The 130,226-nt window shown below is 48.3% G+C and overlaps 8 protein-coding genes across 11 annotated transcripts in view; 2 read left to right on the top strand and 6 right to left on the bottom strand.

The window, feature by feature from the left end:
- Positions 1-9,687: 9,687 nt before the first annotated feature.
- LOC135829430 (hematopoietic prostaglandin D synthase-like) lies at positions 9,688-13,226 on the bottom strand. Its single transcript, XM_065341842.1, has 2 exons — positions 12,593-13,226; positions 9,688-11,124 (listed from the first exon to the last, which is right to left on the bottom strand). The coding sequence occupies exons 1-2, from the start codon at positions 12,899-12,901 to the stop codon at positions 10,672-10,674; spliced, it is 762 nt and encodes a 253-aa protein (XP_065197914.1). The 5' UTR covers positions 12,902-13,226; the 3' UTR covers positions 9,688-10,671.
- A 2,215-nt stretch (positions 13,227-15,441) lies between these two features.
- Positions 15,442-19,986, top strand: LOC135830102 (hematopoietic prostaglandin D synthase-like). The gene is made up of 2 exons (XM_065342492.1): positions 15,442-15,759; positions 19,417-19,986. Exons 1-2 carry the CDS (start codon positions 15,535-15,537, stop codon positions 19,819-19,821), a joined length of 630 nt encoding a protein of 209 aa, XP_065198564.1. The 5' UTR covers positions 15,442-15,534; the 3' UTR covers positions 19,822-19,986.
- Positions 19,987-25,508: 5,522 nt separating this feature from the next.
- On the bottom strand, positions 25,509-27,571 carry LOC135829582 (beta-1,4-galactosyltransferase 2-like). The gene has a single exon (XM_065341976.1). It carries the CDS (start codon positions 27,211-27,213, stop codon positions 25,918-25,920), a length of 1,296 nt encoding a protein of 431 aa, XP_065198048.1. The 5' UTR covers positions 27,214-27,571; the 3' UTR covers positions 25,509-25,917.
- Positions 27,572-44,712: 17,141 nt separating this feature from the next.
- LOC135829556 (beta-1,4-galactosyltransferase 2-like) lies at positions 44,713-46,803 on the bottom strand. Its single transcript, XM_065341952.1, has one exon. It carries the CDS (start codon positions 46,705-46,707, stop codon positions 45,409-45,411), a length of 1,299 nt encoding a protein of 432 aa, XP_065198024.1. The 5' UTR covers positions 46,708-46,803; the 3' UTR covers positions 44,713-45,408.
- A 10,610-nt stretch (positions 46,804-57,413) lies between these two features.
- Positions 57,414-60,282, top strand: LOC135829670 (beta-1,4-galactosyltransferase 2-like). Its single transcript, XM_065342058.1, has one exon. The coding sequence runs from the start codon at positions 57,870-57,872 to the stop codon at positions 59,115-59,117; it is 1,248 nt and encodes a 415-aa protein (XP_065198130.1). The 5' UTR covers positions 57,414-57,869; the 3' UTR covers positions 59,118-60,282.
- Positions 60,283-65,281: 4,999 nt separating this feature from the next.
- LOC135829963 (mucin-5AC-like) lies at positions 65,282-83,870 on the bottom strand. Of its 2 annotated transcripts, none has more exons than XM_065342356.1 (11): positions 83,441-83,870; positions 79,807-80,034; positions 77,419-77,637; positions 76,385-76,561; positions 73,747-74,148; positions 72,585-72,812; positions 71,346-71,564; positions 70,700-70,879; positions 69,442-69,468; positions 68,224-68,355; positions 65,282-66,191 (listed from the first exon to the last, which is right to left on the bottom strand). In XM_065342356.1, exons 1-10 carry the CDS (start codon positions 83,529-83,531, stop codon positions 68,246-68,248), a joined length of 1,881 nt encoding a protein of 626 aa, XP_065198428.1. In that variant the 5' UTR covers positions 83,532-83,870; the 3' UTR covers positions 65,282-66,191; positions 68,224-68,245. The 2 variants fall into 2 exon arrangements, with proteins under 2 accessions (XP_065198428.1, XP_065198427.1); XM_065342355.1 differs by having other exon boundaries at positions 69,442-69,474; positions 83,441-83,847.
- Positions 83,871-87,071: 3,201 nt separating this feature from the next.
- LOC135829389 (spondin-2-like) lies at positions 87,072-107,441 on the bottom strand. Of its 2 annotated transcripts, none has more exons than XM_065341795.1 (8): positions 107,181-107,441; positions 101,191-101,415; positions 99,280-99,361; positions 97,177-97,313; positions 91,451-91,624; positions 90,755-90,934; positions 89,352-89,461; positions 87,072-87,813 (listed from the first exon to the last, which is right to left on the bottom strand). In XM_065341795.1, exons 1-7 carry the CDS (start codon positions 107,248-107,250, stop codon positions 89,355-89,357), a joined length of 975 nt encoding a protein of 324 aa, XP_065197867.1. In that variant the 5' UTR covers positions 107,251-107,441; the 3' UTR covers positions 87,072-87,813; positions 89,352-89,354. The 2 variants fall into 2 exon arrangements, with proteins under 2 accessions (XP_065197867.1, XP_065197868.1); XM_065341796.1 differs by having other exon boundaries at positions 90,866-90,934; positions 107,181-107,439.
- An 8,622-nt stretch (positions 107,442-116,063) lies between these two features.
- The window catches only part of LOC135829949 (latent-transforming growth factor beta-binding protein 4-like), a 14,359-nt gene continuing 196 nt past the window's right edge, over positions 116,064-130,226 (bottom strand). Inside the window, exons 1-8 of one of the 2 annotated variants that reach the window (XM_065342341.1) lie at positions 129,708-130,226; positions 127,558-127,836; positions 126,467-126,667; positions 123,721-124,508; positions 122,515-122,827; positions 120,525-120,971; positions 118,929-119,165; positions 116,064-117,081 (exon numbers count right to left, since the gene is read on the bottom strand). The exon at positions 129,708-130,226 is cut by the window's right edge and continues 196 nt beyond it. In XM_065342341.1, the coding sequence (XP_065198413.1) occupies positions 116,903-117,081; positions 118,929-119,165; positions 120,525-120,971; positions 122,515-122,827; positions 123,721-124,508; positions 126,467-126,667; positions 127,558-127,836; positions 129,708-129,777 (2,514 nt within the window). In that variant the 5' untranslated portion in view covers positions 129,778-130,226 and the 3' untranslated portion in view covers positions 116,064-116,902. Of the gene's footprint in view, positions 117,082-118,928; positions 119,169-120,524; positions 120,972-122,514; positions 122,828-123,720; positions 124,509-126,466; positions 126,668-127,557; positions 127,837-129,707 lie in introns of both variants that reach the window. The other variant, XM_065342340.1, reaches the window with a different exon arrangement.

Genomic DNA, 130,226 nt, shown 5'->3' with positions numbered 1-130,226 from the left:
AGCAGCTGAACACTAATAAGAACAGGGAAAGCGTTGGCGAGCAGATTCAAAGTGCATCAGTAGCAGAGAGCCAGTCCTGAGCAAGAAGGTGACGGTATACCTTTTTCTTAAAGCTTTGCATGTGAGGCTGGGCGGGTGGGTGGTGGAACAGGTCTGGTGGCAGGGCATTCCATGTTGCAACAGTGCACGAAGGGAATCCTTGGAGACAGCTATTCCGGGTGTTGGCAGGCAGGCCAGTTGTCATCTCGTATGGATGGGAATCCTGCAGCTGGAGAGACTGACGAGTAGGTCTTGTCTCGGGGGCACGGTGAGTGGCTGGTCTAGGCAGCATCTGCTTCAGAGGGCTGGATGCATCTAGATAGCAGAGCTTGTAGGTATAGGCAAGTGCAGCTACCAGGCGACGGAGTGCCAGGCTAGGGAGCCAAGTACCTGCTCCGATGATGTGGAGGGCCCTTCGCTGGATCTGGTCCAGCTTCTTAAGATGGGACGAGGGTGAGCCCATCCACACTAAGGGCCCGGTCACACATGCACTCGAAAGTAGCGTATACGCTGAAGCGAGGTCGCAGGAGCGAAAAATGGCATGGCAACGGCGAAAAGCGGAACTTCCGCTTCAGCGGAAACTCCAATCCGCTTCCTCCAAAATTTTCGAAGCGAGACTGTCGCTTCTGCGGATTCGCTTCAGCGGAAAACACCACGGTCTGCTGTATATGGACTTGCTACGAGAAATTTGTATGCGTATGATGTCCATGCAACAAAAATGCGTGCAAGATAGTCATTGACCTCGTCCATTCTCCGTACCGTATGCACCACAGTCTCATTTTCCGCCAAAGTAGGAGTTGTGCCCTGTCTGTATGTGTGACCATACACACGTGGTTTCGCTGGAGCGACACCAGGCTCGCTGCCGCCGAACCTCGTCGCCGAAGCGAATCCCAGTGCATGTGTGACCGCGCCCTTAGGGGCAATACTCGAGTGTGGGTCGCACAAAGCCGTTGTAGACGCGTTGGCGGCTCTCGGCGTCCAGAATGGAAGACGCTCGCTTCAGGAAGCCAATCCGCTGGTTAGCACGGGAAGCTAGGGAGCGGAGGTGGAAGGAGTAGCTCAGGGTGTCGTCAAAGGTGACTCCCAGGAGTTTCAGCCGACTCTCTTCACTGACCGGTGTGCCGTCAAATGTTGCTCGAGGGAGCTCCCAGGGCTGGCGATGGTGGCCTATAGACATAGCCTGCGTCTTGGAGGGCTCAAATTTGATCCTCCACTTATGTCCCCAACGGGAAAACGCATCAATGCCCTGCTGGAGGAGCTCGGAGCCACAGTCAATGTCAGCTCTTGATGTGAGGCAGTGGAAGAGAGTGGTGTCGTCAGCGTAGGCGGCTAGCTCCATACCTGGTGGGAGGTGGTCCTCGCCATCATTGGTGTAGAGGATGAACAGGGTGGGACCAAGGATACTGCCCTGCGGCACGCCAGCTTTGGTCGGGTACGGACTGGAAAGTTTACCTCCAACTGCAACCCTCAAGTGACGATCAGTCAGGTAATCCCTCAGCCAAGCGAGAAGTGGACCAGTTACACCATAGCATTGTGCCTTGTGCAAAACGCCTACATGAGAGACGCGGTCGAATGCGCTAGCCACATCAACTGCAATGACTCGAACTACACCACCTCTGGCTGCAACGCGACTCCATTGGTAGTTGAGTAGCGTGAGTATGTCCTGGGTGCCGAGTTGGCTGCGGAAGCCATACTGACTTTTCGATAAGATGATGTGTGCCTCCAGGAACTGTCGGATTGAGTGGTTAATAATGGCCTCCATGACTTTCGACAGAATAGAGAGGAGGGAGATCGGGCGGTAGTTCTTAACATCAGACTTGGATTTTTTCTTGTGCACCGGCACAACCATTGCCGTCTTCCACATTGTAGGTTGCCGACCTTGGTGGAAGGCCTGCGAAAAGAGCCGAGACACTGGTGCAGCCAGCTCTTTGCTGCATTGCCGGAGTACACGCCTGGGGATGCCATTTGGACCCGTGGCTTTGGCGGGGTGGAGTTGCCTCAGCTTCCGCTCAACCGTGCTCGGCCGAAAGTGGACATTGCGGAGTTGGGCTTGAGATCGGGGGCGGACTGGAGGGAGGCTGTTGGCTTGCAAGTCGTTGTCACCAAGACTGCACTTTGCGGAGAAATACTGCCCGAATGCTTCGGCCTTTTCGCTGCAGGTGGTGTGCTCAGTTCCGTTCGACGCACGCAGAACAGGTATGTCTGCAGAGCGGTGTCCTTGCCCACCTGCTCGCTTGACGGTTGTCCACCATTGTCGGCTGGAAAGGGCACCTTCTCTTATCTTTCGGCGGATACTGGTAGTGTGCGCTTGCTTGGCTCTGTGCAGACAGTTTGTTGCTTCACCTGTTGCCATAGAGTAGGCCAGCCGCAGGTGTGCATTGTTGGGCGAAGATCGGTGACGTCGCCAGGCACGTTGCGTCCTGTCAACAGCTTCCTGGCACTCAGGTGACCACCAGGCTGGGTCTCCCTGGCCTAGCTTCAGGGTTTTGGATGGAATGAATATCTGCATGCCCTCTTTGATCTTCTGTGTGAGTTTCACACAAGAGACGTCAATGCTGTTGTCATCAGTCAACACCCAGTTTGTGGGCCGAAAGAAAGCCCGTAGCCGAGGCCAGTCAGCATGCTGGTAGCGCCACACGGTTCGCTTACTGGGACGGTCACAGGAGGGGGCAACTTCAAAGTCAGTTACCACAACTGCGTGGTCAGATTTCCCTAGAGGTGGATGGAGAGTTGAGATGACGCTTCCAGGGATATCTGACATTATGAGGTCGAGGATATTATTGCCACGTGTTGGCTCATGGACATGCTGATCGAGGCAATGGTGGTAACACAGATCTTCAGCAGCTTCACCAGCAGGGGAAGTTCTACTGCTGCCTAGCCATTCCCGGTTGTGAACATTTAGGTCACCTGCAACGATGATATTCTGGCAGCATTGCCTAGCTTCATCTATGCCAGAGCTGATGCTGTTTAGGGCAGAGATGTCTCCATCAGCGGATGAACCTGAGCGATACACAGCACATACTCCAATGGATGGGCCAGCTGCTGTCTTGAGGCGAACCCACAGGATTTCATTTCCACCAGTATCAATACATTCTAGTTCTGTGAAAGCCAGGTCGGCCCGAATCCAGATAGCAACACCGCCCCCCTGGGCCGTACGGTCCCTTCAAACTGGTGGGAAGTATCCAGGGAATGTGAGGTCAGCAGGCGTGGCCTTGTCCTCCGTGACTTTTGTCTCCGTGACGATGACAATGTCTGGGTGGTGGGCATTGAGAGAAGCTTGGAACTCCCCAAGTTTTGACAAGATACCGAAAGCATTTGTCAGCATGAGGCGGAGCATTCTAGGTGGTTGCCGTGCACGTGTTGGAGCCATCATTGTGAGGATTGGTTATCCTGCCGGGGTGGCTGCGCACCAGGCTGGGCAGGACGCTTCGCATCATGCGACAGCGAATCAGGTGACCGCTCGGCAGAAGAACGTTTGTGGCTGTGTGGCGTGGTTACAGGTGTGCCGGCAGCGGCAGCGGACAGGCCACGACTCGCGCTCAGGAAGTCATTTCTCGTGGCGGCAATCCCAAGTTGCTGTTGCTCTTGATCATGCTGCTGTGCTTCCAGCTGGTTGGTGCTACTGTCGCTACTGCTGCTGCGGCGACTGCTGGTGCTGCTGCGGTGACTACTGGTGCTACTGCTGCTGCGGCGACTGCTGGTGCTGCTGCGGTGACTACTGGTGCTACTGCGGCGACTGCTGGTGCTGCTGCTGGTGCTGTTGTTGTTCTTGTTGTGGCGGCTGCTCTTGCTGCTGCTGGTGCTGTTGGCTGCATTCGCATTTGTGGAGGTGTGGAATCTCCACGGCCTGCAGTAGAGTGGCCTTGGCCAGAAATTGGCGGACGTCACTGTCAGCTTGGAGGTGGCATCAACCGATATCCTGGCTGACACTTGTCCTTTTCCGGCTGTATGTAGGCTGCATTGGTGGGCTTTGACAGGCGTCCCTACGCTTTCCGACCTACGGTGTACAAACTCAGTGAGACTGTCCACTGTGCAGTCGTGGCTCAAGTTGCCCACAAAGAACACAGATCGCTTCTTTCTTGGCGGGCCCGCCGCAACTAATTTCCAACTGTCATCCTTGATGACGGCCATGATAGGGTGGCTCTTCTCGCAGTCTGATTGCACAGGCTCAGGATCGACAAAGCCGGGGTCGTCCGTACGGGTACGGTTTCGTGCTGTGCAGAGCCAGAGGCCACGTCGATCTGCCCTGACTGTTGTCCAGCATCTGCATCGGCTGGGTCGAGCTGGTTTGCTGCTGCAGCTGGGTCAGGCTGGCCCTGCTGGGGAGGACGGTTACGAGGTTTCGTACGGGTACGAGATTTGTCGCCTTGGACTTGGTGCTGAGTAGATCGTGCAGGGGCCTTGTCGGGAACAACAATGGCGGATTTCTGCAGTGAACAAAATTCCTCACGTGGGGCTAGGAGCTGCGTGGAGAGATCGTCCACACGCTGATGGAGACGACCCTCACGATCCCTCGACTCGCTGATATGAGACGTCAGGGTCTGCAGCACGCTGAGCAGAGTCTGCTCTATGCCCGGGAGGGAGCAGAGCAGTTTCATCGCAGGCTCTCCTGCGAGCTCGCCCATGGTGAAGAGGTTCTCCCTGATTTTGACTGCTTACACCCCTACACTACGCTACCCTACTACCCTATGGCTATGCTACCCTACACTGCCACTAATACTACTGTCCTACTTCCAGACCGGCCTGTTGCCGGCTGGGCTGTCAAACACTACGGAGCTGAAAAAGTCACAACTGTCCACAGTCAGTGCATTCGAAAAAGTACCGTCATATGGTCCTTAAAGGGTTAATGCCGTTTATTATTATTTATTATTATTAAATTTTGAATAGGGCAGTCCCACAGGCCTAGTTTATTATTTTATTATTATATTTTACTACTACTTTACATGTATATTTTTTCGGCAACGCAGCAACACAGATGATGATGATGATCCGGGCAAGTATATGTACAAGCTAGGCCTCGACCAAATATGCTAAAAAAAAGAGCATATTATGCTCGTCGCATATCAGGGAAAACGTCCATAATAATTATGCCAAAGGCTTAGCAAGATATGCAAAAAGATATGCCAAAATATGCCAAAATATGCTCGACATAAGCAGAAAGTGTAGATCATTTCAGTAAAATTACAACCTTGGAATATTCATTGGCTTCACGGCTATCATGCTTATGGTGCAAATCAAAACACATGCGGAATAGTATGGCTGGGGTGTGTCCCCACTGCAACCGTAGCGATAGTGTTCATCCGGGGGGAAATGTAGCAAACGCCTCAACCATTCCAAATTCAGCCATAAAAGGCATTTCTGAACGCCTTTTGTCCATAATATAAATGTTTTGTCCTCATTTTCTTCAGAATATTTGAATTATAAGCTGGCTTCATTCCAATATTCCCTTTGTCGCTCAATATGCCATATATGAACTGTGTCACAAAATATGCGGAAATATGCGCAGGCATATTTGGTCGAGGCCTAGTACAAGCTACGCAGCTAAACCCTTGCAAAAAGTGCTCACTGGCATGCACGAGGGCAGAGCCAAAACCCAAGTAAGTTAGCACTGGAACTAGGCGTAACAACGAAGTTCATTGTTGTCTGAGATTGTCGGATAACCATGAAACTCCGAGTTACAACTTATTTTAAAAAACATGTAGAAGAAGTGACATGGAAACGAGTTATGAAGCAACTATCCACGACTATAACAAGTAGTCAGAAAGTGCGATAACAGGGCACACTGGCAACTGACAAGCTACTGAGACATTCAACGACCTGAGCTATGAGGCCTACAAGTAGATTGTAGCCCTATAACTTTACTAACACTGAAGAATAGTAAACGTGTTTTGCAATTATATGTATGAAGCTATTTTGTATATAGTATGTTCCCATTCCGTTTTTGCTTTGGTGTAGCCCTGAGGTTGATTGCTTATTTATTTTTACCCTTCCTCTCTCCGTACTTCTGTCCCCCCCCCCCCCCTCTCTCATTCCTTCTGTCGTCCACATGTATCAAAGGAGGCGAAATCGCCTGTTTGTGGTGCGACGTTAAATAAACTTCTACAACAACAACACATCTCCAGTGCGCAGTCTACTGTCTAGAGAGTCAAGTACTCATGTACTAGTATAGTAGCAGTTGACGCCGCGCACCTTTTCGCAGCCCAGTGTTAGCAGGTCTAGGGGACTAGGGCTGTGCAACGCCCCGAGCGTACTTGAGAAACTCGACTGGATTTCGTTGAGGAGTACTGTGCAATGCATACCTACATGTACATGTTCAATGATCAATCATGAGCATATACATGTACAGTGCGTATCGGTTATAGTGTAGTCGTATTATTATTATTATTATTTTGTAAGAAAGGTTTGCTCCCCACACAAAATCATCGCCGAAGTCGCAACCACTACTTCGTATTATTATTATTATTATTATTATTTCACAATCACGATGACATAGTGCCAATAAGCATGTGATGCGGGCGATTTTAACCAGCCATGGTGGGGACAACTGAGAAAAAGAAGGAGAAGAAAAAGAGAAAAGAAAAGAAAACAAAAGGAGTACTATAGGAACCTGGAGAGAGCAGTATGAAGATTAGGCTAGCAATGGAAAACAACGAATTCAATTCAATTCAACTTAGGCGCGGGCAGAATGGAACAAAATGCAGCGAAGGTGTCACGAGACTTTACCTCCTGCGGAAGCCGAGACCAATGAGAATAGGACTTGAACAGAGGGGATTTTAAAAGGATCGATGACCTGGCAAGTGGGAAATGGAGAGAACATCTAGTACGCGAGCTATTATTGAACCAGCTTAAATGCGCAAGTGCATGAGGAGGAGCAAGTTGAAGCTTAATACGGTGAATGAATTTGCATGCCGAGTGGGGAAAGCGTTCTGAGAGAGGGGAAGAGGAAGCCAAAATGTATAGCGTCTGAGAGGAGGTCAGAGGGGGCATGCGAAATATTAATCGAAGTAATTTACGGTGGGTGACTTCTAACCGATGCATAAGAGCGGAGGATAGACCGGAGGACCAAACGAGAGAGCAGTAATCAAACAAAGGAAGAACATAAGCGTGATAAATTTGTATTCGACAACCATGGTGTAGATGGGAGATGTGAGGAGAAATGCAGCCTATCGCGGAGCAAACTCGCTTTTCAATATAGGTTACGTGCGAATCCCAGGACAAATGTTCATCAAGAAATATACCAAGGTGTTTGTGATTTTTAACCCATTGAACGCTGATGACGTCTATAGACGTCATTGAAAATGCCCCCCATGCGCGGGATGACGTCTATAGACGTCATGGGATATATAGTGATTTCTGGCACTGTCTGGTGTGTAAAAGCACTGTTAGTCAGTTGGATCATGAACCTGCCTCTTGTACGATAGGTCGTTGGTACGAATCCCGCTTGGAAACACTACGCGTCTTTTTTTCTTCTCTTTTCAGCGATCTTTCAGCAGCAATTTCACGCATTTGGCGTATTTCACGCAATTTGAGCAAACTTGCGTCCCCTATTGTGAGGCGCTATTCTTTTGGGGGACTGTATCGATTCTGTCACCCTGTGGTTGATAGTCTTGGCAATCATTTCCAAAATATTTGAGGACCCCAGTTGCCAGAACCCTGGAGTTTTAGAACTTGCTATTGGCCCTGTTTTTAGCATTTTATATGCAGAGTACCATAGGCAAGGCCCAGTAGCGCTGAATGGGTTAACAGTGTTGATAGCAATGGGATCATCAGGGAAAGTAAAAAGCCGAGTTGTAAGGAGGGTGAGGTCACTGGAGGGTCGTGGGGGGATACAAAGGATTGCCGTTTTCGACACATTGGGGCGGAGTTTCCACTTCGACATCCAGCGCACAACTTGATTTTAAATGTGATACTGTAGCGAGTCGCAGGCTTGCAATAAGCCTGGCTCGGTTATATGGAGCGCTGTATCGTCCGCGTAGAGTGAGGTATGATCCAAACCTGCCAAATCATTAACGTATACGATGAACAATAGAGGCCCCAAGATAGAGCCCTGGGGCACTCCAGAGTGGACTGTTAGAGGGGCGGACAGGGCATGTCCAATTCGGACACTCTGTCGACGTTCAGTGAGATAGCTGGTGAGCCACTGCAGACACGTCCCGGCTACGCCAAACGCTGCTAACTTATGGAGGAGACCCCTTGTCCAGACAGTGTCAAATGCATTGCTGAGGTCGAAAAAACATAGGAGGCTAAATTGCTTCTGATCCTTGCATTCATATAGCTTCTGCACAAGCCTCAGCAACTGCCAGGCGGTCGAATCGCCTCGCCGAAATCCAGACTGTGACGGGTCAAGGACCGGGTTCACATGTTGGTATAAGTGGCCAAATGCCACACGTTCACAGAGCTTTGAAATGGTGGAAAGGAGTGAAATCGGCCGGTAATTGGATGCAGACAGTTTACTGCCTTTATTCTTGTAAATAGGCACAACTACAGCTGCCTTCGAGATATCAGGGAAGATTCCGGTGGCGAAGGACTGGTTGAAAACTAGGCTGAGAGGGATAGCTATACTAGGAGACAGGGCTTTTAGCAGTTCATGGGATATGCCATCTGCACCTGCCGCCTTCTTGGGCTTTAGGCGACGGATGTGTTGGGCAATGGCGGTGGGAGTAGTGCGTATACAAGAATATACTGCCTACAAGAATGAACACTCATTTTTCATAATCATAACACCTATTTTATGTGTATATTTATTCTTACAAGCAGTATTATTGCATAGTAGAATATATCGGCCCTGAGAATGGATTTTGTGTAGCAAAATATGCCAGATTAGTGCAAAATGTATCGCCTGTAGTAATAACATCTGTGCTCTGTGCATGCTCAATACAATAATATTCAACACAAAAAGAGAGTTATGTCCAACTGAGCATTGGAGAATCACTTTTTCTGTCCAGTCGGACTCTTTCTTCCGACTTCTCTCCTATCTGCTGCTCCGCAGTCGCCTAGCACGACCGCGAGTCTGATCCGTGTGTATCATGATTGTGTAGACCTACATGATTGTACGTGTCCACATGCCAAACATGTATTATGTCACACGTGCATATGATTATGTCACACGTGATTTATCGTGTGTAAGAAATATCGGCAATAAGAATCAAAATTAATGTCGTTTTTCAAACACCCACGCTATAACCGATACCTACTGTACATGCTCAATCTGCGAACAGACCCTTTGTCGACTTGTGTACATGTACATGTACAATAATTATTAATGTATTAGTATTACAACTTGTGTAGATGTACAATGATTCAGGCCAGTGATCTGCGATGCTAAAACACACCCATAAATGGCATAATGTTCTCAGTAGACCGGGGTACCCATAACTTGGAAGTCCAGATTAGAGAGGTATGATTATGAATGTATGAGACGAGTTCTTCTGCACAAGGCATGGCTGGGTTTGTTCCGGAATGTTGTTTTATGTGTGTAAAAAGACAGCTAGCCGGCAACAAAGAAACAGTTAAGCAGCACAGGTGTGTGAAACATACATGACATGTTGTATTATTATTATTATGTACATGTTGGCCTGATTAAGTTTATTTTAAAGGTTGATGGACACACGCTGGACCAGCGGATAGCAGACTCACACCAACAACAGCTCTCGTAACGAAAGCAACAAACAATTATTAAGATCCTTTTACAGATAATTCACGTGGGATTATTATACGCCGCTGTGCTCAGTTTGCACATAGCCGAACCTAGTATGAGTGATATCGCTAAGCAAACAGCAAAAATAACTGTTTGAGAACAATATTGCGTGCCGAATGCCTGCCTTTTGTTGCAAGGCTGCAATTTCCGCAGCGAGTATACAAGCAATCTGCGAGGAGAAAGCAATTTAACTTACGCTATCAATATAATGAAGTCCACAGGCACCACCATGCAACACTTCTAACAAGTTTCATGTTGTGTGGTGATGTGTGCAGTCTTCATTCTATGTATACATGTAAAATCATGTAGCTTAAAATTGAGGTGATGATGACTATTAAAACAAAAACACGCGTGCATCGGATAATTAAGCCGTGAGTTGTTAGTGACGCCCTGGACAAGAGATTCAGAACGGCAATGGCAGCGAGAGGCACGGTATCAGGCGTTTTGGCATGACTGATGTGAAAGCTGAGAGAGAGAGAGAGAGAGAGAGAGAGAGAGAGAGAGAGAGAGAGAGAGAGAGAGAGAGAGAGAGAGAGAGAGAGAGAGAGAAGAGATAGCTAGCTAGCTAGCTAGATAGATAGAGAGAGAAAAATTGGGAAAGAAAGAGAGAGAGAGAGAGAGAGAGAGTGTGTGTGTGTGTGTGTGTGTGTGTGTGTGTGTGTGTGTGTGTGTGTGTGTGTGTGTGTGTGTGTGTGTGTGTGTGTGTGTAAGCTTCTGTGTGTGCATGCAAGCACATGTATGTGCGCGCACGTTTGTGCGTTTGCATCAACAAAACAGCATGGATGTACTGCTCACCATTGGTGCCTCCAGCAGTACATGAGCACAATAGTGAACTATCCGGAAGCAATGCTAAACATGAGGCAGCATGGCACGTTCATCTCCAATCACGATACTGTACGCATGGCCGATGATCATTATGTTTATCCATCGCTACCTCATGGATGATCTTCAGCATGTTGTCGCTTGTATTCCTGGATAGCTGGTAACTTTGAGACACGTTTGGCCAGGTTGAACAGCTTTGGGTAATCTTCCAAGAGTGTGTTCTCCGTGTCTAGTTCCGTGGCGATTTCCCACGCGCACGCCCAGTATATGTCCGCTAGCGAGAGCGACGTACCGACAAAGTACACTCCCTCTGCGTCCTGCCCGTTGACCGTCTCGTTCGCGACGACTTGCGAGTTGAGGAAGTTCAGGTAGCGTGGCAGGTGAGTGCGCAGCTTCTCGACCCCCTCCTCCGTGTCCAGACCTACAGCTACCGGCTGCACGTCGGATGGGCTGGTGGCAAACATGTTCTGGACGAAGGGCATGACGAGCCGCCCGGCCTCGGCTATCGTCGTGTGTATCTGATCGATCTGTGCCGCTTCCACGTCCGTCTTGCCATAGAATCCCAGCTGCATGGGCACAATTGGACAAATCGCAAGGACAAAAATGGGACGATCAGTCGGGAAAGTGAACTGCCTGAATAGAGAAGAAATGCCAGGCCCACCAGGACTCGAACCCGGGACCTTGCTTTTCATGAGCAATGCTCTAACCATCTGAGTTATGGGACCAGGCCGAAAATAGAAGGCGCTAAGGACGATTCAGGATATAACCAATTGGTTTTTCAACGGAGAAAGGGACAATTAAAGTCTTCAACAAGTCTTGGGATTTCGCGATGACTGACACAGTCTTTTCAATGGAGAAATGGACAGCTAAACTCTTCAACAAGTTTTGGACATTTGCCTTGGCAGACGCGGGCCCAGGCGGAAAAGGCAGAAGCCGCACACTCTGGATTTTCTGTTCGCTCCACGAGTATGTCTTGTCTGAAGACAAGACCAATTCGATCTGAAGCGAAATACAAGAGGGTTGAATGTCTAGAGCAGGCCCTGACATGCCCAGTTTGAGGTTCGAATCATCAGTCGGTGTTATTGTGGGAATTGCATTGACTGAAATCGGTCCTGGAAGAACTTCTAAATTATCATGAGCGGCATATTCGAAGTTTAAAACCCATATTTGAAAGATCAGGATTCCCGCTGCACCGCGCAACTCACTTAGTACGCACTCCCTAATAAGGCATGATCTTGTTTAGTACAGACATACAATGTACATTGTCCTGAGCACGTGATACATACTGAAGTGTGTTAGGAGATGTAGCAGCTAGGATACTAAGTCGACATGTACTATCCTGCTACCCAAGCAAGTACGTCTTATGATCAGAGTTCCACATACTGCAAAATCAGAAATATTCGGTGGTGTTTTATTTTCAGTAACTTCGGTGCCGACATTTGTTACCTAAAAAAAGACATACCTAAAATGTCGGTACTCGTACTAGTACACTTACATGGAAAACGGGTTTACCGAAAATTTCCCTCCACTGAACCGCCGATTTTGGAGAATACCGAAAATATTACACCACCGAAAATTTCTGCTTCTACAGTATTCCCAACTTGGCCAAGTCGACACCACTTAATGTTTACAATGATGTGCATGTCTGTGAATCATGCATACCTGCCAACGATGCCGATTTGGTGTGGACATGACCGTTCCGATATGGAGTTGGGAGTAGACAAGGGACCAGTCCCTGGAGAGGACCTACGACGTTCCACCTGACGACCAAGACTAGCACTGTGCGATAGGCTGCTTGGCGCCTTTGCGTTTGCAGGGTGGTAGATCTACTAGGCACCCAAAACTGAATGCGCCGCATACCTCATGGCTACATTTGTGCAAAGTCATGTACTTTTCACACCCATGTATGCCATTGTCCCGATCTCAGGTTTTCAAAGGTTGGTAAGTATGATGACGACTGTACATGTCCATCACATTGTATGTGTGTTGCTTATGCAGAGTCACAGTGTGTGTCACAACCAGCGGTGTTCCTACCTGTTTCGCCACGAAGCGGTCGATGCAGACGCTCTGGTGCAGCGCTCCCATGCCCTCTACCTCCAGCACGGGCAACTGCTCGAGCGGCACTGTCCGCTGTATGCGCCGCCACTCCGCCTCCGACACGCGTCGGTCGTCGAAGTCGACGCCGGCCAGCGCGAACATGTAGCGCGTCGCCTGCGCATGGCCGATCGTGTCGAAGTATGTCAGCGTGTACTTGGGTTTGGACCGAGTCTTGGCACTCTTGCTGCCGCTACTGCCACTGCTGGGCTGGGGCTTTGCTTTGGGACTTGTCGTTCCCGGCGTCATTTCTCTACAGGTCTGCGCCGACTACAATAATTGTAGTTCCGGGTGGAGGACACACAGTTGTCTTGGTCACCTTTTCAACAGCAGCCTACTGGCATCACGCTCCTTGGGCAGACAGGAACAAATACTCGCCTCTGGTATTTTTCTGTTTTTCTGGCTCTTGAACGAGAATCTGTTCAGCAGTAGATCTACAGACCAACGACGTTACGTGAAGTTGTTGTTCAGTATTACTATTACAGTCGAACGTGAATGTGTTCAGTACTGTAGTCGAACGAGAAAATCAAGAAGTTCTTCGTCTGCTCGAGTCTCAAACAAGCGCATCACAAAAATTATAACTAATATAAGGGGTTCACACCAACACTACATTGAATCCAGTACATGTATACAGTCATCATTGAGTGTGTGTACTGCTAGCGCCAGTACTAGTACAGTGTACTGGTGTATGTAGACACTGAGTGAGGTGAGTGAGAGTGAGGTAACCTTTGCGGCTAGCTTGCGACAAGCACCACCGGCACTGGTACCGAGCGTGTGTAGCACAGACCGATGTGTAGTGCAGCGTCAGCCTGAACTGAAGAAGTGCAGATCTATTGACTGAGAGTCTGTGTAGGCCATGGCGCCAGTCACCAGGCGCAGAGCTCTAGAGTCTAGTCTAGACTACAAATTACAATGTAGAGGCTAGCTAGCTAGAGGCGACCAGGGAGTAGTGGTATTTTTACGACTCCCTTCCTTCCCTGGCATGGATCCAACGGTTTGGTTTACTTTTGACTCCTGGGTCGGCCTTTTCACCATGACTACTATTGCAGGCACAGTGGGTTGGTCAAAGACCATACGAGAGGTACCTGGTTCACCTGGTTCAAGTCCTGCCTGGGAGCGGTTTTTCCAGCCGTGCTGCTACCCACAGTCAACTGGGAACTTGTGGCCAGGCACAAGGTAGGCCTTGGCGGATAATGCCGGCAGAAAAATTGGCAGAATTCGGTACTTTTTCTGGTAAGTTTCATGCATGTTTGGTATGTGGATAAAGAAATGAAGCAGAATTCGAGGAACTGCACGCCATAAGGTTTGTATGGTTCTGCCAATTTCACTGCTTTTCGAGCAGAATCTGCCACCTTTTCGAGCATTATCCGCCAGGGCCTAGTGATCGCTCAGCTATCGATCATGGCAACTAGCTCCTGTACTCCTCTGCGCAAGAACAGGAAGGATGGAGAAGCAGTATACATGTAGCTACTCAGCATCTTCGCCTCGGGACACGACATACTCATTTAGATGGGTGCAGAGCTGATTGACAAAGGCCTTGCCAACTTATCCCCATGGAACCCTGAAATACGCCTTCTTCCAATGGACAACTTCAGTGTACATGTAAATTCCCAGGACTCGTTGGAAACTCGACTGACATTCTGTCCATGACCCAGTCCAGGCATGTTATGAGCAGAGACAGAGGCAACTGGAGAAGATTGGCTGTCCTGAGCAATGGGGTGCGCACCATTACCCACTGCCGGTTCACGCCCACCAGTAAGCACCAGCGGATTATGCCGGCAGAAAAATTGGCAGAATTCGGTACTTTTTCCGGTAAGTTTCATGCATGTTTGGTATGTGCATAAAGAAATGGAGCAGAATTCGAGGAATTGCCCGCCATAAGGTTTAATTGTATGATTCTGCCAATTTCACTGCTTTTCGAGCATAATCCGCCGGTGCCTAGGCCGATCACCTTCGGTGTCGGCTTTCGCTCTGGAGCAACAACGAGTATGAAGCAGTCGTGGAGGAGGGCCGGTGCCTCCAGAAGACGTTGCATGCGCCAGTCCCCAGTGGTCGAAAGCGTGCTGTCGATGAAGCACACTTCAGGTAATCAGGCTCTTGAAAGTACAATGTACATGTACATGCACATGCATCCTAGTTTCAAGAGCCTGGAGTGTGTCCTACTTCTAAGACTTGCACAAGTACATGTAAATCGCACTGATTATGCAACTGATCGATGGCCGATCGATGGGTGACTGGCCCGAGACGTCAATACAATCATCCTCAGATCATGTGCATGATCCTCAGATCATGTGCATGATTGTAAAGTTGTTCAGGATTGCTTTGGGAATTGGTTCATTTTCATAATGGTAATACGAAGAGAGCTCTGCAGTACACCGGTACCTGGCTCCAGGCACTGTCTGTGCAGCTGCGTTCCATCGGTAAATCTGCTCGAACGTGCAGCTGTAGCTCATATTGTCATAATCATTTTGCACGTGCCGAACACAGCTGACAGCACTGCAGTGTACCTGGTGTAGTGACAGGCTAGGCCAAATCAGGTTCGGTCCAAGGCCGACCACGTGTCATGTCAGTGGACCCCCTTTCTTTTTTGCTCTGTACTCTAAATAAGCCAACACTCGCAATATGCCCCGCGCGTACCGCACGTAGACTGGCATTATGGCATATTTGTAGGCGCAGGCTGGATCGGAACTGACTGACGCATGCATGACCTCTGTGCACGAGCGGAAGATTCTGGAACGAATGTCGACTGCAAGCTACGCCCCGAAAATACCCCAAATAAAAGATGATGCTGGCTGGCTACTCTCCTTGCTGTTTTAGATTAGACAAAACTAGAGGTACTTGTTTTCTTCTCTCCCGTGACTACTCCGCCGTTCGAAAGCACCATGGGCAAATACACTCTCACCTACTTTGACTTGGCCGGCCGTGGCCAAATCACTCGTCACCTGTTCTGCCTGGGCGGCATAGAGTTTGAGGACAAGCGCGTCGGAGGCGAGTCATGGATGGCGATCAAGGACAGCTGCCCGCTCAAGCAGTTGCCCATCCTGGACGTACAGGGCATGGATACCCTGTGCCAGAGTTCCGCCATCGAGCGCTTCGTTGCCCGTGAGGTGAGTTCATTCAATTAAAGATTCCTGGAGTTCAGGGCTTCACTCGTCATTGTATTACAGTTCTGTTGGGCGCAGATCAACGGAACGCCGAAGAACGAGCTGCTCAGCAGCGTAGAATTTTACCAAGCACAGCATACCGATGTATACACGTTGACTGAACTGCGCATAGACTGTTACAGGAAAATAAGAACGGTCTAGGCTAGGAGGCTGACCCCCGCCCCCATTTCTTCAGCCGCCGACAATGCCGCCGGCATATCTGAGTAATTGAATTTGAAATAGTACTCCAAGTACCAAGAATCCACAACCCCCACGCTCAATAGTATGCAGCTCTGTTGATTGGGTCTGGCGCAGGGCATTGCCCACATGGCATCGAGCTGGGGAATCAGCTGGTCCACTGTGTCATTCTTGCTTTGCTAGGGTTTCCACCTCAGTCCAAGTGCGTTTTTCTGAGAGAGTTTGGAATGTGTGTGTGTGTGTGTTCGTGCGTGTGTGTGTGTGCGAGTGTGTGTGTGTGTGTGTGTGTGTGTGTGTGTGTGTGTGTGTGTGCGAGTGTGTGTGTGTGTGTGCGAGTGCGTGTGTGTGTGTACATCTACTGTTCTTTCAATCAAATGAACCCCTCGATAGGCACATTGCCTTTGGGTCATTTCATCTTTACTTATAAAAGAGAGGCACCTGTGACGTGTGTCTGTGTGTGTGTGTGTGTGTCACGCTCCTTATAAAGAAGAGGCACCTGTGACGTGTGTTTTTGTGTCACGCTGAAGCGCTGCGGAGCAGCGTTGCGCGCGCTGCCCTGAGCACGCGAAGCGTGCGAACAGTGTAGCACAGTGTAGCTAGCGGCCGCAGAAGCACTGAGCACGCGAAGCGTGCGAATCGTGTAGCTAGCGGAAGCAGCCACAGAAGCACTGAGCACGCGAAGCATTCGAATCGTGTAGCCACCACCACGTGCTGAGCACGCGAAGCGTGCGAACAGTGTAGGTACGGTCGGTGGTAGCGCTTATACTTATACATAGCAGACACGATCAGTACGAGTAGCAGCCGCGCGCAGAAGCACTGAGCACGCGAAGCGTGCGAATCATGTAGCCACCTAGCCTAGGCCATAGGTACTAGGTAGCGCTACTAGCAGCCGCACAAGCGCTGCGGACCACGTGAACCGTTCTCTGCAAATAAAAACATCTGCAACAAAAGGATACAAAAGATCTGCACTGACTGCACTCTGCATCTGATCTGCGGTGAAGAGCGCATCGCACTTTTGTTCGTAAGTTTATGAATTTTTTGAGCCGCTTCATCCGCCACCAGGTGATGGACAACCCTGACCAGCCTCCCGAAGGCGTAACAGACGTCCCTCCTTCTCCTTCCAACGATGAAGAACCTCCCTCACCAGGACTTCAGCGGTCTGGCCACCACCACGTGCTGAGCACGTGTGCTGTTCATGTACTTGCTTCACCCGCATGCCACATTCGGCCAGGCAACGCTGGCGGGGGTGCTGCTAGCATGACAGCATCACATTTTCTCCTAGGCCAACACGCGATCGTGACAGCAACACCAACAACACTTTTAGTATATTTACTATAAAAGAGAGGCACCTGTGACGTGTGTCTGTGTGTGTGTCACGCTCCTTATAAAGAAGAGGCACCTGTGAGGCTGTGACGTGTGTTTTTGTGTCACGCTGAAGCGCTGCGGAGCAGCGCTGCCCTGAGCACGCGAAGCGTGCGAACAGTGTAGCACAGTGTAGCTAGCGGCCGCAGAAGCACTGAGCACGCGAAGCGTGCGAATCGTGTAGCTAGCGGAAGCAGCCTAGCCACAGAAGCACTGAGCACGCGAAGCGTTCGAATCGTGTAGCCACCACCACGTGCTGAGCACGCGAAGCGTGCGAACAGTGTAGGTACGGTGGTAGCGCTTATACTTATAGCAGACACGATCAGTAGATCTCTACGAGTAGCAGTAGCCAGGTAGCAGCCGCGCGCAGAAGCACTGAGCACGCGAAGCGTGCGAATCATGTAGCCACCTAGCCTAGGTCATAGGCATAGGTAGCACTAGCAGCCGCACAAGCGCTGCGGACCACGTGAACCGTTCTCTGCAAATAGAAACATCTGGAACAAAAGGATACAAAGGATCTGCACTGACTGCACTCTGCATCTGATCTGCAGTGAAGAGCGCATCGCACTTTTGTTCGTAAGTTAGTTTATGAATTTTTTGAGCCGCTTCATCCGCCACCGGTGCACCAGGTGATGGACAACCCTGACCAGCCTCCCGAAGGCGTAACAGACGTCCCTCCTTCTCCTTCCAACGATGAAGAACCTCCCTCACCAGGACTTCAGCGGTCTGGCCACCACCACGTGCTGAGCACGTGTGCTGTTCATGTACTTGCTTCACCCGCATGCCACATTCGGCCAGGCAACGCTGGCGGGGGTGCTGCTAGTAATAATAATAAAACTTGATGTGTAGGGTATGTGTGCTAGCTCAGTAAACATGTGTGACAGTGTGCATGTGTGTGTGTGCGCGTGTTTGTGTTTAAGCGTGTTTGTGTGTTTGTGTGTGTTTGTGTGTGTGTGTGTGTGTTTGTGTGTGTGTGTGTGTGTGTGTGTGTGTGTGTGTGTGTGTGTGTGTGTGTGTGTGTGTGTGTGTGTGTGTGTAAGCCACTTCATAGCTGTGTGGTGTAGACCAGGCTGAATAGTGGCGGTCAATTCTTCAGCCTTGCAAGCTGTTGAATGGTGCAATCCCAGCACAAGTGCTACGGCTTCTGCCATAGCATCGGCGATGGGCATCAAATGGTCAATGGTGTGTGTGGGTGCGTGTGTGTGTGGGTGTGTGTGTGTGCGTGAGTGTGTGCGTGTGGTGAATCTAATTTTGTTTACATTTTTACATGGTGATAAAGACAGTGCGCCATGCAGAGCATGCAGCCCCGGCTTACCCCGTAGAATAGAGTTGCATTTTTGCATACTGTACAGGCAGAACATTTCGTCGGTCAATAACTCCAAAGAAAGTGAGTTCGTCCGGTTGTCAATTTCGGCCATGGATAATAACAGTGTATTGAACAGCTGGACAAATCGACACTAGTCCAGCATTTAGTTGTAGCCGTTGACCTAATCGTTTGCTTTTTCCACTTATTACCTTTTGAACGTTCACCTCCTTGCTGAGCGTGCACATTTTCTACGTTGACACGCTCACTGGAGCAAAAGTGTTCACTTCAGGGAACCGCTGAGCGTTCTAGAAGGTCGTTCATTGCCCGTCGGCATGGTTTCCATCACATGACGTGCGTGATACAATAGCACATGCACATGCACCGCCCAACACAAGCACGCACACGGTACGGGTACAAAGTGCTCGTCTATGGCCGAGTGGGTATTGCACAGCGCCCTGGAGGCATCACTTATCTGTTCCAATCCAGGTCCAATTTGTTGGTTGAACTGACCGGGAAAAAGACTTTGCTTTTCAACTCTGTCGTCAAACCAGAGGATGGTTTGAAGTGACGGGGCTTCGGCGGTATTTGATTGTAGAATCTGGCTAGTTGTCCTGCTGTTCAACTCCGGGTACTGACATGTCACTGGTTTTGTTGTTGTTGTTGTTGTTGTTGTTATTGTTGTCGTTGTCGTTGTCATTGTCGTCGTTGTTCCCGTTGTTGATGTTGTTGTTTCTGTTTCTGTTGCTTTCCTGTAGGCAAACCTGCTGGGCAGTGGTTCGACTGAGATGGCGACCATCGACCAGATCCACACGACGCTGGGTGACATAGTCGGGCTGGTGATCCCGTTCTACTTCGGCGAGGTATCAAAGGACGCCGAGAAGAAGGAGGCTCTACGCGTGACGCTGGTCAACGACAAGCTACCCGTCTTCTTCGCCTTCTTCAACAAGAAGCTGGAGGCGAACAATGGCGGGGACGGCTTTTTCGTGGGCTCGTCCGTTTCGCTGGCCGACGTAGCCTGGGCGAACATCGCCGGCTTCTTTAAAGGAATCGACACCGACGGCAAGTTCACCGCCGAGTACCCGAAGCTGTACGCCCTCGTCGAGCGCGTCATGGAGTTGCCGGCCGTCAAGGCGTTCAACGAGAAGCACGAGAAGAAGTGAGCGACAGCGTGGCAGAGCACCGTCTTTGTTTCTTGTTTCCACGGTTTCGTGATTTTCAAAATTTAGGCCATGGTCAAGCCCAGTATCTATAGTTACTCTATTGTATGTTTTTTTCTCTTTTCTAGTCTTTCAATGAAGTGGAGATGCTCTCCTGCAGCCTTTCAATCACTGTGCTTTGTAACCATGTGTGTGTGTGTGTGTGTGTGTGTTGGGGGGGGGGAGGGGGGGGGGAGGGGGAGTGTTAATCCATTTGTACGTATGTGTATGTGTGTGAATGTGTACATGTGTGTGTGTGTGTGTGTGTGTGTGTGTGTGTGTGTGTGTGTGTGTGTGTGTGTGTGTGTGTGTGTAGGCTAGAAAATAGTGGCGGTCAATTCATCAGCCTTGCAAGCTGTTGAATGGTGTAATCCCAGCACCAGTTGCTATGTCTAACATAGCTGTTCGCTATCATCGCTTCCGCGATGGGCATGTCTGAGGTGTGTGTGTGTGTGTGTGTGTGTGTGTGTGTGTGTGTGTGTGTGTGTGTGTCCCATATGGTGCAGTAGTATGTGAAAAGTCAATTTCCAATGGAGAGGTTGCGGGTTCAATTCCCGACGGTTATGGGCATACATGTCTTTCTTCTCTTTTCCAGACTCCTGACTTTTCTTTCATTCTCCTGGGTGTTTACCAACAGCCAGTGCATGCCCGAGTATGTGGTGTGACATGGGTGCGGAAAAAAGTGGAAAAAACTTTCAAAAAAGACCAACGCGTAGGGATTCACTGGTCAGAAAATGCCACTTCGAATAGCTGTGTGGTGTAGACCAGGCTGAATAGTGTGGCTATCAATTCTTCAGCCTTGCAAGCTGTTGAATGGTGCAATCCCAGCACAAGTAGCTTAATTTAAATGGCTTTTGCTGTTCCATCGCTATCATCGCCTCCAGCGATGGGCGTCAAATGGTAACTTGGTGTCACGTGTGCTTGGTTGGTTGGTTGGTTGGATTTATTTAAAGTCGTACAAGAAACAGGCATATCTGCCTCCTTATATGAAGACGACTTCTGGCAGTAAACCACTAACAGAAAAAAAGAGAAAAGTGCTTCAATCAAAGCAGCATGCTGTCTCCACTGCATCTTGACCGTCCTATTCCGATCAGGGAGTTGTAAAATATACCGGTATTTTATTCACATGGCTTCGCCAGTTGTGTGGATTAGACAGTTATCTGGCGCTTTTGTAGTATTGATCCTGTTTCATTCAGATTCAGATCCGCGCTATCGTTGCTACAGTGTAGTAGCAGAGAAAATCTGTGAGTGCTGCACATCCAGTGCATTTGCAGATTTGCGTGCTTCTCTTACGACGGGCGTATACATGTGCACGGTACATGGTGGGTGTGTATCCATTAAATTTTGTGTGTCCCCCCACACTAGTAGCAAGTATTATCTTCACTTGGGGGCAGGGGTAAATGCAGTTGGATCCCGGGACGGATACCTTGATGCGGTCAATCCTTTTTATGCACCTTGTTCTCACCACTTACTGAGGTGTGGTGAGCCCAAAAGTCCACTTAAGTGGGATCATTTTCCAAGTCCACCCATAGTTTGGGGATTTCAGGGGGGGGGTGTCAGCAATTGGGCGGTTCAATATCCTTTCTTTCCAAGATTCCTTTTGAGTCTCTCTCTCTCCTCTCCCGGGGAGACCCGCATGACCAGTTTTGGCAGTGAGCAAGTACAAGTGTGTGTGTGTGTTCGCATTTCTGTTTTCCACATGCGATGCGTGCGGTCGATATTGGGTATCACATGCCATCGTTGCTGGGATGACCACATATCAAACAACCAGCTGCTTGAGTGGTGGGGTGACTCCGAAACCATCGTCACCAAGGTTCAGCATCGGCGCCTCGAGTGGCTAGGCCATGTCGCCCGCATGGACGACGTGCGATTGGCCAAACAGTTGCTGTTCGGCACCCTGCCATCTCGTCGCCCTGCACATGGCCCACATCGGCGGTGGAAAGACTGCGCTGTGAAGGACCTCCGCTCACGAGACCTTGAAGCGGACTGGTACAGAGTGGCCTGTGACTCTCGCCCAGACTGGAGGTTGGCTTACACCTCGGACGCCCCGCTACCGGCAGGGGAAGAGCGTGGGCCAATGGGTGCTCATCGGCCACGCAACGAATGCAACGTTTATCTAGTTTGGCTACTGTGTTCCGCTGCTCAGCGGACAGTCCTGGGAGAAACCCATTCGACGCATATAGAATGTCCGGTATGACAAGGGCAGAGTAATACAGCATCGCCTGCCGCACTGTTAGCCAGTGCCGGATCTGGCGGAGGATTCGCAGCTTCATAGCCGTGCGTCGGACGATAGAGGTGACTTGCGGTGACCACAGAAGATTTTCGTCCCCAGTGACTCCGAGGTAGCGAGCCGTAGCAAGAGCAAGAGTAAGAGGCATGCCAGTGCAAGTAATGTGGAGGTCGAGGTGTGCCTGCCGTCCATCTTTGATTGCAAGTACTTGCGTCTTTCCGGTGTTGAGGATAAGCCCTTTGGTATCGAGTAGCCTGGCGACAGCCGACACTGCTGCGGAAAGGGTAATGTTGATGGCGTGAGCGCAAGCGTGGCTCAGGTACAGCGCGATGTCGTCCGCGAACATTAGTGTACGCACCAGGTCAGCTACTGATGCGACACATCTCGTGTAGATAGCGAATAATACCGGACCAAGCACGCTTCCCTGGGGGACACCGCACGTGAAAGCTGTTTCCCCTGAGCGTGTACTGTTGGCAGTGACCACACATTGGCGTCGTGCGCTGAGGTAGTCCGCAAACCAGTCCAGTGTCGTAGAGGAGACACCAAGTTCGAAGAGATCCTGGAGCAAGGTCTGATGTTGGACATTGTCGAAAGCTTTGCTCATATAAATGAGCACCGCGCCGGTATGCAGGTGCTGCATGGTCTGCGGCTTCGTAAAATTGATCCACAGCCAACAAGACTGCGTCCTTTGTGGAGTGGTGTGCTCGGTAAGCGAATTGTTCGGCAGGAAGGAGGTCATGTTCGGTTAGGAGCATACAGAGCCTTTTATGCACAATCCTTTCCAGGATCTTTGAAACAACCGGAAGCAAAGATATAGGGCGGCAGTTCTTAGCAGTTCCGGGGTCTCCTGCCTTGCTCATGGGGCGAATATGGGCCAATTTCAGCATCAACGGAACCGTTCCCATGGCCAGTGACGCGTCCATCAAGATAGTCAGTGACGGGGCCAGGACCCGAGCACAGTGTCGCAACACATAGCAGGGAATTCCTCCGCTACCCTTGGCCTTCCTCTCGTCTACCTTCAGCAGGAGAGCAAGCATTTCTTCGCATGTGGCTGGTTCGAAGCGGTTCAAGCCATCTGCTATGCTTAGTCCCTTGGGTTGAGATAGGACATCAGGTCATGTGTGTGTGTGTGTGTGTGTGTGTGTGTGTGTGTGTGTGTGTGTGTGTGTGTATGTGTGTGTGTCCATGTCTCTAACAACGTTTGGGTTTCAGGTCAGTGTGGTGAGAATCATGCTGCCTAGCTAGAGACATGACAGTCATTCGTACTACAAAATACATAATTTGTGCCTACACAGCGACACAGCTTCCAATCTCTCCTCGATCTTGTGCACTTGTACCTACATGTCCATGTACATGTGCAAATAAGCCCATTGCGCAATGACGTAATAAGCCCATTGCGCAATGACGTAATAAGCCCATTGCGCAATGACGTAATAAGCCCATTGCGCAATGACGTAATAAGCCCATTGCGCAATGACGTAATAAGCCCATTGCGCAATGACGTAATAAGCCCATTGCGCAATGACGTAATAAGCCCATTGCGCAATGACGTAATAAGCCCATTGCGCAATGACGTAATAAGCCCATTGCGCAATGACGTAATAAGCCCATTGCGCAATGACGTAATAAGCCCATTGCGCAATGACGTAATAAGCCCATTGCGCAATGACGTAATAAGCCCATTGCGCAATGACGTAATAAGCCCATTGCGCAATGACGAAGTAATTTGTACCATACACACCCCAGCCAGTCACATCTGGCTGCGGCCAACTACCCTTCACTTTGTGTAGTGTCGCTATTGCGGTCTATGTCTCTCTCTATGTCTCTATGTCTCTCTGTGTGACAGTATATGTTATTCCCGTAGCTATGCAAAAGACGTTACTTCAGTAACGTCTGGCGCTAGCCAGGGTCCACACAGTTTAATTCCGTGTATGTTTGTCAGGGGCGGATCCAGTAATTATTTCGTTCGCTAATCTCCACTACTCGTCGTCTCAACTGGCTTCAGAAGATGTTACGAGAGATAGGAGAGTCTCCAGCAGGCAACGCATCCATCTTCAGGAAGTGGAAAGAGCAAACGGCATGGTCCTTGGTTGAGGTAAATGCTGAACGTTTGATTTGTCCCAACCAAGATTTCAGCACTTGGTTCGTCACGATTTTCGCTTGCCAGCTAACGTCTCCTCACTTCAGCTTTCCCCTGTCGGTGTCACGTCCCAGTACACAACGAAGAGGACTACTAATAAACAGTTCACGGCACTAACAGCATTGAACACAGTACTTCTTTCACTTCGTGAATACCAGAAGACAACTGAAAATGACACAATTCTGCAGCTCTCTCACGGAGCTAAGCAGAATGTGCGTCATCACCTGTAGTCGCCATGGAAACGGGATCAGGAAATCGGCGATATGGCAAGTTTCCCTTGCCGTACGCAAGCGAGAGATATACCATCGGAACCGATATCCAATTGTCTTTCATGTGAGCCCTACTTGAAAAATCGATGCACTTCCCCTTTAATAGTGTCATACCCATAGGCAATCATCATCAGACAAACACACATACATGTACAAATACTGTAACGGCGGACATGGAAATCCAGTCGATTGACCGGGGCCGGCGCCCTCAGCGCGTACAAAACGCTGCGTGCAGTGCACAGTCATGTTGATCCGATGCGACCAGCGCGCTGCAGCACATAGCTGCATGTGTGTATCGCTCCACGGCTGCATGGCCATCGCCCTGGGGGCTGCTAGACGTGCAACCGGATTTCCATGTCCACGACAGTAGATCACAGAATATAACAACAAGGACAATCAAGGCTTCTTTGCTGCTACTACAAGTTTCATGCTCTCGCAATCATCAGGCAACAACATGCCTGATGATTGCAAGAGCATGAAACTTGAAATACAGTCAACTTCGCTAATAACGACTGCGGATATAACGACAGAATTTCCATGCCCGCAACAAAGTCCGATCGAACTGTAGTTACATACAATGAGACTTCGGGTATAACGACACTTCACTAATAAGGACACTTTCCTGATGCCCCGCCGAGTGTCGTTATATGCGAAGTTGACTGGAGCAGCAAACAAGCCTTGATTGTCCTTGTTGTTCTGTTGTGTATTACGCTCTGCCTCCGCGGTGTCGAGCACTGTCAGCACTCTGGGTACATCCTCCAGTGTACATATAGATTTTTTTTGAAGGATAAAGTGCGCAGTCAATCCATGTAAACATGCAACTAGTAGTGCAAACATCACCAGTCACCTTCGTGACGGCAGCTGATGGTGTTTTTTATATAAATGCTCCCCCTTTTTGCCAACTGCCCTAAACTCTTGAATCGGTAAGGCAATTGGGAGTACCAAACACACAGTATCGCACACCACATAGAATGTTGTATGCTGCGGATCAGAAGTTCATTTCTACAGGGGATCGTGTGTTTGAACTTTAATGCTCTTTACAAAGCCTCCACCCTGAATGCTGAAGTTTTTTAATTAAAGAAGGCCTCAACGTTCTGCATGTGTAGATAATAATATTATGATAATAATTATAAAAAAAGTACTTACTGCATGAGAGCGATATTTTTAGTCGGCGGTAGATACGGATATCCGGAGGACTGAATAAGCCAAGTCTGAGCAGATCCAGAGAATATCCGGAGGACTGAATAAGCCGAGTCTGAGCAGATCCAGAGTTCAACGAGACAGCATAACAAACAATGTAGCTGAGATGAACAACAATGATGCCGCCGCATCCACAAGACACTGTGCAGTTACAGGATGCCGCATCCACAAGACACTGTGCTTACAGGATGCCGGTGAGACTTGGTGCCTATTTCAAAGTACTAATTTTCGTACTTGATCTCGGGCGGCGGAACGAATCGGTACTTCATTTGCAGCTGTCTCTCGCTCAGGCCGGCATCGCTGAACCTGTGCACATCACCGTCCTCGTGTGGCCAAATGTCTACGTGAAGCAGGGTGAACTGCTCAATGGATTGTCGCTCCAGCAGACGGTATCTGATCGTCGGAAGCCCCTCGTGTTGCGCGAGCCTTTCCGCCACCCGTAGCAGCTGGAAACGCAACGGATTCTTGCGCCCGACAGTGTGTCCTGACTTCTGAGCAACGTATCGTCCGATGCTCTTGTCCAGGCGTCGATAACCACCAAGCACTTTTATGCGTTTCTGAAGGTCATCGTCTTCTCCTCCCCAGCCAAAGTATCTGTTGCTAAAACCGTTCACCTGTGCGTATCGCTCGCTTATGAACATATTTACACCGCCTGCGGTCGTCTCAAACGGTAGTCCCCAGTCGTACACATCTATAGCGGTACTCAGTTGCCATGCCCACACATTGGGCGTCTGCATGCAGTCGTACGTGTTCCGCTTCGCCACGGGTATCAAGTCCACGTCATGCAGCACGATGCATTGGAACTGCTTGTCCGCTGGACGTCCGCGATTCATCTCCACGAATCCGATGTTGAACAGCGCGCCACGGTTGAAGCGGCTTGTGAACGACTGCTCCACGATAAACACTTCAAAGACGATGCGCTGCCCTCGTAGAAACTCTCTCAAAGACGAGGCGAACTTATGCAGCTGTCTGCTCCTGTTGCGATATGGCACGATTACAGCCACTCTTGTCCATTCACTGGCATCTCCAGTGGGAGTACTAGCGGCCGCCACACCATTCCCCACAGTGGCATCATCCGCGGTGGCTTGTCCACCATCCTGAGTGTCATTGGTAGTGCTAGTGTTAGTCGAACTCCGCTTGGAAATTGCAGTCATCCCATGGTGCGAGCTTCCTGCGAGAGCGTGCTTCAAATCTACGAATGTTGTCGATGCAGTGCGCTGCTGCCATGTCAATGGTTGTAAAATAATTTCCGCCGCCTCTGGAGTGCCGACGTAGCTGGGCTGCACGATAGAGCGAAACCAGAACTCGATCTGCGGATATCTCGTCGAGATCCTGAGTGAAAAATCAACCGCGCAGAAGGCAGCGATGGCGCACAGAAGCAGAGTCAGAAAGCCACGGGCTGACGGTGGGCCAGTAAAGCGTATCTCAGCACCGCCGGCCCTGTGGATGTCATTGCTCACCGTTGACGGGAACGATTTCTCCGGAGATGACGGCAATATACTTTCGCTTGACGGCATTTGGACCGTCGACAGTCACAGCCCTGCGTCCGAACCTGCACAAAAGGAAGACAGGATACACGGACCATGTAGAGGAGACGGCTCGATACCGGAACGTTTTGACAGCCAAATTTGTATAGACCCAAAACGATCATCAACGTTGATTTTTCACTCGAAATATGTTTGTGGAAGGAAACTGGCATGTTGAAGTTTGCTCTGGGGCCAGAGTCAATCGAACTGAGCCACTCCTTTGTGTTGACCCATTGCCTCCAAGTTGCCCAATTTTTCGCTTCAAAAAAGTTCAAATCAGAGGTGGCTCCAAACCGGACACGTTTTAGAGTGCCCGTCAAATTCACTCTGGGTCTGAAATTAGGTAATTGCTATCGCTCCACGACGGCCAGTACAGAGTAACAATAAGCCTTGTGTGTGCTTCCATTAGTTTTGATTGGTATGCGGTGCTTTATTGTCGAGAGGCGAGCCGCTGTTTACCTGCGACAAGAAGTTGATTTTTCGAAAGTCGTAAAACTCAAGTCGCAGTGCGAAGCAACACGTCAAAAACTCACCTGCTTGATATGGCGCTTCTGGTCATCGCAGAGCCATGAAATTTTGGCTCGGAGTATAACACATCGTAGTCTCACTGTGACATATGTTTTCTAATCAAAATACCAAGAGAGAAAGTGAATATTGAGTCCGTTCCGGTTTGCAACCTATTTCCTATTTGAAACCGTCGCCTCTACCATGCGGACCATGCGGACAAGCCCGCCTCTACTGGCTCTAGTCTAGCTCTAGCTCTATGAGTATGACCATGATGACAGCTAGCAGCCCAAGGCCAAGTCAAGAATCCTGTAAAAACTTTGTCCGGTGTGTAGATCTACATTGTACTGTGCTGTACGTACATGTACATGTACACACCGGACAGCGATCGGACAATGTGCGCGTGCATGCATTTTTTCAGGGGGTAACGGCCTCTTTTACGGGCAAAATATTTAAAAGTCATGTAGACGTGAAAAAATTGAGATACCATGAAAGGTAAAATAGAATTTTATTCAAGTACAATACATTGGGAAACTCCAAGAAATTCCACGTACGTGCATGCATGGTAACACGAACCACACGCCGCGAGATCACATTCAGGTAAATAAGGACTGCATTTGAAAGTCAACATGCAAGGCCAGAGTTAAGTACATGTACATGCATTTGAAGTGGGGAGAAACCTGGGAAGGCGACCACTCAGTCTCTGGAAAGACGACCACTACCCGAGAGGACCACTGCACACAACTACCAGTACAGACAGTGCATGTACTGTACATGTAGCTGGCCTTTGCTTTGCTGCGTGCTAACATCATGTGTCTGCGGGGGGCTCGCTCACCATTTCCCTGGCATAGGGGGATGGATGACGCCTCTCCAGATGTTCCTGTTGCTGAAGCCCGCCTTGTTGGCAACTAGCTAACACGGGTAACGGATACCGACTGATCAACAGAGACTATCTCAAAAATGGAGTTATCATTGTGTGCAGATTGTAAAGTTTCATTTTATTTTTATTTACATTTTTTGTTTTGTTTTGCTTTGCAGTTGTTGCCGCGGTCAGGCCAGTGAAATCATGTTCTGTGATTGCCCGTATAAGAGGCTTAAGAAAAAAACTGTACATGTAGTTGAGGATCAAAAGCAGGGTGCTGATCTAATCTCCAATCGAATGACCCTGGATGGGGAGACCACCTGAACACAGCGGTCACGTCAATTATTATTTGTAAGGTCCCTTGATCTGGCGGCGTTCAGTGAGGAAGTAAAGTTGTGTACGAGCACAAGTGCCCTACAGGCCACTTCACCAGGCCACTCCACCAATGCACCATGTCCACGTCCTCCCCTGGCCACATCACTGATCAGTTTGAGTCAACAGATTTTTTTCTCACTTTGACAGCTGGAAACCTTTCTCTTTTGCAGTTTTCATTTATAATTATCATGGTATCCACGTTTCTGTAGTGATCATGTGATCATCATCAGGAATGAATTAGACATGAGAAAGGAGCGGTTTGGGGAATCTCTTCTTTCTTGTCCAAATCCATATCAAAGCAGATGGGCGAAAACAGAACAAAAACGTCTAGTTCCAAAAAGCATATTGAAATCATTTACTGCGCCACTTGAAATTCCACTTTTCCCCAAGGCATGGGGCACTTGAAAAACACCAAAGTGCCAGAATCTAAGCTCTTCTGTGGATCCATGTGTTCCGCGATATGCCGGTACATCTTGTAGCGCAGACTGCTAACGGCAGGGCCCATAATGCTAGTAGTGTCGTGAACGGCAGATCAACCGGGATGTCTTTCCAACACTAGAAAGTGCGTCCGATCTCTTTTTAGCTGCTCTGGTAGTACTGCAGTGCAGTGCAGTCGTGGCCAGGTCGTAGTAAAATACTAGTACTTATCACTCCCTTAGTATTGACTCCCATTGATTTTCGCTATGCCTAAGCAGTCAAATATTCCTGCATATTTCACTCCTTAGGGCTGTATTGACTGCTTATATTTGACTGCTTAGGGGTTGCGCAGTTGAACGGTGCCTAGACTAGTGCAGCATTGTCACTGCATGAGTAGGTGGTGGTGCAACGGTTGTGCAATCATAAAACCGGGATTCTTGAGGTTATCGTTCTGGAATTTGAAATACGGACTGTTTGTCGTAATAAATCTAATATTGACTTCGTACTTGGTCAGTATAGGAAATAAAAACCTCGTAAAAGACCTCGGCTTCGCTTCGGTCTTTTACTCGGCTTATATTTCCTACATATTGACCTCGTACTCAGTCAATATTAGATACGTATTTTACGACTCCCTGGTCGTGGCCAAAGAAATCCTTCTACACTAACAAATTTAACAAATGATGCAAAGCGAACATTCTACTCGTCTTTTATTCGGTCTACCCTAGACTATGCCAGTAATGCTTACCTACATTGTTTAAGCACAACTCTGTACAATAGGATTGTGACCGTTAGTCACATAGCAATGAAGAGAGTGTTTGGACTCGATCGTACCACGCCCACTGAACTAGTTCTTCGCTTATATCACCTCTATTCTTTGGAACAGCGTATTAGCCTCAAGCTCTATGTTCTGCTTGGCCCAGCATATTGCTAGTCCTCTTCTTCAGTCTTTGTACCAGCTTCGGCCAACTGCACCTGGTCACCAGGCATGCACCCGGGGCAAGGCACAAAGAGCCTTAGTTATCCCACTCGTTTATACGCAGTATGGCATGCGCTCTATTTCTTTTCTGGCGGCAGGCAGATGGAACTCTCTTCCAGCTGACTGTCGACAGGCCCACTCTCTTGCTCTGTTCATTGGTATGGTTAAACTTCACCTAGGGTTCCCAGTAAAAAGGCAGTAGCCTGTTGGGACTCCCCTAGTAAAACGAGAGAGCTTGGAAGCTCAGGGCCCTACGCTATGCTTTTTTGCCTTGATGACCTAGACAAAATAAAAGCATAGGGATGTTATAAATTCTTTAAAAAATTCCTTTTTTTTCAAGACATAACCTGGGATTCGAACTAGGCCTTGACAGATTATGCTAGCATAATTTTTCGCATAATTCCTACCAAAATCGAATAATCGCATTATTCGAGGCAAATTGCATACGAATCGCATAGAATTGGACTAATCCGCCTGTTCGCATCAAATAATTCCATACAGGTGTACATGTTCTACAAGTACAAGACTTACAAGTAGACACACCAGGAAGGCGTAGGTTTACGACTCCCTTGATAACATGTCCAGTCCACTACAATCAGTGACCAGGGTGACGTCATAGCTAGATCGGACGGTGCGTTGACCCCGTTGAACTTTTGCTACTACAGTACAACGCCCTCTACAAAAAAATTCACCTGTTATTTTGCACAGAACCATCTTATACATTAGCAGCATATGTGAGCATAATGCCGCATAATATGATAACTTCTAGCATAAAAATAGCATAATTCTGCAATTTTTTCAGCAATGCGAAAAGCATAATTTCACGAAAATATTAGCATAATCTGTCAAGGCCTAATTCGAACCCGCACTATCGCGCGCCCTGCATGCATCCCCAGATACACTTCGCATACATACTAATTCTTCCGAGTTGTTTCACATTGTGATCTTGCATTTGAAAGCCCTATTTGAATATGCATTGTGGCCAGCCGTCTTTGATGGCACGGTACGGTAGGGGATAGGTACGGGACAGGTACGATCGAGGGTAATACGACACCGTCTCCCGTACCGTACCGTACCATCAAACACAGCTGGCCACATACAGCTACCCGCAATATTCAAATAGGGCTTTCAAACGCAAGATAATAACGTAAAGCAACTTGGAAGAATGGGTATGAATGCGAAGTGTATGGGGGAATGCATGTAGGGCGATAGTGCGGGTTCGAATCCCAGGATATGCCTGAAAAAAAAGGAGAATTGAAAAATTTATAACATCCTATGCTTTTTTGCCGTCAGATACGGATAGCCAGGCGTGACACAAACAAACACACAAACACCAAATTAAAGCTGTGTGGACCCTGGCTAGCGCCAGACGTTACCCTTCTGCATAGCTACGGGAACGAGAGAGCTTGGAAGCTCAGGGCCCTACGCTATGCTTTTTCACCTTGATGACCTAGACAAAAAAAGCATAGGGATGTTACCAATTCTTCCAAGTTCCAGAACACATCCGCTGCGTTCAGTCCTCTGTCAAGTTCGCATTGCTCTAAAGGCTCATTACTCACAGCATAGATATTCTCTGACTGGAATTCCGAACTTTTCCGTTTGAGAAATTTTTTTTCCTTGAAATTAATCCTTGCTGGGTTTTTTTCATCTAAATGTCCCGCTATTATCTGCAGAGGTGATTTCTTCCCTCGTCGATTTCTTTCCTGCTTTTATACCTCGATATTTAGGTACTTGTTTCCCTTCTTCCCATGCTTCATCTTCCACTCTCCTCTCCCCCATTTCCCCATTTTTCTTGCGATATTTATGTGGGAGACTTCCGTGATAAGCATCCATTTGCTTTTGGAGAATCCTTTAAATAAATACAATACAGAAGTTGCTGCACGTTATGATCCTGTATTTGAAAGATGTACCGTAAAGTACCGTTGATCCGCCCCCACGCTATGTCGCTTCCCAGCTGGGTTTTCGGCAGGGGGCGGGAATTAGATCAAGGCTGTCAAGTGCAGTACGGTGTACAACAACGTAGAGGATCAGACTCAATGTGCTGGATTGTGCACATTTTCATCCTGGATTGGCAAGTATTGTGTACAGCAGTGCATGCGTCGGTTCAACATCGTATTTCGTTGTATACGCCGAAGTCACTTCACAAGGAGAAAATCGACAGGGGGCGGGAATTAGAGAGGGGGCGGATCAACGGTACTTTACGGATTTGAATATGCATTGTGGCCAGCCGTCTTTGATTGTACGGTACGGTACGGGACAGGTACGGGACAGGTGCGGTCGAGGGTAATACGACACCATCTACCGCCTTGATGACGGCAAAGAAAGAATAGAGAGGTTAAGTTACACGTTTTTTGCCCTTTTTCAAAACGCGGTGCAAATCTCACGTTACGTGTAATTTTTAGAGGTTAAGGTGGCAGACTACCCAAAAATTCGCTGAAAAATCGAATTTGTAAATTCATATTGAGTGCTACGTCAGTTGAAAGAGCATGAATACCTGCAAATTCTCTGAAAATTGTGTCCCTATCTGACCAGCCGTTCAAGAGTTATGGTCGAAAATGTGCCCTTGCAAGGAAAGATTTTTTTGTTGCATGCTGTCATTTGTTGGCAGCACTGTATTTGAATGTGAGCAGACCGTGCGCAACTTGTCGTATTATGGAAACACGCGAAAGTGTGCAGAATTTTGCCCCAAGTCCAAAAAAGTCCAAAAAATCACGTTAAAAAACCACGTATTGGGCTGCACGGCGGCGGGCGAAGCCCGCCGCCGTGCAGCAGGACTTTTGCCAGCACCCTCGTGACGTTGCAGATATGTGGCTTGATTATTGTAGTTGACGTTGATTTAGTGACTTTGGCAAGTTTGAGTCGTGTCAAGAAGTCAGGTAGGATTCAATACTAGGCAGTAGTGAAACGTGAGTGGCAGTCTTTGCCGGTTTCTGAGGGCATCCTGGATTTGGTGTGCAGCGCTGTGGAAATGGCTTGCTGTGGAGGTCCCAGCACTGGATGTTGTATCAAAGGTACGACCTCGTAGCACACCCTAAACCTAAAAAATTCAAAAATTGACTTGGGTCTGTGGGAGTCCGCGAGAGAACGCCCACTCGTTCCGTTGTGACAGATTCCAGGGCCACGTTGAGGGGCCCTACCCCACCACCCATGGCTGCTTCTGGACTTGTTTTAGGTTTGGGTCCCGCGCACGGACAGAATGGGCACGAAAATGTGAAAAAAATGTAAATGCATTTGTTTGGCTCCTGGGTGGCTCGCACACCGTGGCACTATGCCGGAAATTTGAGTTTTTCCGGCCTGGAAAGCCTGTCAGTGAGGCGCAAGAACTTGTAAATCATGTCCTGAGGGCCAGCATAGTGGCAGGAGTGTGTGGTCAAAATTTCACTCAAATCCACTGAGAAACACCAAAGTTACGGTCAATTGAATGCCATATGAAATTTATGGGTAGGCTGCCCCCTTAAGGTGGCAGACTACCCAAAAATTCGCTGAAAAATCGAATTTGTAAATTCATATTGAGTGCTACGTCAGTTGAAAGAGCATGAATACCTGCAAATTCTCTGAAAATTGTGTCCCTATCTGACCAGCCGTTCAAGAGTTATGGTCGAAAATGTGCCCTTGCAAGGAAAGATTTTTTTGTTGCATGCTGTCATTTGTTGGCAGCACTGTATTTGAATGTGAGCAGACCGTGCGCAACTTGTCGTATTATGGAAACACGCGAAAGTGTGCAGAATTTTGCCCCAAGTCCAAAAAAGTCCAAAAAATCACGTTAAAAAACCACGTATTGGGCTGCACGGCGGCGGGCGAAGCCCGCCGCCGTGCAGCAGGACTTTTGCCAGCACCCTCGTGACGTTGCAGATATGTGGCTTGATTATTGTAGTTGACGTTGATTTAGTGACTTTGGCAAGTTTGAGTCGTGTCAAGAAGTCAGGTAGGATTCAATACTAGGCAGTAGTGAAACGTGAGTGGCAGTCTTTGCCGGTTTCTGAGGGCATCCTGGATTTGGTGTGCAGCGCTGTGGAAATGGCTTGCTGTGGAGGTCCCAGCACTGGATGTTGTATCAAAGGTACGACCTCGTAGCACACCCTAAACCTAAAAAATTCAAAAATTGACTTGGGTCTGTGGGAGTCCGCGAGAGAACGCCCACTCGTTCCGTTGTGACAGATTCCAGGGCCACGTTGAGGGGCCCTACCCCACCACCCATGGCTGCTTCTGGACTTGTTTTAGGTTTGGGTCCCGCGCACGGACAGAATGGGCACGAAAATGTGAAAAAAATGTAAATGCATTTGTTTGGCTCCTGGGTGGCTCGCACACCGTGGCACTATGCCGGAAATTTGAGTTTTTCCGGCCTGGAAAGCCTGTCAGTGAGGCGCAAGAACTTGTAAATCATGTCCTGAGGGCCAGCATAGTGGCAGGAGTGTGTGGTCAAAATTTCACTCAAATCCACTGAGAAACACCAAAGTTACGGTCAATTGAATGCCATATGAAATTTATGGGTAGGCTGCCCCCTTAAGGTGGCAGACTACCCAAAAATTCGCTGAAAAATCGAATTTGTAAATTCATATTGAGTGCTACGTCAGTTGAAAGAGCATGAATACCTGCAAATTCTCTGAAAATTGTGTCCCTATCTGACCAGCCGTTCAAGAGTTATGGTCGAAAATGTGCCCTTGCAAGGAAAGATTTTTTTGTTGCATGCTGTCATTTGTTGGCAGCACTGTATTTGAATGTGAGCAGACCGTGCGCAACTTGTCGTATTATGGAAACACGCGAAAGTGTGCAGAATTTTGCCCCAAGTCCAAAAAAGTCCAAAAAATCACGTTAAAAAACCACGTATTGGGCTGCACGGCGGCGGGCGAAGCCCGCCGCCGTGCAGCAGGACTTTTGCCAGCACCCTCGTGACGTTGCAGATATGTGGCTTGATTATTGTAGTTGACGTTGATTTAGTGACTTTGGCAAGTTTGAGTCGTGTCAAGAAGTCAGGTAGGATTCAATACTAGGCAGTAGTGAAACGTGAGTGGCAGTCTTTGCCGGTTTCTGAGGGCATCCTGGATTTGGTGTGCAGCGCTGTGGAAATGGCTTGCTGTGGAGGTCCCAGCACTGGATGTTGTATCAAAGGTACGACCTCGTAGCACACCCTAAACCTAAAAATTCAAAAATTGACTTGGGTCTGTGGGAGTCCGCGAGAGAACGCCCACTCGTTCCGTTGTGACAGATTCCAGGGCCACGTTGAGGGGCCCTACCCCACCACCCATGGCTGCTTCTGGACTTGTTTTAGGTTTGGGTCCCGCGCACGGACAGAATGGGCACGAAAATGTGAAAAAAATGTAAATGCATTTGTTTGGCTCCTGGGTGGCTCGCACACCGTGGCACTATGCCGGAAATTTGAGTTTTTCCGGCCTGGAAAGCCTGTCAGTGAGGCGCAAGAACTTGTAAATCATGTCCTGAGGGCCAGCATAGTGGCAGGAGTGTGTGGTCAAAATTTCACTCAAATCCACTGAGAAACACCAAAGTTACGGTCAATTGAATGCCATATGAAATTTATGGGTAGGCTGCCCCCTTAAGGTGGCAGACTACCCAAAAATTCGCTGAAAAATCGAATTTGTAAATTCATATTGAGTGCTACGTCAGTTGAAAGAGCATGAATACCTGCAAATTCTCTGAAAATTGTGTCCCTATCTGACCAGCCGTTCAAGAGTTATGGTCGAAAATGTGCCCTTGCAAGGAAAGATTTTTTTGTTGCATGCTGTCATTTGTTGGCAGCACTGTATTTGAATGTGAGCAGACCGTGCGCAACTTGTCGTATTATGGAAACACGCGAAAGTGTGCAGAATTTTGCCCCAAGTCCAAAAAAGTCCAAAAAATCACGTTAAAAAACCACGTATTGGGCTGCACGGCGGCGGGCGAAGCCCGCCGCCGTGCAGCAGGACTTTTGCCAGCACCCTCGTGACGTTGCAGATATGTGGCTTGATTATTGTAGTTGACGTTGATTTAGTGACTTTGGCAAGTTTGAGTCGTGTCAAGAAGTCAGGTAGGATTCAATACTAGGCAGTAGTGAAACGTGAGTGGCAGTCTTTGCCGGTTTCTGAGGGCATCCTGGATTTGGTGTGCAGCGCTGTGGAAATGGCTTGCTGTGGAGGTCCCAGCACTGGATGTTGTATCAAAGGTACGACCTCGTAGCACACCCTAAACCTAAAAAATTCAAAAATTGACTTGGGTCTGTGGGAGTCCGCGAGAGAACGCCCACTCGTTCCGTTGTGACAGATTCCAGGGCCACGTTGAGGGGCCCTACCCCACCACCCATGGCTGCTTCTGGACTTGTTTTAGGTTTGGGTCCCGCGCACGGACAGAATGGGCACGAAAATGTGAAAAAAATGTAAATGCATTATTTTGTTTGGCTCCTGGGTGGCTCGCACACCGTGGCACTATGCCGGAAATTTGAGTTTTTCCGGCCTGGAAAGCCTGTCAGTGAGGCGCAAGAACTTGTAAATCATGTCCTGAGGGCCAGCATAGTGGCAGGAGTGTGTGGTCAAAATTTCACTCAAATCCACTGAGAAACACCAAAGTTACGGTCAATTGAATGCCATATGAAATTTATGGGTAGGCTGCCCCCTTAAGTTACACGTGCGACGTGACGTGAAATTTTGCCTGGCAGGATTCGGGTTTAGTTCGCACATACATGTATATCAAATCTTCCAACAAACTTGATAAATCTCGATAAAATTCCGGAAACTCACACAAATTCGGTCGGGATAACCAAGCGAAACTTCCAAAAACTCACGTCATGAACTTACGTGCGGGACATTCAACTCACGTAAAACACGTCAAATTTTACGTGAGTTTTTTCACTTTTTGACGTAAAAGTTCACGGACGTAAGACTTTTACGTTTTTTTTTAACTTGGTAAACCGGCCTCTTGTACGGGCAGAATTTAGTAACACAGTGATACAATAAAACAACTACCAGTAGTTACATACATGGACCATACGAGAAAAAGCAATGATGACGAGGCATAAACAAGTGTCTAGTGCTGTATGGCAGCTTCCAAGACAGCGAGTCGAGGGGATGACTCAGCCACCTCCGGGTGCGAATACAGCCGTCGTGCACCACGCAGGCAAGCCACGCCTGCACGGAGAAGGGCGAAGCTGAACCTGCAGCGGATCCATGCCATCACTGCAGAGTATGGCTCACCAGATTTGTCGGAGACCATTGCAGCTATTCTCTTGAGGAGAGCGGCAGCAGCTCGACCAGTACCACCAGTTGCAGCGAAAACCACAGGGATGAAGGTTCCACGCTCGACCTCCTTGACGCGCTGTTCGTATCGCCTCCATTTTTCACGTTCATGACGCTGGTAGCAAGCGGTGATGGAAGAGGATCGATTTGAGGGAGCAAAGGGGTTGAAAACCCGAATATCGAGAAAGACTCTCTCAAACCGACCTCCCCAAACACCACTCGCCGCAACATCAAGTCGAGCCTGGTCTTCTGTGGAGGCAGTCTTGTAGCGGAGCTGCTCACCAGAGAGCGGTTGTAAGTGTGGCTCGATAGCGACACTATTGGCGACACGTTTCAATAGCAAGGCAGTGATGTCCCGCACCTCATTGTGTCGAAGTGACGGGAAACCTCCGGTGCTGCATGTCAGGGCATGGGCTACTGTGAAGCTGGCTCCACAGACACAGGTTGACGGTAAGCGAGAAGGCCGCCAGCCATAGCGCAGTGCCAAACCATCGCGGAACTCGCTTTTGGATAGCACAAATCCATGACGGGATAGCGGACGACAAGTAAGCCAGCTGGAGGCGCCAGGCTCACTTGCCAACTGAATTGTGTGCTGCAAAGTGGGCGATGCGTCGGCAGCGAAGCCACGGATGTCGGTCTTCGCTTTCTGGCGGTGATCTGCACGCTGTGACGCTTTGGCTGAGGCAACGCTGGCAAGAGCTTCCGTCACACTGAAGTCTTGGTCGAGGATGTTGGTGGTGAGCGCCGCTGTGATCGCGCGGCATGAGGCGTATTGGGTTGTTAGAGATGTTGGATTGACGATGCCCAGGCCACCATCCCGGCAAGGGAAGGCAAACAGCCGTCGCAGCTCCAGACTGACTTCTTCTCCAGTCAGGGCTGGCAGCAGCTTGGTAACAATGGCGTGTTCCAACTGATCAAGACCACTGGACGCATCCGGCAGAACACGACACAAGAATGTCCAGCGGCATGAGAGAGCACGAACAAAAGTAGTGTACGCTGCCTGGGGCTGGGTACGAGCGAAGTAAGACTTTTACGTGAAACTTAACCTCTCTAATAAAAATATAAAAAAATTTGACGGATGCCGGATGGGAGTTTGAGCTCTTACTCGGACCTGGTTTCTGGCGCCCCGTTCGCAACTCACCCTGATGCAGAGTGGCCAGTGTTGCCGGTGCAACGGCAACGGCACCTGCGTCAGGTGTGACTGCACCAAGGCGGCACGGAAATGCTGGAGCTGCCTTCCGTCAAAGAAGGATCGTTGTAAAAATTCCGCCATCCCTTCTCCTCCCCAGCCGGAGCAAGCTGTCAACGGCCATCGACAACCTACGGTGCAGGACAACGCTACGGGAACAGTTCTAACCGTACAATGCGATGATGCCAGCGTGGATGCCAGTGCAGCCAAAGCTCTCACCGCCACCCTGCTGGCAGAATGTCGAGATCCCGTACCCGTAGATCTACCGTGCAGAGGTGAGGTGGCGGCTGACCATGAGGCCAATCAATCCACTCGATTTACTGGCGATCAGACCGCTAGCGCCGCCTCAGACTCCCAACAGTTTGCTTGGAGAGCACTGGATCAGCTGCAACCAACCACCGTGGTTACGGAGGGCGGAGCGGACGAGCCTCCTGCCGGCGCTCAGTCGGACTCCCAGCAGTATGCGTGGAGGACACTGGACCAGCATCAAGCACGCACAAGTGCGTCCCAGGAAAGCCCTGTGCCCACCCCAGAAGAGGTCGACCTCGTAGCCAATCTGGATCAGAGCCAGCTGCAACAGACCCCGACACACTCAGATCAGGAGCTGGAGGAAGGCCCACGGGATCTCCCGAATTTTCCTACTGCCCCCACTACAGGATTCCTTCTGGGCGAGCGTACCAACTTGGATTCTGTGCAGGCTGTGCAAGACGTGTACGAAGAAGTGGTACACTGTAGACCGAATGCAATGCAGGTACCCCGAGGAGCCACTGGCAAGCTCTTTGTATCCCAACTCTCCAATTACATTGTGTGCTTTGGAACCAGTGGGCCATATGAAGGCATAGCTCTGAAAGTAGCCATGGTCTTCCAAATGCTGATGCTGCAGAAGCCGCCAGGTCCTGCAGAGAAATCCGCAGATTTCCTGCAACGCCGCCTAGCAGCATGGCACAGAGGGGACCTACACGACCTGCTGCACGAATGCCGAACGATTCAAGAGGAGCTCACAGCACCTAGCCGGCCCCACCGCGGGGGTAACAAGGAGAAGGATGATGCACGCCACTTTGCAAACCTGGTGACAAGTGGGAAGCTATCCAACGCCCTACGATCGCTAGCCCCCAACGGAAATGCTGGAGCCCTGGCGCTGGATGACAGCATCGGTGATAAGTCAGTGCAAGAGGTCCTGCAAGACAAACACCCTGACCCTGCGCCCCTAGCCACGGAGGCCCTGATACAAGGTGTTCCCCCTCCTCAGCCTCATCCGGTCAGGTTCTCTGGTCTCAATCGTGACTTGGTGAGAAAGGCGGTACTCAACACACATGGCGCAGCCGGCCCGTCAGGTGTAGACGCTGAGGCATGGAGGTGGATGTGCACAATGTTCTCCGATGCGTCTGACTCGCTATGCGATGCGCTGGCAAGCTCTGCTCGACGTGTGGCGACCGAATTTGTCGACCCCCGATCGCTGGAAGCGTACCTGGCCGACTCATCCCCCTCAACAAGAACCCGGGGGTTAGACCCATTGGGATTGGCGAGGTGATGCGGAGAGTGGTGGGCAAGGCCATCCTGTACGTAATTGGTCAGGATATTCAAGAGGCAGCTGGCACCCTTCAACTCTGTGCAGGCCAGGACTGCGGGATCGAGGCGGCGATACATGCCATGCAGCAGGCGTTCGACCAGGAGGATACCGAAGCGGTCTTAATGGCAGATGCCACGAATGCGTTTAACACGCTGAACAGGGAAGCGTGCCTGCGCAACATGCGTCACCTATGCCCATCCCTGGCGACAGTCGTTATTAACAGCTACCAACAACCCGCAAAGCTGTTTGTTGGGGGCAGCGTCATCATGTCGGCAGAGGGCACCACCCAAGGCGATCCCATCGCGATGCCGATGTATGCGCTGGGCATTCTACCCCTCATTCGTGCTCTCTCGGCTGAGGGAACGATCCAGATGTGGTTTGCAGACGACTCCTCCGCGGGCGGCAGAGTCCAACGACTACGCGCTTGGTGGGATATTCTGCGACAGAAAGGACCGGCATATGGGTACGCAGCAAATGCTGAGAAATCAGTCCTGGTTGTCAAGGCCGGTCACCTGACGGAAGCTGAGGACGCCTTTGCAGGGACTGGTGTGCACATTACCACCGACGGCCACCGGTTTCTAGGTGCTGCACTCGGATCGACGGAGTTCGTCCAGAGCTATGTTTCCCAGAAGGCAAACGGGTGGAAAGACGAGATCGTGTCCTTGGCCAAGATTGCCGAAACCCAGCCACAGGCTGCCTATGCAGCATTCACGTAAGGCCTGAAGCATCGCTGGTCCTTCCTGTGCAGAGTCACGGAGTGTGCTGCTGAAAATCTTGGCCCTCTGGAAGACACCATCACCAATGTCCTTATTCCTGCCCTGTGCGGTAAGCCAGTAAACTCACGTGAGCGAAGGGTCCTTGCTTTCCCATGCCGTGAAGGAGGCCTCGGCTTAGTCGACCCCACCACCTTGGGCGACCAGTTCCGGGCATCGGCAGCGATAACCTCGGCGCTCGTCCGCAAGATTCTGGACCAGGACACCCAGATTGGCCATGTGCTGGACCTGGTACGGTCCACTAAGAGGGAGGTGGCAAGTCGTACCCGCACTTCAACGGCCCAAGCAGCCAAAGAGTTCATCCTGGCGCAGAACACTGATATCCAGCTCTGTGTCGGTCTGGCGGCGGAGAAGGGTGCGTCGGCTTGGCTGACCTGTAGACCCCTGAAGGCCCATGGCTTTGCCCTCTCGAAGGGTGAGTTCCGGGATGGCCTTGCGCTCCGCTATGGCTGGCCGCCAGCCCACCTTCCATCGATCTGCCCGTGTGGTGCATCGTTCACCGTCGCCCACGCCTTGTCGTGCTCTCTGGGTGGGTTTCCCTCACTGAGGCACGAGGTACGAGATGTTACGGCTGGTCTCCTCAAACGGGTCGCCAACAACGTCACCACTGAACCACACCTGCAGCCGGTAACTGGGGAAGCATTCCGCTACCGCTCTGCCATAACGGACCCCCAGGCTAGGCTGGATATAGCAGCGAGTGGTGTCTGGGGTGGGCGTTTTGACCGCACTTTCTTCGACGTACGGGTTTTTAACCCTTTCGCGGCTTCAAATCGCTCCACCTCAGTACCCTCCTGCTACCAGCGCCACGAACGGGAGAAACGCCGCTGCTATGAGGAGCGTGTTCGAGAGATCGAACATGCAACTTTTTCACCTCTCGTTCTCTCCTCAACAGGCGGCATGGGCAAGTCGGCAACAGCCTGCTATAAGCGGATTGCCGGGCTCCTGTCCGACAAGACGAAGGAGCCGTACAACCGTGTAATGGCGTGGATTCGCTGCCGACTTGGCTTTGCTCTGGTTCGCTCCAGCATGGTTTGTTTGCGTCGTGCTCGGCGACGCCCCATGCGCGTCAGCGATGTGGCGGATGCATCTGCTACCTTGGCCGTTGCCGAGGCCCGCTGCCCTGTGTAACTGACTGCAAGTGGTTCCTAAATCAGATCCTATTCCTCATTGTTGCTTCTTTTTTCCCCTCTAGTTTTCTTTTACGGTATTATAATTTCACGGAGAAGGCGGAGAGCCCGAACGTGTGCAGTTTTATGTTTATTATTTGCCATGGCGACCCCCATAAGTCCAAATAACTGGCAGGGCAGGGTTGGGCCTTGTTCTTTCTTCTCGGATTTATTTTCATGACATGCTCACTGATTTTACTCAGAAGCTTCTGTGGCGTCGTCAAAACCAAAAAAAACAAAAAAAAACAAAAACAAAAAAATAAGGCTGTGTTTACATGAGAAATTTCAACCCGGGTCGAGTTCAGCCCGGGTTGTACGAGAGACAAAAGAGGTGAGCGTTTACATGAAGACAGTTGACCCGGGTCAAATACTGATATGCCGCCAAAAGTCCACTTCTACAGTCCTGTATGGTCACGTGAATCCGTTCGCGCGAAATTTGCATCTGCAGTGACGTCAGTGCAGTGCCGTTCAAACCTGGCGCGAGATACGCACAGAAGTACGTTTGTACGATTTTCTTGAGCCGGGTTGATTTCAACCCTCCCCTTGGGGAGGGTTGAAATCAACCCGGGGCGAAATTTCAACCCGGGTCAAGCGCAATGCGTCATGTAAACGCGCAATTCATTTTATGCACATGGCGGGTTGAAATCTGACCCGGGTCGAACTCAACCCGGGTTGAAACGCCTCATGTAAACACCGCCTAAGGATGTTATAAATTTTTCAATTTTCCTATTTTTTCAGGCATTACATGGGATTCGAACCGGCACTATCGCCCTACATGCATTCCCCCATACACTTCGCATTCATACTCATTCTTCCAAGTTGTTTCACGTTATGATCTTCCTACTTGCCCGTACAAGAGGCTTTTCCTGATAAAAAAATTTGAATAGTGCGGCCAGCTGTATGTGGCCAGTTGTGTTTGATGGTACGGTATGGTACGGGACAGATACGGGATAGCGCCAGGCGTGACACAAACACACAAACACCAAATTAAAGCTGTGTGGACCCTGGCTAGCGCCAGACGTTACTGAAGTAACGTCTTCTGCATAGCTACGGGAATAATAAAAACCACTACTACTACTACTTCTCGTAGACCTACCCAAGTGACGAAAGCAGCGCCAAGGCTCATGCGGCCTGCGGCCTTCAGTAGTTCAGATAGGTGTTTGGAAAGTGCATGATGTACATGTACAGTCAACTTCGCTTATAACGACACCCAGCGGGGCATCAGAAAAGTGTCGTTATTCGCGAAGTGTCGTTATGTCCGAAGTCTCATTATATGTGTCACAGTTGGATGGGACTTTGCTCCGGGCATGAAAATTATGTCGTTATTCGCGAATTGTCGTTATATCCGCAGTCGTTATTAGCGAAGTTGACTGTACATGTAATTGAAATGAAAAAGTGCCGTTACCAGTACTTTTGACTCCCGTGTCGGATTTTCTTGGCCACGGCTGTAGATTTTTCCATTTTCCAAAAATTGTCTTGCCATGGAAAATGCAAGCACGGAAGTCAACCCCCGACTTCAATCCAGACAAATGTGCTTTTATGACACCTCTGGATTAAAGTGACTATTGACTGCAGTTTCGTTGAATTGCCTGGAGAAGCAGAAAAACCCCAACACAAATCGACGATGAGTAGAGGGCGCTCAATCACAGTGAGTGCGTTCGATTATGCCCGCGAATCGAATCGCGCTATTCACATCACCAGAATGATGTGAATAGGGTGCACGGATTCCGAACCGATTCCAGGGCTCATGACAATGACATGAACATCTAACGACTTGAATGCATGCGAATGGATTCATGAATCGATTCAAGTGCGTAATCGAACGCACTCACTAGTACTAGAAGGGCACTGCGCCGCCCCTACCCTCATTTGGTTAGAAGCCTGAGCTAAAACAGAAAGGTTCCCGTCTGTTCAGTAGAGTGCCCCCAAATCCGAAAAAACGGAGACGATTTTATTCTCTTTCAGTAGCCCAGGGCCACTAGGAGAGTGTTGTGAGAAGGTGAGGGTAAAATGAGAAAAAGATTTAAAAACAGGCATGCATGCAGAGCAATCCCGGGAAAGTCAACGAGTTCAATTGTACTAAAGATAGATAGATACATGTCGATAAAGAGAGAGAGATAGAGTGTGTGTGTTAGGCACCGGCGAATTATGCCGGCATAATTATTGGCATAATTGGGTGGTTGAAAATTTGGAGCATAATTTGGCATCCTTTCGGAGGTAGGAGCATAACTACATGATTGTACCACAGTTCTAGTATGTAGGCTACAGAATTGTGTACAATGCACTTGAGCAGCGCTAGTGATCTGTTTAGTAAAGGGTTTGGAGGTCATGCAGATAGTGTTTTCAGTGAAAAGCAGGGTTTTACGAGGTATCCCGAGGTGGACGAGATAGTGATGCCTGATGGGTAGTCCGCAAACGGACTCTGCGTACATGTGCTTTGAAGTACATTATTCATGATACGAAGTCGTGACCGGCTCGGGATTTTAGCAGCTGTGGCTGTGCAGGCTATGGATATTGCTCTAATAATTAGAAAATATCAAGTGAGGTATTGTTGATGTTCGATCATGATGGAAGGAGAGGTGGAGCTACGAGAGAGATGAGCTGATTATTCGCAGGGTTAGGTTGACATCGGTTGGACGAGTATGACGATTACGAAGACAGTCAGTTGAACATGATAATTTTAAAGGTAACCCAAACAAAATTTAGCAATGAAAAATCTTTTTACAAAAGAAGTTGTACTTGTAGTAAATAGAAGATGCAATGTTTTCTCTTTTCTTTGTTGATCTCTAGCATGCATGGACACCTTGGTATGGGGATACTCATGTATTTTGTTGTACTTATGGCCACTTGCAATTACATGTACGAAAAACGCACAATTTTCCAAACTTTGAGGCTCCATAAGTACACCAAAGTGAATGTGTATCCCCGCGTGCCAAAGCATAATATGAGGATTTTGCGAGCATAATGCGAGAATCCATGAAAGCATAATTCCATGATTTCGCGAGCATAATCCGCCGGAGCCTAGTCAAGGCTAGTGTGTGTGTGTGTGGGTGCTCGATTTTGTGTGTTTGTGTATGCACGGTTACGTCCGCGTCTGTGTGTGGATACACATTAGTGGCTATTTCAAAGTACTAATTTTCATACTTGATTTCAGGCGGTGGAACGAAGTGGTACTTCATTCGTAGTTGTATCTCGCTCAGGCCGGCATCACTGAACTTGTGTACGTCCCCGTCCTCATGTGGCCAAATGTCTATGCGAAGCAGGGTGAACTGCTCAACGGTTTGTCGCTGCAACAGACGGTATTTCACTGTGGGGAGCCCCTCATGTCGCGCCGCAAGCCTATCCGAAATCTGTAGCAGCTGAAAACGCAATGGATTCTTGCGCCCGACAGTGTGTCCTGACTTCTGAGCAATGTATCGTCCGATGCTCTTGTCGGGACGTCGATAACCACCAAGCACTTTTATGCGTTTCTGAAGGTCATCATCTTCTGCTCCCCACCCGAAGTATCTGTTGCTGAAACCGTTCACCTGTGCGTATCGCTCGCTTATGAACATGTTTACACCGCCTGCGGTCGTCTCAAACGGTAGTCCCCAGTCGTACACATCTATAGCGCTACTCAGTTGCCATGCCCACACATTGGGCGTCTGCATGCAGTCGTACGTGTTCCGCTTCGCCACGGGTATCAAGTCCACGTCATGCAGCACGATGCATTGGAACTGCTTGTCCGCTGGACGTCCGCGATTCATCTCCACGAATCCGATGTTGAACAGCGCGCCACGGTTGAAGCGGCTTGTGAACGACTGCTCCACGATAAACACTTCAAAGACGATGCGCTGCCCTCGTAGAAATTCTCTCAAAGACGAGGCGAACTTCTGCAGCTGTCTGCTTCTGTTGCGATATGGCACGATTACAGCCACTCTTGTCCATTCACTGGCATCTCCAGTGGGAGTACCAGCCGCCGCCACACCATTCCCCACAGTGGCATCATCCGAGGTGGCTTGTCCACCATCCTGAGTGTCATTGGTAGTGCTAGTGTTAGTCGAACTCCGCTTGGAAATTGCAGTCATCCCATGGTGCGAGCTTCCTGCGAGAGTGTGCTTCAAATCTACGAATGCCGTCGATGCATTGCGCTGCTGCCATGTCAATGGTTGTAAAATAATTTCCGACGTCTCTGGAGTGCGGAAGTAGCTGGGCTGCACGACAGAGCGAAACCAGAACTCGATCTGCGGACATCTCGTCGAGATGCTGCATGAAAAATCAACCGCGCAGAAGCCAGCGATGGCGCACAGAAGCAGAGTCAGAAAGCCACGGGCTGACGGTGGGCCAGTAGAGCGTATCTCAGCACCGCCGGCCCTGTGGATGTCATTGCTCACCGTTGACGGGAACGATTTCTCCGGAGATGACGGCAATATACTTTCGCTTGACGGCATTTGGACCGTCGACAGTCACAGCGCTGCGTCCGAACCGGCACAAAGAGAAGACAGGATACACGGACCATGCGGACAAGCCCGCCTCTATGACAGCTAGCAGCCCATGCAAGGCCAAGTCAAGCATCCTGTGAAAACTGTGTGCGCATGCGCACATGTGCGTAGATATACATGTACACACCGCGTACCGGACAGCGATCGGACAATGTGTGTTTGCATGCATGGTAGTCCATCGGCCAAATCTCAGAAAGGGCCTCTTTCGGCGAAGGTGATGCACTGAAGCTCCAACTAAACGCCCTTTGGCACACTAGCTCATGAGACCCCATAGAATACGAATCCGTTTGTTGGACGTTGCCAATTCAGTCCAGGATAGTCGAACTGGGTCGAATACCTTCTTCCGATTTTCGTAATTTCGTCCACCATTACATCTTTCTCATCGACTTTTTTTCGCTTGGCGAATGTTCTTGAGCCGCTGAGCAGAATCTACGCACCCTCGAACCCTTGAAATGCGTGCATGGTGACGTTTCGCAAGATTCTAGCGAGCTTGGTGGAAATCTATTATTTATTTTGACATTTTTGGGGGGAATCTGAATTAGAACGGTAGAAGCTCATTCGGGGAAGACGGCGTGTCGCCGCTGTCGGATTGTCGCTACTGTGTTTCAGACGTATTTGCTTGAACGTGCTATTGAGGATGGACAGAAGATGAAGCGACGGCTTTCTTGAACACGGACGTTTTGTCTACATCGTAACTGAAACATCTCATCTGGCGTCTAGAACGCAATTATTATGAGTTGTGAGTGCCAGCTGAGCTGAACACAAGCTGGACACCATTCGTCAGCTGGGAATTTGCATGGAAGCTCTTGATAGCCACGATAAGCATACTTATACAGAGGTAACCTTGTTTGACTCAATACGCATGCAGGTGATACCACTAGTGGCACTACAATGTAAATGGTGCAAAATTGATACAACAGCGAATATGTACTTCGTACAATCACGAACAATTGTAAGGCAAGTGTTCATGCCTGTCATAGAAGAATTTCAGCCCGGAATACTTGTTGTCACGGTCATAAATAATACAGGACTTGAGTTGGCTCTGGACATAAACACACTTGTGGTGAATACGGCCATTATTGCGAGAAAAATATTCAGCAATTGTATGTTAACACCTGATGCCGCACTACAAGCAATATTTCATGTACATGTATGTGAGACTCAATTGCATCCGCAAGGCCGTAGATGCATGTAATTGTAAGCACACAATGCTGTACAGTATAAGTAGTAATCGACATATGGTGCCTTCCTGCTGCACATGCACATGCGGCAAGTTGGCAACGACACATGACCTATCTGCACCGCACAGCGTGAGCTTAGAAAGGAATATTGCACACATAGTGCTATTTGTGTTCCGATATCGTTAAGCCGGTATACATGTACTTGTACTAGTATCCTTATACATGTACCTGGTCACTCGATAGGCGATGCCGACTGTACTAATCTTATCCATATTACCCGATAGGCTATAGCACACTGCGTCAGATCACTATGCAACAAAACAAGAGCTTTGGAGCGAATATACACTGAAGCAAAGTAGGTTTCAACGGTACAGCACTAGTCACAATGAGGGGAGTTGCGAGGATGGTTGGGTCGTGACGCTTAGATGATGATTGTCAATGATTCGTGCATGGTGGAAAATTACCACCAATGGCGATGATATCGCTTTCACAACAATGACATTAGTAGGAGCAGTGACACAACCTTACTGCTCCAAGTAGGACTTACAAGCGAGTGAAGGGAGAGCAGACTGGTCTAATAGCAGACCGGGTCTAAGCGAGGAAGCAATCGGCATCAGAGGTGAGCTTGCACATCAGAAAACAGATGATGATCACCAAACACAGAGAAGTTGGCTATGTGTATTTTTTTTATTTTTATGTTTGCGTCACTGTGTGTGCATGTGTGTGTGTGTGTGTGTGTGTGTGTGCATGTGCGTTTGTGTGTACCATGCACGCACATCTGTGTGTGAGAGAGAAGCAGACAGACAGATAGCATATGGTGGGAGGGATCAAGGTCTGACTTCAGAGGTAAATGCTGACGGTGTGGAATAGCAACAGTGCGAAATCGGGCAGGGTGGTTAATGGCCCACATTGGAGCCGAGTAGGAGCGCCAGTGGTTGAGGGCTAGCACAGGAGTAGCAGCAGCTCCAGCCTAGGAAGATCAGCTTCTGGATGAAAATCTCCCTGACACAGTACTGTCAGTAGGTACCAAGCTTCACTAGCAGATTGCCGGCAGGGGCGCACGGCGAGCACCCGTACATCCCTCAAGCCACCAGAGCCGCAGTAATTGGACACGATCCAGGTGCTTATCCGCCAACAATGCTGAGAAGGCACTGGAGCCATACAGGAACTTATGATCGAGCATGACCACAGACTTGAAATACAGGGTCCGGCTTTGAATACTGAGACAGCGACGTCTCCTCCACAGAACACCACTCAGCCCCACTATTGCCTTATTTTCGCTTTTTCATGATTTTTACAATTGTGTTAGAGTACACAGCACTCGATGCAACATTTACCAGTGACTAAATAACTCCGGACCAACCAACGCATATGGCCGATTGGTTTGCAGGCCTGCCTGCGAATCATGAGGTCCCGAGTTCAAGACCCGCGCTGGTAGCAGGGAGCGTGTAAAAAGACTTTTTACGCGTGCTGAACTGCGCCGACACCCACGGTCAACTGGGTACTCACAGCTCGGAGTGAGAATAACAAGGATGCAGTTTACAGGGTTATGGGCCGTTACACGCCCGATTGGTTGAGAGACTAACCTCCTCTCCCCTGACTCACTTGTGAGGTCTGCATTCGCCACTAAGGTTAATAGGCATAGTGGTGGCCTGCGGATGCGAAGGCTAGTTTGTGTGTTTCTGAACATTCAAGCGATGCCGACGCGGATCCCGCGAATATTATTATATTATATTAAATAACTCCGCGTCTCCGACCATAACTGCAGCGTTCCAGTGAGCCTGTTGGATTTCCGTCAGCCTGTTGAGATTATCTTCATCTCGTCACATGTGAGCCTGTGTGTTTCATCCGTATCGTGGCACAATTACACAGACACGATTTCCAACACAGGCCGGTTCCGTTGCTCGAAGGGTTGGCGGTAAGAATTGCTACGCCGTCTGTGGCTGCATGGGAATTTGGCGAGTCGTCGTCCTTCTCCATAAATCCTGATCGTCACGCGAACAACAGCCACTATTGCCTAAAAACTACGACACAACAGTATCAAGCTCGCCCCAGCAGAAGGACACGAATGACGAGCGCTAAGACGGAGAAAGAGAGACAGGGTTAGCGAGAGCTGACTAGTGCTGCTTCGCTGCTTGGTCCACCACCTCAGGAGATGACAGCGTACCTGCACTAGTCAGCTCTCGCTAACCCTGTCTCTCTTTCTCCGTCTTAGCGCTCGTCATTCGTGTCCTTCTGCTGGGGCGAGCTTGATACTGTTGTGTCGTAGTTTTTAGGCAATAGTGGCTGTTGTTCGCGTGACGATCAGGATTTATGGAGAAAAACGACGACTCGCCAAGTTCCCATGCAGCCACAGACGGCGTAGCAATTCTTACCGCCAACCCTTCGAGCAACGGAACCGGCCTTGTTGGAAATCGTGTCTGTGTAATTGTGCCACGATACGGATGAAACACACAGGCTCACATGTGAGGAGATGAAGATAATCTCAACAGGCTGGCGGAAATCCAACAGGCTCACGGGAACGCAGCAGTTATGGTCGGAGACGCGGAGTTATTTAGTCACTGGTAAATGTTGCATCGAGTGCTGTGTGCTCTAACACAATTGTAAAAATCATGAAAAAGCGATAATAATGCAATGGTGGGGCTGAGTGGTGAAACAGAGACACAGAGAGAGGGGCAGACAGATAGATAGAGAGATTAATAGAATAGAGAGACAGACAGACAGAGAAACATGTGGAGACACACAGATACGAGAGATTTCGTTCGTTGGATTTCTAATACTGAAGTAGTATAATACAAGTAGGTAGCAGCATAATGCACACAGATCTAGAGTGCTGAGAGTTGTCGAATGCGGCGAAAGCAGAGTGTAGTAGACACTACAGGAGTGAAGCAAAGCTGATTTGTTGTAATGCTGCCTGACTGCTTGCCTGTGCTGCCTGATGATTGCACTGGGCAATGAACCAGCCTTGTACCACTGGTGTACTGTGTGCAAAACGTATAGTGAGGTGAACTCATAAAACAGTGAGCCGAAAAAAGATACGATTAAAAAGCCAATTCACAAACCAAGTAAAGACAGGAAGAGAAGGAAAGATATGTGCGCATATACCCTGCACCCGTGCACGCACACACACACACACACACACACACACAGAAGGGAGTTGATAGGTGGAGAAGGTGGAGAATTGCGAAAACAGGGGACCCAGTGTGCCCTCAAGGAGATAAAGAGATAGAGATAGATAGAGATATTTTTGGCACAGTATATTCGGCCCTGGTTTAAATATGGCTTTGGAATTTATTTTTCATTGCAATCAGGTTCGGCCTCATTTCTCTGTGCTGTGCTAATGAGTCCACAAAGGACGAAACAGTTCGGTCCCCAGATTGGATAGATAGATAGATACATGTATAAATGAAGATAGAGAGAGAGGGGGGGGGGGAGAGAGAGAGGGAAAGAGAGAGAGACATAGGCAGCTGTCTTGGTCATTATCATCCGATGTATCCAGGAGTCCAGCCAATTAATAGCAGCCGAAGCTATTTGAATAGCCAGATTATGTCTTCTTATCTGCTCTGCACTCCATCCGCTTGCATCAGTAAGCAATGCAAACGCGTTGTCCCTTGCACAGGCACGTGCCTTCTGCAGGCAATTCCGGGAGAGCGTAAAGTGGCAGGAAGAATTACCGTGAAGTTGCCACATGATCTGAGTACAATCGTAGCACATCAAGTCTTGACACTACTAGTATTTGTGACATGATCAATTCTGCTATGCTCTAATGCAGACTAGCAATAAGAGGCATTTGTCAGATACTAGTAACCATGAGGTACTGAGATGATTCTCTTCGGCAAGCCACCCACTCTGCAAAAAAAGCGCCAAAATTAATAATCTGTCATCTGCCTGCTCCAACTTGACTGTCCTCCTGACAAGTGAAAACCGCTGGCGTTGTCCGGCCATAAACACCATTATTGGCATCAATCCAACGCATTAATCCAACGCCTTCGTTGCTCCTCATCTCTGCAGCTCGTACCAATAGGTCTGGCACGTCGAAAAACTAAAATACTAGGAGCTACAAGCTACATTGTCAGAGACAGGGAGTTGCAAATGGCAAGAAACCCAGCTTCCCTTCACCTTTGGCATCACGAGCAATGACCATTTATCAGCCAGCAATGTTTTACTAGAGCAAAGGCGCTGGCGGGAACAGAAACAGCAACGTTTCTTTCTCAGCAAAAACAAATAAAAAGGAAAGGAACAAAAAAGGATCAACACCAGGGATTCGTCCATACCCGGTACCCAGGCCAGGTGTGTACTACCCCTGGAAAGGCTCTCCCACAGATTGCAGTACAAAAGCCACGGCCAAGTGTCCCACTGAGGAGCGGTCGCTTGCCCGGACCGCTGGGACGCGGACACCTACGAAGAGCAGCCTGTGACGTTTATTTTTTATGACAGAAAATCCGCAAAAAAAGTTGGGCTTGTCCCTTTAGCCTTTCGCATTAACCACCCTGCCCGATTTCGCACTGTTGCTATTCCACACCAGGGGCGTCGGAAGGTATTTTAGTGTGGTACGGTCAGCCATCTGAAGTACAATAATATTGACTCGTGGGGGAGTGGTGGCTGAGCCGAAAATTTTGGAATTTTAGATCCCAGATCAGTGTATTTTGTTGACTCACGGGTATCTGGGGCAAAAAGTGGCAAGGTCAATACCGTAGTGACCGTACCGTGTGCGACGCCCCTGCACACTGTCAGCATTTAACTCTGAGGTCAGACCTTGATCCCTCCCACCATATGCTATCTGTCTGTCTGCCTCTCTCTCACACACAGATGTGCCCGCATACACACAAACACACATGCACACACACACACACACACACACATGCACACACAGTGACACAAACATACACAAAGCCAACTTCTCTGTGTTTGGTGATCATCATCTGTTTTCTGATGTGCAAGCTCACCTCTGATGCCGATTACTTCCTTGCTTAGACCCGGTTTGCTATTACTATATTAGACCAGTCTGCTCTCCCTTCACTCGCTTGTAAATGCTACTTGGAGCAGTATGGTTGTGTCACTGCTCCTACTGATGTCATTGTTGTGAAAGCAATATCATCGCCATTGGCGGTAATTTTCCACCGTGCATGAATCATTAACAATCATCATCTATGTGTCACGGCCTAACCATCCTCGTAATTCCCCTCATCGTGACTAGTGCTGTACCGTTGAAACCTACTTTGCTTCAGTGTATATTCGCTCCAAAGCTCTTGTTTTGTTGCATAGTGATCTGACGCAGTGTGCTATAGCCTGTCGGGTAATATGCATAAGATTAGTACAGTCGGCATCGCCTATCGAGTGACCAGGTACATGTATAAGGATACTAGTACAAGTACATGTATACCGGCTTAACGATATCGGAACACAAATAGCACTATGTGTGCAATATTCCTTTCTAAGCTCACGCTGTTCGGTGCAGATAGGTCATGTGTCATTGCCAACTTGCCGCATGTGCATGTGCAGCAGGAAGACACCACATGTCGACTACTACTTATACTGTACAGCATTGTGTGCTTACATGCATCTACGGCCTTGTGAATGCAATTGAGTCTCACATACATGTACATGAAATATTGCTTGTAGTGCGGCATCAGGTGTTAACATACAGTGGCTAAATATTTTTCTCGCAATAATGACCGTATTCACCACAAGTGTGTTTATGTCCAGAGCCAACTCAAGTCCTGTATTATTTATGACCATGACAACAAGACTTCCGGGCTGAAATTCTTCTATGACAGGCATGAACACTTGCCTTACAATTGTTCGTGATTGTACGAAGTACATATTCGCTGTTGCATCAATTTTGCACCATTTACATTGTAGTGCCACTAGTGGTATCACCTGCATGCGTATTGAGTCAAACAAGGTTACCTCTGTATAATTATGCTGATCGTGACTATCAAGAGCTTCCATGCAAATTCCCAGCTGACGAATGGTGTCCAGCTTGTGTTCAGCTCAGCTGGCACTCACAACTCATAATAATTGCGTTCTAGACGCCAGATGAGATGTTTCAGCTACAATGTAGACACCACGTCCGTGTTCAAGATAGCCGTCACTTCATCTTCTGTCCATCCTCAATAGCATGTTCAAGCAAATACGTCTGAAACACAGTAGCGACAATCCGACAGCGGCGACATGCCGTCTTCTCCGAATGAGCTTCTACCGTTCTAATTCAGATTCCCCCAAAAATGTTAAAATAAATAATAGATTTCCACCAAGCTCGCTAGCATCTTGCGAACCGTCAACATGCAGGCATTTCAAGTGTTCGAGCGTGCGTAGATTCTGCTCAGCGGCTCAAGAACATTCGCCAAGCGAAAAAAAGTTGATCAGAAAGATCATCGGTAATGGTGGACGAAATTACGAAAATCAGAAGAAGGTATTCGACCCAGTTCGACTATCCTGGACTGGATTGGCAACGTCCAACAAACGGATTCGTATTCTATGGGGTCTCATGAGCTAGTGTGCCAAAGGGCGTTTAGTTGGAGTTTCCGTGCATCACCTTCGCCGAAAGAGGCCCTTTCTAAGATTTCGCCGATGGACTATTGAGCAGTGCCCACTGTCCACGTGGATCGAGCTTGAGCTGGGAATATTTCTGGATCAGATACTGGGATTTCAGCGGGCTTCAAACGCTTAGAGAAGGGAGTCTTCTACTTTGAGCAAGTGCCTTTCACAGTCCACCCAACATGTCTGACATCGAGTCCATGTGGGGGCGATGAGTATGCTGTCAATTGACTATGGAGATTCGATCTCAGTAATAACAGGGCTGTTTCGTTTTTGCCCCAATCGAAATTAGGCCTTGGCGGATAATGCTCGAAAAGGTGACAGATTCTGCTCGAAAACCAGCGAAATTGGCAGAACCATACAAACCTTATAGCGGGCAATTCCTCGAATTCTGCTCCATTTCTTTATCCACATACCAAACATGCATGAAAATTACCAGAGAAAGTACCGATTCTGCCAATTTTTCTGCCGGCATTATCCGCCAAGGCCTAATCGAAATTGGCGTGGTTACTAGTAGTTGCATTGTTCGATTGTTCCCTACCAATTACGACTGCAGAGTACACTGCAACTGCCGAGCCATTGAGGTCGTTTCTTCAGTCCTTGCCCAACCACTCCTTCACCAACAACATATTACTGGTTCATACTGTTTTTGTTTGGATTTTAGTTGCATTTCTTTTATTGATAAAGGTGGTATTTTTGCCCGTACAGGAGGCTTGAGTCGTTGAGACACCAAAAAAACCACATACTGGTTCAGCCAGCGCCTCCTCGGCCTACACCACCCTCACACGGGAAGTAACAGTCGGAAATTCGCTCAGTGGTTGAATGGATGCGTCTCTGGAAACTTCGACCTAATGCTGGAAAGACTGTCATATTGTGCATTCCACCTCATCCGCGTTCCGATCTTTCCCACATCGACCAGTACCTTTTCCACTTCCCTGACGACCGGACGCCCATCCCAATTGTTAGCCACCACAAACACCTTGGAGCCATCTTTGACTCAGGCATGAGTTGGTCCCACCATCTGGAGTATCTCGAGCGCCGGACAAGTTCGGCTGTTGGTGTTCTATACAGCCACATGAGCCATTTACCACTAGTATGTCGTCGGGCTTCTATGCCTCCTATATCTTACCCATAATTTTACACTGTAGCATTGTGTGGTGCAGTGCTGGAGCAGGAATGCTTGCGCGGCTTGAGCTAATGCATCGCAGGATTTTGAGAGCGATATTTCGCTTCCCACTTGACACCCCATTAACAATTCTGTATTCCCAATGCAAAACCTGTCCTTTACAAACCATAATTAACGGACTCTGCTGTAGATTTATCCATCAGATTAGACTGCTGAAGGCCCCAATGCATATTCAAAATGCGCTTAACTGGTTTAACTCCTCTTCGTCAAGTCGTAATAAACTAAGATTCCCTATTTCAAGAAATAACTCAATGAGTCTCTCGCCTGTTTTCATTAGCTATTGTCTCTGGGACTCGCTTCCCCAAAAAATGCAATCATGTGAAAACATTTCTGCCTTTGTTCGTGATCTCTCGGACCATTTCCCGTAAATGTTTAAACCTAATAATACAACTTGATTTGCAGCCCAATCTCTTCTTTTATTGTTGTTGTTCTGATTTGCACGTTTTTTTCTTTCTTTTTTTCTTCTTTCTTTTGCCATGGCTGGCTATAATCGCCCTCACCTCCTCCTTGATTGGCCTAGGCCATGAGTGTGTGCGTAATAATAATAATAATAATAACGTTCTGCGACGAGTTTGGTAGAGCCGTTTCCAGTGCACTGCGCATTACCCCCTGGCGGATACTGCTCCACAAATTGGCAGATGCTGCTCGAAAAGCAGTGAAATGAGAACCAGTCACACCTTATGGCAGGCAATTCTTTGATTTCTGCTCCACTTCTTTGTCCAGCTACCGGTGCCAAACATGAATTTACCACATCAGAAGAAGCATCAAATTCTGCCAAGGTTGCAGCCGGGATTATCCGCCGAGTGCTACATGTAACGCACTGTACTCAAAGAGTACCGAATGCTCCCCTCGTCACCAGATGTCCTATAATATAGGCTATATGCAGCCCAGTCCCACGTAGCACGCTATGAGTATGAAAGGATTCACACGCATGTACATGACTCATCTGAAAAAAAATAGTAGGCGGGTTACAGAACTGTGGTTCGCTGGCTTACTTGTAGTTTTGATAACGCTTCGCTCTTCATTGAGATATCTACCATTCTCTCTTTTTTCTCCTTATTTTCTCCCCAACCCTCCTTCCCTGTAACATAATAATATTCGCTGCCTTGTCATTGAGCATTTGTGTTCGTTTGGATTTGCGAATTCAAGTAAAGTATACAATACATACATACATTGCCTCAGACAGAACGCACTGGCTCGACGTTGTCGACAGATGCATGACCCTCATTTGATTTTTTTCATATGAGCTATATGCGTGCTGTACTATTATATTATTTATACATACATACATCTATTATGACGCACCTATATTATCATAGACCAATATGACCAGATGACACCCAAACCCCAGAGGCCTGATCTCTGGGGCCACATGGAGCGTGTCCAATGTCGCTTTCTGTGACCCAAACTTAAACTGGCCAAAGCGAGCCTGTCCTTGATGATCACTTGAGCGGTGGCGGTGGCGGTGGCGTGTACGCTACTGCAGTACAGCAGTACTGGCCGAGGGCTGCCCAAGTGCCCATGCGGCATGAAGGGCGCCCATTGTAACTGTGATCATGGTGATGGCTGAAGACAGGTCGACCGGTCACGAGGCTGCCAACATATTTAATTTGAAATACAGTGTACTGTACTTCAAATAGGCGACAGGCATGAGGACGGTCCCCACAGTGACAGTATAGCACGAGACGGCAAGGGCATTTTAGGTGGCCTTGCCTCTTGTACGGGCAAAACATTTAGGTCGGGCCGCTGTGCCGAGGTGTCGCGAGATGGATGCTATGCTGTGAGCCGAGAGTGAGAGTAGACGATAACTGCAGGATCCTCTCACGAAACTTACTTCCATCTGTACAGTATTAAAATAATTAATATACATGTATGTTCAAATGCTCAATCTGCGCATGTTCAAATGTGTACTTTTAGACAGTGTAGATCTACTAGAACTTGTAGCAGCTGTGTGTAGTGGCGACTCAGTGTGGCCGATACCAGTTTGCCACTCCTCAGTACAAACTCATGTATGTGCGTGGTGCAGACAGCGCGTAGAGAAACCACACGATCGAACAGCACGCACAAACACACATGCCATTAGTGGCATTGCTAGTAATACGAGTGTCGAAAGCGATTCTGCGGGATAATTACTATTTCCTGTCGCTGTACTGCAACGGACGCTTCTGCAGCCTGGCCTGTTATCTTGGCGGAGACAAGTCGACATGACATTGGCGGGCAGTGCTGGATTGAACCCCAAGAGAGCTAGTTCAGAAGTCGTCTTCTCTGCTCTTGGAGATACTGTCGCCAGGGCTGGTGGTGCTGGCAGCACATGTAGCTATCTTGGGCCACCGACGGCGCGTGGCGCTCTCACTCTCCTGTTGTACGCCGTTGCTGGCTACTGCGCGTCTGATTTGCTCTTCCCAGCAAGAATTGGTCAGCATGATTATGGCGTTCAGACCCCCACCGCACAGCCCGCCCGCGCAGCCCGTCCAACCTCTGCATCGACGGCATTCGCAGATCTGAAGCGGGCGCTGGCAGGAAGCTTGCAGCAGGGGATGACGGCAACTTCCGAGAGTTCGATCAACAACGACGACGACACTGGTAGTGGACGAGCCACCGCGGATGATGCCAAGGGTAACGGCGTGGCCGCTGGTACTCCAACTGGAGATGCAAGTGAATGGACAAGAGTGGCTGTAATCGTGCCATATCGCAACAGAAGCAGACAGCTGCAGAAGTTCGCCTCGTCTTTGAGAGAGTTTCTACGAGGGCAGCGCATCGTCTTTGAAGTGTTTATCGTGGAACAAGGGTTCACAAGCCGTTTCAACCGCGGCGCCCTGTTCAACATCGGATTTGTGGAGATGAATCGCGGACGTCCAGCGGACAAGCAGTTCCAATGCATCGTGCTGCATGACGTGGACTTGATACCCGTGGCGAAGCGGAACACGTACGACTGCATGCAGACGACCAAGGTGTGGGCATGGCAACTGAGTAGCGCTATAGATGTGTACAACTGGGGACTACCGTTTGAGACGACCGCAGGCGGTGTAAACATGTTCATAAGCGAGCGATACGCACAGGTGAACGGTTTTAGCAACAGATACTTTGGCTGGGGAGGAGAAGACGATGACCTTCAGAAACGTATAAAAGTGATTGGTGGCTATCGACGTCTGGACAAGAGTATCGGACGATACGTTGCTCAGAAGTCAGGACACACCGCGGGTCGCAAGAATCCGTTGCGTTTCCAGCTGTTACAGGTAGCGGAAAAGCTTGCGCGACATGAGGGGCTTCCGACGATCAGATACCGTCTGTTGCGGCGACAAACCGTTCAACAGTTCACCCTGCTTCGCGTAGACATTTGGCCACACGAGGATGGCGATGTACACCGGTTCAGCGATGCCGGCCTGAGTGAGATACAGCTGCAAATGAAGTACCGCTTCGTTCCGCCGCCCGAGATCAAGTATGACGACTAGCACTAGCACCTGAAAATCGCAACAGCATCCTGTAAACGATACCGTTTCCAGTCGTGAAACCGTTGGTCTAATCGCTGTTCTATTTTCTATCGCGTTTGAGCTTGTGATACGGCCAGACTTGGCTCATCCGGTCATCGGCAAAGCGGCAATGCACTCGCCGTTGTGAAGTCCAGCAGCCACGTGGCGCTTGCCTTGCAGCCGCGAGCACTGCTGGCTCCGTGTTTAGTGTGTGTACGCGAACCATGGTGCATGCACGCACTAAAAAGCAGTGAGGGCGCCAGTCTCGCTCATCCCAACGGATTTCAATGTCGACCGACAGTACACAGAGCATATTGACAGTGCCCACTGTTCTAGAGGTGAGCATCTCATCCTACACGACGGTGTATGAATACTCACTCTGTGGAATATCTAGTACACCCCCCCCAGTGCCAGAATGAAGACTTCAAATACTTCATAGCTCTTGATCCTCCGCAGAAATCAATTTCTGACTGGCATAATATAACAGTACTATTATGTGTGCGTGTATTTAATTTAACAAATGGCCGCAGGTTTCGGCTGGCACCGTCACCGGCAAATATCTGTGTAGAGCGGCAGAGTTCCACAATATTATTTATCTATCTGTATCGCTGAAGTGAACTTTGCATTGGACGGTTCTCATCCTGTAACCTCCAGAGCATGCATTTAACCCCCCCCCCCCCCCGCCCTTCAGGTATCCAATGAGATGCGATTTTGGCGCGGGTGCCACATTGACCAGTACTGCACATCAAGGCTGAGCAGTACAACGCACGTTTGTGTGTGTGTGTGTGTGTGTGTGTGTGTGTGTGTGTGTGTGCGTGCGTGTGCGCACGTGTGTGTGTGTGTGTGTGTGTGTGTGTGTGCATGCGCGTACGTGCGTGTGTGTATGGCACGTCAGGCTGGGTCCGCGGTTCATTTTATTCTAATCCACCACGCCGTGCGTGTGTTTAGCTGCAGTAAAACAAATCTCCTCTCCCCAGCAAGTTCTGGACAAAGCTAGCTAGAGGCCAGGATAACGATAATGCTCAGATCTTTCAAACAATTTTCAATGTTTTAATATACGAATGGCTCTTTGATTGAACAATTAAATTTTGACACATACATATAATATATATTATACTTAGAAAGACTATGCCTGTAGCTGCAGAAAAAGTGCTCAACATCCAATTTCTTGGGGGGAGCAATGACACATGTCAACAAACAATGGATCACTCGTAATATTTCGCTACTCCGAGTTTCCTGCACTGTGTGCAATCATCAGGCAAACAATATTCAATATTGTTTGCCTGATGATTGCACACAGTGCAGGAAACTCGGAGTAGCGAAATATTACGAGTGATCCATTGTTTGTTGACATGTATAATATATAATATGTATAACCACTGAGCTATGGTGTAACCGTCCCAGTCTCAGCAGGACCGATCAACAATTTCTTCAGACTTCTCTTAGGTATGAAGTGTATTAGAAACTAATGGACGCTATGCATCATCAGAGGCTCGGCAAAGGTGGACATGAAGATTTGTCTCTCCAGATGGGATCCGCTCTGGTTGGGTCTACTCTACAGCGATGGCCGGCTGTTGCACCAGTGTTCCCCTGTGCGTTCATGGATGTCACTCAGCAATGCAATGACGTCATGTGGGCAGGCTTCACCTCATGTGATTGTGAGCTACAGGTGGTACGATTATGCACTGGCAGAGGCAGGAATCCAATACACTGTTGCTCTGTTACATAATAATTGTATTGTGTGTCGCCCCGCGAAGCAAGAGTGCCATAGGCATAGGTCAAGGCTAGTAAGGCCACACAGCTCTCCCCCGTCTCTCGCTCTCTCTCTTGCAAGTGCAGTCATTATGTACTTGAGTTTAGGCGTAGATGTGTTCTGCCCTCGTGCACACCTCGCTGTGTTTCTCGAAGTTAGACCACTCTGACTTGGATGCCGCTTGGGCCGGTTTTAAAATGCTCGGTTGTTCACTACAATAGTAGACTTCATCGCTATCTGTTCGGTCAGTGACTTTGAGCTCCGCTGCATGAGAGGAGACCTCGTTCTGCCTCATTTTCTCTGTGCTGCACTCATGAGTCCACAAAGGGCGACGGAACGGTTCTGTCCGCTGATTGAGCAGGTCCTAGATCTGCATAGAAACATCTGCTTCACCTTGGCTTGGGTCTTTATGATCAGCCATAAACCATTGTTTACATGTACATTCAATGAATATGACAGTATGTACAACACGTATTGTACAGTCATGTACATGTATGCGTGATAACGGCTCCAGGATCATGAAGGATGATCAGGATACACTGCTAGGGTCCAGCGGATTCTGCCGGTAGAAAAATTGGCAGAATTCGGTACTTTTTCTGGTAAGTTTCATGCATGTTTGGTGCGTGGATAAAGAAATGGAGTAGAATTCGAGGAATTGCCCGCCATAAGGTTTGTATGGTTCTGCCAATTTTACTGCTTTTCGAGCAGAATCTGTCACCTTTTCGAGCAGAATCCGCCGGTCCTATGTAACACTGCACTACACTGCACTACACTGCACTCTAGAGTGCAGTGTAGTGCGTTCAAGAGTACATGTACAATGTCCATGCACCGTGGGTGTCATTGAAAGTACGGGCTTGGTCCATTTATTTTAGTACATGAACTCTTTGTGCACGTTTCTCATTGGCTGGTTCGATCACCTAAGACCTTGATCACGCGCCAGCGCGACTGTCAAGTGCGAGGTCAAGCGACCCTGACACTGTGACACTCTGACAGCGTGCGCTTACACTAAGCCTACACAAGTAAGCGTTTCCATTACTCGCATTAGGCATCACGAATGGGTATCCGTGCGACAAATCCAACCCTGAAAGTGGTAAAAAAAGAAAAGCACACTTTGGATGCACATAATACAATGTAGATCTACATGATTGTATCTGTTCAGCTGGAAGAGTTTCTTCTTTTTCCTTGCCTCTCAAGTCTCAGTCACTCTGCCTCCGGAAGTACAGTGTTTCTCGATGAAATCCAGTCGCGCTAGTCAAGTTGGCGCAGTGCTCCGTTTCGCAGCCCAGTACAGTGTTGGCAGGTCTAGGGCCGCGCAACGCCCGACGCGTAGACCTACTAGTACTTGAGAAACTCGACTGGATTTCATTGAGCAGCACTGTTCATGACATTGTACAGCAGCGCCGCCAGATACAGTGACTATATCATTTTCCTAAGTTTTCTTTTCTTGGTACATGTATCTCTATTTTTCACATCTGCATGACTTCGTCTTGGTCGTAAAAGACACCACTACCCCGACAAAATCACGTTGGTGGTGAGGGGGACATGGGGCAACGTAGTACCGGTACAGTGCAAGATGAATGCGCCGAGTACAGTGTGAGGTACTCGTGCCCGGGCCCGGCACACGTATACATGTACATGTACGTACTGGCACAACGATGGTTGTGTCAATTGCCCCATCAGCTACATTCATATACCGTGTCATTAAGACATTATCATCAAGTGTACCGTCGACGCGTCGTGGACATGTACAAAATGTACACCAGGACAGATACAATGTGTGTTAGACTTTTAGATCTGCTTTTGCCGAGGATGATACTGACGGCATTATTATGGCTGATGCGTCCAACGCTTTCAATCGGTTGATTCACTTATCGCCTTTACAGCTTGCCGCCTGATGGCGCTTGCCCAGGTGTTCGGCCAATAGGTATTGGAGAGGTTGTTAGACGAATTATCAGTAAGGCAATCCTCTCCATTGCCGGTCATGCTGTGCAGGAGGCAGTCGGATGTGACCAGTTATGTGCTGGCTTGGACTGCGGCATAGAGGCGGGAGTGCATGATGCAATCTGCTTTTGCCGAGGATGATACTGACGGCATGGCTGATGCGTCCAACGCTTTCAATCGGTTGAATAGACAAGTCTGCCTTCTCAACGTCCGGCACTTATGTCCACCCCTCGCTACAATATTGATCAATACGTACAGGGATTGATCAATACGTACAGGGAACCTGCGCATCCATACATACACACGATGGACCCAACACATCATAGAAACCACCAACAAAGCCAAAAAACTACTACACCAACTCCACAAGACACGTGGCACAATGAACGCTTGCAGCCTATTGTTAATATACACGACCTACATCCGACCCGTTCTCGAATATGGCAGCCTTGCCCTCTCCAACACCACACAGCAACAGCGGGACACACTGGAGAGAATTCAACGCCGTGCTATACGCATCTGCCTTCGGATTCCGCTCTTTACACCAGTTCACCACAGTTCCCTCCTCCATCATGCAAAGCTCCCCACCCTTAGCTCACGACTCCTTGTTAAACAAGTCCTACTAGCATGGGACATTCACCACCAAACCTCCCCACCACACCTGCAACAACCACATCTTGCACCACAACGTCTACACCAACCATACACCCTTCGACAGACAAGGACCTACTCCATCGGACACGCACACACACAGGCACCGAGATTCCCCCATCAACAGTCCCCTCACCCTCTACAACTCACTGCCTATCGACATCACAACCCAACCTCGTAGAAATTCTTTCCGAAACAATGCATCCAGTCTTCTTTTGAGTAGTACCTGTTCCTGCTCCGCGGATCCCCCTGGTTTCTGATATCTCGAACGTGAAATAAAAATACGAAAATGGAACTAGCAATGAGGGGAGGAGGCCGGGTTAAAGGGGAAGTTAAGGCAAAAATCAAAATTTCACCAGTTGTAGTCTTCGGGGTGCTGAGTCGAATGGTCTTGGTCCGAGAAAGCTGAGACGCTCCCTTCCTACTTGAATCCCAATCGAACTCGCGCACTTCCACCGAAACTGGGTGACTGCGCCCTACTAGATGGGGATTTGTATGCAAAATGTCACTAAAAGCGCCATTTCGTTCTTATAAAAGCACGGATGACCGCGATTGGCCCATATGTTGTAGTCTTTTGGACGCTGAGTCGACTGGTTTTGGTCCGAAAAGGCTGCGATGCAGCGTTCCTCCTTTATTCCCAATCGAACATGGTTGAAGAAGCGGTCACGTGCTCCTGGGTGCCAAAATCACCTGGTCACCACGCCAGCAGGCGACAACTTTCACACCAAGGTTCAACTCGAGTGACAGGACTGCACCCAAAAAAGGTCAAAACAGGCTGTAAGTTGTACCCTGCAGGCACGGTGACCAGCTGACTGGTGTACGCAGGAGCACGTGACCGCTTGTTCAACCATGTTCGATTGGGAATTAGGGGCGAACGCTGCATCGCAGCCTTTTCGGACCGAAACCAGTCGACTCAGCGTCCAAAAGACTACAACATATGGGCCAATCGCGGTCATCCGTGCTTTTATAAGAACGAAATGGCGCTTTTAGTGACATTTTGCATACAAATCCCCATCTCGTAGGGCGCAGTCACCCAGTTTCGGTGGAAGTGCGCGAGTTCGATTGGGATTCAAGTAGGAAGGGAGCGTCTCAGCTTTCTCGGACCAAGACCATTCGACTCAGCACCCCGAAGACTACAACTGGTGAAATTTTAATTTTTGCCTTAACTTCCCCTTTAACCCGGCCTCCTCCCCTCATTGCTAGTTCCATTTTCGTATTTTTATTTCTTTTTCTCTTCATTTCTGACTCTTCCTTCTGGTTGTCGTCGCTTTCATAATATTGGGCAGAACTGCCCGTTTGACATGCGATGTAAAAATACTAAAATAAATAAACAACAACAACAACAACAACAACAACAACAACAACAACAACAACAACAACAACAACAACAACAACAACAACAACAACAACAACAACAACAACAACAACAACAACAACAACATCAACAACAACAACAACAACAAAGTTGAACCAATATGGCTAACATCACATGGCCCATAGATGCAGGGGTTGAGTGGAGTTGGAACCAACATGGCTGACACCATGTGACCCATACATACAGGGGTTGAGTGAAGTTGGTACCAACATGACTGCCCTGTGTGGTCACGTGATAGATTGTGAAGCCCGACTCTACTCGGTCTTCTTTTGTCACATGACCATGAGCCATGCATGTTTGGTAGATGGAAGAGGAGCCGAATTCGAGCCATACGCTTTGTACGCGTACGGAGTCGAGCAGAATCTGCAAATTTGATCACGCATGCTCCGCAAAGGCCTACTGACGGGTCATTTCAGGCAGGGCAGATAAGGTCATGGTGAAGATCATTGACATCCTATTGCCACGAAAATTTGATTGAGAGAGAGGATAAATTGGAAAAAGCTAGCATATAGAAAGGTAAATGTTGGAAACAATGCGGGGATTGATCCAAAGCAGGAAAAGGACACTATGGCAACAGCTTGCGTGAGACATGACCTCTCCGCTTGGTAGCAGCTAGTCGAGAACATAAAACATAATTATATGTTTGATAAACACCCAACATGCGTGCACACATACACACACACACACACACACACACACACACACACACACTCGCGCGATTGCAAATCTAGCTTTCAATAATTCTATAAGGGTTCTCTAAAACAATAATAGGTCCAACTATATAACTGGACCCATTCAAGGGTTCTCTAAAAGAGAACCCGTATAGAATTATATTAGAATTATTTTTAGAATTGTTTATATTTTGAAAGTATTGGGAGAACTTCACTTCCCCAACTGATCCCTAGAATTGTTTATCTCAGTAAATTCTATAATTGTAAAGATCTGCATACACAACAAAAAAGCATCCCCAGAGGGGGGGTGTAATTTTTTGGTGGTGATTTCTATAAAAAGTGAAAAGGACCAAGGAACTACAAGTTACACTATAATGTCCACTAACACCACCAGTCACTAAACTAAACTGAATAATCCTTGGCTCTACATCCGAGTGATTTCTATGAATATTATTGTAGGATTGGCAAAAGTCATTGCCTGTAGCCTGGCGGTGGTGCTGTGTATTCCGGTGTTGCATGCCCGGTGACTGCCGTACCGCATTGTGTAGTGAGAGGAACTGGCCAGATGCACTGGCCAAACAATGGCAGAGCTCTCGCATCACTCTGATTTAGTTTCAGAGCGCTCCAGAGAGCAGATCCACCGCCTAGGCCAGTTTTCGTTGCACCTGCAGATAAAAATAGACAAGGAACAGAGAACAGAGATACTGCAGTTGCGCTCACTGAAATCTGACCCGAAGTGCAAAGCTGACGCCCTGGACCAGTTCCGATTACATCATTGTATTTGTCCATGTGTACGTCCAGCCGCATTCGTGCCACTTCCAGGGCGTCAAGGGCGTGCTAGATGAGGGCGCCTGCTTTGAACTTTGGGTCGGATTTCAGGAGCGCAACTGTAGTACTGGGAGCAGCAGTGTTTATCAGCACGGTACATTTGGTGAGGGCAATAAGCACTGAATGTAGGGACCACACAAAGAAAACGACACAAAGCAACAAGGAACAGAAGCCAGCGATACATGTACCGCCAACAGGGATGCTGCACAGGCAGAAATTTCAGTCGGTCAATAATCTCGTCCACTTCCAAAGAAAAGGAGTTGGCCTGGTTAAAGGGGAAGTTAAGGCAAAAATTAAAATTTCACCAGTTGTAGTCTTCGGGGTGCTGAGTCGAATGGTCTTGGTCCGAGAAAGCTGAGACGCTCCCTTCCTACTTGAATCCCAATCGAACTCGCGCACTTCCACTGAAACTGGGTGACTGCGCCCTACGAGATGGGGTTTTGTATGCAAAATGTCACTATAAGCGCCATTTCGTTCTTATAAAAGCACGGATGACCGCGATTGGCCCATATGTTGTAGTCTTTTGGACGTTGAGTCGACTGGTTTTGGTCCGAAAAGGCTGCGACGCAGCGTTCCTCCTTTATTCCCAATCGAACATGGTTGAACAAGCGGTCACGTGCTCCTGCGTACACCAGTCACCTGGTCACCGTGCCTGCAGGGTACAACTTACTAGCCTGTTTGACCTTTTTTGGGTGCACTCCTGTCACTCGAGTTGAACCTTGGTGTGAAATTTGTCGCCTGCTGGTGTGGTGACAAGGTGATTTGGGCACCCAGGAGCACGTGACCGCTTGTTCAACCATGTTCGATTGGGAATAAAGGAGGAACGCTGCATCGCAGCCTTTTCGGACCAAAACCAGTCGACTCAGCGTCCAAAAGACTACAACATATGGGCCAATCGCGGTCATCCGTGCTTTTATAAGAACGAAATGGCGCTTTTAGTGACATTTTGCGTACAAATCCCCATCTAGTAGGGCGCAGTCACCCAGTTTCGGTGGAAGTGCGCGAGTTCGATTGGGATTCAAGTAGGAAGGGAGCGTCTCAGCTTTCTCGGACCAAGACCATTCGACTCAGCACCCCGAAGACTACAACTGGTGAAATTTTAATTTTTGCCTTAACTTCCCCTTTAAGAACTTTGTCCATGGAGCGCATAAGAGTGTGTTGAAAAGCTGGACAAAATCGACATTATTCCGACACTTAATTTTGTCCAAAAAGCCCCCTTGGACGAGAAAAGGACGAAATTAAATTCCAGACGAATATTTCTGCTTATACAGTACTGGGAATCGGGGTGTTTGTCAATACGTTAGAGTTGGTGAGGGCAATACACACTGAAGGTGGGGACTACGCACAGGAAAACGACTACGAAACCGCCGATGGGAGAACAAGAGCTATGGCGTTGCTGCTCAACGAAATCCGATCAGCAGCGCATCAATGCCCCGCCGACACGTGCTGTTCAGTCCCGGCACCTGCGAACACCGGGATGTGAACTTAGCGCAAAGGTGCAAGTTTGATTCACGTGATCAGATTTTATTTAGCAGCAGCAACTGTACAATAGCAGCCGCAGCAGCAGCAATAGCGGTCATGGTAGCGGCGGGAGAAAGCAGCAGCAGCAGCAGCAACAGCAGTAAAGAACTGTTGGGCGCCGAAGAACGGAGTGCCGAAGAACGACCAGGCTAGAATTTCACCAAGCACAGCATAGCAATGGATACATGGCGGCTCAACTGTGCATAGACAGCAATGCATGAACATAAGAACAGTCCAGGCTAGAAGGCTGACCCCCAGTTCTTCGGCGACTGAGAGTGCTGTGACGGCTGAAGTCTCATTTCAGGACAAAAGTTGCCCGTAAAACAATCAGTATCACCCTGCATTTACCGTTATCTATAGCACATGGTCTTCAGGCTACTGTGGCCATGGCGACAGCAGCACATGCAGCGACGAGGCCAACCAAGACTCCAGCACTGAGTCCAGCCGAACTCGGGTCGGGATTACCAACTGTTCCGGTAGCTGCAGTGCGCAGGAGTCACACACGCACGCACGCATGCATGCACGCACACACGCACACACACACACACACACACACACACACACACACACACACACACACACACACACACACACACACACACACACACACACATGCACACACGCACACATGCACATATACACACACACATACACATACACACACACACACACACACACAAACACACACATCGTAAGACAACGTTCAATCCATGCTGCAGTAAAATCATTTCTTTCCTCAGCAGACCCATCTGATATTGGGTGACCGTCTCCGGTTGGGGAAGCGAAAAGGCAACGAGTGAAAGGAGACAAGCAATGCAAGTGAAGTGATGTTTGAACATACGCCGACTAGACAAATGTGTAGCACTTTTAGCGAGTCATTAAAAATATACAAATCATGTGTAGTACAGTCAGGATCACTGCCGGTACAGTTCTGGTCAGAGAAATCCAATTACAGCAAGTCGACAAGTGTTTCGCCCCATTCAAATCTCCGCCTCCCAGGGCTAAAACACATTTCGGCTGCAACAAATTTTCGGCCTGTACTGCTGCTGCCTGTACACGCTGTCACACGGAACCTTGCAAAACAAAATTTCGGCCGCAACAAATTTTCCGCCAAATATGATCAGGCCGAAAATAGCCGAAAATAAATATGCTCCGAATATTTGTTGACTTCAAGTACAGTAAAAGCTGTCAAGGCGACCACTCTGATAAGGCGACCACCTGTCCCAGACGATCACTGAAACCTAGGACCAAGGGATGCTGTTTCCCGTCAAATGACCCTGGGTAAGGAGATCACCTGGTAACAGAGACCACATTTTGAAGGTCCCTTGGGCGGTCATCTTAGACAGGTTTCAATGTACTTGATAAAAGCAGTGCTGCGCTCGAGTGCGCAGAGTGTTTTGTGCGGTGCTAGGACTGCATAGCCCTCGGCACTATTATATTCATGAGGTTGGGTTCCTCTGGCCAGGATTGTACAAATATGTACGGAGAGAGAAACACACACACACACACACACACACACACACACCGGCACACACGAACCTGCAGGACACAGTCATGATGGCTTACCTGCACATGTTGTGCAGCTGGGATCGGCTACAGCTAGGCAAAAAAAGACACAGTAAATGGGAGACATACGGAGTGAGAAACACACACACACACACACACACACACACACACACACACACACACACACACACACATAAACACACACACATACACCATTTGACCATTTGACGCTCATCGCCGGAGGTGATGATAGCGATGCTACAGCAGAAGCCATAGCAACTTGTGCTGGGATTGCACCATTCAACAGCTTGCAAGGCTGAAGAATTGACCGCCACTATTCAGCCTGGTCTACACCACACAGCTAGGAAGTGACTTTTTCTGGCCATTGAATCCCTACCTTTTGGTCTTTTTTTCCGCACACACATCACACCACATACTCCGGCATGCACTGGCTGTTGGCAACCACCCAGGAGAATGAGAGCAAAGTCAGGAGGAGTCTGAGAAAGAGAAGAAAGACGTGTGTGACCATAATCGTCGGGAATCGAACCCGAGAAACCTCTCGATTGGAAATCGCTGCACATACCACTGCACCATATGGGACACACACACACACACACACACACACGCACACACTTGTACTTGCTCACAGCTAAAACTGGCCACATGGGTCTGCCCGGGAGCGGGGAGAGTGACTCAAAAGGAATCTTGGAAATATCACTCGATCGGCTATTAAACTGCTCAACAGCCGACACCCCTGGAATCCCAAAACTCTGGGTGGAATTGGAAATTATTCCACCTATGGGCTCACCACGCATAAGACGTAAGCTGTTCAGGAAAAGGTGAAGAAAAAAAAAGGATTCACAGCATCAGGGTATCCATCCCGGGCGCGATCCAACTGGATTTGACCCCCTGCTCTAAGCAGTGTTAAACAGGGTAGATGGCTGTATTCCGTGACACAAAATCTGCGTACGTCTCATACTCCAGTGCGACTTGTACTCCAGTGCGGCATATACTCCAGTGTTACTAGTACTCCAGCGCGGCTTATACTGTAAAAGCCATTATTCTAACGAAGTGCTAACTCTAACGAGTTAATGAGGAAAAATCTGTCGTTAAAATAGAAATCGCTACATATCTGTCCTATTGAGCGTTGAGAATCGTTACCTTTGGTACACGTAAACAAGTCAATTTTGGGAAATCGTTATTATTGTATGCGCCTCGTTAGAATAATGGCTTTTACACTGCGGCTTATACTTCGGAAAGTCTGGTAATACTCCGGAAAGTCTGGTAATACTTCGGAGGCTCAAATATCTAGTCTCACCTGCATCGTCGGTTGCAGACGTGCTGACCAGGTCAAACGTGATCGTACCCATTGAGGCGGTGCTGCCGGACGTCTTGCGGTACACGGTTGTGCGTGAGCTGGTGGCAGTGATGCGGGCTATGGGCTGTGCCGGGCTGGTGACCTGGTTGCCTGAGTTCCACGACTCACCGCTGTCGGTACCTGCGGAAAGGCAGACGGAGAAACGGACAGATTGACAGGCGGATGGGCGGACAGACAGACAGAAGGATGGACGGACAGACAGATGGATGGACGGATGGACGGACAGACAGACGGATGGTCGGACAGACAGACAGACAAATAGAAAGTAAATAAATATATCAGTATCAATCAGACATGTCTTGCTTTTGTTGTTTGGTCTGCCTATCTGCCAGACAGACAGACAGACAGACAGACAGACCAACATACTGACAGATAGATAGACACACTAGCGGACGGGTAAACAGATGGATATGCAGTGTCCCCGTCGGCGCTAACACACATGCACTCACACACACACATACACACATGCACACATACACGCATACACACGCACGCACACGCACACACACACACACACACACACACACACACACACACACACACACACACACACACACACATCCATACTGACCATCCCTTGACTTACCAGCATCCCAGGGATATGCCTGCACGGTAACGGACTGCTTCCAGCTACTGCCGTCGCACAGGTTCTCAGAGTATGCGCCCACAAACCAGTCGGGACTTGGCGCAATCATGGTGGCCACGGATACCAACGGTCGGTAACGATCGGCTGTGAATGAGGCTGTCGATGTACCCGAGGCCGAGCCCAGGAAGTTACCCTGAAACGTAGACCGCGTGTTTGCACCTGAGCACAGGAAGGAGGAGATAGACAAGAAATTATTATTCTAGCTAAACTTAGGCTGCATCCCAGGCCCGGTGGAGCCAGTCTGGTCGATCAGGCTATGGGCGGACAAACCTTTTGACCACCAGCATGTGTTTACTGCTGAGGAAGTCATGTGTATACCCTCCATATCATACACAAACTGTATGAAAGTCATGTGTATACCCTCCATATCATACACAAAGTATGCGAAAGACTAGGGTATGGCCGGACCAAACAACAACAGCTTTCGCCGATCATGAATTATCACAAAAGCGGACTTGTTGTATGTGTGCGGCAATGTGTCTTGAATGGTGAGCGTTTCAATAAGATTCAAGCAGATCTCCTGCTGGGCAGCTGCAGCTCAAGTATCTCACACCCACCGCACACCCCCCTGTCTACGCTCACCTCTTCATCCAGCACAGACGCGTAGCTCGCACGGGGCACATGGGGCGAGTGTACCCCCCCCCCCTCCCACCCCTGCCCTTAAAACATTTCGACCTAGGTTCAGCACGCAATGAACATGAATGACATGCACCAGCCATCTTACACATATGCGGCCGTGCACAACCCCCCCCCCCCCCCCTCCCCCTGAAAGGAGGACCAGCTACACCCTTGCAGTGGGATGTTATGCAGACACAGACAGCCACCGTACTCAGCTCACTCTGGTTTTCATCACTCGGGTTCTCCGGGGCCACACTCTGTATTTCAAAGTCGGGGGAAAACAGGCCGTAACACCTCTCTGCAGCCATTACACCAGCCATAACCTATACAACAGCTGATTGAAGTGGCTTGTTTCCAGCCAGTGAATCTCCATTTTTCATTTTTTTGGCACACACACACATATACCAGACATGCACATACGCACGCGCACACATACACACACACACACACACACACACACGCACACACACACACACACACATATACACACACACACACACCGCATATTCCGCCACATAGACACACACGTGTGTACACCAAGCTATACCTAGCGTACCATACCTTGCGCGGCGAACTCGTTCCTCAGAGTTCCGGTGGTACCGACTTCAGCCATGCTCCTCATGCCGGAAGAGGAAAGAATACCGCCTTTCCACATTGTGTAGCAGGCACTGTGACTGGTTCCGATTGGCGAAGACCAGTGGGGAAAGTTAGACGGAGGTGTCGGGTCAGTCCAAGTGGCCGTGAACGTCATGCGGTACGTAGCCGTGCCGTTCGCCGTACAGCCGCATGCTAGAGAAAGACACGTTCACACCCGCACACACATGCACACACATACACACCCACGCACACACACGTGCACACCCGCACACTCGCCCGCACACACATACACACACATGCACGCACAACCGCACCAACACATACCGTAACATAGTAAAATACAGTACACACACACACATGCGTACGTGTGTGTGCGTGTGTGTGTGTGTGTGCGTGTGTGTGTGTGTGTGTGCGTGTGTGTGTGTGTGTGTGTGTGTGTGTGTGTGTGTGTGTGTGTGTATGTGTGTGTGTGTATGTGTGTGTGTGTGTGTGTGTGTGTGTGTGTGTGTGTGTGTGTGTGTGTGTGTGGATTCACTGGCCAGAAAAAGTCACTTCAATCAGCTGTGTGGTGGATACCAGGCTAAAAATAGTGGCGGTCAATTCATCAGCCTTGCAAGCTGTTGGATGGTGTAATCCCAGCACAAGTTGCTATGTCTAACATAGCTGTTCGCTATCATCGCTTCCGCGATGGGCAGGTCTGAGGTCTGAGGTGTGTGTGTGTGTGCCCCGGCCAGACACAAGTGCGACCTCACGAAACGAAGGACAGTGTCGGAAAGGGCCGACTTCCCGTTTGAGTGCCCTTCCCAAAGGAAGTTCCGACGTTCCGTCACTGTCTAGTACGCCATCAGGAGTGCTGCTCCTTAGCCTCTTCCACCCCTCTCCCCTGACGGGGACCGTGTAACCTATCAAGGTCAAAGTGTGCGTGCGTGTGTGTGTATGTGCACGCACGCACGTATGCATACAAACTTCAAGGTTGACATATGACCGGGGTCGACTTACAAACCGGTAACACACACACACACACACACACACACATACACACATGTTTGTGACGATAAAGGTCCTGGCATCGGTCCGGGCCTAGGCCTGGCAGGCTTGGCAAGACAGGTCACCGCGCTTCACTTACACTGCGCTTCGGTAGACCCTTGAGCAGAGCTTGTCGGAGCTGAAGGACAGCCGAGTTGGTTTGGTCCCGACGCAGCCGTTGTTCCGTCCGGGCAACATCCGTACTGGGTTCCGGCACAGCCACCAATGAGCATCTGAGTGGTGGTCATTGCCGGTAAGCCGGTGGTAGTCATTGCTGGTGCTGCTGTGCCTGTTGCCACTGAAGGACAGCCGAGTTGGTTTGGTCCCGAAGCGGCCGTCGTCCCGTCCGGACAACATCCGTATTGGGTTCCGGAACAGCCACCAATGAGCAATGGGGTGGTGGTCACCGCTGGTGCGGGGGTGGTTGTCGCGGCAGGCGCGGCAGTGGTTGTGGCTGCCACAGTTGTCGGTGTTGCACACATTGAGCATTGCGGATCAGTTCCTGTGTTACCATAAAAGATGTACACATGCACACACACACACACACACACACACACATACACACACACACGCACACACACACAGAGTACATTTCATCCACGCAGGCACAAACGAATGAAACAACAGACAGGATCGCACGTCCACAGGCCACCATGCGTGTGAGCTGTCAACTCATAATACGGTACTCGTGATGGCATGGGCGAGCCAGCTGGCCACAAAGGACTGTTACGTGCATGTTCTAAGAAGAGATCGACGTGTCCTACTCACACTCTCAAACAACACAAGGAGCCCTGTACCAAACAACAGACTTTTTCATGGAATTCATGTGTGAAAGTTTTCTTGAGCACTGCTGTTTTCACCCCCTTTGCTCTTTTTCCGCTTTCCTCACCAGAGTAACTGTACATCTTGGAACGAAGTCCCACAAACTCGTTATCAGTTTCCCACCGAGTTCATCTTTGAACAGGCCAACAACTTTCTTGTTTTTCTCAATTGAATACATGAGCTCCCAGGCAGGGTTGCCCTGACCCGTGGCAAAGCGGTTTCTATGACGTCGCGTACACATACACATCAGACGTCGTTTACTTAGTCAAGCGCATGCAGCTCAACAATAGAGGTTACCCGATTACGCCATCAGCTGAGGTGCTTCGGCGAAGTTGCACAGCGGCATACTTTGCCGCACAGCATTTCCTTTGCACGAGCGACTCACGATGCTCACGCCGTGCCCATTCGAAAAACTGCTGACTCACGCTCATATATTTGCATACTTGCATCCATTCCAAAATCCTGGTGAAATCATTCGAGTAACCTCTACAGTCCATTCATTAGAAACTGGCACCCTAGCTTTTGGGTGTCTCCCACATGTAGTTGCAGATTTCGTGAAAATAACAGTGCATCCTGCATTGTGTGACCCGTGCAATTACTCCTTGCCGCATTTGAGGCCAAAAAAGTCCAAGAACAGGGAAAAAGAAATTCAGAAAGGTTTTACAAAATTAGGACAGGTATGCCATGGACAAATGTATCGAGAAGCAGATCCAAAACCCAGATTTTTGAGATTTAAAGTGGGTTTTTTGATCCTCAATTCGGCGCAAATCCGACTTTCAAAAACCAGCGGGACTGTTTCCGCTGAATGGACTGTAAACCTCCGCCCATGTCACAATGTAAAAATTATAAAATCATCCCCGACGTGGTCTGAAGGCTTGTTGATCGGTATACCGTGGCACTTGGCCCAGTACCATGGTTGCTACTGGAATCCGACCGCTGGTTTTTGTGCTCGGGTGCAGCACCGAGTTTAGCGGTCTGTATTTGAGCCTACAACAGATACGAACAGGGGGGTTATGCAGTGTTAAAAAATGACACATCTGAAAGTTGAGTGTATCGTAAAAGAGATTGGAACACCGGAGTTCAAACACCAATAATTCTTTGATGGATAAAAATTTTTGACTGAAGTTTTTTGCCGAGCAATCTGCTAGATTACAGCAATGTCAAGGTGTAGAAGATAGCTTCAAAAAGTTTTTTTTTTAAACACACAAGCCCCTCTTTGGATCGAGAGGCTCATTTGGTAGTGTACAAGCTGCTGTTTATTTTATATTTTTTTAAGGATAGCGATCAACAGGACGAACTGAATCGACATTTCACAACGGCTTTATCGCACGTGTACGTGGAAGAACGAGCCAATTTCCGCCTTACGGCAGTCACATATTCCCCTTTGTCCATCACATCACGATTCAGTTCATCTTGTTGATTGCTATTCTTAAACTGTTTTAATATTTGGATATTTATTATTTTTGGAAGAATTTGTAGCCAAGAGACCGTTTTCGAGTAGTGGTGTATAACTGTGTGAAACATGAAGTGGCTACAGTGGAGTCTGCACATCCTTAGGAAGGTGTTGACGCCTTGTAGCTTTAAATAAACAGCGAGGAGACAACGAGTATACATAAATGTCGATTCAGCGTGTCGCATTGATTGCGGTTCCTTGTAGCATTTTTATTTATGTTTAATTATTTTGCAATGTGAGGGCAGCTCCGAACTAGGGTTGGATATCAGTTCCCTTCACTTTACTAGATTCCGGGCTTAACAAGTAACGAAACTACGACGACAGCATGTCGCAGGATGGAGGACACACTCTATGGAAAACAGTGCCACGCCTTGTAGCATGATATCATCGTAATACTCGTACATATTTAGCTATCAAGCGAGGTTTGCACTATTTTCAAATAAAAATACCATGTCTGACTTACCGCTGCTTGCTGTGTTAGTGCCGACAAGGTCAAACCTGATGTTGCCCATGGATGTAGTAGTCCCGGTGGTTTTACGGTATACTGACGTGCGTGGGCTAGTCTCAGTGATGCGAGCAATGGTCTGTGCCGGGCTGGTGGCTTGGTTAGCAGAGTTCCAGTCTAAACCGCTGTCAGTACCTGAGAGAGAGAAGGAGAGAGAGAGGGAGAGAGAGAGGGAGAGAGAGAGAGAGAGAGTGAGAGAGAGGGAGAGGGAGAGAGAGAGAGAGAGAGAGAGAGAGAGAGAGAGAGAGAGAGAGAGAGAGAGAGAGAGAGAGAGAGAGAGAGAGAGAGAGAGAGAGAGAGAGAGAGAGAGAGAGAGAGAGAGAGAGAGAGAGAGAGAGAGAGAGAGAGAGAGAGAGAGAGAGAGAGAGAGAGAGAGAGAGAGAGAGAGAGAGAGAGAGAGAGAGAGAGAGAGAGAGAGAGAGAGAGAGAGAGAGAGAGAGAGAGAGAGAGAGAGAGAGAGAGAGAGAGAGAGAGAGAGAGAGAGAGAGAGAGAGAGAGAGAGAGAGAGAGAGAGAGAGAGAGAGAGAGAGAGAGAGAGAGAGAGAGCGAGAATGAGAAAGAGAATGAGAAAGAGAGATGAAAAAGGAGACGTGGTGTTAGCAAGGATGAGATAGAGGGAGAATAAGAGGGAGATAGCGAGAGGGACAAGACCACGTGGTACGGATCTAGTATTATGTCACAGTATACTATATTCACTAGTTTGAGGGAAAGACACAAACAGGAAAAGTCTGAAGAAAAATTGACTGTCACCACCAGGACTGGAACCAGGGACCTTCGCTTGTAGCTAGCGATGCTCTAACCACTGAGCTATGGTGTAGTCGTCATCCCAGCAGAGACCGTTCAACATTTTCTTCAGACTTCGTATGTTGAGTATCGACCTGCCCCGGAAAAGTAGCCAGCTTGGGCAGGGAGCTCATCATCTTGTCTAAGGCCGCCGATTGGCACTTTCCATGGAAATGGTCATGTGACACACAGCACTAACCACCACTCACCAGCATCCCACGGGAAAGCCTGTACGACGAGGGACTGCTTCCAGCTACTGCCGTCGCACAGGTTCTCAGAGTACGCGCCCACAAACCAGTCGGGACTCGGCGCAATCATGGTGGCCACGGATGCCAACGGGTGATAACGATCGACTGTGAACGTGGTTGTTGATGTACCTGAGGCCGATCCGATGCCGCCTGACTGAAAGGTGCTCAACGTTTGAGCTCCTGTAGAAAAGAAAAAAATATAGCAAGGAGAAGCAGCCAGCAAGCGAAACATGAAAATCAAATGGATCCTCATCAGGCTTTCTGATAAAATCCGCTTCTTATTCTGTTTGCCTCCCTTTTTTCTGTTCAACCATGCAAAATGGACTTTTTTATTGGTGAGTCTTGATAGTTGTACTACATGAGCAGTTTGAGGATAATGACAGTTTATTTTTCCACACAGCAACTTTGCTACTCTTTTGTTTTCTTTCCCCTTACTTTTATTTTTCGCCGTGGTTGGCAATCACCCACTCTCTTAACATTGGCCGGTGTTTCCACCGAGTCTTGAGGTGTTGCAATAAATATAAAAAATATACGGTAACCAGGCCCGTGCAGGTGGACACGGAAATTATTTATTATTCTCGTATCGAATTGGACTCACGACGGCAGAATTGATTGTGAGCATGTGTGTGTGTGTGTGTATGTGTGAGAGTGGGAAACGAAATGAAAAAAAGAGAGTCTTGTAATAAAGATCAAATTTAAAAGCTGTACAGTGCACAGTGAAACTTGTTTAAGACGACCGCTCGAGGGACCTTCAAAAATGTGGTCTCTGTTACCAGGTGATCTCCTTATTCAGGGTCATTTGACTGCAAATAGCATCCCGTGGTCCTGATTACAGTGGCCTTCATGGACAGGTGGTCGCCTTATCCGAGCGGTCGCCTTGACAGGTTTTACTGCACTAGATTAAATGGCTGAGCAGATGTTACTCCACACGTAAATACATGTAGCGTTATTTTTTTTGTTTCGCCTGCACCTACTGCGCCCAGTGGTACTGGACTGACGGCAGGCCGCGCTCGCCGTCCTCGCACCGTTGGGTGGTCGCTTAAACCACGTGGACATGACTAGCACCGGTACGGCACTGTTGTATTTGACATTCTTGACCTACTCCCAGCCCCGTCACATCTCCACACTCAGACAAGTGGACGATGAGATAACTACATTGGAAAGACTATATTTGTGACAAGACAACCAAACACACAACTAGACATGACGAACTCAAGACGAAGACTGCTTTTCGCAACACAGCAACATATATAGGCCCCCGGGCGTATAGAATAGCGGCCTTGATTAGTGAAGCAGCGGCAAAGGTCTTCACAAGGGCACGGGCGTTGTTTTGGAACCGGGCGTATACTTGGAATACTTGCCTCTATACTTGGAATACTTGGAATATTTATTTATAAAGTTGGTTGCTCCAACGAGGAGCACACGCTTCTTGCCGAACTTGACACTTGACTGACTGACGACTACCATCCGGAGCACACGAGGAGCACGTCGAACCTTCCGCTCGGCACAATCTTCCTCAGCCTACTCAAGCTCAACTGATGAGGGGTGAATTCCCCGAAACACTGTGTATTGAGCAGGGAGTGGTGCTTTCTTTCAGGTTTACCGAGCGAAAGGTTCGACGTGCTCCTCGTGTGCTCCGGATGGCAGTCGTGAGTCAGTCAAGTGTCAAGTTCGGCAAGAAGCGTGTGCTCCTCGTTGGAGCGACCAACTTCATGATTATTACCGCCGAAGTCGCAACTTCTAAGTTCGTATTTATACATATTAATATCGATTTATTTCACTCAACTCAAGGTCCATGACCAATTGGCACGCAAAGTGCGAGAGAGGGGAGATAGCCAACCACGGCAAGAAAAGAAAAGGAATAAAGAAAATAGAAATGGTGAAATTCTCCCCTGGCTCAGTAGCTGTATCCATTTCATTTTTTAGCTGGGCATGCACACTACAAATACAGTATACTCGCTTCAATGAACCAAAAACATTGTTCTGGTTGGGAAAAGCGATCCTAGAACACATCCATCAACATAGCAGTAAGTATTGGGTATCGGTACCTGTACATGTACTGGTGGTGCCGGCATACCTGGGCGTATACATTGGCATGGGAGCTATTTTGAAACAAAAGTGCTGACTTCCCCTGACTGGGCGTGCACACGGAGGGCGGGCGTTATTTCGAGTGGCCGCATGCTCTTGGCTACAAGCCCGCGGGGGGGGGGGGGGGGGGGGGGCACTATTCGAGAGGGGGCTGTATTCTTTCACCGGCTCTTAGAGACTGGGACACTATTCAAGTGAGGGCTCTAAACTCGCGAGTACGGTACAGTAGTTTATGCTTGTACTTCTCAGTCATACACGTACCTTGTGCGGTGAACTCGTTCTTCAGAGTTGAGGTACCACCGAGTTCTGCCATGATCTTCATGCCGGGAGAGGAGAAAATGCCGTTTCTCCACATCGTGTAGCAAGCACTGTGACTTGTTCCGATCGGCGCTGACCAATGCGGAAAGTTAGTCGGAGGTGTCGGGTCGGTCCACGTGGCGGTGAACGTCATGCGGTATGTAGCTGTGCCGCTTGCGGTGCAAGTGCAGCCTGTGAAGCGCCGCAACGTGCGTACGAACACACGTACATGAGCAGCACAAACACACATACGCACAGAAACACACATATACATGTACACACGTGTGCACACACACACACAAACACACACACACAAACACACACACACACACACACACACGTGCACACACACACACACACACACACACACACACACACACACACACACGCATACACACACACACATTATAACGAAGGGTGCAATACATATTCGATTACCATTCAATGACTGAGTTTACTTGCCTCGGCAGTACACCGAGAAGATTTTAACTAGGTACGAAAGTTTGCATGGGGATCAAGAACGAACTTCCCGTGAAGTAGTCTTCATCAAGATCTTTTGCAAGGATGAAAGCGGTGTATACCACTTGCTGCCCATCAGCTCCTAAATCTTCCAAGAGATCTCTACCGGTCTCTCTCTCTCTCTTCGTTGTGAACAACTGACTTCACATGGACCTGCCAGTAATAGTCAGCTACTTCAAAAAGTATATACAAAGTGCATGTAGCTATATACTAAGCTGACACGACATGGTGGAGATAAGCACTCGACAGATCATGAGTGAGTTGGCGATGACGAGGGCGGATAGTCGGGTTTCCTTGCCGTGATCTGCTCTGCATTGTGCTCGTTTCATTTTTGGCTTTTCATTACGAATCGCTTTAAATTTCAACAATTGAGTTAGAGTTTTACAAAACTGGAGGCCTTGAATCGTTTTCATGAAAATCAAAATATGTGCCAGGTTGGAAGGAGGGGAACTACTGGTTACTTGACAGCTCATGCATGCACTGCAGACAAACCGCCAGAGCTTTTACTTGGCACTTTTTCTGGTATGTTACAAGCTGATGTTTGGTATATGGATAAAGACGAGGGGCAGAATTCGAGGAGTTCCCCGCTCGAAGCCTTGCAGGGTTCTGCCAGTTTCAGCTCTGGCGCTTCCAGCAGAATGTCTTGTGTTTCTGAGCATCATCCGCCCACTACACTTGTGCTCCATGAAATCAGACCCTATTAAAGTACACATTTGTATTTGGCGACCTGAACTAACTTGCGCGGCCCTTGACGCCCTGGACGTGGTGCGCATGCGGCTGGACGTACACACCCATTATCGTTTGCAAAGGTGCTTCCCTATCGGATGCACATGTTCTTTTCTCCTTCGTGTCGGCGCACATGAGTAACGATGAATCCGAGACCTTTGGTCGGAGGAGTTACTTCTGCCCCGCTCCCACTTCCATCCAATATGCCACCGCCCCCGCTGTGCAGCACCTGATAGTTCTGTGGAATTCAGTAAAAAAATGTGAAAAAACCCAGTCATATAATAATCAGTACTGGTCCTGTACTTCGGGTCGGATTTCACCAAACGCAACACTACAAGAACAAGACAAGACTTGCAACAACTCTGTCAGATCTTTTTTTTTCTTTTGTAATAATCTAGTAACCTGCACCCTCAACAAATTCCTTTCCTTTCGTTTCAAATTGCGGCCTGTCTACTCGCCTTTATATCATTGGGCCTAGTTCCCGTCTATTGTGCCAATTGAAAATAAACCAACCAACCGACCAAGCAGTCAACTTCGCTAATAACGTCTGCGGATATAGCGACAATTCGCGAATAACGACAGAATGTCGATGCCCAGAGCAAAGTCCCATCTAACTTTAGAATCAACTCGTAAAAACTCCAAGTCAATCTCCCATTGACACAAACCTCGTTTATTGAACATAATCATATCCTATCCAATAAAAACAGTTCATAAAAACAGTTCATAAAAACAGTTCATAAAAACAGCTTTTTAGGATCGGACCCAGTCCGCATAACCAAGAGAGCTAGCTCCCTTGGCTGCTGTTGGAATATGCAAGAATGGGCCTTCCAGATAAGGTCTAACAAGGAGCAGTGGCTATAGTTATGAAATGAACACCGGTAACCATGGAGACAGACCACACTCTCATTATAGATACTGGTTATAAATAGACCGAATAAGGAAAATGATCTGATAGCCTATGAAGACTAAAAGAAATTGAACCAATGACAACAAATACTCGTCCAGCACACGGGTTGTCATAGCAACACAAATAACAGCTGTCCGCTAATTTTGTTGTTGGAGATTGAGTAGGAGTTTTTACTGGTTGATTCTAAATACAATAAATGCTCCGGCCTTGGGTTTATGACCAATAAAAACTAATTATAAAAACCTCGGGGGACCTCGGTTTTTATAATAGTTTTTATTGGTCATAAACCCTCGGCCTCCTCATTTATTGTATACGTAAAACATAATGTATAATGGGACTTCGGGTATAAGGACACTTCGCGAATGAGGACACTTTTCTGATGCCCCGTCGAGTGTCGTCATACGCAAAGCAAGTCGACTGTAGACTATAGACATGGGAGCATACATGCATTAGTCTGCATCAGCACTGCAGTGAATCAGTGACTCCGTGAGTGTACATGACTAGTATAGTATACATGTAGTACTTATTCATATTTCTCTAGGGCAGTCCCCACAGACCTATGGTCTCCTTACGGGGTACCCTAGCCAATCTAGGATTGCGATACGAAATTGACTTGGTGAAGCAGCAAGGCGGACCGATGCCGGAACTGAGTGCCAGCGGTCAGCGGCTAAACAAGAAAGAGAGGGATAACCAAATCGAGAGGGGGATGTATGCAGGGTTGCATGACCGGTGATAGTGCATGCTGCCCTGGCGTGTATCGTACAGCTACTGCAGCATAACATTGGCCAGATTTTATTTTGCGACGACTGGCATGACTGTAGTACTGTAAAAGCCATAATATAACGAAGTGCTAACTCTAACGAGTTAACGAGGAGAAATCTGTCGTTAAAATAGAAATCGTTATACAGAAATCGATACATATACTGTCCTATTGAGCGTTGAGAATAAGCGAGAATCGTTACCTTTGGTACACGTAAACCAGTCGATATTGGGAAATCGTTATAATTATATGCGCCTCTTAATAGAATAATGGCTTTTTCAGTACTACAATGCTGGCAACTGAAATCCGACCCCCTTGGCGGCGCGGCGCCCCGGCAAGGGGGGGTCGGATTTCACTTGCCAGCACTACTAGTAGCCCAGGCTAGAAGCTTACTGAAGTACATGTAGAATTGTAGATACCAGTACTGAGTCTGTATTCTCTATTATAGACCAGGGTTGACCAGGGTTGTATGCACAGTGAACTCGGTGATGACATTGGGTGACGTCAGGCAATATTTTTTTGGTTATATCTTTTGTGCCAAACACGCCGATAATAATAGTTAGGCCACCTAGAATTATTGCATTCCCAACTCATCACATTGCTACAACGTAATATGGTACAATCGTTGAATGCTTTCGAACCGCTCGCGGGACGATTGCATTCACGAGCCTAGTCTCAAGACTTACCTGCAGGCACTTCACTGATTGCCACTTGACCGAACATAGCTACAGTGAACAGCAGCCACAGCAGCAGTGGTGACAGCAACGCCCGCCTCATTGTGTATGCTGTGCTGGTCTCCTTCACGGCTTCGCTTCAGTGAGCTGCTCGCCGCACCCCCAGAATGGCAGGAAAAAACTGGAGTTCCGATTTGCTTTGCACCGCACAACTGGGGACAGCGTTTACAAAACTAGTGCGAGCGATCGGGTGAGGGAACGAACCTAACCCCGCGTTGTCTTGACCAAAAGTTGAACTGAAGAAACAAAACTTTTCTTTATTGGCAAAATCCACTCTTCAAAGCCTCTATAATAATGACCACGCGCGTGTGCGTGACACATCCGTCGCACATTGGCCTGCGCAGTGCCTGTCCATTTCTGTCGTTCACGGCAGTCTGGAATTCTGTTTGTAGTCATATCCTGATTCTCGCTCTCACTCTCACTCTCAGGGGCAGTCAGGGTAAGATCTCTCTGTTGTCGTGTTGAGTGTTGTCGTGTTGACGTGTCGGTGATGTTACGCCTAGCCTGTTGAGTGTTGTCAGCTACAAAATGACAGTGACGCTGCATGCAGAGAGCAAAAAGAAACGGGCCGGCGGTTGATCATCTACCACAGTTATCATACAGCGCTGGCAACTGAAATCCGACCGCTGAGCTGTGCGCTCACATCGCAAAGACCCAACACAGGATGGTAAAACTACGAAACAGAGACCGCTAGAATGTGGACGCACTACTAAGGGGTCGGATTTTAGTTGCAAGGCACTGCAGTTGTAACGGAGAAAGTGGGTTCAGGTACGGTTGAAGAACTGCCAGTCATCCGTTGTTGTCAGAACCAGGCATTGAGCCTTCAATGGCTTCATGCTCGGCCGCGTGAGCGTAAAAACGTCACGATCCAAAGCAGGGAGTGGTGCACCGGTGGTACATGACTTTGTACTATACTGTGACTGTCTGTAGCATTATTATTACAATGTACAAGGACAATGTACTTGCCATCTTCTCAGATTTGACTTTGTATTGTGTTGGGTTTCAGTTCCCGTTATGGCACCAAAGAATTGGATTGAGCCTTTTTCTTCAGATTCTTGGCGTTTTGTTAATTTTTTTGTATTGAGACTTTGTGTCATAATATTATTATTAATTTTATCACTCCCTTAGAATTGACTCCCATTGATTTTCGCTATACCTAAGCAGTCAAATATTCCTGCATATTTCACTCCTTAGGGCTATATTGACTGCTTATATTTGACTGCTTATGAGTTCCGCAGTTGAACGGTGCCTAGTGCAGCATGGTCACTGTATGAGTAGGTGATGGTGCAACGGTTGTGATGTGCAATCATAAAACCGGGATTCATGAGGTCATCGTTCTGGAATTTGAAATACGGACTGTTTGTCGTGATAAATCTAATATTGACTTCGTACTTGGTCAGTATACATGGTATAGGAAATTATTTCCTATATTGACCTCGTACTCAGTCAATATTAGATACGTAAGCACATTTGCTTTGCCCGTACAAGAGGCTTCTATAATTATTACGAAGTACATGTACATGGCCACATGTATGTAGCCCTGATCAGACGTCTCACACAGGTTTTGAACTAATACTTGTGTATAAACATGCTGCATTGATGCATGACTTGTACAACATTGAAGAATTGGACACACTTCCAATTAATTAATTTTTGTTCTACAAGTAGAATCTTGGAAAGATGACTCAATAAATAATGGCTATTGAACCCCCCCCCCCCCCTCCCCGGCCCTGAAATCCCCAAACTCTGGGTCGACTTGGAAATGATCCCACTGACGCAAAACGTACACACACGTACACACGCAAACACACACACACACACACACACACACAGCAGGGGCGTGGGAACAGGTCCGGCAGGTCCGGCGGCCGCCGGATGTTTCGCCAAAAAAACCAGCAAGCTCGTTTTCAACCATGCGGAGGTCGAGGGGCAAGTCCTACTTACGCAGTACAACCCGCCAGGAAACTCCGAAAGGCTCAATCATCTGATCTGATGTTCCTGAATGTCCACAAGAAACTGCTGGACGGCTATTGCCTGAAGAGTACAGCACGGAATTTGCGCGTGGAAGTGAGTGATCAGCTCTCCCAATTCGGACAGTTTTAAAATTTAGTGGAATTTTGTGATTCAAATACACATGTACTTGCTTCTGCATGCATTTCAGGAGTATCCTACATGTACTGTAGTATAACCTAGGGTCCGGCGGATTCTGCCGGCAGAAAAATTGGCAGAATTCGGTACTTTTTCTGGTAAAGTTTCATGCATGTTTGGTATGTGGATAAAGAAATGGAGCAGAATTCGAGGAATTGCCCGCCATAAGGTTTGCATGGTTCTGCCAATTTCACTGCTTTTCGAGCATAACCCGCCGGTCCCTACAATAACCTCAAGTCTTCCATGATACAGTACTGTACCACAGTGTTTGTTCCAGGGAGTCGTAAAATACCGGTATTTTACGACTCCCTGGTTTGTTCATACCAATCCTTTGCCAAGTAAAATCGCCCTCTTTACTTCACTCAGTAGAGACAGAGTCAAGCGAGCTGTATTCCCGGTGCCGAAAGGCGGGATCACCACTCCTGTATGGCAACTTCCCCATGTCTAACCCTCAAGACGAAGTGAATACTGCAGTGCATGTAGTCATATTGGGCGGAGTTAAAATTAAAAAATCGCACGAGCTAAAAATCTGCCCGACCATTGGAAATCTGCTTCCTACGCCCCTGACACGCCATGTACCATGTATACGCCCGTCGCAAGAGAAGCACGCAAATCTGCAAATGCACAGATTTTCTCTTATAGCAACGATAGCGAACAAGATCTGAATGAGACAGATCAAGACTTGCGCCAGATAACTGTCCAATCCACACAACTGGCGAAGCCATGTGAATTGACCACCAATGCACACCTGGTCTACACCACACGGAGTACATGGGCATAAAACGGCCAAGACAGTTACCTATGCACACCCTACACTTGCTGGGGTAACCAGTATAGCCAGCACGCTGCCTTGATAGAAGTAGACACTAGATGCACTGGTACCTTGAAGTGAAATTGGAGTTACTTTACCAACAAGCCTTGGCTACTGAGTACTGGGAACCCAGAGCCAACAGACATACCAACAACCTCAGCCTTGAAAGCTATTATACCAAGAGTACATAACCCCCCAGAGTGTGCAACTCCCACATACCCTGCTGTCCCAACAGAATTTCAAGTTGACGTCATTATTTATGACGCAATGCTCCTTGCACCAGTGATTTACAACATGTATACGGGTGTCAAAGCATCACACGTTTTTCTTTGTAATAATTTGAACAGGATCGATCGGCTTCGGTCAACCACAGGTTCCGGATTCGTCTGATAATCCGTGTACAGTGCGCATTGCATCATCAAAATGACGTCAACTTGAAATTCTGTCGGGACAGCACCCATAGTGGAGTTGCACACTCTTGGGGGGGTTATGTACTCTTGATTATACTTATAGTAACGACACACTGGATTGTGGAGCCGAAACTAGTCCAACTTCCAAATGCTTTGGCAAGAAGGTAGCCTTCCAACACACATACACACACACACACACTACACAATGAACGAGAAGAGTTGTTGCACGTACTTGTTAGTTCTAAAAATAAGTTATTGTAAACTGCCTATTAAATGTTTCCAGCGTATTAATGTTTGCTAATTTTGCGAGAAGAGTACAACGCAAATATTAACAATCACTAAATCAAACTTCAACAGTGGGTGTATGTGTGTGGCCACAGTACTCCTAGACATTTGCCATCGAAAACTTGCTGGTTCTGAGAGATCGCAAAAATTTACTGACGCAAACATTGGGCGTTTTACAGGATTCCGATGCATGTGAAGGATACTTATTCCAAATGCAAGCCGCCAAAGGTTGACGGAAAGCCAACAAACAGTGAGCGAGACAAATGATGGAAATATTCTCTTTAAAAAAATATAACTGTGTTTCAGAAAGGTGGACAGACAATACGCCGAAGGGAACCGGGAAATGTCAGGGACATGTGCTGGAAAGGATGGCAAGGCGGTTTCCATGGAGACAGGAGCGTGAGTCACTCGGAGAAGGCAATGTCAACACGGAATTTGATAAGAGAAGTCGATTGTCAAGCACGTTGAAACATTAAAAGCAGCGGCATTATCCAATTTAAATAAAGGGGAGAGATGTGTGGCAAGATCTTGGGATCTCGCAGAACAACGGCATGCGTTAGGTGCAAACGTGTAGAATGAGCAAGCAGCTATGAGGATGTCGATAGTGCACAGCAAAGTGCAACGCAGCACTTTGGCACAGTAACGCATTGTTCACTGATGATTGGTGACAGCTGCAGAGGAATATACACATACAGCGAGAGAGAGAGAGAGAGAGAGAGAGAGAGAGAGAGAGAGAGAGAGAGAGAGAGAGAGAGAGAGAGAGAGAGAGAGCGAGAGCGAGAGTGAGAGAGAGAGAGAGAGAGAGGGGAGAGAGACTTCTACGCTCGAGCACACAATGAGCAGTCAGGTACTGTAAGTCGACAAATGTTCGGTCGCATCACATTTTCGGCCTCTACTGCTGCCGCATGTATACACTGTCACACTGAACGTCGGAAAACAAGAGTTCGGCTGCAGCAAATGTTCGGCCAAACATGACCGGGCCGAAAATAGCCTAAAATAAACATGCGCCGAATATTTGTTGACTTCCAGTATGCCCCTGACCAACAATGGCCACGGGAAAACAGGTTGGATTTCTACCAGCACGCTCATGCCTCGTTTATCCGGGCGGTCCGGGACTGGGCATTGCCCGTGACTTTGAAATATCCATAATTCCGAATCACACACATTTTCATGGGGAAGGGCCATAATTGCATATGGCACATGGCATCACTATTTCCACAAAAGTGACAAAAGAGTAGTAATATTTCCACTGAAACTCGCCCAAAGGGTGCCTGGTAGATGGAAGTTCCTTGGGCCTTGGGGTCTGGATAACCGAGGGTTTTATTTATTTTTTACAAAATAGCCACAAACCATCATGGTGCAAACACCGGCAAAAACGCACAGGGATAGGGATACACATAGGCCGGATGGCAGCCGAAGCAGGTACAGTCGTCCCTCTCTAATCCGGCACTTGTTAATCCGGAACCCTTGCCAACCGGCGCACTTTCTGACGAAACCGATTTTTTCCGTTCAATTCCTACATCTTAATCCGGCACTTGAATTCCGCCTCCGGCAGTGACTTTTTGAAACGAATCGCTCAAACTGCACGTAGTTTGATTTCATAATCCGGCAGTCGTAAATCGCGTACCGTACAGGTGCACTCCTTGCCAGGCCAGTCTGGTCAGTGCCGCGCGCGCGGGGCCACTTCAGAGTTCAGTCGATCGAATTCAGTTGACAACTGTACTCGAGATCGCGCGGGAGAGTTCAGTTCGGTTGGTTGTTAGGACTTTTCCGAACCCGAACTCAATTTATACAAAGAGAAAGACCAAGGAACTTCAAGTTACGGTATACTGTCCACTAACACCACCAGTTACTAAGTAGTGTCCTGCCAATTTTCAGGTCTGTGTGTGTGTGTGTGCGTGTGTGTGCAAGAGTACATGTGAACATGTTCTCTGTTTTACTTTATCACTTTATCACTGTGTATATTCCTGGAAAACAGTTGAGAATATAAAGTTGTGCACCAAATACTTGGATCGACACGGAAAACCCCTGCGTTTTGACGTATGACACATGCATGCAATTGGGTAGGGCCGGGTCAGAGGGCAGGATTTCTTAATCCAGCACCCTCGTTAATCCAGCAGAAAACGCCGTAGCAAAAGGTGCCGGATTAGAGAGGGACGGACGGCTGTATAAGAGAGTATGACCGACAGCAGCAGCAGCAGCAGCTCACCTCTTAATACAGCAGGATGCGAGCGACTGCCAGCATGCCGGCCGTCGCGATCACAGCCAGAGCGGGGGAAACTGGCGCTTGGCTGCTGTCTGTTGTACCAGCTACGTTACCTAAGCCATGGAGAGAAGCAAGGGCAACACAATAGGCAGGAGAATGCCGAAAAAGGGAATAGAAGAGAGAGAGAGAGAGAGAGAGAGAGAGAGAGAGAGAGAGAGAGAGAGAGAGAGAGAGAGAGAGAGAGGAGAGAGGGAGAGAGGGAGAGAGAGAGAGAGAGAGAGAGAGAGAGAGAGAGAGAGAGAGAGAGAGAGAGAGAGAGAGAGAGAGAGAGAGAGAGAGAGAGAGAGAGAGAGAGAGAGAGATGAGCAATACACTATTCAACACCCCACACGACCATGCTCAGGTGGCTGTGTGTGTGTGTGGGGGGGGGGGGGGGGGGGGGTATGGTACAAATTATGTCATTGCGCAATGGGTTTATAGATTGCACTGGCAAACAGTGCATACCACATGTACATGTAGTAGCAACCAGCAGAGAGTTGCACCGAAAGCAGGGGGTTGTGTGCATCCCTATAGCTATCATCACGCCTACATACGCTCCTAAGAATGTGAAACTCTGGATACCCTTTCTATGGGGTCCACCGACGGCGAAAACATGTGATGTAATGGTCACGCTGTCTATTCCCGGTTCGTTTTAGCGAGCAGTGGAGTAATAAAATTAGCACTCCCCGATATAAACCCACTCAGCTTATGCAAGTCATCAGCCTGATCATTGCAGACACTTGGGTCCACAGACTACATACACGCTGACCGCCTCTCAACATGTGCACACGCTTCGACACGCAGTACGGAACGTAGAAATGGTCATGCTGCGAGTTTTGCCGTCGGACACGCAACACGTGTGTGTGTGTGTGTGTGTGTGTGTGTGTGTGTGTGTGTGTGTGTGTGTGTGTGTGTATGTGAGGGGGAGGGGGGGGGGGGGGTAAGTGGGCGCTATGTACCTGCCATCATTAGGGCCATCCGTGTCGCAGTTTCCCCCGAATGTGCGCCCGTAGTAGGCACCCGGGTCTGGGCCGTTGTGGCGGCCGGTATTGCCGCAGGGTCAGAATTACCAGACAGAGCTTGGCTAGTGCTAGGCGTACTCACACTCGTGCTTGCATTCGCACTCGTGCTAGTGCTTGCACTCGTACTCATGCTCGTATTCGCACTCGTGCTGGTACTCGTGCTGGTACTCGTGCTGGTACTCATGCTGGTACTCATGCTGGTACTCATGCTCGCATTCGCACTCGTGCTGGTACTCATGCTGGTACTCGTGCTGGTACTCGTGCTGGTACTCATGCTCGTGCTTGCAGTCGCACTCGTACTCATGCTCGCATTCATGCTGGTGTTCGCACTCGTGCTGCTCATACCTGCGGGTGCATTCGCGCTGGTGCTGGGGATCACAGGCATGCTGGTGGTCACATTCATCATGCTGGTGCTCACAATCGAGCTCGTAATCGCACTCGTGCTAGTGCCCATACCTGTGGAACCGGTTGGGGAATCCCCTCCGACTGAGGACACTGGACACTGGGAGCACATTGGGTCGACAGCTGTACGCCGCACCCACACGTATACACATACACACACACACACACACACATGTACACACATACAAACACACACACAAACACACATACACACACCAGTACAGACACGCGTACACGTACACACACGCACACGCACACACACAGCAAAGTAAACTGCAGGCCAAACACCTAAGGAGGAAAGATCACAGTCCAAAAAGCTACAGCCGAGTTCAGCGAATCAGCAATGTTGGTATCTGCACAACACCAGTCCATCCCTGCATGAATGGGACACAATGCCATGATGTTGACCATGTTGGTGACAACTCCACTGAATGGTTCCAACTCCACTGCATGCTATTTAAATCTCTACCAAAGATGAAGTTTGCAACGGGGACAACATCTAAACAAAGGGGGAGGGGGGAGGATAGAATCAAGTGGATTTTGCGAGTGCGGGGTGAATCACAAACACACACGCGTACACACACACACACATACACACACACACATGTACGCACGCAACCCATCGCGCCAGTCCCTTACGCGCTGGAGTAGCGGCCATGCTGACAAAAGTGAACTTGAAATTGCCCATGGGGATGACAGCCGACGGGGAGAGAAACGATTGAGTGTTTGGGCTGGTGGACGTAATCCTGGCAATCTTCTCACGTGGGCTTTTGTCGATGTCCAAAGACCCGAACTCCAGTCCGTTGTCGGTACCTTGTGAACGCAGGAACATCGCAACACACACACACACACACACACACACACACATGCAAGGGGGCACAGTTTTAGCCTGCAGTTTGTTTCAAGACAGCACGCACCGTATTTCCCTCTGACTATGAATCGCACGCTGCTACGATTCACCCAAAAGTTGAACCCTGCCCTAGCTGTCCTGTTCCCAGTTGCCCTGCCCGAGCTGCCGTGTCCCAGTCGCCTTGCCCCAACTGCCCTGTTCCAGTTGCCCTGCCCGAGCGGCCCTGTCCCAATTGCCCTGATCCCAGCTGCCCTGCCCCAGTTGCCCTGCCCCAACTGCCCTGTTCCCAGCTGCCCTGCCCCAATTGCCCTGATCCCAGCTGCCCTGCCCCAGCTGCCCTGCCCCAACTACCCTGCCCCAACTACCCTGTTCCCAGCTGCCCTGCCCCAGTTGCCTAGATACAGATAGCGTAAGCACATCCAGTAGCTAAAGCAGAGCACTGTAGACTGGACCATCTTTTTGTTGTTCAGTGCTGGCAACTGAAATCCGACCCCCTGAGCGATGCGCTCACATTCTAGCGGTCTCTATTTCGTAGTTTTCCTATCCTGTGCTGGGTCTTTGCGATGTGAGCACACCGCTCAGGGGTCGGATTTCAGTTGCCTGCACTGTACATGTCCCCTATAAACCCGTACTCCCCCCCCCCCCCCCCCATATAGTACCATTCCCCCTGCATGCAATAATTAGTACCATACACATTTGTAGCCCGTTTTCCCTCCTTCTGCCCCTGCACACAAGTCACCGTTACATTTGATCTAATTCCATCCCCTTTTAGTGTGCATAGCCGGGCCATGCAAATAATATATGCGCGCCAAATGATTGGGCGCACTCACGCAATGCACCGTACACATTTGCTGTCATAAAATTGCATGTATACCTAGCATTTCCCCGAATCTTGGTCACTCTCTCTCTCTCTCTTGGTCTTGAGCAGTCTCATCCTGCCTCAATCTAGTGGTAGTCTAATCTTCGTCCCACGCTCAGTCTTGTAGTTCCAGTCTTGTCTTTGTTCCGTCCTCTTCAATAATATAACGGAGTATCCCTCAATCCAACGAGAGAGCTTGGAAGCTCAGGGCCCTACGCTATGCTTTTTTGCCTAGCTCACCGGTCACGTGCTCCTGGGTGCCCAAATAACTTGGTCACCGTGCCAGCAGGCGACAACTTTCACACCAAGGTTCAACTCGAGTGACAGGACTGCATCCCAAAAAGGTCAAATAGGCTAGTAAGTTGTACGAGGCAGGCACGGTGACCAGGTGACTGGTGTACGCAGGAGCACGTGACCGCTTGTTCAACCCTGTTCGGTTGGGATTAAAGGAGAAACGCTGCATCGCAGCCTTTTCGGACCAAAACCAGTCGACTCAGCGCCCAAAAGATTACAACATATGGGCCAATCGCGGTCATCCGTGCTTTTATAAGAACGACCTGGCACTTTTAGTGACATTTTGCATACAAATTCCCATCTAGTAGGGCGCAGTCACCCAGTTTCGGTGGAAGTGCACGAGTTCGATTGGGAAAAAAGAGGGGAGGGAGCGTCTCAGCTTCTTCGGACCAAGACCATTCGACTCAGCACCCCGAAGACTACAACTGGTGAAAATTTGATTTTAGACTTAACTTCCCCTTTAAATGTTGCTGACGGCCGAATGCATAGTTGCCTGTGGAGCACATTGCATAACTTTACAGTCTCCTATAATACGCATACTGTCCGAAGGCAAAAGAGGCTGCAGATTTAGTTTTTCTGCGCGTTATCAGCAATGGCCTTCAGCAACTTGGGTCTCCTGTAATACGCATCCTGTCTATGCTTTCGTAATGCTAACATGATGCTCGGGATAGCACTCGCTACTGATCTTCGGAAACTTGGCCTGACTATCACTCACAATAAGACAAAGTAGTCGTTGGTTTCTCCCACAATTTCATCGTACTGTTGTGTGATGTGCTATACGACATCCTTATACCGTACAACCACAAAATTGATATCCTTAATCAATCTGGATTTCTTTCGCATCACAGTTTGTCTGGCTATTCAGTTTCCTCTTTACCAAATTGATGTGTAGCCGTTGAAAGTGCTGATACCTTTGGGTTAACTGAGGTCTCCGTTCGTCATGGATTTACCTGCTCGCGAGGAGGGCCTCACATTTCCACAGCTGCGAAGATTCTGTGAAGTATGTTACTATCATATTATGCTTCGTTCCACTCATCTCGCAGATCCAACGACTGTTTTGGCTCTAGACCGAAAAGAACCAAATGAGAGCAGACTTTGCTGGGGTGCCCCATTATTCGAGAGTGATGTTGAAGCGGTAACAATGTTTCTGTGGGATTTCGAAGGTAATCCGAGGCGGTTTGCCGAGCAGGACGCAAAGAAGCTGTACGTGCTCTTGTCAAGTTTTTCTTTCATTTCAAGTACTACGAAAAGTCTCTGCATCCCGAGCGTTCTACTCTCTGTTTAGTGCCATCAAGTATTGGTATGAACAGACCGCCAGTGTATGGCTTGTACAGCGTCCTGTACATTCTCAACAGGTGTGGCCTGATCCTCCTTCGTGTTACCAGGATCTCACTCAATTTGAACGTACGTATCGTATCCCAGCGAAAACAAATATCCATACAAAATGTCGTACAGATGCTTGTTGCTAATTGTGTTTGGGAACTTAACACCAGCCATTGTTCTCAGATGCCTTCGATGAAAGGTGTCGATCCCTCTGGTGGTAGCATCTGTGAGGCCCCATGTCGCACAGTTGTACAGCAGCACTGGCTTCACATAGGTATTGTACAGAGAAACTCTAAGCAGCAGTGAGGTGGATTGATGCTTGAAGAGTGCGTACAACGAACATTGTGATACGGTTACTACAAGAGAGATAGACAGTACAATTCAACATTGGCGCCCAGCTTTGGTTCTAAATAACCCACTCCCAAAGCTCTACCGACTACCTAATTACCTCACTAACGGTTTTCCTAATGAATATTCCTGGTTCTTTCCAATTCCCCGCACGAGTAACTTCGAAACGTTTGTGTATCGTTTTAGTCATAAGTGCTTCTGACTGCGGTTGTGTTCTTGTTCGTTTCCCTTTTGTGTTGATTGGAGTCCTTTTGTGGTGTTTCGGGTGCATCAAACTTATCAGCCTTACTATCTTGTGTAGAATACTTAGAGCGTAGTCAACAAACGTTTACTAAAACCTGTTTGGTCTTCTTATGGCCACTCAATCTACTTGGATCATGCCATGTCCTTTCTCAGGCAAGGAGAATGAGGATTCTGAAGCCTTCTTGCTAGATTTCGATAATGCTTGTGATGCAAATGGATGGGATGACACCACTGTACTGGCTCGGCCTGTTCGTCCAGCCCCGATTAGAACTCGAGGGGACTGAAACATCTTGCTCACCCTCTACGGTTGCACTGGCTCGGCTTGTCCATCCAGCCCCGATTAGAACTCGAGGGGAAACATCTGGCTCACCCGCTACGGTTGCACTGGCTCGGCTTGTCCATCCAGCCCCGATTAGAACTCGAGGGGAAACATCTGGCTCACCCGCTACGGTTGCACTGGTTCGGCCTGTCCATCCAGCCCCGATTAGAACTCGAGGGGAAACATCTGGCTCACTCTCTACGGTTGCACTGGCTCGGCCTGTCCATCCAGCCCCGATTAGAACTCGAGGGGAAACATCTGGCTCACCCTCTACGGTTGCACTGGCTCGGCCTGTCCATCCAGCCCCGATTAGAACTCGAGGGGAAACATCTGGCTTACCCTCTACGGTTGTTTTGGGCGATTTGGGTGCCATCTCCCATAACCCGTTTCTTGCTGATCAGGAGGTGAAGGATGAGGACGCTGCTCGTAAACTGCATTGTAAACTAATGTTACTAAAGAGGTCCCTTCGTGACAATGCTGCAAGTTTCTTACTAAGTTTAACAGTGGAAGAATGTGGGCAGTATGACATCCTTCGAAAGATCCTCACTAAGCGATACATGCCAGCAGAGGCCCAGTACGTTCGTAGAACCCAGCTACGTACCAAACACCGCCAACATGGGGAATCGTTGTCGACCTTAGCAGATGACATTCGTCTGTTGACAGCCAGGGCTTACCCCAGAGCAGGTGAACTGGAGAGAGATGACTATGCTATGGAGTCATGTATCCAGGCTTTAGGTGAGTCACTTCGTGCAAGGGTTAGGGATAGCCAACCTAAGACCATGCATGATGCACTTCGTAGGGGGTCTTTATTTGGAAGCCCATTCATTTGCTGATGCCTCTAATCTTTGGTCTAAATAAAAATAAATTCGACGGGTTCGCGTACCGGGCAGGTCAAGAACAAGGAGTCGTACAACTCCCTGGTCAAGAACCACCTTTCCGCTTCCGTGGGACGCCACCACACTAATTTTTGGTCTAGAGCAGTCTCATCCTGCCTCAATCTAGTGGTAGTCTAATCTTCGTCCCACGCTCAGTCTTGTCTTTGTTCCGTCCTCTTCAATAATATAACGGAGTATCCCTCAATCCAATAATACCATTTGGTGCCTTATGTCTGACTGGGACCGCCTAAGAATACGGGTACTATAAGAGAGATATAACAAGGCAGACAACATTTTATCTACTAGTTGAGGAAATGAAAAGGGGAAAAGTCTGAAGAAAAATTGACTGTCACCACCAGGACTCGAACAGCGACCTTCACTTGAGGATAGCGATGCTCTAACCAGTGAGCTATGGTGTAGCTGTCATCCTACAGCCCAATTCAAAAATATAGACGCATGGTATTTTGGAAATAATTATTTCAAATTTGCCTGGAGCTTCTTGAGAATTTTTTAAAAGAATATTGCTCAGGTCCTCCCCCCCCCCCCCCCCCCCCCCCACCCCCCAAATACTCTCATATCAATTTTTAAGCGATCAGATAACAAGTGCCCAATTTCGAAATTTTCGTGCACAAGGTGATCACAGAGTTTATGTGGTATAGATGCTTGCCTAACGTTTTTTTTAAAATCACGCATCTATATTTTTGAAAAAGCCATTGGCTCATTGCACGTCTGACTGTTCAAACCCTGGTTTAGTTGGTGGACAGTATAAACGCATGACTTGTGCCCCAACATTTTCCTTGTTTCCAAAAATAAATAAATCGACATTTCGGAATATTCATATACCGTAAAGAAGCGTTGATCCCCACGCCCCCCCCCCCCCCACGCCGTGTTGCTTCCCAGCTGGTTTTTCGGCACGAGGCGGGAATTAGTTCAAGTTCCTCAAGTGCATTATGATGTACTGCGAAGCAGAAGATCAAACCTGGCATGTTGGATTGTGCACATTTTCATCCTGCACCGGCACGTATTGGGTACAGCAGTACATGCGTCGGTTCAACATCGTATTTCGTAGCGTACGCCGACGTCGCTTCACCGGCAGAAACTCGACAGGGGTGGGAATTAGAGCGGGGGTGGATCAACGGTACTTTACAGCAGTAATAATCTTAAAGACTCTACAACGGCGTAACGTTGTGTGGCAATGTCTGCATCGACTGTACTCTTGATTGCTGTAATGAAACAAACGACAAAGAAACTGACCGGCGTCATACGGGAAGGCCGGGCGCACGACCTCGTTCACCCAGCTGGAGTCATCACACAGGTCCAGGGTGTCCACGCCAACGAACCAATCGGGACTCGGCGCAATCATGGACGTCACTGACACATACGGGCGGTACCTGTGCGGGGACACACGCACACACGCGCACAAACGCACGCACAACATGAATTAAAAATAGGGGTGAAACATTATACCGAATATTCGAGTGCTCAAAAGAGCGAAGAAAACACATGAGAACGAGTTTCAGTAAGCATTTTTTGCGATGCGACACGCGATGCGGCAGTCGCGAAACCGGGAAATCCCCAAATCGTAGCCATCTCGCAGCCTACACAACTGCCGCAACTGGGGCCAGGGCCATCGCAGTAGTTGAGCTTGGCTCAACTTTTGCGATGCGACAAGCGATTTGGCGTACGATTTTGACCTTTTCTACAGCAAAGTTGTGCAAAGGTTCAAGAGTTGCCAGTAAATATGTACAAGTTGTACCAAGCCACGTGAATACCATGGCGACGTATCCACCTGCATTGAACTTCGCGCCAAATCAGCAAGGCGTTGTCGCATCACCGACTTCTTCTGTGAATGGCAATTCGCGAGTTCGCATCGCACACCTCGTCGCAGATCGCGTCGCCCATCGCATCGCAAAAACGCTTCTGTGAATCCCGCTTTATGCAGCAACTATCCACGACTGTAACAAGATGATAAACAGTCAGAAAGTGTATAGCTTGTTCTCATTTGTTTTCTTCTTTTTTTTTTTACATTTACCGTAAAGTACCGCGAGAGCGCCCCGTCTCGAAAGAGCGCCCCATCTTGATTTTATAGCCAGGGAAAGGAAAATCGTATGGCAGAGTGCAACAAAGTGTGTATGGTGTGAGGACCTTAGTGTCCTAAGGTCACGCTTAGCATGTTTTGTGCGGGCCAATGTGTGTGTACAAGGTACGTGTCGTATGACCTTCAGACAGGACACCACCTCCACAGCACGACCACGAAAGGACGAGTTGGTGGGGCGCTCTGGCGGTACTTTACGATATTACTGGCTCAGTAACTGAGTTAAAATTCGAGTACTTGCTCGGTTCTTTCCAAAAAATCGAACATATCGTCAGGGGATTTTTGATAGCTGTTTACTAAGGGGCCATCCGTAAATACCGATATTTTTTTTCAAGACGATATACGTTAATTTCATATCTCCTCCGTCTCCCCTGAAAACGAACAACATACACATGTTTATACAGGGGATCGATATTTGTGAATGAAGTGCAATCTCCTCCTGAAACGTGACCAACAGCAACTCCAAATTCACCGTAGGCCTAGGTTTACATTGCGACGGTCGCAAAACCTTGGCCTGGCTCTAGTCACGAGGCCGACCTTCACTTTTTTTGCACGCCATCAACTACATGTTTGTTCTGTGCCGGTTCACATCTAGAGATCGATATTTTTTGTAACAAAGACGCGACGAACAGAAACCAAACCCCCTCCCCCCCCCCCCCAAACGAACGAATATTTTTTCTAAAAAATATTGATATTTGTGCACGACCCCTGCTGAGGTTTGTCTTGTAACCAAAGTCGCACTAATGAGGGTGGACCCGTGCATGAACATGTACTTCCGTCATAAAAAAATTTGCAATGGATTATGGTAGCAGCAAGAGTACATAACCCCCCAGAGTGTGCAACGCCTGATCCAGCTCTGCATAGGGTCTTGGTCGAGCGGAATCGGATCTTTGCGTCATAATACCGTACACATCTGAGGGGAACCCGGGGAGTCGCGGGTACTCTTGGATCAAAAACAATGGTGCCCTGCCTCGAGACCGGCCTTGCGCTGGTGTGAAGTGTACGCATGACATCAGAAGATCCGATTCCGCTCGACCAAGACCCTACACAGAGCTGGATCGGCGTTGCACACTCTGGGGGGTTATGTACTCTTGGTAGCAGCCATCTGTGTGTATACGGAGCAGCTGCAGAAGCAGCAGCAGAGCAACAGCAGCAGCAGCAGCAGCAGAAGCAGCAACAGCAGCAGCAGCAGCAACAGCAACAGCAGCAGCAACAGCAGCAGCAGCAGCAGCAACAACAGCAGCAGCAGCAGAGAAACCAACCTGTCAACTGTGAATGTGATAGCTGGAGCTGATCTTTGAACGCTCGGAGGAATACCGCTGATAGTGTCGAGCGTATCAGCTCCTGTTAAACACAGACACACACATGTGCGTACACACATACACACACACACACACACACGCACGCTCGCACGCACGCGTACACACACACACACACACATACAAACTCAAACACACACACACCAAAGATCAAGATACAAAAGCATGAGCATAAGCACGAGCAGCAACATAGCCATCAACATCATCACTACCGGTTTATATATCACTACCACTAACATACCACCATCATTTTAAGGCCACGCCGTTTTTTTCTATGTTTCGCGTCACCTTATCCGATGAAATCAATGAGGGCGAAAAAAATAAAAAAGCCATCCAAAAAAAAACAGTGTACGTGCATTGCATTTGTGTACAGTGAAGCGACGCGGCACTGTTCATGTACATGAATACATGAGTGTATAATTATTAGGGCTGAAACGATCGTGGATTTTCACCTATCGATTACTCTTTAGCTTAACGATCGAGTAATCGATTATAACCGTTACCAAATAGTGTCTGAATTCTGTGCAAAATTACTGTGTTTCCACAAGCTATGCCTTCATAGTACCAAAAAATCTGCATTAGTGAAAGGGTAGCTCCGAAACATGGCAGTTTGAAGTCAATTAAACCTCAGAACATGCACCATACCCCTGGCAACTGCACACTCACAGCGGAAATTGATTCAAACTTCACAAAAACGGGGTTTTCAGTACATTTTGGACTCAAAATCCCTCAACGAGTAATCTATAACGTAACGATTACTTGATTGCTAAGGAATTATCGATCGATTACCGAGTAATTGGTATAATCGTTTCAGCCCTAATAATTATGTATCCCCTCTGCCATGCTTGCTGTCCAAACACAGGCGGCATGATGATTGTGTGACTTGCAGCCCAGCTTATTACACACACATCATACAAAAATGTACATGTGAGCTGAGTACAATCATGCGAGTAACTACTCATGCGATAAATAGAACAAAATATTTAATTGATGCCAACATAATAGTTACGTGTAACAATCATGTTCGGTTTTTTTTCCTTTTGCCAGTTGTGGGTTACATTTTCCGGTTTTATGGGTTTGCATTAAATTTGTATTGCATTTTCAAAAAAAAAAATTTTGTTCTGTTTTTTTTTTTTTTTTTTTTTTTTTTAACTCCGGCTGTGAAATACATGCGCGCGGGGGACGCGAAACACAGATAAAAAACGGTGTGGCCTAATATCAACAGAGCAGAAACAACAACGACATCAACGCCAACGCCACCAGCACCACCAGCACCGCCACCACCACCACCGCCAGCAGCAGCTATAACACCATCAGCAACAGCAAAAACGAAAGTGACACCATGAGCAGCAGCAACAACACCATCACCGCCACCACCGCCACCAGCAACAACACCATCACCACCACCACCACCACCACCACCAGCAACAACACCATCACCACCACCATCACCACCACCGCCACCAGCAACAACACCATGAGCAGAGCAGAAACGAAAATGACGTCACTAGCAGCAGCAGCAACACCAGCAGCAGTAGCGGCAGCAGCACCAGCAGCAGCAGCAGCAGCAGTAGCGGCAGCAGCACCAGCAGCAGCAGCAGCAGCAGAAACGACATCACCACCACCGCCAGCAGCAGCAGCAGCAAAAGCGAAAAGGACATCACCGCCAGCAGCAACAACACCAATAGCACGATTCAGCTGCAGCAGAAACGACAATGACATCACTGCCAGAACTGAAAGAGCAGCACAACAACACCATCAGCAGCAGCAGAAACGACAATGACATCACCGCCAGCAACAACAACAACAACACCATCAGCAGAAGAGCAGTACACCACATCCACCAGCACCTACCCTGAGCAGTAAATTCACTTTTGAGGCTACCTGTTCTGCCAAGCTCTGCCATGGCCTCCATTCCGGTGCTGGCGTCTGTTCCGCGACGCCACATGACGTAGCAGGCACTGTGGCTAGTTCCAATTGGTGGAGACCAGTGGGCGAAGGTGGGTGGCGTCGGCAGAGTCCACTGCGATTCAAACGTCACCGTGTAGGTGGCTGTGCCCGTTGCACTGCAATTGCAAGCTGCATGACCACACACATGCATGCACACGCGACAACACATGCACACGCGCGCGCACACACACACACACACACACACACCTCAGACATCAGACCTGCCCGTCGAGCAAGCAATGATAGTGAACAGCTAGCTATGTTACACAACTTGTGCTGGGATGACAATCAAACAAAAGCTTGCAAGGTTGATGAATTGACTGCCGCTAATTTTAGCCTGGTCTACACCACACACACACACACACACACACACACACACACACACACACACACACACACACACACACGCACACATTATGCATGTTCGCATTCACACAGAGGTTGTATAAAAGCAAAGACGGATCGTCGGATACACGAATACCATCGAGCTCCTGATGGCGAGCATCGTGCCCCCCCCCCCGTTGCTGTCCCAAGTGCAGTGCGCAAACGGAAACATAATGCTATTCATGACGCACGTGCTGCCGCCTAGCTGAACACACAGCCCAATGTTGCAGGATTTGGCAATAATAAAAAAGCGGGCGTTTCCGTTGCGGTCTTCGCAGGCCGGGTGTGTACGATGCTTTGTGTTCGATATGGTCAGTTAGGATGGCTGTCTAACATTGGACAGGAGAGATACGAAAGCCACTTTATAATTATTTTATTTATTTATTTTACCTTCTTTGATAAAGATACGGTTGACTTACACGCGTTGTCACTTTGTCCCGCTCTTTCATTCTCTCTCTCTTTTTTTGCCTTTGAATATCGCATTACTATCCATGGCCACTTTGTTCCTGACGATGGTCATGTAGACCGAAATGTTAAGATAATCACTTCATGATGTGTGAACTGCAGTGCTTATTTGAGTGTGGGCAAGTGGCTATGAATGAATATTCTAATTTCAGAAATTGTAGGTGCTCAAAATGTCTGGCACGAGGGCAAAAGGCCCGGTTAGGTGAACAGAAGTTTTAGGTGCAGAGCAGCAGTTCCCTATTGGATTATGTGTGTTAAGCTGTGTTCACAACTGACACGTGTACGCGTGAAACCACGCGCTTGTGCGTATTTTTGCTGGCTTTTGGGGGCGCCATGCGTACGGAAACGCGCCGAAATGGAAATTCCAACATGTTGGAATTTTCAGCGCGTATCAGGCGCGTACCAGCGTACATCAAAAAATTAGTACTCGAAGGTGTCGCACGCGCTAAATACGACTCGGGTTGCTGTTTTTTTGTGAAAGCTTGAGCGCGTGTTTGGGCACGCATGAACCGCAAGCGTACCGCGTCCACGTGCCAGTTGGGAACACAGCTTTAGTGTTTGTTAGGTGTATTGGGTATGAAACAGACAGACGCACCGAAGGTACCGAAAATAAAAGTACACCGAATTTTTTTGAAATTACAGTAAATGAGAATAAAAATTGATACTGAAATTTAAAAAAAGAGAAGAAGGGGATATCAACATATCAGCATGTGGCCTTTACACCCAGGGTATACTCAACCAGGGTATACTCAACCAGGGTACACTCAACCAGGGTACACTCAACCAGGGAGTGGCAAGAGATCTGCGCTCAGTGCACAGTGGACTCTGTGTGCGAACATAGGAGTAGATAAATACCGGTATTTTACTACTCTTTTGTACGAACTGGGCCTTTCTTGCCACTCGTTTCTCGTACGCGTGCCCTAGCTTATGACAAATCCCTGGAGGCGAGTCCAAAAATCACGTTATCGAATAAGGTCTATAGACCTTATTCGATAACGTGATTTTTGGACTCGCCTCCAGGGATCTGTCGTAAGCTGGGGCACGCGTGCATGAAACGAGTGGCAAGAAAGGCTCAGTTCGTACAAGGGAGTAGTAAAATACCGGTATTTATCTACTCCTATGTTCCCACGCCGAGTCCACTTTGCACAGAGTGCAGGTCTCTTGCCACTCCCTGGTTCCCGGGACCCCGGTTCACGTGAGTGTGACGTTTATCGAATAAGGTCTATACTCAACCAGGGTATACTCAACCAGGGTATACTCAACCAGGGTATACTCAAACAGGGTATACGTTGAATCGCTCAAAACCAGTCAAAGTTCCAGGGCGCAGACTAGAGGATAGAGTGAATGGACTAGATTCATGCCAGCTGTCACAAGTGCCCAACCCCATTGGCCACATCCGTACTACATACCCATCATGTCAGGTCAAGAGTTCCCCATTGACTCTTGGAAACCCCTAAAATTCCAGGGACGAATATGTTTACAAACAACTACTGGGTAGTAAGAAGTGGATCTATCTAGCGTTTTCATGGTGTCCGTATATTAGCCGCGATTTTGTTTAGCAATCGAAGAATGCTGTTCTACAAAAGGCTGTACTCCACAATTCCAGAAAACTGATTCCCTAGTCCGTATCCGCAAATTTGCCATATTTGCGAAGTCTGCTAAGATCTGTCCCTTTGGAAAAACGCGGCCAAGAATTCAAAATTCCGCGGTAAATTCCGCGGGGAAAAGGGGGGTTTTCTGCGATATTTTCTGCGGTAAAATCAAAAATCTGCGGCACTTTCTGCAAGTTGTTCACCCTCCTCGTAGAGGATATGACAACTAGTCGCATGAAGGAGCACTTTTCATACTATCCTTTGCAGTCACAAACTGAATAAAAGTGAAGAATCTTGGAGAGACCTGCACTGGCAAGAGAAATGTGCTCAAACAGATCGCAAAGTAGTTTTTCTGCTGCTTTCTGAGAAGTAATTTTAGTAATTTACCCTAAAACATTCAGATTCCGCGGGCAAAAGTGTGGATTCCGTGATTTCCGCGGATGATGGCAACTTCTGCGAAATTTGCCGCGGCCACGGAATCGCGTTTTTCCAAGGGGACAGTAAGATGCCCGTGTCGCAATTTCGCTATTTGAAAACAATGGGCGTTTACTGTATTTTCAGGACACTTCTCACATAGAACCCGTTTTCTGGCAGCGGGACATGGCTCAACTACATGTACATATACATGACACAGGTTTGAGGCATTCAGATCTAGATAGGGATATCAGGGAATGCACTGCCCAGGCACTTTCAGTCAGAGTGATGCTGCCGTGAAGGGATGAAATCAGACTGCACAAAAGTGAAAGAGGAGCAGCCAGCCACAGGCAGAGGAGTGCGGCACTCAACTCAACGAACTAACTCCATTGTATTCCTGGGGAATTCCCCGCGCAAGTAATGGCAAACAATCAGAACTACTTGAACCACTTAACCGGCATAACAGTGGAACTGTGAAGAAAGTGGGAACTAACTGCTTCTTCCACTCCTGCACTCTGCTCTGCCTCACAAGGAATTGGAGCCTGGGGGAGGGGGGATTATCTCCAATTCCAATAAAACATCTCAATTAAACCTTCGTAATATGACGCTTCAGCTGATTCTGTTTATTGCCATCCTTAGGCCACACCGTTTTTTTATCTATGTTTCGCGTCCCCTGCGAGCATGTATTTCACAGTAGGAGTTTAAAAAAAGAACGTAAAGAAAAAAACGGAACATGATTGTTACACGGTAACTATTATGTTGGTATTTTGTTCTATTTATCGCATGATTGTACTCAGCTCACATACATGTACATGTACATGTACAAACAAGGCCGGTCTAGGCAGCTCAAGGTAGAGTGCTCAATGCACAAAGGTACAGAGCAGTATACACACACAACAGAGGCGAACGGCTATGTTAGCTGTAACTTTTAAAAGAGTTTCACGCATCACAGCGATCATCAGTGCATGCGTGTGTGTGTAATAAGCTGGGCCGCAAGTCACACAATCATCATGCCGCCCGTGTTCGGACCACACGCATGGCAGATCAGAGGGGATACACTCCTGTATGCATGTGTGAATTACTTCGAAGTAATAATGTTCAATGTACATGAACAGTGCCGGGTCTAAGCTTCACTGTACACAGATGCAATGCATGTACTAGTGCCTGGCTTTTTTTGTATTTTTTTCGCCCTCCCTCATTGATTTCATCGAATAAGGCGACGCAAAACATAGAAAAAAATGGCGTGGCCTTAAACTAAAACTAGTACTCAATAAAAAACTCGCATGTTGAGCCAATAGTAATACAGTTGAACATCGATTATCCGCACATCGACTATCCGACCATTCGATTATCCGTAACAGTTTTTTTGGGCGCACGCGCCGTAGAGTACGCACTGTGCATGTAGTGAGCCATTCAAAAAATACGAAAATTTTGAAAAGTAAAAAGTAAAAAGGTCGTGCGGCTAGTAATAACCACTGAAAGTGTGTGAGTGACAGTTTTTTTCTTATCTGGAACATTTGCCTTATCTGAACACCGCCTGACAGTTGTCTGCCCAGAGGTGGTCGGATAATCGATGTTCAGCTGTATGTAAAGAGAAAAGGGCCTATAAGTTACCACTGTCAGCCATTTATTAGTACATGTAACTTATAAAACTAGCACCCCCCCCCCCCCCCAACGAAAACCACTCAGCATATGGGAGTCATCAACTTGAGACGATGGCAGATTTCGTGAACGTCGGTGTTTGATGTATGACGTACAAAACGTACATATACGGAACACGTGATTCCAATTGCCGCAGTCGGAGACCCCATATGCAGAGTTGCACAGTCCTTAAACGTGCATCTACTCTTGCTACAAAGCAAGCAGGGTACTCCCACGCCCGTATAAGGCAGAGCTCTCCAGACAGTACAGAAAAAAGGCAGCTATGCTGCAGCGCAGAGTTTCACGATAATACTGGTATTCACCAGAGCTCATGCTTGTACAAATAACTGTTATTTTGAAACTAGTACGCAAACCCTTTCCACGCTTTGGTCCAGTGGATCGTGAGCACAGAATTCACGGCAAACTTCAGTCGTTCGTTTACACACGGCGGGCATAATCCCCACATTCTGAGCATCCTGGTCACCAGGGGATTTTAAAATCTGGGTCCAGAACGTGTCATCAAACACGTCCAATGTACTAGATAGGTGCTTCAACATGTTGGAAAAGGCCACGATAGCCAAATAAAATTGACTGCCATCGCTGGGTGGTAGAGTAGTTCACATACGCCATCCAGGCAGCAGAAATCTGTTGCCGGCAAGCGGCTTGGACGGCGCATGCGAATGATCGCCACGCACAGTGGCCATTGCCTGCCCCAGCCATGTGTTGCTTGGAATATAACTAAAAACGAATGCGCCGTCAGTGTATCGTACACAGCAAGCTGTCTTCCAAATTGTATCCATGAAGGCTACCTGCGCTCACTGGAGAAAAGAAAAACTTCCCGACGGAACGTGATGCAGTGCTGCCGCTGGGGGACAGCCTCGTGGCCTAGACCGTTCATATTTCCATGCACTGCAGTCTATGCACAGTTGAGTCACCGCGTGTTCCTTGGTATGCTGTGCTTGGTGGAATTCTAGGCTGGGTCGTACTGTACAGATGGCATGCGAATGAGGTCATCTCATACGCTTTGAATGGAGTGCACTACGTCATAGCATATGCGACATGTGCATCACTCATAATAGTGGACAGTTCAAAGCCATCAAAAACTCATTTTCGCCAAATATCACCTACGGGAAACCCTGGTTTTTGCTGCCCATGCCTCAAATTATTATTGGTCTATTCCATAAATTCAGGGCTGAAGTATCCCCCCCCCCCCCCCACACACACACACACACACGCACGCACACACGCACACACGCACGCACACACATAAACACGCAGCACCCACGCCGACAACTATTTCGGAACCGATTGCGGCAGATATGCACCATCCATGAACAAAACGCCCACGAGACCCTGCTGTCAAGCAGAAAGCCAATCACAAACTCAACACGGTCTTACCATGGAGAACATGGATGTTTGCAGCCGCCAGGATTGCTGCTAAGCAGAGGATGTCGGATAGTTTGGCCATCGTCGTCAGCCTCGAGAAGTCTAACTATTTCAAGTAATTAGTTTCGGAACAGGAAGACCGTGTCCGTGGCGTTGGAACTACAGACCAGCAAGATCTAGGTACGTGGGGCGCAGCGTGACAGAGCTACTTTTCGCTTGCGGTACTAAAAACCAGAGGTGTCAAAACGACAAAAGCTAAAATATTCATGTGCACCAGCGCTGCTGCAAGAAATACAAAAACAAAAATTTCGAATGCCATTTATACCGTATAATACGCACGCACGTATATGTCGCTACTCGTACTCCACCGGTCTACAGACTCTACGCTGTCTGAAGATCTCGTAGATTTATGTGGGACGACTGCATGCATGCATGCACCGATATGGCCGGGTGCGCGGTCAGTGCTACAACTCGAAGCTGCCTCGCTAGTACACACACATGAGCACGGGAAACACGTTCCAGTCACTGATGACACTCATTGCCGAAGTTGTGTTGCCATGGTGCAAAAATGGCGTTGGATGGCTACGCCTGAGCGCTCGCGCTGTCATCGCAGCCCACGACACGTCTTCCTGCTGTGCTTTCTTGACAAAATAATTATTTTGTTTCGCTTTGTCCTTGTTGCTGGAGGGTTTGATTCTTTGAGATACTGTAGAGCGATTTGGAGTTGGTCAGCCGAGAGTAGTCGTGAGAAATGGAGAAAGTATGTGAGAGAACCTGGACTGCGGATCAAGTCGCTCTGTTCCAGCGGAGGCGAGCAGAGGGTTACGATCTCAGTGCCCAGGCGCTAGGCACGTCGCTCCTGATTATTTCAAGGGGCTCGATGTGCAAGTGGCACTCGAAACCAGTGCTGCGCAGAGTGCCCATGTTCCTGCCAGTGTCGCTGCTTCAGCCGGGCTGGCGCTGGCGTCTCCAGTGCAAGCAGTATACCTAGTAGCTGAAACCACTCCTGAACCTGCTGTAAAACCCGCCGCTCAGGGCCAGTGCAAACAGCAGCTGATGCTGCTACTGAAAGGGCCACATATTCACTTCTGTCCAGCTCTGTCCTGCGCGCTCCCACCTCTTGTGGGGATATCATGCGCTTACGCATGCAAGGGCTGCGCCAACTTTGCAAAGACAGTATTCCCTACCAAGGGTGTGTATCCAGACGTGATCTTTACCTTCTCATCTGTGAACATTTCCACTTGAGTACTGCTGGCGAAGGAGTTCCAGACGAGGAGGCAGACAAGCCTGCATTACCAAAGCCAGTAATGGCAGCGTACAAGAAGCTACCAAGCTTTTCACACATAACATCTGGCTGGTCTCTATCTCGCCTAACTAAAATCCCTTTCTTCATTACTGAGGCTGTCAAGCACTATCTGTTAAATTCCCCGGAAAAAGATTATGACAAGGAGAGCTTGCAGTGCTACAAGCAACTTCGTGCGTACCAATTATTTGATGAGCACCACCTTCACCATTTGGAGGGAAACCTGTTTGCAGGTGGAACAAACTTTTGTTTCGTCCGTGCGAAATGCTGACCATCACAAGATACATCAAAGCAAGCCTACACGTGTATCGTCTGCATCAGCAGGGACGATCCAGTGTGCTAAGGTGGATACTGCCAGTGCATTTCCGGATAAGGAGAGTGCTGTTCACATGTACGGCTTTGCTGTTTGCGCAGGATGATTTTTGCAGCCATGGCATGCAGAGTTTGTCTGGACCTTCCGTAACAGACATGTTGTATGCATGCACGCTTGTGCTTCTGACTGTTTTTCTAGATCATGGCTTCTCTTCTGATCTTTCCTCGTCATGTCTGTTGACGTTTGTGAATTATATCATCTTGTATAAACACAGTACACTGTGAACGAAAGCAACATTTCATTCCACCTCACCTCTCAACCCCTCACAAACAACCTAAAACTCGTCATCGATTGCACTGATTTTTTAACGACTTTCTGGATCAATAATCATCATTTTTATGTCTTCAAACCAGAAATTGGTAGACATCAAAATGGTCTGTCATCATAGTAAAACATTGACTTTAACAAGACATTTCTGAATAATGAACTTCGGACTGATGTTAGATTATTACTGGAACAAATCATTTCTGAATGCACAGATTGAGCTAAGTGGAATACTTGGTTGGTTGATAGAACTTGTATTTCCGGTGGAATATATGTAACAATCTTTTTCACATTCACGCAGTATTTATTGGAACAAATTCATATTCTGTGATGATGATGGTCAGCCAGTGTCGGTGAAACGTCTAATGGCCATCGCTGAGGACCAGTGGCATACAAATGTCTAAGGGTAGATAGGCCGCGCCAAGTTTGCATCCTCTTGGCTTTGGGTTCGAGGTATTTGAACAGGGCAGAGAACACTGCGTAGTTAGGCAGCCCGGTGAAATGCCTGAACTTGTCAGGATTGTTTCTGATGCTGGCTAAATCGATCGAACGACACTTCAGGCTCTCGTACTCTTTTTTAATTATATTTCACTGAAGTCTTTTTTCTAGGCCAGCCATGTGATCATCAACTTCACTCGGGTCACTTACACTGATATATCTGTGATCACATGGCAAACCCTGCACAGGACCAGGGGTCGGTGCTGGGTCAATAGCCGAACAGACACCACAGAAACGACCCCGGCATCATCAATATCTTGTGGCTCCTCAGACTCTTGACGTTTTCTCTTCAGAACTCGTCTCGCTGGTTTAGGAGTTGCCGTCCACTGGAACTGGGTTGGCACAGCGGTGGGGTTGAGCCATTTTCTTTCTGGATCCTCACCAGACAGGAGCTTGCCGACGTAATCATCTTGTTTGAAATGAGAGCTGCATACTCTGGTGTTTGATGTGATCTTGAAATTTGATCCCACGTCCCTCCTAATTTCAAATTGCCATAACTTGCACCTTTCTGCATCACTGGGAAAACGATGAAATGCAAGTGACATAATCTAGAGACCGATTACTGCAGAGCGGAACAGCACAGTAGTAGCCCTTGCCTGAAGTTCTTTTCGGCTTCTTGGCAGGTTGGCTGTCAGTGCCAGATTCCACTGCGGCTGACCCCACGGACACTGAAGGCGAAGAAACAACACCAACACTAGCTGCAGCGACAGTTTGTTCGACTGGAACCGGTTCAGGAATGGTTTTAGCTACTGCTTGCGCTGGAGACGCCAGCGCCAGCCCGGCTAAAGCAGCGACACTGGCAGGAACATCGGTACTCTGCACAGTGCTGGTTTCGAGTGCCACTTGCACATCGAGCCACTCGAAATAATCAGGAGCGACGTGCCTGGGCACTGAGATCGTAACCCTCTGCTCGCCTCCGCTGGAACAGAGCGACTTTATCCGCAGTTCAGGTTCTCTCACGTTCTTTCTCCATTTCTCACGACTACTCTCGGCTGACCAACTCCAAATCGCTCTACAGTATCTCAAAGAATCAAACCCTCCAGCAACAAGGACAAAGCGAAACAAATAATTTTGTCAAGAAAGCACAGCAGGAAGACGTGTCGTGGGCTGCGATGACAGCGCGAGCGCTCAGGCGTAGCCATCCAACGCCATTTTTGCACCATGGCAACGCATCTTCGGCAATGAGTGTATACGCGGTCAGTACCGCTGTTCATCCATCCCTTGCCGCTATTGCGGCGCGGGCTGGATTCCGCGGTACTGCCCTCATACTCGTGCAGGAACCTGTACTTCCTATCATACCGTATTTCCGCAAATAAAAGGCCGTCCTCGTATACAACGCCTTCCTCGTATACAAGGCCGGGGCAGGGGGCGATTGAAAAAATAAAAGACCGTCTCCGATTAGAAGACCGGGCCTACTAAATGAGTCATTGTTCTTGTGTTAAAAATAGAAGACCGTGCTCAAACTGTGGGAAAAAATAGAATATCGTGCTCAAACTGTGTAGAAGGAAATGGAAGAACGGGGGTAAAACTGTGTGGCGAGAAATAGAAGACCGGAGGGTCAAACTGGGTTGAAAGAATAAAAGACCGTCCTCGAATACAAGACCGTCCTCGATTATAAGGCCGGGTTAGGACGAGGTTGAAAAAATAGTAGACCGGCCTACTATTTGTGGAAATACGGTACCCTGGTTTCTCATCATGTGTTGCTTTCGCCCGTAAAACGACTTGATTATGACGTAATGATTATGTACAATCATGCCGAAAATGGAGTCACACGTACACAATCATTCATAGACAGAATCATAGACTCATAGTGCATCACCATTGATGTACTGGTACAGTATCATGAATCATGATGCGTCAGCGAAAACCGCAGGCGAAAATACTGCCGCCAGCTGTGAGGAGATAACGGAAATGACTTCCGCTGTACTGACTGACTCTGTACTTGTAGCTAATAATAACACTATACTACTAGCGGCTGAACACATTTTCCTCGCATCATGTCGAACAACAGGGGATGTCATGAACTAAGATGAAGCAAATCGCCAAAATGGTTCCGAACCACAGATGGTCCCCAGACAAGACACACATGTACTCTGTTGCCCTCTCCTTGGCTAAAACGTCCTCCCTTGTACACTCTCCACTCTTTGTTGCCTACTCTGCTTGGCTTGCGCTGCCCGCTACTACGCGCACTGCCAGTGCCCTGGACGCATTTAAATCTGCTCAGTAGATTCACCATCACCTGTCCCTCCTTCTCCGTATTGACCATTACTCTTCTTCTTTAATTATTTTATTCACCATGGTTGGTTAATTAAGGGGGCAGCCTACCCATAAATTTCATATGGCATTCAATTGACCGTAACTTAGGTGTTTAACAATGGATTTGAGTGAAATTTTGACCACACACTCATGCCACTATGCTGGCCCTCAGGACATGATTTACAGGTTCTTGCGCCTCACTGACAGGCTTTCCAGGCCGGAAAAACTCAAATTTCCGGCATAGTGCCACGGTGTGCGAGCCACCCAGGAGCCAAACAAATGCATTTACAGTTTTTTCACATTTTCGTGCCCATTCTGTCCGTGCGCGGGACCCAAACCAAAAACAAGTCCAGAAGCAGCCATGGGTGGTGGGGTAGGGCCCCTCAACGTGGCCCTGCAATCTGTCACAACGGAACGAGTGGGCGTTCTCTCACAGACTCCCACAGACCCAAGTCAATTTTTGATTTTTTTTAGGTTTAGCACGTGCTATGAGGTCGTACCTTTGATACAACATCCAGTGCTGGGACCTCCACAGCAAGCCATTTCCACAGCGCTGCACACCAAATCCAGGATACCCTCAGAAACCGGCAAAGATTACCGCTCACGTTCCGCTACTGCCTAGTATTGAATCCTACCTGACTTCTTGACACGACTCAAACTTGCCAAAGTCACTAAATCAACGTCAACTACAATAATCAAGCCACATATCTGCAACATCACGAGGGTGCAGCCCAATACGTGGCTCAAAAACGTGATTTTTGGACTTCACAAGTTGCGCACGGTCTGCTCACATTCAAATACAGTGCTGCCAACAAATGACAGCGTGCAACAAAAAAATCTTTCCTTGCAAGGGCACATTTTAGGCCATAACTCTTGAACGGCTGGTCAGATCGGGACACAATTTTCAGAGAATTTGCAGCTATAGGGCTTGAAAGTGATGACGTCAAAAACGGCCTAGGAGTAGTAAATTGACATCAGATTTCTATTTTGGATCCACTAAGGTGCGACTTTGCTATTGCCTCAGAATGTGGGTGCATAGCAACCCACTCATGTCGTATGCAGGTGCAACTTTTACTTCGCCACCAGTTGTCACCCCGCCCCCACTAGCCAAATCAGTCAGTTTCACTGGCAACATCACCTTGCTGTGAGTGAGACCGCTTGAAATGTGCTTGGATCCATACAAAAACTGGATCCAGGTGGATCCAGTTTTCGAATTTTTCAAATTGTTGCTATGCCATTGCTATGGAGTGACGTAGCACTTTCAAGCCCTATTCAAGCTCTTTCAACTGACGTAGCACGCAATATGAATTTACAAATTCGATTTTCAGCGAATTTTGGGTAGTCTGCCACCTTAAATTTCTTGACTTCGTTCGCTAGCCGCATCCTTGCTCCGATGATGTCATTGATTTCTTCCAGGAGAGATTGGTTGGTACGCCGGTCGTGGTATGTTACTCCTAAGAGGCGGCGGAAGCATTTCATCTGAGTACGGGGTAAAAATAGCCGAGGTCTTTTACGAGACTTCTTTTTCCTATACTGACCAAGTACGAAGTCGATATTAGATTTATCACGACAAACAGACTTGAAACAGCCGGTATTTCAAAATCCAGAACGATTAACGTTACCTCATGAATCCCGGTTTTATGATTGCACAACCGTTGCACCATCACCTACTCATACAGTGACCATGCTGCACTAGGCACCGTTCAACTACGCAACCCATAAGCAGTCAAATATAAGCAGTCAATATAGCCCTACGGAGCGAAATACATTGTACATGTATGCAGGAATACTCGGAGGGAGTTGTGGTTGCTCGTGAGAGTGCTCAATACACCAAGGTGCAGAGCCTAGTAAACACACTTGAGAGGGATCAAAAGCGTTTCTTCTGTAACTCTGAGTTTCACGTTTTTAACAGTTGCTGTCTGATGATCGGTTAAAACCGTGAAACTCAGAGTTACAGAAGAAACGCTTTTGATCCCTCTCAAGTGTGTGTATGCAGGAATATTATTTTGACTGCTTAGGTATAGCGAAAATCAATGGGAGTCAATACAAAGAGAGTGATAAGTACATGTATGTGAACATGGTGTTTTTGTGGTGTCTGTGCGTCGCGGGCCGCGGGGCGGACTGCATTTCGGTTCACTTACATGTACATGTACATGTATACGCCCATCGCTTATTTGTGAGGGTGCGCTTATGCCCGGGTATAAACACATGGGCTCACATGTACATTTTTACTGTATTCTGCGCGTCACCACGGTAGCAAAAAAGGGGAACTAAGAAGATTAGTTAGAAAAGCTGACAGCACCGACGCAATCCACACAGTCAGCGAGCCAATTTGAATTTGGTAACCGAACGTTTTCGCTCCCTTCTCATCATGGGTAAGTACAGGGAATAATGAAAAATGTCAAAATACAGCAATTTATAGAGCTACAGCAAAAGCAAAGATCGAGAACCTCACGCTATACGTGTACGTGTGGACAAAATTGAATTCAGCAGAACAGGAACAGGTTTCCACACGTACATGTGTAGCGTTAGGTTCTCGATCTTTGCTTTTGCTGTAGCTCTATAAATTGCTGTATTTTGACATTAATTTTTTTCACTATTCCCTGTACTTACCCATGATGAGAAGGGAGCGAAAACGTTCGGTTACCAAATTGGCTTACTTGACTGTGTGGATTGCGTCGGTGCTGTCACCTTTTCTTTCGAAATTGGATACGCCTCCAATTTTTGTTCCTTTAACTTAAGATTAGTTACTTGAACATAATGGCCCATCTTAGGCGCGAAGACTACAAATGTACATGACATTGTATGGCTAAGCAAAAGAGATACGGATACACTGCACTGTGGCGACCAGCGACCAGCCTGGCACTACAGACCACTTCGCCAGGCACGGACGGTCTGACTCTCCTATTCATATTATTATCAAGAGTAGATTACATGTATAAGTGTGATTTACGAAGTCTGAAGAAAATTAATGCTGAACGGTCTCTGCTGGGATGATGACTACACCATAGCTCAGTGGTTAGAGCATCGCTGGCTACAAGCGAGGGTCCCTGGTTCGAGTCCTGGTGGTGACAGTCAACTTTTTCTTCAGACTTTTCCCGTTTGTCTCTTTCCCTCAAACAAGTTAAGATTATCTACTCTTGATAATAATAATGGTTGTACGGTGCAAACCTCTACTTAAGGACCACTTGCCACTAAAGACCGCTTTCTCTGGCCCCAAGGCGTGGCCGTTAGTCACAGGTTTTACTGTACTTGTAGGGAGTGGCATGGGAAATGTGAGGCTACACGTATCTCTAGATGAGTTGCTAGTGTACCGGTACCTTGGATAATAGTATGCACATAGTGCAGTACTGCAATGCACAATGAACTATATGTTCATGTACGTGAGCATGGTGTTTTTTGTGGTGTCTGTGTCTGTGTGTCGCGGGGTGGACTGCATTTCGGTTCACTTACAATTACATGTACATGTATACGCCCATGCGCTGGTTTGTGAGGGTGCGCTTATGCCCGGGTAGAAACACATGCGTAATCCCGTCCATGGTGCGCTGGATAGCGCTAACGCCGAGACCCTAGGTCGGCGTTGCTAGTCCCGCCTCACCGGCACAGGCTCCCTGAGAGCCCCTACCAGTACATTGTCTGTCTTTCTCCTTTGTTGTCTCGATCATTATTTTCTTTTGCCTTCTTCTTCTTCTCCTCTCTTTGTTATGGTCTATCAGTAGGAGGTGCATTCTGTAAAAAAAAAATAAAAAAAATAAAAAATGCGCTTAAATACACTTACATGTACTTGTAGGGAGTGGCATGGGAAATGGGAAGCTATATGTACATGTACATGGCATCTCTAGATTACAAAGGCAGAAGAGAACAGAGACAGCCGGCTACATGTAGGTCATTGTTGTAACGCTGCGGTTCATGCACATAGCAAAGCTAAGGCAATCCTCAGACAACTGACAACTCAGTTGTCTGAGGATTGCCTTAGCTTTGCTATGTGCATGAACCGCAGCGTTACAACAATGCCCTAGCCGGCTGTCCCTGTTCTCTTCTGCCTTTGTGGTAATGCTCCATCCTTGTGGTGTTGAGCACTCTAGACAATCTGGGAACTCTCGCTATTGTGTATCTCTAGCCTGCTGGTATGTGCCATTCAGGTAGACATTGAGCTCCAAACCTAGCAATACCATAGCAACAACAAGAGGCTGTGTATGTGGGGGGGGGGGGGGCAAGTGCTTATCAGCGAGAGACTAGAGACGTGCGAGAGAGAAAATCGAAGGAGGAAAAAGAGCAGAGAAAGCGAGATCGGCTACTATCAGTAGCTTCGACAAACAGCGGCAGGCAAACTGGCTGAGAAAGGGTAGGATCATGATGGCATGAAAGACAGAGCAAAAGGCTATCATGCCAGATTGAATGCATGGAAAATCCAAAATTTGCTCAAACGTATGCATGCATGCAATTCTGGCGTGTTATGCAGCCATTATCACGGTGGCACCACGGTGCATCATGCAACAACTGGAAAACAAATATCCAGTGCGGATTAATAAAATGAACTACAAGTGGACAGTGCAAGTGCTTCTCAACATTTTGCTCCGAGTAGAGCAGTAACTTTGCGGGTCACAATACGGAACTCTGGAAAGAACCAAAATTCGATAATTGAGTGAACGGACCCGGGAAATCCCAGCCGAAAATGTGCATGATGAAATCTATTTATGCCCCTGTTTTGCGGGGCGTGATGCATTACGGGGGAGGGAATAATTATGATACAGTCAGACCTCGCATAACCGCACACATCCGTTTTCAAGAAAAATATCCGGATAGGCGAGGGAACCGGATAATCAAACACACATACTGTATGTGTGCATGGCATATGCTGTAAATCGGTAACCATGCAACAATTTTCTACCGGATGGCGAGGGATCCGGATAAACGAGGACCGAATAAGTGAGGTCTGAGTGTATTACGCATGCAGCTAATTGTACAGTAATACCAAACATGCATGACAGAAAAACCTGAGAAAACAAAAAGCGTTTCAAATACGAAGACAGCGGTACCTCAAATATCCACCAACACTTCTGTGCTCTGGAACGTGGTGACTGCTGATGTGTTCAGGGAGCTACTCGGAGCTGCATTCCGAGGGAGAGGGGTCGGCCGGAAGAGGTCGTCTCCCTTCTTCGCGTCAGGCGCGGCTGTTCCGTTTTCATTGTCTTGGAAGGCAGTTACGTTTGTGTAGCCTACAGAGCATAGTACATACCACAGACACATGGGGTCAAAAAAGACACCATGCAGGAATAGAACATTACCATGGGTTCAATTGACTGGTTAATGGCAGAGGTTCTTATCTACACCTGTATTGCATGGTGGCTGTGGATGCCGGGGAATGTCTGAGTTTCACCAGAGCTTTCTCTCTCTCTCTCTCTCTCTCTCTCTTTCTCTCTCTCTCTCTCTCTTTCTCTTTCTCTCTCTCTCTCTCTCTCTCTCTCTCTCTCTCTCTCTCTCTCTCTCTCTCTCTCTCTCTCTCTCTCTCTCTCTCTCTCTCTCTCTCTCTCTCTCTCTCTCTCTCTCTCTCTCCCTTATTCTCTCTCAGGCTCTCTCTCTCTCTCTCACACCGTTTCTCCCTCAAAATTTCCCTCGCCAGGCTCTACAAGCATACACTAATTCCTGGAGGACTGCTATATGATTATGGCATCATCACCCATTGGTATAGTGAATTTACATAAGGAATGCCACAGGTCCGCCGGAACCAGTCCGGTTGGTCAGGTTATCACCGGACCAGCATGTTAGCCACCAACACCTGCCGGGACTAATTTACTTCAAAAAAATTGCATAGCAATAATTGCTACACACCCCGACGTTTGCATAGCAACGCAACAATTTTGCATAGCGGGTTTTTTCCGTCGACACTGCAGTCTTCAGTGCACTTCCACTTATACCGTCAACGAACGCCGTGCTGTAATTCCTCAAACCACGAAGCGAGGACGCCTTCTCCCTGCACATCTTGCAAAATATCTTGGTCACAGCTCCGCCACTCGACTCTGCACGATTCCATTCTTTTTTGGGATCAAATTCAGCAATCCACTTGTCCACAGTACCTTGCTTCACAGACATGCCGGCAGTGAAGAGGCTTCATCAATAAGGCTAGCAGAATTTTACAAAGATAAGTCCTGAACGGTCGAGATGCCTACTGCTAGTGAAGCAACGCGGTCTATATCTCAAAAGCAGGTGAAGTACTTGTCGACACTCGCCTCGTGCTTCCTGGGCTGCACTTCAAGTAAGTTAGTTAGTTTCCAAGTGCACGTGCTGCGGTGCGCGTGCGGAGATTGTGTGACATATGGCCATGGTCCCGCGGCCCGCGCGTGTGTATCGTGTAGAATCTACCTGCAGTGCTGCAGTGCAGGCTGGACAACCACACACACACAGTCTAATCTAGTTACAGTGCATGGCGCGCCATCTCGTGGCGCCAAACCAGCCACACACACTGTAAAGCTACACATGTGCATGCGCTACGCGTGCACTACAAGTCTATGTCCAGGGCCATACTTAGCTAACATGTATGTTGTGTCGCAGTTTACCGCGACTCACTACGAACTTCGAATCGCAGACACTGTGTTTTGCGTCGCAAACTGCGATGCGATACCGGTTAAATTAGTCCCTGCACCTGTGTACTGCAATGGAGGTCATGTGACATGTGTACCCGCCATGTCATACACAGAGTATGGAAGTCACTGAAAAAAAACTGGACCAATGAAAAACTGCTTCCGGAGGTGCTGTGCCACACCGTACCATAATACCCCCCCCCCCCCCCCCTTCTCACAGTGCAATATCATTATTTTGTTGATTTGTACTTGCCTTCCCCTCTATGGAATCAGCACTAATATCCATGAACCCTCCAAGTTGGAAGGCCGTTGATTAGCGCTATCGAGCAGTGCTCAAGCTGACTTTCATGCTGTGGAATGTACCAGTACTCCTTGTTAGTTTTGTGCTAGATTGTGCAGGTCTGACTGTTCAAAATCTAGTTTAGTTGGTGGGCTCGATCGCATAACTTGTGCCCACAAGTTCCATGTTACAAATTTGTACTTACGATCTGCATCTTCGGTTGGCCCGGTAACACCGTACATCGGGTTAAACATCGTCATGTCCGCCTGTTGGATGGCCGTCTTGCGCTGCTCGCGTCGCTTGCGGACCAGAATGACGAGGACGAGCAGGACGACGAGCAGGAGTGCCGCCACCACGACGCCAATGATGATGCCGGTCTCCTCGCCGGACAGTCCGCCGCTGCTTCCGCCCGCTACTGGTGCTTCTTGCGATGGCGTACTGGCTACTGTAGGCATAGCCCCCACCAGGCAAAGACACACAGGAGGGAGAGAAAAATCACGGTACAACTGTAGAAGCAGAATTTTTCGGTGGTGTAATATTTTCGATATTCTCCAAGATCGGCAGTTCAGGGGAGGGAAAATTTTCGGTTAACCCGTTTTCCAGGTAAGTGTACTAGTGCTAGCACCAAAATTGATTTAGTTCGGCCCAGAAGTTGTTATTTATCGACGTTTGACGTCAACACTTTCAATTATTGATACCCAGCTCCTACAAATACTCACACTCAGTCCTAAAAACGTGACCAGAGACTGAATTGCCTGTATGAAGAGCACAGACGCCACTCTGCTGAGGGCCAAATTTGAAAAATCAGATTATTCGAGCAGCTCAGTGTAATCAAAGGGTCTATGGCACCACCAGGCAAAATTTTACATTCAAAATCTGATAAGAACCATTTCAAAACTGCTGCCCTAACTGCACATGAAATAATTCCTTTTTTGGCCATTAGGGGCCATCCGTAAATACCGATATTTATTTAGAAACGAAAACTACCGTATTTTACCGGTTGTAAGTCGACCCCCCTATCTGGAGGTCTCAATTCTGTGTTTTAAAGTTTTCACTCAAAGAAGCACTACTAACCACCTCCTGCTACTAACACATCAACAAATCATGTAAACATTCCTTATTGGAGGATATAACGTCCCAATCCTTGAAAAAGGCCAATAAACTGGCAAAATGTGTAAACATGGTGCAATCGTGCATGCAGTGCAGGTCATTTTTTGTAAGATTCTGATAGTTCCCGGTTATAAGTCGAATCCCGGTTGTAAGTCGACCCCCACCCTTTCTCCTTCTATTTTAAGTCGTAAAAGGTCGACTTACAACCGGAAAAATACGGTAGTCGTTTTTCTTCAACCCCCTCCCCCCTCCCCCCTCCCTGAGACACGAACACATACCAAACAGTACATAAAATCGATTTTTTCTTTTTTCTGGACGAGCCCACACATACAAACTGTGCGTCGATATTTTTCGAGAAACGAACAGGCGCTCGATGTTGTCATGGCCTGAATGAAAACTGTACCTGATGCCGTCATGTGCTGCATGGTAACCGTACCTGATGACGTCATGGGATGAATGGCTGTTATTATAAGCCACGTTTCTTGAAGTAAGTCAGTGGGCTATGACGAAATGCCGCACCTCTTTTCTTTCCTTTTTTCCTTCTTTTCTCTTTCTTTTTTCTTTCTCCCTCACTCCCTTTCTGATGATCCCCAGTTATTTTGTTTCCTGTTCGACCCTCTTTGAAGTTGTGCATGGTACTGTTGAGGCAGTGAACTACAATCGGAAACAAAACAAACAAAAAAACATTTACCTGATGACGTAATGGCTGACTCTTCGCTTGAAATCACTGCGGCAGGGCCCGTCGTTGCTCCATCTCCAAGTACTGGCGTGGTTGCTGGCGCTGAACTTGGCAAAGGTGCGGGCGGCAATGACGTCTGCTCTCCCGTCACGGTCGGTGATGCTGCCGGCATCGTTGTGACTGGTTGTGTTGATGCAATGGTGGCTGTGGCCATGCTGGTGGTGGCTTGTGGTGTTGCCGCGGCAGGTGATGAAGTGGTCGGCGGCTCGCTTGTAACGGTGAGTGGTTCCGTAGGAGCTGGTGTGGTAGCCATGATTGTACTAGCTGGTGTTGTTGTTGTCTCAACGGGGGTGGTAGCAGCCATCGTAGTTGTTGGGGCGGCTGTGGTTGTTGCCATGGAATCTGCGCTGGTGGTTATGGTTTCCGTAGTTTCGGTTGTTGGCTGACTAGTGGGAATGGCTGCATGAATAGAAAGTTGAGGTGTGTGCACGTGCGCGCATGTGTGTGTGTGTTCGTGTGTGTTTGTTTGTGGGTTTTCATTAGTGTGTGTGTGTGCACGTGTGCGAGTGTGCAAGGAGAGAGACAGAGAGAAACAAAAAGGGGGACAGATATAGAGATTAAAAACCACAGACAAATAGATCCCATGGAATCAATATGCACATCACGTTTCAAACCAAGCCGTGGGCTGTACTACACATACAACTAGAATTTCAAGAACTTCTCTCGCTTTTGATCACATACTACTCGCCTTGGTCTTTGTCAGGCACAGGCCTTCACAAAGGCAGGTGGAAAATGGCATATTGGCTATGCGCTTGTGGGGTTGGAGCTTAATAGACCCAGGTACACTAAGGGCATTACTGCCCCCCCCTCTCCCCGGGGAATACTGGCCCCAGGAAATGATGGCCCCGGGAATACTAGCCCCCGGGAACACTGGCCCCATGGCCCAGGGAATACTGCCTCCCTGGGAATACTGGCACCCAGGAATACTGCCCCCGGGAATTTTGGCTCACGGGAATGCTGGCCCCCGGGAATGCTGGCCCCTGGGAATGTTGTTCCCTGGTAAACTGCCCATGGGTCTTCCATTCGCAGAGTCTGCATCTGTATAAGTTTGCCCTTGCACACAAGATCACCTTCTCCGTCCTACAATAAAGTAGCCCTCCCCATCACATCCCACACACACACACACACACACACACATACACAGAGTCAGACAGAAGGAGACTAGCAGATAGACTACCAGCTAGACAGAGAGGCATGCACATATACACACACACAAACGGCCTTGAAATTGCTTGAATGCACACAATCTTGGTGGCAATACTCGAATATCTAAACCCCTACCCTACGTCAGTGCCAACATTTTCCCATAACTTATCCCTCACATTATCCACAACATCTGTGTGATATTGGCCTTCATTCGTGAATTAAGTAGAGTAATGACAATCTAAGCGCCAAGTATCACGTATGATCTGATTCATAATGATTAGTATTAGGGTTCCGGGTCCCACTGCGGCTCCGCTACTCGTAATCCGCGGCTTGAAACGTCATCATTACCATAGTGACTGCTGCTCGAGCTGGAGCAGCGAGGCTGCGGCTCACCGCGAGCTTTCGCTAGGATTCTTGATCAGAAACTGCGAGCCGCAGTCGCGGCTTGATCTGTTTCCCGTACTTTATATTGTTTTGTACTGGAGAAATTTAAAATTCAAATTCTATTTCGTTGCGCAGGCCAGAACACGAGGATGTTTTTGATTTTGCGCGCCCAGGCAGGTAAAACGTCATAAAAAAAACGTGGAGCACGGCCGTGGTGCCGCGAATGGCGAGTGTCAGTGGAACCGCGCTGCTCCGCTGCCTGCAGCCAAGTGCCGTGGAGCAGCGGAGCCGCAGTGGAACCCGGCCCTTAGGTTTTTACCATCAGTCGTCTGGTGATTGCAGTGGTATGAAACTTTGAGTCACGACAAATCCAAACTGGACTTAATTCTCGTGTTTTCTTGTGAGCTCCTACCTGTACAGTCTCCGATTCGACCAGTGCCAGTGAACCCTGGTGGACAGACACATACGAAACCACCCGGTATATCCTGGCAGGCGCTGATAGGATCACACAGCACATTGTCGGTCGAGCAGGAGGACGCCTCGCAAACGCCATTTGCAGCGCGATATCCGTCAGCACAGCGGCATGAGAATCCGCCCACAATGTTTTCGCATTGCATGTTGCTGCCGGTGCAGTTATGCGAGCCAGCATCACATTCGTTGATATCCTGGCACTCAACACCATCACCTGTGAATCCGCTGTTGCAGAAGCACGCGAACGTTCCCACCTGCAGTCACACAGCATGCACACAGAGATAGACACAGAGACATAGACACAGAGATATAGACATACGCATCGCAGAAGCGATGATAGCGAACAGCTATGTTAGACAGAGCAACTTGTGCTGGGATTACACTATTCAACAGCTTGCAGGGTTGATGAATTGACCGCCACTAATTTTACCCTGGTCTACACCACACAGCTGATTGAAGTGGCTTTTTCTGGCCAATGAATCCCCCTTTTTCATTTTTTTCCCACACACACACACACAACATCACACACACAAGCATACATGTACACACACACCCGTTTTTGAATTATATACTTTGGAATTTTCATGCTACGATAACTTTTCGTAATGTCCTTCTCTCATAATATTTTATTTAGGGCTCAAACGGTTAGTCCGATTAACCGGTTGCAGACCGGTTACGAAGAATTAACGGTTAACCGATAAAGATAGCGGTTACGCAGTAACTTTTTAGTCAATTTTTCAAGTACCAGGTCGTTGCAAAGTATACACTTTTGCAGGCTGTCGCACGCGTATGCAATTATTTCTGGGCTGTCAAGTCGGTCATATCTGGTCTCTTGGTGTGAGAGTATGTATGAGTGAGCATGCAAGAGAATGTACATGTGTGCGTTGTACTGAATAGGGTACATTTTTTGAATGAGTATAGTCAAATATACGGTTAAAAAAGAGTCCGCAGGATTGCCGTGGCTTATAGGTTATAACCGTTAAACCGACCGTTAGCTTAGCAGTTAACCGTTAGGGGTAAAACCGTGACCGCTTGAGCCCTAATTTTATTCATTTTCAGCAAGAACCGGAGGTTTTCCTCTGGTGAGATGGCAGAATTGCCTGTGCTCCGAACGAATCAAATACAAGAAACAAACAAACATGCCCACCTGGTTCACGCATCGGGCTGACGCCGAGCAGTTGTCCACGCCAGTGAGACATTCATCGACATCAAAACAACCCGCATCCGCGGCTACAGTGGCACTCGCAATGTACCCCCCGCGGCACGGGCACTCGAACGAGCCCTCGGTGTTGTAACACGTGCTGGTCGTCAGATTGCACACGCTCGCGCCTCCGTCAGTAGCAGCGGCACACTCGTCAAAGTCGGCACAGTGCGTGGCGTTCTGGCGACCGTAGCCGTTCTCGCAGACACACAGGAACCCGCTGAGCGTATCGATGCAGCGCGTGCCCTCGTGCCGGAAGCAGTCATGCTCGCCGAGTGCGCACACGTCGATGTTCTGACACTCGGTGCCGTTGCGCTGGAAGCCGCGGTCGCACTCGCACACGAAACTCCCCACCGTGTTGTTGCAGGTCGAGTGCAGCCGGCACAGGCTGCTCCCGTTGCGAGCGCACTCGTCAATATCGCGGCACACCTCGTCGCGAACCTCGAACCCGGCCAAGCAGGCGCAGCGGAATGAGCCAGGCAGGTTCTCGCACGTGGAGTCGTCCGGGCAACCGTGCGCGACCGTGGCAACACACTCGTCTATGTCGGCGCAGACGTCGCTTGCGTCGAACTCGTACCCGGTCTGGCATCGACACTCGGCAGTGCCTGTGGCACTGGGCATGCAGACGGCCTGTCGAGGCGTGCAGTCGAGTGCCGACAGTACGCACGGGTCTGTCTGTATGCAGTCTGTGCCGTTGTACGTCAAGCTGGCTGGGCACAGGCATTGGTAGGAACCTGTGAGAGGATAGGAGAAATGAGAACCAGTGAACAAGTAGGGAATTTTAAGAAGTTGCAGAGAAAGGTAAGCAGACGGACAAAAGCACAAGCTGCATAACAGCATATTGTTTACACTCTAAGTTTCATGATCTAAGTCAATCATCACTCATAGGACAATAATTCAGGACCGCCAGAAGCAGTTTTTGATTGGTCCGGTAGTGTCCTAGCCTTTCATACTTTACCACAATTTGTGCATGGAGCTCTTTACAAAAATGCTTTGCTTCACGGAAACGTATTTCATTGCGAAGAACTGCGCTTCGGTCCTCTGAGCTGTGCTGATGAGCTCTAACAGAGCGAAACAGTTGCTGTCCACAGACTTGAGTATTATGCTCCCTAGCATCAGCAATGTCGTTAGGTTGAGCACTTTTACCTTAGCGCGAACCCTTGCCGCTCGCCTTGTGCAACGCTCACTGCTCTTGGAGCATTTCAAGCACTCTTGGCGGGGTTTGCAGCTCTTTATAAAAATGCTTTGCTTCACGGAAACGTACTTCATTGCAAAGAGCTGCGCTTCGGTCCTCTGAGCTGTGCTGATGAGCTCTAACAGAGCAAAACAGTTGCTGTCCACAGCCTTGAGTATTATGCTCCCTAGCATCAGCAATGTCGTAAGGTTGAGCACTTTTACCTTAGCGCGAACCCTTGCCGCTCGCCTTGTGCAACGCTCACTGCTCTTGGAGCATTTCAAGCACTCTTGGCGGGGTTTGCAGCTCTTTATAAAAATGCTTTGCTTCACGGAAACGTACTTCATTGCAAAGAGCTGCGCTTCGGTCCTCTGAGCTGTGCTGATGAGCTCTAACAGAGCAAAACAGTTGCTGTCCACAGCCTTGAGTATTATGCTCCCTAGCATCAGCAATGTCGTAAGGTTGAGCACTTTTACCTTAGCGCGAACCCTTGCCGCTCGCCTTGTGCAACGCTCACTGCACTTGGAGCATTTCAAGCACTCTTGGCGGGGTTTGCAGCTCTTTATAAAAATGCTTTGCTTCACGGAAACGTATTTCATTGCAAAGAGCTGCGCTTCGGTCCTCTGAGCTGTGCTGATGAGCTCTAACAGAGCGAAACAGTTGCTGTTCACAGACTTCAGTAGATCATGGAAAAATACCTTTGTAGTCAGAAGTTGATAGCGGCACAAAGCTTGTTTTGCTTGTAAGGCAAAAGCACTTCAGTCCTTTACCACTGCACTCAGGTTTATGGATATAGTGGAGCTCACTTAGTACAAACTCTGCTACATACTCTTGCTTAGCTAGTACATACTAAGGGCGCGTTTGAATTGTCTTCATCAACTGTTCAAACAAATTTTATAAAGAGATTAGTTGAAGTGTCCCATTACAATGGTTTCTATCATTTTGGAATTTTTCAGTGGAATTGTCATGGCGATGATGACATCCGATCAGATCGACCATCTCCACGCACGTGACGTAGCTATTCCCAACTCTTCGAAACTAATCCACCTCTCCCGTCGGGTGAGGTTGTGGAGTTTCGAGGAGCTTCGTTTTTCTGAAGAGGCCAATAAGGCCACCTCTTCAGAAAAACGAAGCCCCTCGAAAAGTCAAAGAGTGACAATTCGAACGCGCCCTTAGATAAGATGAAATCCTTGGTTGATACGGATATTGTCTGGAGCACGGATGTATCAATCTGTACTAACGTGTGGTGGGATAAGAAGTACATGTACCTGCCTCGGATGCGAAGTACACTTTCCTACTGCCCTTGGGGATACGTATGATCAGAATTCCACTCTACCACCATGCCCCCCCCCCGGGAAAATCACACACACAGTGACACACATACACATGCACACAAACACACACGCACACATGCGCACACACACAAACACACGCCTGCACGCACGCACACACACACACGCACACACAATGCACACCGACACAAAAACACTACCCAGATGTATACCGAAAGCAACTCACCTTGCGTATCCTGGCAGGTAGCTGACGATGAGCAGTTGTGTGTTCCCTCCGCACATTCATCAATGTTAGAGCAAAGCGGGCTAGGACGAAAGCCAACACGACACGGGCAAATGAAGCTTGGTATCTCATTGACGCACGTGGTGGAATTCTCCTGGTGCCCTAGGCTGGTGCAGCTGTTTGGATTCAGGCATTCGTTCAAATCTTCACAGAGAAGGAGGACACATAGAATATGCTACATACGCACAATGAAGAGAACATACCCTCTACAGTCGAATGTCACTTATCCGGTCGCCAGTTATCCGAGCACGTCGGTTATCCAACAAGCCCGGGAGTGGTAATTTTATGACTCTCAACAGTAAAATTCTAAAAAAATTGTTTGTTTGTTTGTATAACATACGGTGTAATATGCATTTACTTGAAGTAGATGTGGTCAAGTATGCTAACATGTATGTGTACATGGAGCAATTCATGAATATGCATGAATATATTTGGGTATTGTGTAAATAAATCAGTGAAATCCAGCCATATATGCACACAAAAAAATGATATCAGTTATCCGACATATCCAGTTATCCAACATGCCTGATTCCCGAAGTGGTCGGATAAGTGACATTCGACTGTACTTATAGACTTCGGAGATAACGACACTTCGCGAGTAAGGACACTTTCCTGATGCACCACCGAGTGTCGTTATATGCAAAGTTGACTGTAGCCGCTTGTGCATATCATTGTTGACTTTGGGGTGTAATGCATATTTTAGAAACGCGTCAAAATAAATATTTCAAACATGTTCGATTTTTCAGCACATAACAGACGCGTACTGGCATACATGTCAGCCACTTTTACTGGCGGGGTAAAACAAACTAGTACTCGAAGGCAACACAAGTCCCAAAATACAACTTGAGGTGCAGCTTTCTGTGAGCGTCTGAACATGTGTTTGGGCATGCGTGAACCGCTAGCGTACCCCGTACATGCGCCAGTTATGAACGCAGCTTTAGGCCTAAACTCAAGCATACAACTTGCCCCGTAGAGACCTTATACACTCTGAGTAACCGTAATAGCATGGTGCTTTGCACGCTGAATTTACTTACCAACGGCGATAAAGTCGTTTGCGAATTGCACAGCTCCACCGACAAGCGCGCTGCATTGAATGGGGATACCCGCTGTTCTACTGTAGTCTAGCGTGGACAGAATCAGCGTGTTGTTGAACGGGCCATCGAATGAAATCTGGTCCGGAGAAGGACCAGAGTTGGGTAGGCCTGAGCCGATGATCCAGGTGACTGGTGCTGTGATTGCAGGGTCCCCGACGCATGTTGCCCTTGCTGTGCTCAGATCTGGAATGACCTGACCGGGTGGTTGTATCACCAGTGCTGATGGAGAGAGAGAGAAAGGGAGAGAGAGAGAAAGGGAGAGAGAGAGAGAGAGAGAGAGAGAGAGAGAGAGAGAGAGAGAGAGACAGAGAGACAGAGACAGAGAGAGAGAGAGAGAGAGAGAGAGAGAGAGAGAGAGAGAGAGAGAGAGAGAGAGAGAGAGAGAGAGACAGACAGATAGATAGGTAGATAGATAGAGAGATAGAGATAGATAGATAGATAGATAGATAGATAGAGAGAGAGAGAGAGAGAGAGAGAGAGAGAGAGAGAGAGAGAGAGAGAGGGAGTGAGAGGGACAAAGAGAGAGAGAGAGTGAATGATTGGGACAGAGAGTGAAGGAGACACACACACACACAGATAGACAGACAGGCAGACATCCAGCCAGACAGCAGTCCAGCCAGCAAGCCAGTCAGCCATCCAGACAAAGAGACAGACAAACAGAGGGAGGGAGGGAAGAAGAATTTCTGAACCCCTCAGAACTTGGGTATCTGGGCTTAGTGGTGACTCACTGATGTGAAGGTCTTTGCTTAGGTGCTGCAGTGCTTCTCAACAGAACAATACTTGGGCTTGAGTGACACGTACTACACTCAAATTCGCTAATAACGACTGCGGATATAATGAAAATTCGCGAATAAGGACAGAATTTCCATGCCCAGAGCAAAGTCCCATCCCACTGTAAGCTGTATTACATAATGAGACTTCGGGTATAACGACACTTCGCGAATAAGGACACCTTTTTGATGCCCCGCCGAGTGTCGTTATAAGTGAAGTTGACTGTACACTCGAACGTCTCTTATCCGGACGCCTCAGATACATGCATGTCTCTCTACCGGGCACCTTCAGCTTGTGTTCCTATGGCAACACTGCTTGAATCTAGGGGGGGGGAGAGAACATGTTTTCGTATGCGCAAGTGCTTATTTGTCTCCGCCAACCCATATAATCCACCCATTTTCATCTGCAGCTTCTTTTTTTAATCCTGAAAATGTGCAATACGTGGCAAATAGACTTCTTCAAGAAAAGATATGACACAGGGTAGGTGAGTTGTCCTGAGATACGGACAGTGCCCGGTTCCAAGGTGCCCGGTTCCAAGGTGCACGGATACGAGACGTCCAAGTGTACCAGTATCTAGAATCCAGCTGACTTGGCCTTCTTTCTTTTGGTTTAAAACAGTCGTAAGCCTTATGGACTGTCCCTAATAGGGCCTGTCAGTGATACGTCAAAAACGGCCAGGGAGTACTAAGTTGACATCAGATTTCTATTTTGGATCCACTAAGGTGTGACTTTGCTATTGCCTCAGTATGTGGGTACATAGCAACCCACTCATGTCGTATGCAGGGGTGACTTTTACTTCGTCAGTGGATCCAGTTTTTGAATTTTTGAAATTGTTGCTATGCTGTGACGTAGCACTTTCAAGCCCTATGGAGCCACCGCTCCCAATAGGCGTTTGAAGGATGAGTCAATCCCGAGCCATGCAGTAATTGCAAGAGTACATAAACCTCCAGGCATGTGGAACTCCACTTTTGGTGTTGTTCCCACCGATTTTCAAGCTGACGTCATTTTTGTGGCGTGATGCGCGTTGTACACATTTTATGAGAAGTATCTTGCACATGGCGCGTGTGTGTGTGTGGGGGGGGGGGGGTACAAATCCTATTCGACGCTGTAAGAACTAGCTCTAGGAAACACATGTTCAACGCTGACACGCGGTGCAAACATCGTGAATCACGCGTGCGAGGAGCATTGCATCATCATAAAAATGACATCAACTTGAAATTCTGCACTGTATGAGCGAGTTGCACACACTTGGGGGTTTGCACTATCGGTAATATGCATGCATGTGCACGTGATGTACGTATTCTTAGAACTTTACTTACTTTGGCACTCCGTGTTGCGGTAGAACAGGGCTACAATCACCACGGACGCTAACCACCCGTGTGAAGCCATTGCGTAGAGCAAGGTAGAGCACGAGCTACCTCCGAGACAACTGCCTAGGAACAAAACCAGCAGGTGGCTGAGAATGCTACAAGCACAGCCAAACAAGAGCAGTTGCTTCCGATGTGGACAATTAGCGTTGCTGTCTGGGCCTTTATTCCGAGTTGATTTTGCTCTGACGGCAATGGTGCATCCACCAATTGCTCACTCCGCAGTTTGCTGGCACCCTGATTGGGAAGAATTGGAATTTGATGATCCAGTAAGGACAATTGGATGGTTGTAACAGTTCCGATATTTGAGCTGCCACGGACCACACACTTATCGCAACAATATAGACAAATAGCACGTTATTCTCCACAAGGAACTACTGACTCCGATCTCACCGCATGGCAACAAAACCAAAAACCAAACAGACGAAGAATCATGTAGCGCGACAGGGGATCCAGAATAATGACTGGCGT

This window comes from Sycon ciliatum, chromosome 13 (assembly GCF_964019385.1).
Source record: "Sycon ciliatum chromosome 13, ocSycCili1.1, whole genome shotgun sequence".
Taxonomy (NCBI): domain Eukaryota; kingdom Metazoa; phylum Porifera; class Calcarea; order Leucosolenida; family Sycettidae; genus Sycon; species Sycon ciliatum.
The sequence above is the reverse complement of the archived record's forward strand: the minus strand, read 5'-3'. Positions and strand labels throughout refer to the sequence as shown.

Coding starts and splice junctions, on each gene's coding strand:
- LOC135829670 (XM_065342058.1), top strand. CDS start 57,870: ATGACATTGGCGGGCAGTGCTGGATTGAACCCCAAGAGAGCTAGTTCA.
- LOC135829556 (XM_065341952.1), bottom strand. CDS start 46,707: ATGCCGTCAAGCGAAAGTATATTGCCGTCATCTCCGGAGAAATCGTTC.
- LOC135829389 (XM_065341795.1), bottom strand. CDS start 107,250: ATGGCCAAACTATCCGACATCCTCTGCTTAGCAGCAATCCTGGCGGCT. Junction 101,416..107,180: donor AAACATCCATGTTCTCCATG/GTAAGACCGTGT, acceptor GTGGTCATGCAG/CTTGCAATTGCAGTGCAACG. Junction 90,935..91,450: donor CATGGCCGCTACTCCAGCGC/GTAAGGGACTGG, acceptor TGCGGCGTACAG/CTGTCGACCCAATGTGCTCC.
- LOC135829963 (XM_065342355.1), bottom strand. CDS start 83,531: ATGAGGCGGGCGTTGCTGTCACCACTGCTGCTGTGGCTGCTGTTCACT. Junction 70,880..71,345: donor GGCATATCCCTGGGATGCTG/GTAAGTCAAGGG, acceptor GCCTTTCCGCAG/GTACCGACAGCGGTGAGTCG. Junction 68,356..69,441: donor CAGCTGCACAACATGTGCAG/GTAAGCCATCAT, acceptor TGCGCACTGCAG/CTACCGGAACAGTTGGTAAT.
- LOC135829430 (XM_065341842.1), bottom strand. CDS start 12,901: ATGACGCCGGGAACGACAAGTCCCAAAGCAAAGCCCCAGCCCAGCAGT. Junction 11,125..12,592: donor ACCGCTTCGTGGCGAAACAG/GTAGGAACACCG, acceptor GTGCCCATGCAG/CTGGGATTCTATGGCAAGAC.
- LOC135830102 (XM_065342492.1), top strand. CDS start 15,535: ATGGGCAAATACACTCTCACCTACTTTGACTTGGCCGGCCGTGGCCAA. Junction 15,760..19,416: donor AGCGCTTCGTTGCCCGTGAG/GTGAGTTCATTC, acceptor GCTTTCCTGTAG/GCAAACCTGCTGGGCAGTGG.
- LOC135829582 (XM_065341976.1), bottom strand. CDS start 27,213: ATGCCGTCAAGCGAAAGTATATTGCCGTCATCTCCGGAGAAATCGTTC.